The sequence below is a fragment of the Taudactylus pleione genome, unplaced genomic scaffold (genome assembly GCF_031769625.1).
Source record: "Taudactylus pleione unplaced genomic scaffold, aTauple2 ptg000421l, whole genome shotgun sequence".
In the NCBI taxonomy this organism is placed as follows: domain Eukaryota; kingdom Metazoa; phylum Chordata; class Amphibia; order Anura; family Myobatrachidae; genus Taudactylus; species Taudactylus pleione.
Genome location: NW_028284823.1, coordinates 4,953,405 through 5,077,985, shown reverse-complemented (window position 1 = coordinate 5,077,985; position 124,581 = coordinate 4,953,405). Strand labels below are relative to the sequence as shown.

Genomic DNA, 124,581 nt, shown 5'->3' with positions numbered 1-124,581 from the left:
ATCCATGCTGCATCCGCCTCTTTTTTATCAGTTTGACACAATTTTTTTTTTATATCCACTTAGAGGAATAATCACATCCAAAATGTAAATTTCAGACTTCTGCTAAATATTGCATTCCCTTAAAACTCAAAAATGAGAGAGGTTCTAAAATTTATATAGAGAAGCAGATGTAGCTTTGATAGATCAATTATTACCTCCTAAAATATATATATTTTTAATCCAACTTGAAAAAGCATTCTAAGCATAAATATCCAAAATACAGCACATTGGCAAAACTTTTTATATCTGTTGCCTGCTCTATTGGTTATAAGACTAAATTCAGTTACAGATACAGTTGTTTCAGAAATTTGAGAATTTCCCAGATAAAACTTCCTAAAATGTTTAGGAATTATATGAGGGTATACAAAATGTATTTGCATTGTATGATGAGAAAATGGTGTGACTTAGACAAACGCCATGGAGAGCTACTTTTGCATTTTAGCATAAAATATTTTTCCCTCAATATTTTCTCTCAATCGTGGAAGTGTAAATTTGCATGATGATGCATAGCAAAATTCATGGTGCAGCTCAATCATATTAGTCTCAGTCTCTTGCCTTTTTTCTCAGATTAGCATATTCGTTTGCACTGATATAGAAAGTAAGTACACCAGGGGTTTATAGGGTGCTTTTATCATGTTAGCAGTGCAAAAAGAGAGACATTTTCTAAAATATTGAGTGAAAAGGGCTCAGTGATATTTTTATGATGTGCCAAACAGGGTTATTTGGTGCAATTTGACAATAGGTGTATGTGAACACATCTGTATATATTACATTACAAATATTAATTATTAAATATGAATGTTATATTTCATTGACAAATTGACATTACTTAAAGCAACATTTTATTAGCACTTTTTGTGTTTTCAAAAAATATTATGCCTATATTACATTACAAATATTTACTAATATAACTCTTTAAGATTTCTTTGACAAAATTACAATAGTTAAAGCAAGACATTATAATAATTTTTTTGAGTTTTGTAAAATGCAAATGCCTATATTGCTCTGTGCAGAAAACCTTTAGTCTCTACTGTCACATTAAACTGTGATATTGTTTGCTCAAGCACCAGACACAACATACAGTTTTCCACAAGTGACCTTCACCAGGGCTGGATTAAGGCTATGAGGATCACAGGCCCAGGAGTTTCCCATGTGCCCTGTATAAGGCCCAACATGCCCTGCCATCTGTATGTCCTGTTTTGTGGCCCTCTCATCTGTAAGTCCAATATTATGTCCCCCAACAGTATTGTGCCTCCATCTGTATATCTTGTATTGTGCTCCCCCCTCACCTGTTTGATCTCTATTATGTTTTTTTTTCCAATACTGGAATCCAGACTCTCCAATGGTTCTGGATATTAAAGTCTTTTTTATATATGTTTATTTACATTATATAATAATATCTATCTATCTATCTATCTATCTATCTATCTACACATTATATGAATATACTAAAAATGTATTTCTATTTTTTACATTTTTGTTGGTTGGACTGACAGAAGTTGTACACTAAAAGCACATGTTGTCTGTGCCTCTATTATAAAGATACATGTCACACCAATTTAAACATGCATAGGATAGACATAAGGATATCCTTCAGAAGAAGTAAGAATCAATAAGGGTTGAGGTAACAATATGTTTAAAAATGGGGCAGAGTAGATGAGCTAAGTGCTTCTTATCTGCCATCAAATTCTATGGGCAGAATTCAATTGTTTTCGCGGCCCGCATCTCCCGTCTAAACTGACAGGAGATCGCTGGCCGCTATACAATTGTCCAAGATTTTCGTGCTGATCGCGCCCATAGAGGTCAGGTTTAGCCGCGTAAAGCAGCTAAACCCGACCAAAGGGCTGGGCGCGATCACGAAAAGTGATGTTTGGGCGCCCAAACATGTCACTTTTTGCACATTTCAGCTCTCATCCCCCAGGGGCTGCGAGCTGAAATGTAGCGCTGGCAGCTCATCGTACCCGACAGGAGCAAGAATTGAATAGCTCCGTCGGGCACGATAGGGGCTACAAAGAATTGAATTGTCTATTCAGTTATATTTATACTTTTTGTGATTTAAGTAATTTACTATATAAATGTTTAACTATATTTAGAATGCACTGAGATGTTAGCATTCTGTATATATTTTAACAACACATGAAAAGTTTTTTGTAAAATGGCATAACTATTTACTGAATCTTTGTTAGTTACTAGAGAAAGTGCTATTGTGTTGGCTCCAATGAGTCTGTTAGTATGTATTTAATGACAATGGGAGAGAGAGCATAGAAAACAATGGAGTGGCTCCTTTGAATTGACTGAAAATACCCAACTATATTTGTTACATGATTTTTAATGTCAAAGCTGCAAAATCTGTTTAGAAGTAAATGCTTTGGACACATGTTCTGGAAAATAGAAACATCATGTGAATTTTTTTGATAATAAAAAATTACATTGAAATACTTTTATATACTATTGTAAAAAAATAATTATTTAATAAGTATTTGTATCACGAGTGACCGATGAAATAGCTTAAACTTGATACCATTATATGTTATAAATAAAAACAGAAGATATTGAACATTAAATATTTTTTATCACAGATTGTAATTATTAATATTTATGTAAGTTATATAACTATATACATTTGGCATAGACACAATTAACATGTATAACACATTACATTTAAATTTAAATTATAGACAGATTTTTCATTAAATGAATACTGTATATGTGCAATAAAAAAACATCTATAATTTTGATATCCCATGTGTTAGCATTTTTTTTTTATAATAACATAATGGTGGAGGCTTCCACTGAAATACTATATTTATTTGAAAATGTATTTACTTTTAAGTAAATAAAGTTTACTTGTAAGTGCAGATCATTTGAGTGTCCTCATTTTTAAAAATAATATGTATATATCCGATTAGAAAGGGTGAGGTGTCCCTTGCTCCAAATTATTAACAAAAATCATGCCTAAATCAATGTGTCACTTTGTGGGTGATAATAGCAATATATTGCCTGTCCATTTTGATTACACTATGTTCCTAGCCATATATTAGGTAACCAAAATATACCATTATTTACTTGTAATTTGATCTAGATTGAATATAATTATTAATGCATTCTATACTGTGTGATTTTGCTATATGTCCTTAGTTATTAGTCTATTTTAATATTTTACTATATCTTAACTATCCTTTAACTCATCACAATTATATATATACCACATATACTCCCAAGTCATAGTTGTGTACATTATTAGCAATGAAACTTGCTTCATTCATTTGACAAATTCAAATAACAAAATGTTTGATATTTAACCTTATTTAAATATGCAGATTACAAATCTAGCATTAGGTCATCATAGAAATTATATTATATTAAATAGGTATAAAATAGTGTCATATCCTTATTCGGTATGATCAATAATACTTTTAAGTAATTACTATATATTGCTACCTAACCTCTGTAGTTATATAACATTATATGTCATATTTATGGAATGGTCAAGATGTTAATATAATGCATTATTAATAATTTGAATATTGCTCACTTCAGAAATCAATACATGAACTAGTTTTTTTGTCAATTTAAGGTATTTGAGGGCAGGTAATCTGAAAAACTTTTCTTAAATTTTGTTATCCTGTGCACTTACTAAGCTATAGGAGATGATCAAGGTATAACACAGTTTATTGAATGTAGATCCGGAGATTGTCTGGTAAATGTGGCTAAATATATTTGAAGTAAATATATTAGTTAATGAAAGGTTGTAATATATGAATGATGCCAAACTAACTATTGGGCATGAACATGTTAATTATCTCACTATTGTTTTTGAAATCCTTTTCCAAACAGTTAGGAGACATGGGCTGATTACAATGACCCTGGATAATAATTATCTGTGCAAATAAAGCAGAATATATAGGTAAACCTTTATTTCCCTAACTCATGTCTGCATATAGATTAATTTAACTATGTACTGAGCTACTGCACTTAGAAGTATATTTTGTGAATACAAATACCACAGGGAATGCAATTTGGAGTATGGACCTTAAAGTGTTTTTTATAAAAAATGATGGTTTTATTATTGTCAAACAGAGATGGCAAGTTTAGGAAAACTAAGATAAATTAATATAGTATACCAAAATATGTAGACATTTTACTGTATATAGAATTATTTTTTAATCTAAATATATTAATATATAAATATACAAAAAATCAATAAAAGTTATGAGTTTGGATCAAAAAGAAATCAAGTGGAATAATATATATATATATATATATATATATATATTTATATTTATATATATATATATATATACGTGCAAATGGTCAGGCACTTCAAGCAATATAGATAACCCTGACCGGTGCCCTCACAGCAGGGAAGCAGCATATAGAGAGATCAGATATATATATACAAAGTTAGAAATCCTCTGCACTCGCCACTCCCAGATTTGGGGTGCAGACCTGCACTCGCCATTCCCAGGCATGGGGTGCAAGTGGCTTGTAACCATATTGCTTAAATAAATAAAAACAGAAAACCCAGCACCCACCAGTGAGTGCTGAGCTTTCTGCATATGTACATACATTTTACTAACCATTTATTAAATATATATATATATATATATACATATATATATATTATATATATATATATTCAAACTAGGGGTGAGCGGGTTCGGATTTCTGAAATCCGAACCCCCCCAAGCCCCCCGATCCGAGGCCGATCTGACTCAGGCTCGACTTTTCCCGCCTGACTCGGATCTGAAATCGAGGCAAAACGTCATCATCCCGCCTTTCGGGTCTCACGGCTTTTGGATTCTATATAAGGTACCCACGTCAGCGCCATTTTTTCACTCGGCTGTGGACAGTGAAGAGGGAGGGTGGGAGTTAGGGCTGGCAGGGCTGTGTAGTGTAGTGTAGTGCAGTCTAGTGTTGTGCTGTGCTGCGCTGTGCTGCTGTTGTCCGTAGGGGCTGTGTCCACTCCTCCAAAGTCCATAGGGGCTGGCTGTGTTGTGCTGTGCTGCTGTTGTCCATAGGGGCTGTGTCCACTCCTCCAAAGTCCATAGGGGCTGGCTGTTTTGTGCTGTGCTGCTGTTGTCCATAGGGGCTGTGGGCCTGATTCAGACCCGCTCGTGAGAGCTGAGCACTCGCAAGTGGGTAGATGGTGCCCTAGTGCGCATGCGCACGATGGAGGGAGCTCCGTCTTGCGCATGTGCGAGACCCAGCTAGCGACGGGCTCTCCGTCGCTCCGGGTCTCGCACCAAAGGGGGTGTGCTGTCGATGGTGAGTGACAGCACGCCCCCTTTGGAGGGCGTGCCAGGGGCATGGCTACCAGACGGAGGCGTTCCTTTGGGAACGCCAACCGTCTGGGTCCGGCCCCACTGACATCACTAGTGATGTCAGTGGGAGTGATTTTGGCTCTGATAGAGCCAAAATCACTCCAGGGCTTGCGGTCACCGAGACCCTACCGCAGGGTCTCATCTCAAGCCCGATGGTCACGATGGTCTTGACCATTGTGACCATAATCATGGACGCTCGCATAAGCTGTGGGTGGTAACCCACAGCTATGCAAGCGTCCAGGAGGATGCTCCAAAAAAAAAATGCCCTGATTCAGAGCGGGCGCTCGTTTAGAGCGTTCGGCTCTGAATCAGGCGCTGTGTCCACTCCTCCAAAGTCCATAGGGGCTGGCTGGGCTGTGTTGTGCAGTCAGTTGTCCATAGGGGCTGTGTCCACTCCAAAGTCCTGTGCAGTGTCCCAGTCCTAAAGGGGTGCTGTAGTGTTGTCCAGGGGGTGCTCCCCCCAAGTGCAAAAAAAATAAAAAAATTTCTGTGTTTGTGAATTGTGTGCACAGTAGCCGCACGTGCATCAACAAAGTAGCATCAAGCATGCACCTGTGTCATAAGTGAAGGGCCGGCTGGCTCATCTGTTAAAGGGTGCTGTAACTCCCACAGTGCACTCCAAATAATATTTTTTTTTTCTGTGTTTGTGAATTGTGTGCACAGTATCCGCACGTGCATCAACAAAGTAGCGCCAAGTGTGCGCCTGTGTCATAAGTAAAGGGCCGGCTGGCTGGTCCATTAAAGGGTGCTGTAACCCCCAAAGTGCACTCCAAATAAAATAAAAAATATTTTCTGTGTTTGTGAATTGTGTGCACTGTGGCTGCATGTGCATCAACAAGGGAGCAGCGCCAAGCATGCGCATGTGTCCCATAAGTAAAGGGTTGGCTGGCGTGCTGTATCCCCCAAAGTGCACTCCAAAAAAAATAAAAAAATATATTTTTTTGTGTTTGTGAATTGAGTGCGCAGTAGCCGCACATGCATCAACAAAGTAGCGCCAAGCGTGCGCTTGTGTCATAAGTGAAGAGCCAGCTGGCTTTACTGTTAAAGGGTGCTGTAACCCCCAAAGTCCACTCCAAACAAAATAAAAAAATATTTTCTGTGTTTGTGAATTGTGTGCACTGTGGCTGCACGTGCATCAACAAAGGAGCAGCACCAAGCATGCGCCTGTGTCCCATAAGTAAAGGGCGAGCTGGCTTGTCCGTTAAAGTGTGCTGTAACCCCAAAAGTGCACTCCAAAAAAAATAAAAAGTTATTCTTTTTTTTCTGTCTTTGTGATTTGTATGGGCTGTAGCTGCACCTGCATCCTCAAAGCAGCAGCGACAAGCGTGCGTCTATCTGTTGAAGGGTGGTGTAACCCCCAAAGTGCACTCCACAAAATGTAAAAAATCTTTTTTTTCTGTCTTTGTGAAATGTATGCGCAGTAGCCACACCTGCATCCTCAAAGCAGCAGCGACAAGCGTGCATCTGTCTGTTAAAGGGTGGTGTAACCCCCAAAGGGCGCTCCAACCAAAATAAAATAATCTTTTTTTCTGTGTTTGTTTGTGAAATGTATGCACAGTAGCCGCACCTGCATCCTCAAAGCAGCAGTGACAAGCATGTGTCTGTCTATTAAAGGGTGGTGTAACCCCCAAAGTACGCTCCAACCAAAATAAAATAATCTTCTTTTTTTCTGTTTGTGTGTGAAATGTATGTGCAGTAGCTGCACCTGCATCCTCAAAGCAGCAGTGACAAGCGTGCATCTGTCTGTTAAAGGGTGGTGTAAAACTCAAAGTGCACTCCACAAAAAATAAAAAATTCTTCTCTTTCTTTCTGTCTTTGTGAATTGTGTGGGCTGTAGCTGCACCTGCATCCTCAAAGCAGCAGGGCAAGTGTGCGTCTGTCTGTTAAAGGATTACATCGGTGACAGCATGCAAGTAGGCATTTCAGACAGTCCATACCTATACTAGCAGGAAAAAGAGGCAATTTGGAGGCTCCTGTACAAACTGGCTCTATTTTACCTGAGTTGACCCCCCTCCAGTGTGTACTCTGAAAGAGTGTTTAGTGCAGCCGGGAAACTTGTCAGCAAAAGGCGTAGGAGGTTGCTCCACAAAATGTGGAGAAGATGATGTTCATAAAAATGAATTATCAACTCTTCCAGGGAGACCAGAACCCAGAATGTATAGAGGGACCTGTGGTGGTGGATTCCAGCGGGGACAAATTAATACTCTGTGAGGAAGAGGATGTATACAACACTGAAGAGGGTGAGGAATCAGTGAATGAGGAGGAGGAGGATGACATCTTGCCTCTGTAGAGCCAGTTTGTGCAGGGACAGATTAATTGCCAGCTTGTTTTGTGGGGGCCCAAACGAACCAATCATTTCAGCCACAGTCATGTGGCAGACCCTGGCGCTGAAATGATTAGTTTGTTAAAGTGTGCATGTCCTGTTTATACAACATAAGGGTGGGTGGGAGGGCCCAAGGACAATTCCATCTTGCACCTCTTTTTTTTCTTTAGATTATGTGCTGTTTGGGGCCTAGTTTTTCAAACTGCCATCCTGTCTGCCACTGCAGTGTCACTCCCTAGATTGTCCACGTGTTTGTGCCGCCCACTAGTGTCGCTTAGCATAGTCATACAGCTACCTCGGTACAACCTTTTGGACATAAAAACACTATTGTGTGAGGTGTTCAGAATAGACTGGAAATGAGTGGAAATTAAGGTTATTGAGGTTAATAATAGCATAGGAGCAGAAAAACCAACACATTCTGTGATTTTAGCTGTTTTTATGCTTTTTTAAAAATAAATATAGATCCCAAACCCAAAACACAGAACCAAAACACGGAAGGGTGGTTTTGGCAAAACCAATCCAGATCCAAAACATGAAGAAAGATCCAGATCCAAAACCAAAACACAAAACATGAAAAGTGGCCGGTGCACACCCCTAATTAAAATATGTGTGTGTGTGTGTATATATATATATATATATATATATATACCATACAAAAATAAAAGGCAGATACAATCTGTATCTATATGTGGAGTCCTGATGACGTATATGTATATATTTCTGCATGGTCATTTTTTCATATTTTTTAGTGTTGGAGTTCCCACTGTTCAACCAGTATTGTGCTCACACTATTTTTCGGTATTATTTAACATGTGTCCTGGTGCCATTGTTTTTGTGTTTTCTTTTATTATTTATTATTTTTTTATTTGTATTGTGCCTTAACCTGTAAGACCTTGTTATGTTTGGTGATGGGAACACATGTTTACTTATGTCCCTTGTGTACCAGTCAGTTATTACCCTGGTGGATCCTAACCCGGCTAGTCATTGCATTTTCATGTAATCTTAGGTATGCCTCAGGGGTTAATATTTCACTGTTAGTGTGTTTGTCTTATTGCTTTGTTGTTGCCTTTGGTTTCCAAGGAGACCACGCAGGGCTCCGTGATGAGCACATCCTGGCCTGGGTTACCATGGGGAATCGGTACGAAATACCGCCGGTTTGATTCCCGACAGCGCCTGGCTGACAAAAGCAGAGTTCCCGGCAGTGGAAGCCCGACAGCACTGGAAATCCTGATCGTCGCTAAGGTAAGTATAAACTAACCTAACCTAACCCCTAACCCTAACCCTCCTTATGGGTGCCTATCTCTAACCTCCCTCCCAAGTGCCTAACCCTAATCCCCCCTCTAAGTGCCTAACCCTAAACCCCCCCTTCCCCGCTGCTTAAACCTAAGTTTCCCGGGGTGGTGCCTAACAGTAAGTCCCCTCGGGGGTGCCTAACCCTAACCCTCCCTCCCCCTAGCCTAACCATATCCCTCCTGAGGGGGTGCCTAACCCTATGTCCCCCCCGGGTGCCCTATACCTAACCCTCCACTCCGCGGCTGTCCGCTCATGGCTCCTGTCTCCCAGCATCAGGGAAATGAAAGGCACCTAGATATAGATGCCAGTCATTTATCCCATGCTGGGATAAAGCAGTCGGGAAGCCGGCTGTCGTGATTCCAGCTGCCGGCTTCCTGATTGTATACCTAGCATGGTAACGGCCGAGGTTATGCTGATCGTGCTGATATGTAAACTGGAAGTACCACGGCATGCACTTCCGCTTTTTTTGTTTTGATTACTCACCACTTCGATGGCTCCTGCTGGAGGAATATGAACAGCGTAGATTAGGTACTATGATACCTATAGTATTGGTAGGGTACAGGCTGTTTATTGAATCTTTAGGGTGAGCCTTTGTTCTGATGTCACTTCCGGTGGTATCACATGAGGTTCACTAATTGGGGTGACTGGATGGTATTTAAAGGGGGCAAAGTCATAGAGGTGATTGTTTATTTCTTGGTGGCTTTCTGTCTGGATCTGAGGAAGGTCTCATAGTAGACTGCAACATTATATGGATATGGATTGATGTGAATAAAACATTTCTTCTTCTTTTGTAAGCTCTGGTGAGTGCACTCTTTTTATTTACAACTATTGCTGTGGAGCCCCTATTGGGGTGAATACTGAGGATCAACCTCTTGTTGTACCTATTGTGTGTGAGTGCTAACTTTGAAGCAGAGGATATATATATATATATATATATTTCTAGCCTATGGTTACTGTGATATTTTATGGAGTAATTGTTGCCTGATTTGTTTTTACTAAATATAACTGATGTTATATTTTAACAGGCTTGGGACACCAGAGGTTGCTATCACCCTATTTTTTGTCTTGCAATTTGTTTATTTAGGCCACTTACCATTGCCTATATTTTACTTAGGGTTGAGCTGACACCCAATATATCCATTGGGAGTGTCAAATACAACTGAGTTCTGCTAAATTGTGTGATAAAGACTGGTTTACTATGGCGCTGTCTACATCCTTCGTATAATATACTACACTGCTGTGTCCAGAATCATTTATTGATAGTCCTGTGAGTGCTGCTGTTCTTTCTTTCCTTTACCTAAGGTCACCATACCTCGGATGGCAACAGGGCAAGTATAATCGTGTACTCTGTGGAGTGCCGGCTGACATTGACTTTTTTTATATACAGTATATATATATATATATATATTTATATATACCTCCAAAGACATAAATGGCACTAGGACACAAATATATAGTATAATGCTTTGATTTTACAATACAAAGCATTATACTATATATTTGTGTCCTAATGCCGTTCATGTCTTTGAAGGTGTATGATCTCTGTTTCTGGCACAGGATCACGTTGACACAACATTGTTCAGAGTGCCGGCAGAACTGTGGATATATATATATATATATATATATATATATATTTATATATACCTCCAGAGGAGGAGTGGACAGTCACCATATTGAAAAAATAGACACAATTTATTAACTCAAGTCCATCAGTACAAGGAGTCAGTCAACATTTTGGTCAAAAAGAGACCTTTATCAAGACCACAAAGTCACCAGATAAGCCCACACTCACCCCGAGCTGACCTAAATAGCACCATACATTAATGTATAGCTCCTTCCCCTGGAAATCCCAGGTAAACATTTAAGCTAAACAACAAGAAAACCTAACTGACCAACATCCAGTATGTAGGCCAAACAAAATGGAAAATTAGACATAGAGTTTCAGAACATCTCTACAATATAAGAAAAGCACTAAAAACTCACAGCTTATCAGCCCACTTCACAGAAAACATAATAAGGGTGCAAAAGGATTAAAATTAATCGGTATTCAAGAAACAACCCCCTCCAATGGAGAGGAGAAGACCTGATGACCTCTAGAAAGAAAAACTAGACAAGATGGATTAATTAACTGAAAACCCTAGAACCATGTGGGCTCATTATAGATATTGAGCTAAAAGCATTTATATAAATTTAAACATCAGTACTAGATATACATCTTATGCATTCATACATATCACTTTCAATTTGAAGAGAGCCCAACAATTTTTACAAAATATTTAAATGTTTTTATTATTGGGCTTAGAGGAACATGAGGTTTCTGCTTTTTATTGGACTTCTGGTTCTGGCCATATCTATTTTTTTCCAATAAAATTATCTTAATAAGGAGCATACTAAATCCAACCAACTATTCTTGATAAAGCATCCTTAGTGATGTGAAATGCTTTGGTTGAAGTAGGAGCATACAAGCAGGCACTAGCTGGAGTGATCGCGACCAGAGACACAAAGAATTACCAATGTCTGTTGGCATCAGAAAGTGATGTGGCTATCACCGAGTCCCTACTAGAAGCTGCTGGAATCTGAGAGAAGAATAGGAATGCAGCATGACTATCTGCCTTCAGAAAGGGATAGATAGACTATAGCAGGAACCACAGCCCAATCAGGGTATAAGTGGCCTCTCGCCAAGCAGCCACTGGACCTCCTATTGTCTTACCCTTCTCCAAAGTCTAAAATGACTGTAAACATTCTGTTTATGAATTTTATTATTATACTGTTCATGCTTACTTTTTCCTTTTTTAGCTAACACACTAGTGCTCGGTTTTCAGTGCTAGGGGGCTGTATATATCATTAATGACATTTTGTACCTGACGACCTTCTGTACTGTTTTGTCATGTTGACCTTCTTTCATGTCAACCTTTTGGGGTCAACTAAATCATTGTCAACCTTTTCATTGTCGATATCCTCCATGAAACTCCAGTGTTTGTACAATATCCATCATTGCGTTGTAAAATCAGAAGCAGTAGAAATAAATGATGAACACACCAGAACAGCATCAGCCATCCAGCAGGAATAATTGCTGCTGTTGTGATGAGTTCCAATGAATGGAGAATCCATGGGGGTGTCTACGTCCGGCACTGTTTCTGGATGTATCATCTATGTTAGCCATAAATAAGCTGCTTTAGTCAGGTGGCAGCTAGGAATTCCAGTGAAGTACATTTCTCTATCTGTTATACTGTAGTAGACAATTATATTGTTATAGTATATTGTTATATGGTAAAAAGTCTAGTATCAACATATGATAAACCAAAATTGCTCACTACAATGATCCTAATTACACATTTTTTGAAAATGTCTGTTACCTACTTACCTGCTCCATAGTAACTCTTCTCTGTGCCTCCCCTATTCAATATCTCATTTAAGAAGACTACTGTACATATTGATTACTATATTTTGCATATAATGGAAATGTATATTATTTACTTATTACTTAGTAAGTGGTATATTGTGTTCTACAGGAGACTATATAATCAGGATGATCTAATATTTCCCGTACAGGGGCACCAAGAGAGGGGGTATTAATTATTGGGGCCTGGGCTTTTTGGAGGGGCCCAGCAGGAGCCTGGCTTGAGCAGCTAAAAGGAACATTGTCCCCAGTGCGGCTACCAAAGCCCCCTGTACAGCAGTAGAAAGGAGGGGACATGAGGTCTAGGGTCATGTGCACTAAGGAGGAAGTCTATCCTCATAGGTGCTAGCTGCTATGGGTAGGACTATGATCTGCAGGAGGTAGGGTGCCTTCTACAGATAACATAGTCCCACTAACAGCAGTTGGCACCTATGGGGAGAGACTTCCTCCTGAGTATACATGCTCCCTGCCATCAAGTTATTATTATTATTATTATTATTATTATTATTATGTATTTATATGGCACCACAAGTGTTCCACAGCACCTTACAAAGTACATAAACAAATAGGTTGACTTACAGTGACTTACAGTACAATACAATACAGGACATGGATAATATACATTGCTACATTCGTGACCATAACACCCAGATAAGCAACAAAGCAAAGTAACCAAGTGTTAGGTGCCCTAGTGGGGAGTAAGAAGTAGATGAAAGTATAGTAAGGAAGAGAACAAGAGGGTAGAGGGCCCTGCTCATAAGAGCTTACATTCTAAATGGGAGGCATAGACAAAAAGGTGTGACAAAGATGGGGTAGGCAGGGAGGAAGGAGTTTATAGCAGCAAGTTAAGATGAAAGCTTGAAGAGCCCCTTTGAAGGATTTTTGAGAGATGGAGAGTCTGATGGGAAGAGGGAGAGAGTTCCAAAGGTGGGGAGCAGTGCAGGTAATATTTTGGAAGTGGGAGTGGGAGGAAGTAATCAATTGGCATGAGAGGTGGTGTGCATTTTTTGAACAAAGAAGGCAGACATGAGAGTGAAGTGAGATGAGATCTGAGATGTAAATGGGAGAGGAATGGGTGAGGGCTTCTTAAGTGAGTGTTAGAACCTTAAATGGGGTACTAAAAGGGAAGGGGAGCAACTGGAGAGCTTGTAGGTGAGGTGAGGCAGATGTAGAGCATTTTGAGAGGAAGATGAGCTGTGCATCAGCATTGAAGACAGACTGGAGAGGTGAGAGAAGGGAGTTGGGGATGCCAGAAAGGAGAATGTTACAGTAGTCCAATCTGGAGATGACCAATGAGTGTATGAGGGTTTTAGTGATATCCTGGGTTAGAAAGGGTCTAATCTTGGAAATATTTTTAAGATGAAAATGACAGGACTGCAAGAAATTCTGGATATGTGGTTTGAAGGAGAGGGTGGAGTCCAGTATAACTCCAAGACAGCACTCTTTGGGGCTAAAGGAGATAGTTGTGCCATCAATTGATAAATAAATGGTGGGAAGTTTGGTTATGTTAGGGGGTGGGGAAATAATCAGCTCAGTATTAGACATATTAAGGTCCATATTCAATTTGAGGCAAAAAGTCCAGACTTTTTGCCTGCTGGATTTCTTGCCTCCTTCGCCAGTTTTCTAGTGGGAAAGTATCGTGCGCATGCCCGATATTTCCCGTATTAAATTTCAAAGGACGCGAAAACGGAACCTGGAGAAACTGGGAGCTGCAAAACAATAGAACATTTTTGGGAAAGCATCCTATCACACCCCTAAGGATGTCCAGACATGGGGGATCACTATGTGTACCCCCATTTTTGCCTGCTGAAGGGAAGTCGGGTTTTTAAATAGCCGTGTCAGGTGCATTATTGCGGCTTTGAAGAAGGTGATGCAGAAGAGCATTTAGCAATTATTTTGGGGAAAAATAACTATGGCCATCAAATTTGGGGTACATGAAAATGGGTGCAAGCATATTTTTAAGTCCCTAAAATGATTTTGAAAACTTCTTCAAATATGCACCTGCCGCTACTACCCACAATGAAAAAAACACCTGCCGCATATATGGGAATTCCTATGGATTGAATTTAGCTATTAGCTATTTTACAAGTGTCTTCACTTTTTTTTTAACCCCAAAATTTTTAATATTTTTTTGTGGTGTCACGATTTTTTTTTAAAACTTTTTTTGATACACATTGATTTTAGGGTCCATTCCGAGGGGTGCAGGCTTTTTTTTTAAGCCTGCACCCCTAACCCTAATTCTGCACTTTTTTTACCAGCTAAAGGATGGAGAAAACTTATCTCCATTTTTTTACATTGACTTTTCGCACAGGCGAAAAGTCAATGTAATTGAATATGGGGATAATGACAAAAGGCGAAAATTATAAGATAGGTGAATATTTATCATCAATAACGGGTTTTCACCTGGAATTGAATACAGGCCTACATTTAAGAAATCGCTGGGACATCCAGGAAGAGATGGCAGAGAGACAGTTGAAGATACATGTGAGTAGAGATGGGGAGAGGTTAGGGGAGGAAAGGTAGATCTGAGTATCATCAGCATAGAGATGATATTGGAGGTTAAATGAGCTGATGAGTACACCTAGTGAGGACATATAGAGTGAGAAAAGAAGAGGTCCAAGAACAGAACCTTGGGGAACACCTACTGTAAGAGGCTGTGGGGGAGGAGTCAAAAGAGGAGACAGAGAAGTATTGGTCAGAGAGGTAGGAGGATAGCCAGGAGAGGGCAGTGTCACGTTGACCAAGGGAGTGAAAGATTTGAAGAAGGAGAGGCTCTTCCACAGTGTCAATAGTAGCAGAGAGGTCAAGGAGAATGAATAGATAGTAGTGGCCATTGGATTTAGCAGCAAGGAGGTCAATGCTGACTTTTGTGTGGGCAGTTTCAGTGGAGTGGAGAGAATGGAAGCCAGACTGAAAAGGGTCAAGGAGGGAGTGGGAGGAAAGAAAGGTGGTAAGGTGCTTGTAAACAACATGCTCAAGGAGCATGGAGGCAAAAGGGAGGAGAGAGATGGGACGGTAGTTTGAGAGAGTGTTAGGATCAAGGGTAGGTTTTTAAGAATGGGGGAGACAAGGGCATGTTTGAATGCAGACAGGACAGTGCCTGATGATAGGGAGAGATTAAGGAGGTGGGCAAGATGGGAGCAGGCAGAAGGAGAGAGGTAGCAGAGGAGACGAGAAGGGATAGGGTCAAGGGGGAGGTGGAAGGGGGTGAAGACCGGATGAAGGACATGACTTCCTCTCCAGATACAGGGAAGAAGTATGTTAGAGTTGGTAAAATGGATGGGGAGGGGTGATCCAGGAAAGGAGAAGGTGGATAGCAGGGGGACTGGTGGGATATGATATCCTGATGTATGGAGTCAATTTTAGTTGTAAAGTAGGTAGCAAAGTCAAGGGCAGAGAGCGAGAAGGGGGTGGGCCATTCTGTGGGTACAGCAGCTGCTGTACCCCATGTGCAGCTGCAGGCACTCCCTTTACAGCTTTGCAACACTGCACATAATATTTTTTGCATTTTTCATGCCCCCCATTCAGGAGTTCATGGCCACTCTCTACAACTGCTCTCTACATCCATGCTCCATGAAGAAGACTGCCTAACCCCACATATGATTGCTTAAAAGGGCAATCTATTCTGAATTGTGTGGCAAATTGGGAAAAACTGGACATAATATTAATACTAAAGTCAATGTGTGGCACAATGGAGGGGCTCTGTGGGGCATAATATTAATACTAAAGGCATTGTGTGGCATAATGAGGGGGCTCTTTGGGGCATAATATTAATACTGGCAGCATTGTGTGGCATAATGGTGGCAGTGTGTTGCATAATAATAATACTAAGAGTTTGTGTGGGATAATGTGGACACTCTGATAAACTGGTAGGTATTGTGTGATATACTGGGCATACTGTATGGCATAATGTTTAAACTAGGGGCACACTGACATAATGTGAATAAGAGGGGTACTGTGTGGTATTATATAATTTTATTGCTAGAGGCCCCCACAAACGTATTACCTTGGGGCCCCCACAAATCTTAATCCAGATCTGTTTAGGATGTAATCAATTTTTCTAGTAGAACTCCTGATGATATGGGTTAATTTTCCAGCCCATTTTGCCATTGAAAGAAACTGCCAATGTTTCTATTTAACCTTCTTCCTTTGACATTCATCTTGCACTAACATCACATTATCCATTCTGTTTGTGGACATATTACAATGTATCATTATTATAGCAATTTGTTTCACAAACTTTTTATTTACACATTTGAGTGAATGTAAGAACTTGTTTTTTGTTTCCTTATTTGAATTCTGCTATTTTGTGGACTATGGCCCTGATTCAGCGCCGCTCGCAAAATGCGAGCACTCACTCTGAATCAGTGCGGCCGCTTTTTTTTTTAATAAACTGGCCTCCTGGCCACTTGCTAAGCTGTGGGTGACCACCTACAGCTTTTGCGAGTGGCCAGGTGATGGTCGCAATGGTCACGACCATCGTGACCATCGGGCTTGTGACGAGACCCTTGTGGTAGGGTCTGGTCTGCTGCAAGCCCCAGTAAGCTTCTGGCTCTAATAGGGCCACCCTCAAATGTCATGCATTCCTTTGGGAACACCTCCGTTTGGCCAGCCACCCCCCCTCCCTGCCTACAAAATGGGGTGAGCTGTTGATCAACATCGACAGCCAGCCCGTTTGTAGAAAGCCCCAGAGCGAGTGAATTTCTTACTTGCTCGGGGCTTGCACATGCACATTGTGCACACCACGTGTGCATAATGCCCCACCATCAACCCGCTTGCAAGCGGGACTGAATCAGGCCCTATGCTCATAGGATAACAAATAACTAACAATTATTCTCTCTCATTTGCAATCAGTGAAATATAACTACGGTACTATACAGATGTGTCCTTATACACCTAGTCTCAATATGCCATGCAGAGTGACTTGCCTTGTGTGAGTGAGCCACCAGGTCCCATGCTACTCTGCTAGCATCAGGCAATGTGACTAGGACACACCAGGAGACTGTGCTGATTAATTGGATATGCAACACTTGTATATCTAAGTGCACCTGAGTCTGTATATGAAGCACAACAGAACTTGACATAAAAAAGCTCCAGAAGACTCACATTGAAGGATAATTGAGAGCAGAGCTAAGGAACAGGGCAGAGGCTGCATCCTACTGCACAAGCACAGGGTATGGGGAGTAGTGCTAGACAAAAGCTGGAATGGGGCTCATCAAGAGGGGAAGTGGGGGAGCCCACCACTTACAGTCAATTCCTATAGGCCGGCACCGTTAGGTGCAGTGCTGACAGGAGCGTCCTGAGGACACTCTGAATGGCTGTATGTGCTCTAGGGTACCTGTCTGGAGCATCTTAAGGATGGAACAGCAGCATTGCAGCAGCTCCCTGCTAGCCAAAGACAAGAGTCATGGAGCAGTGGTGGTTCCCCAGAGAACCTGTGTTCTGTGTGGCATCACCAGACACACACCCCTAATTATGGCACAGAGATATGTACACACCCTATATGAATATACTATACATTTATATCTATTTTTTTATACACTGATAGCATAGGTTTTTGTGCTTCTATTATAAAGATAAATAACACATCACCAATGTTTATGCTGTTATATTTATAGTTTTAGTAAGCAATGTACAATTAAAATGTTTAAATATATTTAGAATTGTCTGAGATGTTATTATTCTGTATATATTCTTTCTAACAATACACGGAAAGATATTATCTTTAAACAAGCATAATAACTACTGAATCTTTGTTGTTTACCAGAGAAGGTGCTATTGTGTTGGCTCCAATGAGTATGTTGGCTTGTCTTTAATGACAATGGGAGAGAGCTTAGAATACAATGGAGTGTTTTCCTTTGGATAGACTGAAGATACATAGTTATATTTGTTACATGATTTGTTGATGTCAAAGCTGCAAAATGTGTTTAGAAGTATATGCTTTGAAACTATGCTCAGGTGAATTTACTGATAACAAAAAATTACTTTGAAATACTTTTATATACTATTCTAAAAAATAATTATTTAAAAGCCTTTATATCATAAGTGACCAATGAAAATAGACTAAAGGTGGGTACACACCTGAAATATATATCTGCAGATTGAGTGATCTGCAGATATATCTGCAGATTATGGTCATTCATAAACACTGATCGACCATCATCTGTGCTGCAGCGAGTCCCAGTGGCTGGGGGTGTGGCCTAATCGCGGAATGTGTGACCACGTCCCCTTCGGAAAAAAATAAATAAATACATTTGCGGTGCTGGGGAGGGGGGTGCTGTGTGCCCCTCAGCCCGGTGCACAGCCAATGGGGGGCACGATCAGCATGATCACTCCCCCCTTTGGCATAGGAGACTGTTTGGGCTGCTGCTTTAGCAGCCTCGGAAAGTCTCTGAGTGCAGCCCAGCACATAGGCAGCGTGTGCTGGGCTGCTGGGGATGGGGAGCTGTGCCGGAGTGGGGTAAGTAGTACCCGCTCACAGCTCCCCCCACTCTCTCTGCACCCCTGTGTACAGGCGATTGGCTGATCGCCTGTACACACTTGCCAATGGACAGATAAGTCTGCAGACATATCTGTTCATTGGCTGTGCAGCACAGCCAATGCGATATGTCTGTGAACAAAGTTGTTCACAGACATATTGTCTGTACACACTGGCCAACAGGGGCACGATATATTGGCCGATCAATTGATCGCCCAATATATTGGCCAGTGAGTACCCAGCTTAACCTTGATACAATTTTGTTATAAATAAAAAAAATATTTATTTAACTATAAGTATGCATTTCCAATATCAGAGAATAAGTGAATATTTTCTTTTTATATTGAAATCCTTGGATATAAATTACATTCTGTTCTTTATTGTGCTTGAATATAAACAATATAGATTTATAATTTAAGCATTTTATGTAGTGTTAATGCCACATTGTTTTCATATTTTATAATTAGAGTCTGCTGCAATCAACTGCCTAAATGTATTAAATCATAATTATCTCTTTTTATGATTGGAAAGTATCTAAAATGTGTAGGGTTGAAACTTCATTATGTGAAGTAATGTGTGAAGTTTATATTAGAAGTGAATTGGTCTCTAATTTGAGGATACATGGTAACTGGGATGTGTGCACAGATACAGACTCTATTGTTTGGATGCTATCCTTATTCATCAAAGCTAAGTAAAACAATGTATTTTTTGATAAATGCTTTGTATTCTATTTGTGAGCTTCTGATGGCCTATTAGAGGGGAAGGGTGAATGATTTTTCCATTTGCCCAGTACCTAACAGTAATCTAAATAATGCCAAACTAAAAGTTGATATTGGCAATTGCAAAAACATCTTTCATAGCAATGAGGACTATACTATCAGTCTCTGAATTGTAGGACAATGGGTGGTCGTCTATGGCTCTCCAGCTGATGTTGATCTGCAAGTACCAATGTACCCTGCAGGCAGCTTTTTGGGATGGTGTCATGGTCATTCATGTTGATTTGAGTATGTCAACATTATTTATTTTGGAGACCTGTATATTATCCCAGTTGAGTGTCATATGAGGCTGTATAGCCCCTTGTGCCTTAAAGTTTTAAGTATTACCATGTGCCTCATTTTCCATACTATGTAAATAAATAATATATTTTACAGTATATTATTTTTACCATAAAGCACATGCTAAATATACACTTTTTAAACTTCAATAAGTATAACTGTTTGCAGATAATCATGCAGTAAGGTATATTTTTAATATATATTCAGATACTTTCAGATACTTACTAGAGAACCAATGCAGTGGTAATGTACATAAAAAACTAAATTTGAGTCATAATATAAAGTATTTGTGTAGTAACAGCAAGTGGTCACAAACATTACTAATTAATACCAAGGTACAATACAGCAATGTTTTCATTTCTCAAAATTACATCAGTGCTATATACTGTGAGCAGAATGCTGCAAATCCCATAGTATGTCTCTCACTATTACTTGGTAGAGGAATACCATGCTGTAGAATTATAAAAGACCCAGACCAAGTTCCATAGTTACTGGTTGTTATTCCATTCCTTGTGGATCCACTATAACTAGTCTGGCCCTGAGTCTTCCTCACTGTCACTTGTCTCCCATCATTGGTAAGTAGTCCAGCATGGATAGCTGCTCGGCAAATGGAAGAATCCTAAAGATAACAATAGACACGATATCAAATACAAATGAATCTGCATTTACCTTTTGGTTGCAGCTGCTAAAAACTGTTGTTCTATAAAAAGTTAAGTTCTGACCTCTTACATCTGTATATGTATACAATTTACACAGGATTACAAATTGAGTAAAAAATTATTTAATGTTAAATAAATAAATATATTTCAAATGCATTGAGATGTTAGCAGTCTGTATATATTCTAACAATAAATGAAAAGTGTTTTGTAAAATGGCATAACTATCCGCTGAATCTTTGTTAATTGCTAGTTAAAGTGCAATTGTGTTGGCTCCAATGAGTCAGTTGGTTGTATTAATGACAATTGGAGAGAGCATAGAATACAATGGAGTGGCTTCTTTGGATTGACTGAAAATACCTAATTATATTTGTTACATGATTGTTAATGTCACAGCTGCAAAATGTGTTTAGGAGTATATGGTTTGCAGACATGTTCTGCTGAATAGAAACATTATCATGTGAATTTACTGATAATTAAAAATTACATTGAAAATATATTGAATAAGTATTTAAATCATGAGTGACCAATGAAATAGCTTAAACTTGATACCATTATATGTTATAAATAAAAACAGAAGATATTTAAAATTAAATATTTTTTTTAATCAAAAATTTTAATTATTATTTTTTATGTAAGTTACTTACTATATACATTTCATATAGACACAACCAACATGCATAATACATTAACTTTAAATTATGCTATAGATAGATTTTTCATTAAATGAATATGTGTGCAAAAAAAATCTATAATTTTGATATCCCATGTGTTAGAATTGTTATAATAATAAAAACATAATGGTGGAGGCTTCCGCTGAAAAGCTATGTTTAAATGAAAATTGATTAGTTTACTTGTAAGAGCAGATCAATGGAGTGCCCTCTTTTTAAAAAAATGATACATAGATATCCAAACAGGAAGAGTGGGGTGTCCCTTGCTCCAAATTATTAACAAAAATCTGGCCCAAAATAATGTGTCACTTTGTGTGTGATAATAGTAACATATTGCCTTTCCTTTTTGATTACAGTATGGGCTTTATTCAGAGGCGGCCATACGGTCTACGACCACACGGCTGCCTCGATGTTTGTCCAGTGCGCATGCGCACGAGGTAGCCGGCTCCTTCGTACGCATGCGTGAGACCCGCTATGACCTACAGCGCCGGTCGTAGCGGGTCTCTTTCCAAAGGGGGCGAGCTGTCGATGTTGATTGACAGCTCGCCCCGTTTGGAAGGCGGGCCGGGGGGGTGGCAGCCCAAACGGAGGCGTTCCCATGGGAATGCCTGCCGTTTGGGGGAGGCCCCACTGACATCACTAGTGATGTCAGTGGAGAGCTTCCGGCTCTGACAGAGCCAGAAGCTCTCTGGGGCTTACGACAAGTGAGACCCTACCCTAGGGTCTCGTCGTAAGCCCCGGTTGTCACGATGGTCCTTGACCATCGCCACCATCAACCTAGCGGTCATTAGAGCTTTGGGTTTAAACCCACAGCCTAACGACCGAAACAGAGGCGGCCGGTCAGGATGCAAGCGGCCGCCCAGTTTCTGAGCGACCGCTTGCATCCTCTGACTGCCTCTGAATGAGGGCCTATGTTCCTAGCCATATATTAGGTAACCAAAATATACCATTATTTACTTGTAATTTGATCTAGATTGAATATAATTATTAATGCATTCTTTACTGTGCAATTTTGTTATATTTCCTTTGTTATTAATCTATTTTAATATTTTATTGTATCTTAACTATCCTATAACTCATAGCAATTACTTATATACCACCTATGCTCCCAAACAAGATTTGTGCACCTTATTAGCCATACAATGTGCTTAATTTATTTGACAAATTCAAATAACAATATGTTTTATATTTAACCTTAATTAAATATGCAGATTACAAATCTAGCATCAGGTCATCATAGCAATTATAATATATTAAATAGGTATAGAATGGTGTCATATTCTCTATCCTTATTCATCATGATCAATAATATTTTGAAGTATTAACTATATATTGCTACCTAAACCTCTTATATAACATTATATGTCACATTTATGGAATGGTCAAGATGTTAATATAATGCAATAATAATAATTTGAATATTGCTCACTTCAGAAATCAATACAAGAACTATTTATTTGTCAATCTAAGGTATTAGAGGGCAGGTCATCTGAAAAACTTTTCTTCAATCTTGTTATCCTGTGCACTTACTAAACTATAGGAGATTGTCAAGGTATAACACAGTTTATTGAATGTAGTTCCGGAGATTGTCTGGTAAATGTAGCTAAGTATATGTGAAGTAAATATATTATTTAATTAAAGGTTGTAAAATATGAATGATGCCAATCTAACTATTGGACATGAACATGCTAATTATCTCACTATTGTTTTTGAAATGCCTTTCCAAACAGTTAGGAGACATGGGCTGATTACAATGACCCTGGATAATAATCTGTACAAATCAAGCAGAGTAAATAGGTAAACCTTTGTTTCCCTGGTTCATGTCTGCATATAGATTAACTTAACTATCTACTGAACCACTGTATTTTGAAGTATATTTTATGGCTGCAAAAACCACAGGAAATGCAATTAGGAGTATGGACCTTAAAGGTTTTTTTTTTTTACAAAAAATTATGGTCTTATTTTTGTCAAATACAGATGATGAGTTTAGGAAAACTGACATAAATTAATATAGTATACCAAAATATGTAGACATTTTACTTTAAATATAATTGTGTTTTAATCTAAATTGTATTATATTTAAAGATACAAAAAAAATCTATAAAAGTTAGGAGTTTGGTTTAAAAAGAAATCAAGTGAAATATATAATAAATACATTTATATAAAAGCCTTTTTACTAGCCCTTGTTAAAGATTATTTTTGGAAACTCTAATTGTAAACTATGGCTATACGGACTACACTAGCCTTTGTTAAATACTTATCTTTTATAAACTCTGTTATATACTATTGTAAATATGGATATATAAACTATGCAGTATTATGTATGGATCCTCCTGTATAAGTAACTAAGATACTGGGTCTATGCTTGGAAATGTGAAGTACACATTATAATTATGTGTATAACATTTATGTGTACAAATGTATTAACATGCATTATAATTATATGGTTTCTAAATATCTGTTATGGGCTATACATACCCCTACAGTATAGTCACAATATATTATATATATGTTGATAATAGATACATACTTTTGAATTACTATCGCTGCCCCTTAGAGAAAACCAAATAACCCACTAAGGGAGGAATTTCATTCATATAATACTATTATCCTTCACATTAGGTTTTAACGCTTGCTTGGAACTCATCGTTTTTACACATTGGGAGTATATGATATGTCTTCATATTTAAATTGCTATTAAGGAATCTGTATGTATCCTTCTCATTAAATAAATATGGATGTTTATGATGTCATTAAATTAAATATACTTAGAATAACAAAGGTACAATACTGTGCATTATACACTAGGTTACATTTATTGGTTGAGAAACATCCATCTAATTGTTCCAGTAAACTCGTTATAAGAGACTACTTGGTATGTACTAATCCTATTTTTCTAATGAATATATTGAAAATTAACATTAGTTTCTATAAAGTAGTATGAATATTCTACTTTTTATATACATTTTGGAGAGACATTTTTTGGTCCCTTTGCAACTAAGGGACAGAAAATAAACTTATGTTATTGAGGGGTATTTAGACCCAATCACTACAATATACGGGTTATAAGAACCACCTTGTATATACTTAATTTTCATGAAATTCTTTTAAAAAAATTTCTCTCAACATGTGACTATATTGAAAATAAATACCAAATCTTATAATGTAATATTAATTGTCTACATCTCCAATTAGGATTCTAAGAGCCTTTCTAGGAATTTCTCCCTATCAAGCGATGAAAAAAAAGCTTATACTACTGACTGTTCTAACCAGTTCCAAATTATTGAGTGTTAATTCAGACCAGTTCCATTTTTGGTATGTACTTTTACTATGTGTCTGTTGTCGGTAGCCATTGTTAAACCTTTGATTGGATAAACTTCCGTTACATGAACCTTCTCTTCTGTCTTCATGTTGTATAAATATTAATTCGATTACTGTACATGACTATGTATATATCTATTATATACTGTAAATATGCAATTGTATTTATCACCATATGTTCTGTTTTTTAAAGTATTTACCCCTGAAGAAGTCCTGTATGTAGATGAAATGCGTAGGGTCATCACTTTGAAACACCTGCACCTATCACATGATAGGTCCACCTAAGAGCTCATACCCATAAGGGTGTAAGTGACAGATACCATCTATACTTCATTACTGCGGAAGGTTACTAAAAGTTATTTTATGCTATGTAGATATTGATTTGTATTGTAAATTGTTTTATATATTTTTACCTCTGTTAATATATCAAGAATAAAATATTCAGGTATAAGAATTATGGGCTGCCACAGGGCTTTTATTTTATGTATAATACCCAAAACATAAACAAATGGTGATTTGAAGAGTAACTAGAAGGTTGTGTTTGACCAACAGTTAATATTGCAATAAATCCCCCTAAGTGGTGGTGGAAATTTCTCCTATTCAATTATTATTCAAAGTTGTAGCACACCAAAGGTACCCCATATAATTTAAATATATGTTAAAATACGACATTGTACAAACCATTTACTGAATACATATATATATATATATATATATATATATATGTATATATATACATACTCATATATGGGTGTGATGTGTGTGTTCATATCCATTTCTGTTAATGTCTGCTGGATTTCTGCTCCATATCCTTGTTGCCAGGGGTACCATACAATGCCCAGAAATAAGGGGTGCTCTCTCCAGGCTTGAAGTAGGCAAAAAATCTTTATTCCAACATCATAGGGTACAATTAGTTAATCTTGACAAAGATCCATAGGGGGATTGTAATGCCAATAAGCTAATTGTGCGCTATGATGCTGGAATAAAGATAAAGAAAAATTGCCTACTTCAAGTGCGCCCCTTATTTCTGAGAATTGTATATATATATATAAAACTGCACGAAAATGTTGTCACACTGTAAGTGGAAACGCAGTGTATTCGTAAAATATATTGTCATACTGTAAGTGGAAACGCAGTATATTAGTAAAAATATTGTGACTGTAAGTGGAAAACGCAGTATATTCAGAAAAAATATTGTTCCACTGTAAGAGGAAATGCAGTGTATTTGTAAAAATATTGTAACACTGTAAGTGGAAAACACAGTGTATTTGTAAAAAATATTGTGACACTGTCAGTGGTAGAGCAGTGTGTTATTCTTTTCTAATTCATAAAAAATCTTGTGACACTGTAAGTTGTAGCGCAGTGTGTTATTCTGTATTTATTTGTAAAAAAAATTAGAGTTATGGTATAACATACCTCAGTTAACTCTTTTTCTTCGAGGTCCATAGACTCCATAGGATCTACCTTGGGGTATGTAGTGGAAATGACCCATTGCACCAAACAGCTTCCAGCTTTGAAGCTCCCAACATGCACTGGTCCTCCTCCCTATATACCCCACCCTCTGCCACAGGCATTCAGTTTGTAAACAAATGGCAAGAGGCGAAAAGTGGAGAAGGAAGTACATCGCACACAAGAAACACTCAACATACAAAGAGGGAATCAGTGATACAAAAAAAGCAAAAGAACAGATCCCAACTGAGACCAGGTGCATCAGGGTGGTTGCCCTGTGGACCCTATTGAACTTGATGAAAAAAGAGTTAACTGAGGTATGTTATACCATAACTCAAATGTTCTTCTTCAGGGTCCATAGGGTCCACAAGATCTACCTTGGGGATGTCCTAAAGCAGTTCCCTTAAGGGTGGGGACGCTCCTGCACAGAGAGGAGAATCTGCCAGCCAAAGGAAGCATTCTGGGAGGCAAAAGTATAAAATGCATATAATTTGATAAAAGTATTGACAGAAGACCAAGTGGCTGCATTGCACAGCTGTTCAGTCGAGGTGCCATGTCTAACCAAGCATGACAGGCTCACAGAGTAGAATGTACTGTCACATTGTTTGGGACAGGGAGATCAGCCTGTGTATAGACCTGAGAAATAGTCATATGCAGCCAGCAAGCCAAAATCTGTTTGTTTGCTGGCCAGCCTCATTTGTGAAACCCATAGAACACAGAGCAAATCTGATTTCCTGATGGAGCTTGTACGATCCATGTAAATATGAAGGGCTCGAACAACATCCAGGGAAGCTTCACCTGTAGACAGGTCTGAATACTGAAAGGCCTGAACTACAACCTTCTCATCTATATGGAAATGGGAAACCACCTTAAGAAGATAACCCACCTTAATATGGAGGACAGCTCTATGTTGATGAAAAATCAAATATGGAGAGCGATATGACAGAGCTGCTAAGTCAGAAACTCTACAAGGCAATAGCGAGGAGAAAAAGTGTCTTCGCTGTCAACCATCTTACGTCCATCATATCCAAAGGTTTAAAGGGAGCCATCTGCAATGCCCTGAGAACCAAAGTCAAATCTCATGGTGCCACCGAGGGGAAAAATGAAGGTTGCAGCCAGAAAATCCCCTGCAGGAATGTTCTAACATAAGGCAGATGGGCAATTCTGAATTGGAACTGACAATGCAGAAACCTGAACTCTCGAGGTAGCCAGGTGAAGATCTAAGTTTAATCCCACCTGAAGAAAAGCAAGTATTCACGCGACCTTGAAGATCTTAGGGCCACATTATCTGTGAGAACACCAAAGAAAAAAATGAATTACAAATTATGTAATAGATTGCGGGTGGAAGCAGGCTTCCTTGCCCTCAGCATCGTCTGAATTAAAGAGGCCAAAAAACCTTTGGCCTTGAAGACAGCAGACTCAACAGCCATCCTGTTAAAGCCAGCCGTGGTAAATCCTGATATAGGCAGGGAGCCTGCACTAGCAGATCTGTCCATAGAGTCACCGAAAGTGGACTGTCTATGGTAGTGGTTCCCAAACTGTGTGCCGTGGCACCATGGAGTGCCTCGGGACACTTGCAGGGGTGCCTCAAGTTTGTGGTCCAGCATCAAATCAAATTATTTATTGTCAATGTTTTGTAAATATGTGAACAAACAGAAGTGCAAATCAGTCCTCCACTACATAACTGAACCTAAGCATGACAGGCAAGCACAATTTACTTCACTTTACAATTTTACATTTTTTTCTGACTTTCTCAAGAACAAAGTTAAACTTAGGGGTGCTGTGAAAACAATGCTGATACTTTAGGGCGCCATGATTCAAAAAAGTTTGGGAACCACTGGTCTATGGATAGACATGTCAGGTCGAAGAACCAATGCCTCCTGGGCCAGGTATTGGCTATTAGTATTATCCAGCCACCTTCCTGCTTGAACTTTCTGATGACCCTTGGGAGGAGGGAGATTGAAGGAAATAGGTATGCTAACCTGAATTCCCATCTCACTGCCAGAGCATCCACGAAGGTGGCTGAGGGGTCCCTTGTTCTGGATCTGTACAATGTAGTTGTGATGTTATGCCATTAGGTCTATGTCCAGTACTCCCCACTTGTCCACCAGGAGTTGAAAGACATCTGGATGAAGAGCCCATTCTCCAGCTTGTATGACCTGGTGACTTAGAAAATCTGCTTTCCAGTAGAGATTACCTGGGATGATTATTGCAGAGATTGCCTGAAGATGGCATTCTGCCCACAGCAGAATTTCTGCCACTTCCCTCATGGCTGCCAGACTTTGTGTGCCTCCTTGATGGTTTATGTAGTCCACTGCTGTCATGTTGTCAGACTGGACCTGGACAGGCCTGCCCTGTAGGAGGTCCTGCACCAGTATGAGCGCTCTATGCACTGCACGAACCTCCAAGATATTTATTGGTAGGAGACTTTCCTACTTTCCTGAACCATCCATCTTGAACCTTGTCCACCAATGCTTAGTAGGTGGGGGGATGATATAACAATTACTGGGGCTGGAATATGATAGATAATGCTGTCACCCTGATTTGGATCTTAATCAATCAGATTGGTATAATAAGCGTTGTATGCTCACCATATGTTGAGAGTCCAATGATATGGGAGCAGCTCTAATATGCGATAGCAAGCTAGATGGATTCCCATGTTGGGGAACCTATGTGCGAGAGATGGAAATGTTCTCTGTGCGGCTGTGATCCTCCAGTATAACAAACCGGTTTGAGGCTGCGGTCTAGTGGATCTTCTGAAGTAATTGGTCCGCTTGTGGCTAGTAGTCAGTCAAATAGTCCAGCATGACAGAAGGGCACAAGAGGTGTAATCACAATACCTCATGCTGTGCAGCTGTCTGTGATGATATTGCTGTGTAGCCCAGTCTATGTTGTAGGTAGCTCCGATAGACTGGAAATAGAGTGACAATGCCTGACACAAGGAGCTATAGATGGTGACATACTCTGACTAGAGTGAGCAGTAGAATAAACCCAACAGGATTCATGGGGGGCATAAATATAAAAGGATGCAACTGCTGTGAATACATCATAGAATGAGGAAATACTGCAGCCGGAGCCCATGCTTCTGCGATTTTGTCCACTAAGTGTGATAAAACCTGATACCACCTGGGTGGCTCTAGCGCTGGAGCCCTAGATGTACTGGATTGAACAGATAACTGTTTAAAACAGTGGCTACACAATCAATCCTGGTTAACATCCTTCTCAGACAGGCCTGCCAGACAAGACACACATGAGCTTAGTACTAACATATCATCCTTCTCACCTACACCTTTAGACATGACAAATGTATAAATGGTATAAGGTGTACAGTATAAATGCAATGTGACCCCTTATCAATGAAACCCCCCACACCCTCAGGGATGAGGAGAAACACAGTGATAGGTATAACTGACAGTTTGGAAATAAAAGGGGTGTACAAATACAGCAGCTAGCTTTAAAGTCACATACAATGCATAAATATGCACAATTGCTTTTGGACTTTTTATCAACTGACCAGCCCTGCAGGGGTAATGGAAGTGTACAGAGTGCTATTTACTAGACCCAAAGGAGAGGTATACAGGGAGACAGACCAACCTCTGAGACCAACAGCTATCACAGTACACATGCAAATGCAATCTGTGAGCATCTCACCATGAGGTGGGCAAATATAGCAAACCAGGGCCCTCATTCAGAGCCGCTCGTTAGCGGCAGTACGCTCGTTCCGAGCGATGTTTGCACATCTGCGCATGCGTACGGTTTTTAGTACGCATGCGCGAACCAGTCAGTGCGGCCGAAAATCGTTTGTACGCTAAATTGCGAGTGCCTGCTATTTTGAGTGACAGAATGAGGCGTATGTGGGTGGTAACAGGGGAAGGTGCTTGAAAATGGGGAGTGGAGATCCGAACGCAGGCGTGCTTAAAGGTCAAAACGGGCGTTTTATGGGTGTGTATATTTAAAACAGCAGCGTCATTGTCCACGTCACTGGGTTATTTTATAGCCAGAACTGCTCGCAAATTTGTGGTAGCAAACACCAACCACAAGAATAGCGAGCAGTTCATACGCTGGTCGATGTACTCGATTAATCTAATAAATAGCGGACATGACGTATGGTGCGAGCGGCCAGGGGGCGTTTTTAACAAATAAACGAGCGTATGTTTTGCTCGTTCGTTCAGACTTAGAGGTGTGAACAGACTGCAATGTGCGTATGGATCATTTGAATAGCCACCCCTTGTTTTTAAACGAACGACCGCAAATAGCGAACGGCTCTGAATGAGGGCCCAGATGCTGAAATCCATACCAGAAGTTGCGACTGGGTTGGGGAGGTGCAATTTTGGCGGCATGGGAATGCTGGCATAGTCATAGTAGTAGACACTTACTAGTGCGCTCTAGTGCCTCTACTACCCATCCCTGGCAACAGACAATAAGGACCTGGCCGCCTTAGTGAGGAAACATCACACAAGGCTTTCACCCGCAGCTGCACCCGATATGTCTCCTACATCGGATGCCAGGACTGCTGCGCACTTACCTGTCATCTCCATGCCTGACTGCAGTCCAACACAGAGGCACGAGTTAAGCCACACTGAGACACGCTGAAAAACTCAGGGCATATAGCGGTATTGGTGTTTTGCTGCCGGCAGAGGTAGTAGGAGTTGCAGTGCCTGCGTCATTAATGGTGCCTGGTACGGCTAAACTCAGTAGTTAAAAAAACTTAAATAAATCATAAAAGAAAAAACCCAGGGGCTGCCTAAGCAGTCCTGCTGTACAACAGGTGCACCTTGCCACACCAAACAAAAAAACGAAATGCCTGTGGCTGAAGGCGGGGTATCGTTTCCACTACACACCCAAACTTAGATCCTTTGGACTTTATGGACCCTGAAGAAGAAATCTTGTGACACTGTAAGTGGAAACTCCACAATTTTACAATTTAATAACAAAAAGTTAGCAATAAAAAAATGCATGCCGACTACAAGACCACAACAAAGTGCTAAATTATGTACATAATATATTAAACATAATGACATCACAAACTCCTCAGCTAAGATTCACATAAACATATTTTCAAAATGTGAAATTAGAGGATATGGTTTAAAAAATTAAATAAGCAGCTAAAACTGCATTCTCTGATATAGTGTCCCTATTCCCTACCCAGGGCTCCTCTACCTGAATTTCAGTGAGTCAGAGGGACAACTCCATGCAACCGTATTCCACAGTGCAGCTGCTCCTCCTGTAGCCCAGGTCAGAAGATGTGTAGGTGATGTGTTGATATGGACTAAAATGGAGCTCACATCCATTAAAGTGGGCAATGAATTCCCAATCTAACAGGGAGCGCAGCTATAATTTATACACAACACAGGATGGGATGAAGATATAGGCTTGGGTGCTTGTAAAATAATCTGGGGTGATATTATAGGCTGGGGTGATGGTATAGGCTGGGGTAATTATATAAACTTGGCTTATAGGCTGGGGTTATGCCTGGGCATAAGACCAGAAACACAATTGTGAAGGCATCTGAACCAGTTGTAAAGCCAAAATTATGGACCTTAACCATCTAGGAACCTCCACCCTGTTACATCATCTGCAGTGATGTACATTATGATCAATGATCTACATCATAACATCCTCTGTAATTTTTGCACATAATTGACAGTAAAGGTCTTTCTCGTAGAATTTGTAGCTCTGCTGCTGCTGCTACTACTACTACTAGTACTACTACTACTACTACTACTACTATTATTACTACTGTTACTACTACTGCTATTACTATTATTACTACTGTAACTACTACTACTGCCTCCACTATTACTACTACTACTACTACTACTACTGCTGCTACTACTACTACTGCTGTTACTACTACTATTATTATTACTATTACTACTATTGTTACTACTGTTTCTACTACTGCTACCACTATTACTACTACTACTACTACTACTGCTGCTACTACTACTATTATTGTTACTACTACTATTATTATTACTACTACTATTGTTAATACTGTTACTACTAATACTGCTACCACTACTACTACTAATGCTGCTGCTGCTACTACTATTATTATTAATACTACTATTGATACTACTGTTACTACTGCAACCACTGTTACTACTACTACTTCTACTGCTGCTAATTATACTACTATTATTATTACTACTACTATTATTACAACTGTTACTACTACTACTACTACTACTACCACTATTACTACTACTACTGCTGCTACTACTACTGCTGCTACTACTACTTTTTCATCTTTTCCACATTTTGGGGAAGTAGCCTCATAGGTCGATCACTGATAAAGTTCCTGGCTGTACTGAAAACTCTTTCTGAGTATACACTGTAGGGTGGGCAGCTCAAGTAAAGCAAAGCCAGTTTGTGCAAGGGCCTCCAAATTACCTTTTCTTCCTGCCAGTAGTCAAATGGACTGTCTGACATGACTATTTGGATGCTATCATTAAAATGTTTTAAATAGTCCTCAACCATTCTTTGAATGTGACCATACCAGATGGAGTCATGGCAGAGGTCTCATTAATTGTAGGAAATTCTGACCTGACCAGATGTCAAAAGTTAACACTTGGTTGTGTTGGAAAATCTGAATCACCAGTGGGTGTTTTGAAAGTTTAGTTTTTTTCTTGGCAGATGCACTTGCTGGAGAAACTGAAGGAGAAGCTATCGCTGCATCACGTGTCAATTGAGCTGACAATTTGCTTATCAACAGCTCTTCAGATCTGTGTACATTGCGAAAAAAGAAACAATGTCTTCATCCCTTCTGGGATGAAAATCCACTCACAGCAGCATGCATGGCGCTCAAGGATTCTCAAGACATACCATAAGACTTAAACGTTAAATCTTAATTCTTGCATTTGCTCTGTTCTGCTTATCCACATATCTGTGCTGGTTAAGTGGACAGTGGGTACAACGGCAGTTTGGAGGCCACTAACTATGTTTTTTAATGTCCATGTACAGGTTGGGAAATGCTTTTCAAGAATCTTTGCAAAGGATTATTTAACAGTCAATTGTTTCCGAAAGCACTCTTCCTAGTCCCCTTCTTGGATGAAAATCCACTCCCAGCAGCAGAAGCAGGCATGGTGCTCAAGGATTCTTCTGGGCAAGGACTGATGTGAATGAATAAAATAATTTTTGTAAATGCTTCCCCTCTTCCCCTCCCCTTCTCCCTCATAAACTTACTTTGGAATTTACAAAAATAAGTTAACTTTATAACCAATCAATACTTCCTGTCCCTGCCTTCAACTACATACACACTCCAACTCCCTCAGGCCTCTTGAATAATAAAAACATTTGTTTCCTGATGTGCCATGTTGAAAGTTGAACTACCACATGTTTGTGACACCCACTGTTGCTGCTTAGCTTAGTCAGCCAGCTAGCTTAGTGCAAATTGTGGGCCTAAACTGAATGAAAACAATATTGTGAGCTGTAAGGTGGTCAAAATTGACTGGGAATGAGTGGAAATGAATGTTATTGTGGTTAATAATACTGTAGGAACAAACAAAAGCCCATATTATGTGATTTTAGCTGTTTTTATAATTTTTTACAAAAAAATACAGATCCAAAACCCAAAAACAAAACACGCAAAAGTTGGTTTTGGCAAAACCAATCCAGATGTAAAACACAAGGAGAAACAGATCCAAAACCTAAACCAAAATATGGGGGTCGGCACACATCTCTAATATGTATATATATATAATTACACTAGAGAAGAGCAATTCAGTTTTACTTAGTTATGTTCGGATTTTAAAAAATGGCAACATATTGGCTATTCAGCTGTCATGTGTTTCAGATAGCCAATTAGATAAATCCAAACTTGTGCTAATTTTGTGAATAGAACCAAGTCAAAACTGAACTGCTCATCTCTAATATATACATGCATATACTGTACATATATACATACAACAAACCCTCAAATGCGCTAGTGTTTACATATAATAAATAATAATAATTGATTAACTGTATACAATCTGCTTCACTTGTAAGATTTTTGCCAGCAAATAGAATTAAAAAATAAACATAGAACAACAAGAAACATAGTGTAGCATATAATGCAACTATTTATGGTCATAGGCTAAGCATTGTGCATACTTTTAACCTAATATTTATATGTTGGTCTCAATAAAGATCCACTCAGGGGTGACAAAAGTCAGGATATAATCCTCTCATAAAACGGGAAGTAGTCAGGAAGCCGACGGATGAAATCCCAACAGCCGGCTTCCCGACTATCTTATCCTGTCAAGGAACAAGTGACAGGTGTCAAAATCCCGACATCTGTCATTAGACCTATGCCAGGAGCCTGACACCCAGATTACCGAGCAAAGGTAAGCCATGGGGGGTTAGGTTAGGGGCTCCCGGGGGGAGTTAGGGTTAGGCAACCCCCTCGGTGGTTGGCATTAGGCTAAGGGAAGGTGGGGTTAGGGTTAGGCACCCCTGGGGGGAGGTTAGGGTTAGGCACCCTCCTGGGAGACTTAGGTCTAGGCTGCAGGGAAGGTGGGTTAGATTTAGGAATTTAAAGGGGGGTTAGGATTAGGAACTTGGAGGGAAGGTTAGGGTTAGGCACCCCTAAAGGAGGGTTGGGGGGGGTTAAAAATTTTTTAGTTATACTTACCTTTTGTAGCTTTGGGATTTTCACTCAATGCAGCCGGCGGTAAATCATACTGATTCCACTAAAACACCTTTTCATCCACTTTTAATGGTTTCCAAATTTAGAATACATACCAGTTTTTTTCCACAGTAATGTTTATTGAAGTTTAAAGAAACATATATATGGGGATACACATAGGGGAGTAAATCCTGATAACATTTTGAAGAACTGAATCATAGCAGTTCTACCATAAATCAAATTACACAGCAGTAAAACTTTGGAAGAAATTAAGACCTTTCTCCTCCTGGCAGTCACTCCATTTGAACCATTTCATAAGGAGAGATGAGGCAGATGTAGAATATTTACAGTCAGCAGTTATAAAACCACAATGCTTTTGGATCTTATTTTCTAAAACCAATATTTTGGGCACAGATGTGGTCTTCCACAGTTGTGCTATGGAGGCCTTAATGGCAATTTTAATGTGACCCATAAGATATCTATCTCTCATCGACAGGTCACCTGGATAAAAGTGTGGCAGGGTGGTGAAAGGGTCCATAGGTAGTGGGGTGCCTGACAGTTTATGAATCATGACAAACAATTCCTCCCACAGAGACCTCAGAAGTGGGCAAGTTGAGAAAATATTGAGGATATTGTCCATAGAGCCACAGTTTGAAAGAGATAAATGTTATGTTGCCTGTTATGGGTAAAGTATGCTCTATGTATGAAATCATGAATGATTGATACAATGGGACACCTTAAAACAAGAATGAAAGTCTCTTGTAGCTTATATTATCTTCTATCAATAAGAGTTATCTCAATGTTTTTCACAGCCAGCTATGCACAAATACCCAACTTAGATATTCAATCAGTAGGCATTTTGTTTATAACAAGCTTATAAGTCTGTATCATATTCCCAGTGCTTTTCTTCCATGTCCGCTTGCTGACTAGCATTCACTTTCCCGTACAGCATAACAAATCAGAGGAGATTGCTTATTTAGCAACTGGTGTTCACTTTGATACACAGCCTTGCAAACTCCAGAAAGTCTCTTATATCTTATGTCCACTTTAGCTTCACCTATGTTCTAAGCCTTTCAACAAGAATATTGCTTATGACAAGCTTACAGTATTTATATAGCAGTCACAATAATTTTCTTCTCTGTCTACGTAGCAAATACTCTTTTCTACCCTGCTCGCAGTGCCATCCCAAAGCTGCCCTACTCCAGTTCCAGCTACCATTGCAGTACCTTTCAGCTGTTTCCCCTATCTTAATAAAAAAATAAATAAACCTATACTTTCATCCTTCTTGACTAAGCCCCTAACCTCAGTCTATTTCTTCATAGCTATTACATACTTAGGACCTGATTCAGACCTGCTCGCTAGGATGTGATTGCTCATAACTGGCCGATAATTGCATTCTGCACATGCGTATGCATCACAATGTACGTGTGCCAACCACTGCATTAGATTGGGAAGCGGTCGCTCGCCCAGCAAAGACAGCCCAGTTGACAGAAGAGGCCATTTGTGGGTGCCAAAGGCGCAGGGCACTAGAAATGGGGGAGTGGCGGAGCTATGAATGCAGGCTTGCCTGTGTGTTTCAATGCCGTTTCAGAGGTGTGCATGATTAACAGGCAGCATCATTGTACTAGTCACCTACTTGTATTTCACACTGAAGTGATTGCAGTGCTTGCGGCCAGGTATAGTCAACCTCAAGTGCTGCAAGCACATCCGAAGGTGCTCGATGTACCAATGTTTTCATGCACTTCCAGGAGATGACGTGCGCAAGTGGGCGTCTTATGAATGGCTGGTGGGCGTCTGCATACACAAAGTGATCGATAACCAAGACATAGTGGGCGTGTTAATGCCTTGCCGTGCGATCGCCTACCTAGCTGGCATGCACTGGACGCATACGCTGGAGCGAGCAATCGCATCTAGCGTGCAGCTATGAATCAGGTCCTTAGTCTTACCTTATCAGGATCATTCGCATGTTGTAACATCAAGTGCTGTTATATAATTGCTGAGTATTATAGTTTAAGTTGTTAGGATAAGGGTTTGCATTTTGAACATAAATCGTTGAATGTATGTCTTATAATTGCTGTGCATTATTGTTTGAATTGTTAAATAAGGTTTGCATTGTGCAAAAGCAATCGCTGCATTATGTATGATTGAGAATCGCTGTATATCGTAGTAAATGTAGTAAAGTATGGGTCAGATTCAGTTCCCTAACACAGCCCCTCTCATAAATGCCCCATCCCTTGACTGCTTTGTGCTCCCTAGTTTCACTGTCCCAGTTTGTCAGGCCATTTGGCCAAGCAACTTTAAGCTCCCTCTGCTGCATTTAATAGGAAGTAAGTACAATTCCCCACCAGTCTGTTTCTCTAAACTTTTTCATAAAAACAACCAGCCTAATTTGAACTCAGGTAATGTTAGTTACATTACATTGGTCCGGCAAGTCTCATCCATTATACACTTTATAACAAAACTGAGCCTCCTGATCAGGGAAATTGCTTCAGGCCAGCACTCAGTTTGTTCATTCACCAAACATGTGCCACATATCTTTAGCTCTTTGTCCCCATCACCCCCTCCCCCCCTTGTCTCAAAATTTAGTAATTTGATGGTACTGTATATCTATTTGACTTATCGCTCCCTCTGTCCTCACCTATATGTGGCTTGCTTTTCAAATATCTTTTAACAATATATGTGGTCTTCTGTTTTCTTGTAAGCTGCAAGGTTTCTTTTAAGCCAATTTGTTCTCCCCCCTCCCCTCCTGTGTCCTTCCTTTGTTCATAACAATACACAGACTCTAATTTAAAGTCCCGAGTCTGGCATCTTCCTGGCACAGTCTTCTACTCTATTGATTCCTGTGCATGCTTTCTTTGCTATTCCCTATTTTTTGCTCTCTTTTGAGCGATGTGGATTTTTCTTTGTTTTTCTCAAAAATCCAAATTGTGTCTTCTTAGTCTCATATACATAGTTAACCAGGGCTTAGTCCTCTGCCATCGATGGTTTGACAGTCCGCAATGGACAGATGTCGATGTTGAATGTGTTTGACCAGCAAGGGAATATTGGGAGGCAGAAACTGATAATGGAACAACATCAATGCTCACCATTGATTATTTCTACTAATGGTTTAAAACCATTGACTATTGATGGCAGGCCATTTTATGTTCACCACTACATTTAACCTCCCATGTCTCAACTTAACTGCCCCCCCTTCCTTTCTTGGTATAATGTTCTAGGGCAGAAAAACCTCTCAATGACAAACACAACACATCCCCTTTCTAAACAGCCCTCACCTAACCGTAGACAATCCCCCCTACTGAGGGACATGCAGAGGTCAGTGCATGTATGTAGGAATAAGAAAATACTGTAGGCATGTTTCTATGTTGATGTGTAAATATAGGTAGGCTTACATATGCATATGTGTACAGACATATACGTATATAGCTGTATTTGTGTGTGTGCACATATGCATATAATTATGTATACATTTGGGGGGTTAGGTATCTTACGTGTATGAAAAGGTACATGTAAGTATTGCTGTGAGCAGGTATTTAAGTGTGTGTATGTATGTATATACTGTATTAATACTGTGTATATATATATAAATATATATATATAGTGATATAATCGGGGTAGGGGTCCCTCTCCTGGGGTAGATGGACATCTCCTTACCCACAGCAGCCAGGAAACAGCACTAGTTGAGGGTCTTCGTGCAATCTGGTCAGCACCAGTTTTTATTTAGTGACACCAATAATCAAACAAACAAAACATAAAAATAAACCCTAGCTCATCTGGCACTAACTAGATAGGTAACTCCCTCTCTACATGTGGCAGGGCCTACTGCCTTACCACAAACATAGTACATACCAATGTCACAGTGTCTCAGAAGAAAACCTCAGTGTCTGTTCTCCCCAGGGTGTGTGAGACACTGCACCAAAACTGTTACACAGCTATATTGGGCCACTTCCAGGTGTAAACCCTAATTAGCATGCTCTAAGGCTTAAAGGCCTAACACCTGAAATGGCCCTGTGGATGGAGTCCTCCCTTCTCTCTCACATCCACACCCCCAGGACCCAGTCTCCGGCTTTTACCAAAAGCCGACACTCAGATCTACTTGTAAAATAGACTTTTCCTGGGGGTTAAAATACATATTGCAGAAATCTGGGACACATATACATGCCATCCCTAACCTCTATACTGCTCCTATCACAATATATATATATATATATATATATATATATATATATATGTATATATATAGTATTTTTTTTATTGGGTAGGTGTGGCATGTATGTTGTAGGTGTGGCATATGTATGGATATACTGTATATATAGATATATATATACATTAGATATGTTAATTTATACATAGAATTATGGGTCAATGTATTATGGAGTAGGCACATTTTAATGTATGGGTATTCATTTACATGTGGATGGACATGTATGTGTAGGTAGGTACATCATAATTGGATATATGTGTGTATACATTTATATATTAGGTAGATGGGGATATATATGTGTATGTGCATGGGCACATATCTATGGATCTAGTGGTATGTAAGGGTAAGCTTACAGGTATATATGTGCATGTAGGAAGCTATATGTACATAGATATAGAAATGTACACACACGGATAGATAGAAGTTAGGCATTTAGGTATGTGTATACATGGGTATACACATATAGATACAGTGGCAAATGCACGATTTTGAAAAGGGGATTTCCAAATAGTTGGTTACAGAGCCAATGACAAAAAAGTCTAACCAGAATAAGCCTGCAATGTACACTTTATTGTGTAATTCAAGTGTTTTTATATAAATAATATAAATAACAAGGCATCTTGGCATAAAACTTGCTCAATGTGATTTGTAGCAACTGCACATGTGCTAGAACTTCAGAAAGCCAGTACAGAAAATGTGATACCCTGAGTGTACACACAATGATGCTGGTGCGATTGGATCAGATGGCATTGCAAATGGAGCAGTGGAGTGATGGGCGTTCCTGGGCGGCAACCTGAAGTGAACTCAAAAAGAGTGTTTCATGGGCATGTTATGGGAGTGTTGTGGGGTCATCAGTGAAAGCTGCTGTGTTCCTCGATTCAGAGCCGCATCTACAGAGGTCACGTTTAGATGGAGAAACTGTGCACTTAATATTTTGCTTGCCGCCTGCCAGTTTTGGTGCCCTCCCCCCATGGCATTTTCTTAATACTAATGCAGGCATGTTTATAGGCAATTTGGCTCCCAGTGTGGAAAGTTAAAAAATGCACCTCCACCCCCCATTGACAGTTTACATTATAATTTTTCCTCCTTATAGTAATGCCCAGTACACATTGTGCTACACACTTTAATGTCCATTACACATTATGCCACAAACAGTTATGCCTCTAACACCATTTTATGCCCCATAGTAAGGCTTCAAATTACATTTCAATTACCTGCTCGTTGCCAGGGGTCTCATGCTCATTGCCAGGAGTTTCATGCTCGTTCTCAGGGGTTTCATGCTCGTTGCCAAGGGTTTTATGCTATGGGTTTACATGCTTGCTGCCAGGGGTCTCATGCTCATTGCCATGGGATTCATGCTCATTGTTAGGGGTCTCCTGCTCATTGCCAGGGGTCTCCTGCTCATTGCCAGGGGTCTCCTGCTTGTTGTCAGGGGTTATACAAGAAAAGATGCAGCTTTCTGCTTCTTCTCCCAACTTTATGGAAGGAAAAAGTTACAAGAGTTACATTAGACCAGGGAAGAAGGCAGATGTTGGCTCATACTCATCATGATTTCGGGTGAAGTGAGGGGATGCACCTCTGAGGGGGGTTTTATTTTTACTCATGTCGTTATAAATTCAATCTTCTCCAATTGGCCCTAGATATGAGGTTTTTGTTTTTACCCCCTTCAAGGGTCTTGAACCTCAAGTGGGCACACATTTGTAGTAGTTAGAACAAAGGAAGAGGGGTTGAAAGTTTTGTGCATTACATTGTTACTGACATGTTTTTTCCAAACTTCAGAACTGCACAGTGGGGTCGGAGACACCTGGATCATGGTGCATTCTTTTATCTTCTGGGTGGAGAGATATGTAAGGGAGAATGGTTTAGTGCAGACTGCAGAGAGACAGCAGGGTCAAATCAGGTGGTTGTGGAGAGGAATAAGGTGGGAACAGCTGGACGCAGAAACTGCTAGGGCCGCTAGGCAATACAGATATCCAAGGAGGACAGTATTACATTTGGGGGGAAATGATTTAGGCAGAACAAGTTTCTGGAGCCTGGTCAGGGGAATTAAAATAGACCTAAGCAAGGCACATTCATGTTGGCCCGGACGCACTCCTGGTTTGGTCAAACATAGTTCCATAAAAGGCAGTGGCAGCCAGCAGCAGGGCCAGTTATGCACAGGACAGGGTGGCAGGTCAATAGGATAATAGGCAAATTCATAACCAACTTAGGAGATAAGGTGATTAGGCACACATGAATAGTGGCTTCAATGGAATCACTATACATGGCAAATGAAGTACATCTGTCAGATTACAGAATAGCATGGTTTATAGAGGATCTACTAGCAGGGGGCAGGGAGTAGGCGGGTAGTTGGTAGCGGGCTAGTTCCTAAACAGGCCCTAGCTTTGGGTGGGGAATGCAATTGCAAACTAAATCATAATAATGGTACAAAGATAATCATGTGGTGTGAAGATGATATATCCTTGGGGGGCCATGTAGTGATTTTGCAAGTAATTGGCTTGTCTGCCTAACAACAGGCAGCGGGCACCTATGTTGATGTGCGACACCTATGCTGGTGTATGCAGCAGTGCTGCGGTGATTGTCATGGCCCCCATTGATATTGGAGATCATGGAGGCACCTCCCAAAATGAAGGATGGCAGTGCATAAGTCTAGGTATGGACTTTGCACTGCGCAGTGAGGGAGGAGTTTACTGACTTCACTTGATCTAGAATACAGATTATTTTTTATTTGTGACTGATGTTGTCTGTGGAACCAGCTAATTGTTAAGAGTGGAAAACAAAGATTTGACTATTGTATAGATAAATATTGCTATTAGTATTTGTCTAGATTGATGGGTTGAGACCTATATGAGGGTTAACTCTTTATGGGTGTCTGTTTAAAGTATATACGATAAGATAGTAATTAATAAAGTTGAACAAACTGATTTAAAGGGCCGGGTAGTGCTAATAGTTGAATTTACAGAAACAAAACTCTTGATAGCAAATTGAGCATGAAAAGGTACTTGGATAAACAGGTGGTACTAAAATGGGGAACAGTAAACCCCAGGCAGAGCGATCTGCACTCACCCAAAAATATACCTGTGTACCTAGAATAATTAAATGCAACGGGGCCTGAAAACTCTATTAATATGTCAAATGCAGCAGAAGTGGCAAGGGAGGTATTATCTATTTTACTGCCCATGATAGAAAAACAGTTTGTGCTAATGACTGACCAAAAATTTGATCTATTACAAGAATCTCTAAATTCGGTAATTAAGACACTTGAGGTAAATATCAAGAGAGTTGACTCAGTTGAACAAAGAGTTAGCGATATGGAAGATAGAACAATAAAAATCCAAAAACAACTTCAATTATAGACATCAATGATAGAAACTCTTGAAGAGAAAATAGAGGATCTTGAAAATAGACATTGTTGAAATAATCTCAGATTTATAGGAAGCCTAGAGCAGGTTAGAGGTCAAGAACTAATAGAGGTATTACAAAAGGAGATAATAGAAGCCCTCATGCTGGGAGAAACCCTAGGAGAAGTAATAATCGAAAGAACCCATAGGTTAGGCCCAGAACGCCGAGAGAATACAGAGACCTAGAGTTGTGTTCACAAGATTTCTGAAGTTTAGAGACAAGAAAGCAATCTTGAGGGCATATAGAAAACTTCCATCATTTACACTGTATGGTGTTAAAATCTTAATATTTCATGATTTCTCAGCCCAAGTTTCCAGGAAAAGAAAAGAATTTACACCACTATGCTCACTACTCCACAATGACTTCATGATAGCATACCCAGCTAAATTGAAGATAATAAAAAATGATCAACAGTATACATTTGGGGAAGTTAAAGATGCAAAAATGTATGTTGAGCATCTAATAGGTATAGATAAGCACTAGGTTAGCACCTTAATCTGGTTCTCCAAATGGGTATGAAAAAAGAAAAGTCTTGAATAAAAATTTGTATATAGTTGGATATCAGGAGGATAAAGTGGGAAAAAGAGGTACTGATAGGAAAGAAGAACAAAGTCAACTACAAATAGAGGAACATTTTATATACAGTGTTAAAGGGGGTTATGAGAGGTGAGCATGAGCGACCTTTTAAAGGGAGAGGGAAAATAAGAATGGGAAGTAAAAGTAAAAGGGGAAAGAAATCAAGGAGGCTACAATATGTCAGACAGAAGAGAGACAAATAGATCGAACCCTGTGCCCAAGATCCGTATTCTGTCATGGAATGTAGAACCACCTATCAAAAGGAAAAAGGTGGTTAATCATTTAAAAAATATCAATCAGATATTGTGTTTTTACAGGATACCCATTGGGAATTAAGTACACAAAGGGCATTAATGCCAACTGGATAGGTGAGTGCGTAACTGCCTCAACTAACAAAAAAAGTAAGGGGAGTTGCAATAATATTTAATAAAAACCTTGATTATACCATAGACCATAAAGTGGCAGACCCAGGTTGGAGATATTAGTTATCAGACCGTAGGATTGCAAAAACAAATTTATGTTACTGAACATCAATGCACCAAATGAACAGAATCATGATTTTTTCCTGTTAATCTCACAATTGTTAATAAAAAGATATACACCAAATCAAATAATAGATGGAGATTTTAATTGTGTAGGTAAGTTAAGGCTAGATAAATCCAACCTAACAAAAGTAAGGAGTCATCAAAAGAAGGAGAATATTTTAATGATCAAAAACCATCACTCAGTGGTAGACCCATGGAGGCTGTTCAATCCCAATAATATAAAGTATACCTTCTACTCCCACCCTAATAAATCTTTCACTAGAACAGATTATCTATTGGTGTCAGATCTACTGATTGGCTCATGCATTCGATTATAGCATGAGCAGTTCTATTTGACACAGAAGCATGCATACATCAGTGAGGTGCATGCATGCATCTTAGTGTAAAAATCTTGTTAAGTGTTACTTTAAAAAAAAAGTTGATGTGGGGTCCCCCCCCTAAAAGCACAACCAGCCCCAGACTTTTGACAGCCAGTCCTGATTGTGTAAATACAGGGGAAAAATGTGTAGGATTCCACTGTACTTAGCACAGCCAGCATCAGGCTCTGAGCTGATCCTGGTTCTGGAAAAACAGGGAAAAAATGCATAGGGTTTCACCGTAATTTCCATAAACAGCACCTGGCTCTTTCTAGTGGGTGGGTAATGCCACAGCCAGGGAAACTCTATCTCTTGGTTCTCTGGCCAAAGCAATACCCCTGACCACTAGTCAAATCAGTCCAGGGATCCCTGGTGAGTTGGGGACCCCCCCAATACAGGGTCCCCCTCCAGGGCACCCCATGCCTAGGCTAATAACCAGGGGCTATTTCTGGCTAGGCCTAATAGCCTAGTCGGTCTTATGAAGAGAGCTCCTTCTGAGTGCAGACACCCCCGGCCTTCAAGTCCCTTCCTCCTTGCAATCCTGTGGGTGCAGCAACTGCTGTACCCCCTGTGCAGCCACTGGCACCCCCTGTACAGCTTTGTGTCACCACACATATGTTTTGCATTTTTTATGAATGGCTATGACCATGCCTCCCCAGATGAGCCATGCTCCCTTTTCAGTAGGTCGTAGGTCTTGGACACTCTCTACAACTGCCTACTTTGTCCCTGATCCTTAAAGTAGACTGTATACTGCCTACCACATATGATTTCTTAAAAGGGCAGTCTATTCTGAAGCTACCGCAAGGAGACTGTATTCTCCAGATCAGGGTTGGATTCATGGGAGAACAACAGGGGCAGTTGCCCCTGGTACCTCACACACAAAGAGCGCTCACATAGGTTCAGTCTGCCGAGAGCAGGTGCCTAGTGGTACCTGTTCCTGGATTGTAATGGGGCTGCTGTGCTGCTGCTTCTGAATGCAGTGGTACCTGTTCCTGGATTGTAATGGGGCTGCTGTGCTGCTGCTTCTGAATGCATAGGGCATACAGAGTGCCAGTAGCTGGCCCAGCACCTATTTGTCCCTGACTGACTGTTTATTCCTCCACTGGTAATGATGACACCATGATACTGACACTTGGGGATTACATGTTTTTATGTCTCATCCCCCAAGAATATGACAAGGAACAGGTCAGCAGTGTGCTGGAGCATAGCTTCCTGACAAGGAATGTGAGGAGGACTGTGCCAAAACCAGCCCACCCAATAAGCAGGTCAGTGAGTACAACTATAAAGATTAGGAGAGATAAATCATTAAATGTATCATATAAGGGGTGGGGGTGAGGGAAGGGCAAAATAATTGAATATATTAATATTGGGGGCATTGTTTGCATAGTGCTGTAGGGGGCAATTTGAGGCATAATATTATTACTGGGGGAATTGTGTGGAATATTGGGGAAAACTGTGGGAATAATATTGATACTAAAGGCTTTGAGTGGCTTAATCGGGGGCTCTGTGGGGCCTAATATTGATATTGGCAGAATTGTGTGGCATACTGCGGGCATTGGGTGGCATAATATTAATGCTTATGAGAATTGTGTGGCATAATGTGGACACTCTGATATATTGGGAGGCACTGTGTAACATACTAGGCACACTATATGGCATAATGTTTATACTGGAGACACACTGACATAATGTGATAATGGTGGTACTGTGTAGCATTATTTACCTTATTAATAGGGGCCCCAACAAATCACAGCTCTTTTTAGGATGTTATCAATTTACTAGTACAACTCCTGATGATATGGGTTATCCAGCCCATTTTGCCAATGAAAGATACTGCCAATGTTTCTATTTATCCTTCATCTTTTGACATTTGTCTCTAACTAACATCACATTATCCATTCTGTGTGTGGATACATTACAATATGTCATTATTATAACAATACTGCAGAATAAAAGAAAATAAACTATTTCAACTTTACTTTCATGTGGGTTTCCAGGTTATTATAAATATCCATAATAAATGCAAAAATGTTGTTACAAATTTGCTGATTTTCTTACATTCCCAAAAAAACATAAAATAAATTATGAAAAAGGGAAGCCTGGGCTCTACTACATTTCTGACCTAATCCTTGCCTGATCCCTCCTGGATGAAGCATTTTATATAAGGTATACAAACTATTTACAGTTTTCAGATGAGATTAATCTCACTGAGTGCAAGGATTTTATTGTCTTCACAAAGTCCTGCCATATTACATCTGTACCAACAACAGAATGCCTATTTTTCTCCATAATTCACATGTTTTTTTGCCAAATGGTACCACCACTTTCTTGAAGAAGAACCAGATATAAACAGCTCAATATCTGGGGGCAAACATAAATTTGGCCAGCACCATCCAACAAGTGTCTTTGAGTTAGAAAAAATGCTGCACCTTCAGCCTTGGTCTATTGCATTATATTACAATATTCTAATTGGAAGAGTAAGAACTATAAAAAAGAGCAAATGTATTTTGTCACAATTGCATGAGTTTAATATTTTGATCAAGTTCATCATACTGGAGACTGCATCCTTTCCTTCCCTCTGGTAACCACATCTCACTCCAGAAGTTAAGATTTCTCCTGATCAGCCCTTCACCTTTGGAACAATCTCTCTTATTCCAACAGACTACCCCCCAGCCTGCATTGCTCCAAGCGGGCATTGAAACCCACCTGCTAATAAAAGCATATCTGTCCTCCACTTAACCATGTCACCTTGCAGCTTAAATCCCATTACACTGGCTCACTCCTTATGTATTCTGTATGTTTCTCCCATCCCTTTAGACTTACTTCTCTTGCAGACCTGCTACACATCCTCCTTGGGCTCTCCTGTCATCTGTTTTTATTTTTTCAGGTGAACTAGACCTAACATTTGTGCCTACACTGACAGCTACAGGTTTTAGCTGATGCTTTTCTTTTCATTTGCACACATTCCATCAGTGACTGTATCGAGATTTGTATGCTATTTGAATTGTTCTGTTTTACCCGGTATTGTCTTATAGTTTTGCTTTCTGTATGGCACTATAGAACACTTGTGGTGTTCTATAAATAAAATGTAATAATAATAATAGGTCATGAAGCTACCAGAATCTAATAGGACTTTCCTTCCAATGTAATAGTACACACTTGATGCATTTCTCTTGTTTAGAAAAAGCACCAAAGTTTGACTTACTCAAAAGGGGCATATACTTTCCCCAGTCACAATCCTTTGATATATGGGTTAATTTAAAACCATAAGAGAGCACCAAGAGGCAATATTTTCTTATATGAAAGTTATGCTTTGGACTTGATAGCATTATGGGCCTAAAAAGAATCAGTGGGTCTCCAAACCCCATTAGAAATAGAAACACTTATAAAAAGAGCTAAAATGTTCTGTTGTCTTGCTTAAGACAGATTATGCTTTATTGTGCTCATCAGTCAGAGACAGAACAACAAAATCCAACTTCTGGTCTGCTGTGATGTTCTCATGTTCATTAGCCTTCTCAAGTACAGCAAAGAATAGCTCATACATCTTTTACAGTTTTGTCTGCACAATTTTGCATACTCATGTAGTATCCCCAAAGTTGCTAGATTATCAACAGCACAGTCTTTATAAAACTTGAAATATTTGGGGTTCAATGAACCATCTACTAATAACAACTTACTTAGTTATAACCTACTCATTTCAAAACCAAGTGAAGAACATATTTTACTCATTTCAGTTTGATGAGCCATAAACGTACAATGTCCATCTGGTTATTGCGAGTTCAACAAAATAAATCTTTATTCAAAATGTCAAAAGAGTATTTGCCGTTTTATCATCCATATATCAAAAACAATACATAATATTTGCTTTCCAATGAACAATAATAACCAATATTTATAGAATCGATTTAAGAAACAGTATCAAGAATAGAAATCTCTAAAAATATTTTTCTGAACAGTAAATCTAAAACAAAAAATACGGCATAAAATCAAATAAGTATAAGTATTTTACTTCAAAAGATGAGATACTTAGACTTATTTTATATTTGTATGGTTTATTTTTTAAGTTTTAAATTGTTTATTAGGATAAATATTTTTTGAAATAATAAAAGTACACAGACAATAAATTCAGCTTGTAAACTATGCATAATAGATTAATAGGTAATACATAAGTTACATTCATTTTTCAAACTTACATATATCTATTTAAAGTTGGTTCTACTTTGGCCTATGTAAGTGAAATATCTTTCAAGTAATAACTGTGTACTTTATAGCCTTATGCCTTCTCTATCTAACCCCACTTCTCCCATAAGGTAGTTGCTACAGTAAAGGAAAAAAATAACTATATGTAAAACAATATATAGAGCCTCTTGAACAGTATTTTCAGATATAGAAGTGGCTTGTTATAAATATTATTTTTCTATTAACATTTATTTTTATATCAGCAATAATATGGGAACAAAACACTGATAAATTGAGACTGGGTAAAAATAGATATACAAAGTGGTATAAGGAAGCTGCTCACAAATTTACAATCTATAGCTTGCTATGCTTTTAAGAAAAAACAAAAGAATCTTCAAAGTTTCCAGAATAAAAAAATATCCAGGTCAATAGCTAAATTTCTTGTGGATCCTTTGCAACTGTCTTAAACTGGTGTCTTCTCCACTGTCACTATCCCTCTATCACAGGTCAGTATTCATGCATACACTGGATAGATGCTCAACAAATGGAGGTGTCCTAATCTGCCAGGACTGCAAGAAAATAGGAAACATTATATGAAACCTGATATACAGTTGTCAGCAGCAGCTACAGAGGTACATTTATGTCTTCAGTTCTATACATCATGTTTCACTACATTTATAATCTATGTAGACCAAAAACCCCAAAAACCCCAATCCATATAAAGAAAACTACGATATATTTATTTTTATGTACTACAGTATTTATTTATTGGAAAATTACACTTATCAGTATACCTACTTCATAGAGGTAGGAAGGCCCTGCTTGCAAACTTACAATCTATAGGGAGATAGGCATTGATACACAAGGATAGGTGCTATATATTGCATTTTGGTCCAGCCAGAATGCAGAGTTTCTTGGTGGGCTGTATAATCTGGTCACACAGGAATGTTGGCCAAAGATAAGAAGGATGTGAAAGAAAGACAATTTGTGAGCTTATATGTGTACTCTGAAAGGAAATGTAATTATATATGGTAGCTATGAAGGTTATGTGGGCAGTTCTGGGATCTTACATGGTGTGAATTTATTTATTAATTTATTAGCATAACACACACATTTCACAGGGCTTTACAGAGAATATATTGTTCTTCACATCAGGCCCTACCCCAGTGGAGCCTACAATCTATGTTCCCTACCACATACACATACATACATTTGGGATAATTTTTTGTTGGAAGCCAATTGACCTACCAGTATGTTTTTAGAGTTTGGTACGAAACCCATGCAAACATGGGGAGAACATACAAGCTTCACACACTGAACCTTGGCAGGAATTGAACCCAGGACTTCAGTGCTATGAGGCTGTGAAGCAAATTATTGTGCATTAGGTATAACCTTCAGAAAATTAAATGTTCTGAAGATCTTACTACCAAGTAGCAAATGTCAAAAACAAGCATTCGGTCTAACCAATTAAAATAATTGTGAATAGCCTCTTCTCCTAACCCCTTTTGCTACCTCAAATCCCTATCTGTCCTCTTCTGTGAACATTTGGACAAAATAATATACTTGAATGCACTCCCTAAGCTTAGAACAAACTTCATGTACAATGATGATGTTCATACAATGCTACTCACTGTGACAACCACTTGCTTTTGCTGACTACTATGCTGGTCCTTAAAATAGTGCATGAAGTCCCGATATACCTGTAACTTACAGTGGTGATCCTGTGCTTTAGAATTCTGCCATTGCTACAGTGCAAATGATAATCAAAATTACAATTAGACGCATGCTCACCTGCACTAGAATGACCAGGCAACTATTTAGCTGAAGGATGAACAGAGTCAATTACTTGAGGGTCTGGTAAACCTGAACCACCATCCAGACCACCTTCAGTTGAATCAGGACCACCTGCAACAGACAAATCGTCATTCATCACAACCTGAACACATGGCACCAAGAAATATGCAGTGAGAAGAAATAAGAAAAAAATGATGCCCTACGATGGTGTTGATGTGCAGCAGAAGCAGCCCTGGACTATGCCTGGCTAGAGACATAGTAGTTAAAACTGGATGGCATAGGACGATAGAATGTTGAAGGCATCAAAAGCCAAGCATGTAGGGCAAAATAGGGGTAGAAGCCACACTGATGGGGAATAATGGGAAGGAGGCACAAGGCACTGTAAAAGAAGGTAAATGACTGAAGAGTAGGGGGCTTGACTATGCAAACAAAAGGAAATACAGGAGGTAGACCAGGTGTGTAGGACAATAACATCCAGTGGACTAGCACATGTGAATTCCCCAGAAGACCCACATTGAAGGAGAATTGAGAGCAGAGCTAACGAACAGGGCAGAGGCTGCATCCTACTGCACTAGCACAGGGTATGGGGAGTAGTGCTAGACAAAAGCTGGGATGAGGCTCATCAAGAGGGGACGTGGGGGAGCACACCACTTACAGTCAATTCCTAATGGATAAATTGACCCTCTGGCATTGAACTGGTGTATAACTCAATTGGTTTAAATCAAAGCTGCTGTGTATTCACCTTCATTTGCAAAAAACAAAAAGATCTAAAATACAGAACTGTGCTGCTAAAGCAATCCTCATCAAAAATTTCAACTAATGCAATATATTGCTCCTGATTATAATAATCAAAAAAGATCTGCCAATAATAATGAAGAAATATTTATAGCCATGTTACAATTAATGGTAACTGATGCTGATTGGGTTGATGTTTTATAGAATAATTTCACATAATTACTGTACATCAGTGCAATTTACTGTGTGCAGTATGTTGCAGAGCCCATAGTGTGTGTCTCACTGTCATTTGGTAGAGTAATACCTGCTGAATTTGGTGTTATGATAAATATAAATGACCCAGGCCAAGTTCCATAGTTATTAGCTGTAATTCCATTTCTTTTGGATCCACTATAACTGGTCTGGCCCTGAATCTTCCTCACTGTCACTTGTCCCACATCATTGGTTAGTAGTCCAGCATGTATCGCTGCTCGGCAAATGGAAGAATCCTAAAGACACCAATAAACTCAATATCATTTTCATTTTACTCTGCATTTTGTTTGCCGCTGCTAAAAAAAGTTGCTCTATAAAAAGCAAAGTACAGATTTCTCTTACATCGGTGTAGACATCAGTTCCCCAAATAGATTTTCCATTCTCAAGGCACCCAGAGGGACATTGGACACTAAGGAATGCAAATATCAATGTAGTTTATGAATTTCCAGAAGGTAACATTCATAACATAAATACTTTCCAAATTGTTTATCTAATTTATTTCAATTTGATAAAACATGATTGCAGCAAAGACTTACTCGGCAAAAGATTCTTCTATGTCTCTTGCAGTTGTTGAACAAGAAGCTTGTACTATAAGAGGAAAACATAACATCAGTCCCTTTGTAGAGATGTCAGCAGCAGTTACAAAGGTAGATATTCAGCATCATTTCTAGATATGGTGAAACATTCACTATAGTCATGGGCCATACACTGGAATTGTTGAGGCTGCTCCAGCCATTGTTCTTCTTAGAGCTCCACTGTTTGTCCCACAGTCAATAACAGAGGCTAAGGATGATTTTTGAGCAAGAAGACAAAAGAGAAGCAGCAATCTCTGTGATATCATGTAGTTTGTGGCTTCTGGTTGGTCAATCTTTTACACCATTTAAATATGGTGGACAGAACACCTCCAACAGCTGTCTATGAGTGCTAGTCACATTACTCAATTGTACACTATATTGTAATATAATGTAGTGTCATATATGCTATAGAATATAAAGTCTTAAAAGCATTACTAATTAATTGGAATAGTCACATTTTCTATGTGACAAAAAAATCAATAAAATGAAATATAAACATTTTGCTTTCCCCTTAAAAACACCAATTTGCAAATTTTTACCTACAGTCGTCGAATTGAAAATTTAATTGAAGTAGAAAAAATTATTTCATATAGCCACAGAGCTAATGTATTAGCTGTTAGATACAATTATCAAAATATAACCAGCACGTTAGAAGCAGATAAATAGTACTGCTATCAGTCATCATGGTTACTACATACAGTATCTTTGAATTATAAAGAAAAGATACCCCACCTATAGGAGCATCTTTATATGGATCTATGTCTAATCTTGTTGCCACTATCTCATGATGTCCTTCTTATGCTTCCTTGCTTCAAGCCCTTCCCTGTCTCCCATTTCTTGTTGTGAGGAATCTAAAATAAACTTTACTCTATACACATTTTTGGTGAAATGGTGCTGTACATTATGTAAATGTGTATGTCTTTAAATGAGCCCCAGTACATTTTAAGTGTAACTTTAGATTTGGTTCCTTTATTGTTAAAATTATTCACCTCCATAATTATACATTTAGTGTTTTTTTCTAATTTGTAAATAACATTGTAGATGTAGATAAAATAAAGGTTAGATATAGGAATCCTTGGAAATATATTACATTCTGTTCTTTATTTTTGATGAATATAAACAACATAGATTTATAATGTAAGCATTTTATGTAGTGTTAATGCCAGCTCCTGTTTAGATATTTAATTATAGTACTGCTGCCATCAACTGTCTAAAGTTATTGAATTATCATGATCTCTTTGAATGATTTAGAAAGTATCTAAAAAGCGCACAGTTAAGATTTCATCATGTTGCGATTCTAGTTAATTTGTGAAAATTTAATCTTGGAATTGAATGACTTTTCTAAATTGACAGTAGATTGTAACTGTGATTTGTGTACATATACATACTCTATTTTTCCAATGCTACCCTTTTTCATCAAAGCAAAATAAAATATAATTTAATTTTGATACATTCTTTGTATTCTCTTTGTGAGCTTCTGCCAGTTAGAGGGGAAGGGTGAATGATTTTTCTATTTATCCAGGACCTAACAGTAATCTAAAATATAACAAACTAAAAGTTGATATTGGCAATTGCAAGAACATATTTCAAAGTAATGATGACTATACTGTCAGTCTCTGAATTGTAGAACAACGGTTGGTAGTCTATGGCTCTCCAGGTGATATTGATCTGCAAGTACCAATGTACCCTGCAGGCATCTTTTTTGGATGTGTCATGCTCATTCATGTTGATTTGAAAATGTCAACACTATTTGTATTGGAGACCTGTATATTATCCCAGCTGAGTGTCCTATGATGCTGTTCAGCGTTTAAAACCTTAAAGTTTAATTTTTAAATAAGCAAAGTAGAGAATGGTGGCTACAGTTAGGGGTGGACATGGGGAGTGGAAACTGCTTCAGGTGCTGCACAAGATAATTTTATCTGGCTTAGTGATTGTGGACATTTTCTAAAATATAGTGAATGTGACACAGGAGTCTACATTAAATATTACCATGTGCCTCCAAACATTGCAAAAATATAAAAACTGAATGTGCATTTTCCATACTATGCACACTAAATAATATTTTCTTTACTATATACGATTCTTACCACAGAGCACATGCTAAATATTCACTTTATAAACCTCAATCAGTATAAATGTTTGCAGATAATCAGACAACTAGGTATATTTTCAATATATATTCAACTATTTTCTAGAGAACCAATGCAGTGGTAATTTATGTAAAAAAAAAAAGTTTGAAGAATAACATAAAGCAATCAGTGTAGTAACAGCAAGAGGCCACAAAAATTACTAATTAACACCTAGGTTCAACACTGCAATGCATTAATTTCTCAAATTTACATCAGTGTAACATACTGTAACCCTAGTTTGTCTCTCACAATCACTTGGTAGAGAAATACCTGGTGGTACTTGGGTAGCTTTTCCAGTAGGTTTATTCGATGTTATGAGAAATATGTATGATCCAGGCCAATCTCCATAGTTTTTGCTTGTGATTCCATTTCTTGTGGATCCACTATAACTGGTCTGGCCTTGAATCTTCTTCACTGTCACTTGTCCCCCATGATTGGTTAGTAGTCCAGCATGGATAGCTGCTCGGCAAATGGAAGAATCCTAAAGACACCAATAGACACAATATCAGTTACATTTGACTCTGCATTTTGTTTGCTGCGGCGAAACTTTTTTATTCTATAAAAACTAAAAGCAAAGTACAGATTTATCTTACATCTGTGTAGACATCAGTTCCCCAAATAGACTTTATGTTCTCAAGGCACCCAGAGGGACATAGGACACTAAGGGATGCAAAAGTCAATATAGATTTTTAATTTCTTTGAAGTGACATTCATAACATAAATACATTCCAAAATTCTTTATTTATCTAATTTATTTTCATTTGATAAAACATGTGATTTTAACCAGGACTTACTCTGTAATGGATTCTTCTATGTCTCTTGCAGTTGTTGAACAAGACGCTTGTACTGAAAGAGAAAGATTACATGAGACCTGGTAAAAAGATGTCAGCAGCAGTGACAGAGGTAGATATAAAGCAACAATTCTAGACAAGGTGAAACATTCACTTTAGCCAAGGGCCATTCACAGGAACCCTTGGGGCTGCGTAAAGCCTTTGTTCTTCTCATGGCTCCATGATTTGTACCACAACCAATAACAGAATCTGAGGATAATATGTGACCAATAAGACCATTGAGAAGCTATAAAACCTGTGAGATCATTGAGTTTGTGGATTCTGGTTGGTCCTTCAATTCACGCTATTTAAAAATAGTGACCAGAAACAACTCCAACAGCATCTGGGAGTGCTAAAGTCACATTACTAAATTGTACAACATACAGTAATTTATTAAAGTGTGATATAGGCTACAAAGAATAGTGACTGGACAATGCTATTAATAAGTTTGAAAATCACCATTTCCATGTAATAAAAAATATATATAATTAAATAAAAACATATTTTAATATTATGCATTTTCAAAATTAGAGAATAAGAGACTATTTTCTCATTCATAAAAATGATTTTAAATGTAGATTAAATTAAGGTTATATATTGAAACCCTTGGATAAAATGACATTCTGTTCTTTATTGTGCTTGAATATAAACAATATAGATTTATAATTTAAGTATTTTATGTAGTGTTAATGCCACATTGTGTTCATATTTTCTAATTAGAGTCTGCTGCAATCAACTGCCTAAAGGTATTCAATCATAATGATCTATTTTTATGATTGGAAAGTACCTAAAAATTGTATGGTTGAGACTTCATTATGTGAAGTAATATGTGAAGTTTATCTTAGAAGTGAATTGCTTTCTAATTTGAGGATACATGGTAACTGAGATGTGTGCACAGATACAGACTCTATTGGTTGGATGCTATCCTTATTCATCAAAGCTAAGTAAAATATAATGTATTTTTAGATACATGCTTTGTATTCTATTTGTGAGCTTCTGATAGCCAGTTAGAGGGGAAGGGTGAATGATTTTTCCTTTTGTCTAAGACCTAAAAGTAATCTAAATAATGCCAAACTAAAAGATGATATTGCCAATTGCAAAAACATCTTTCATAGTTATGAGCACTATACTATCAGTCTCTGAATTGTAGGACAATGGGTGGTAGTCTATGGTTCTCCAGCTGATGTTGATCTGCAAGTACCAATGTACCCTGTAGGCAGCTTTTTGGGATGTGTCATGGTCATTTATGTTGATTTGAGAATGTCAACACTATTTATCTTGGAGACCTGTGTATTATCCAAGTTGAGTGTCATTTGAGGCTGTATAGCTCCTTATACATTCAAGTTTTATTTTTAAATAAGAAAAATAGAGAATGGTGAGTACAGTTTGAGTTGGACATAGGGAGTGGTAACTGCTTCAGTTGCTGCACCAGATAATTTTTTCTGGCATAGTGTTTGCTGCTACTTTCTGATATATAAAGAATGTGACACAGGAGTCTACATTAAATAGTACCATGAGACTCATTTTCCATACTATGTATATAAATAATATATTTTACTGTATATTATTCTTACCATAGTGCACATGCTAAATATACACTTTTTAAACTTCAATAAGTATAATTGTTTGCAGATAATCATCCAGTAAGGTATATTTTCAATATATATTCAGATACTTTCTAGAGACCCAATGCAGTGGTAATTTACATCATAAAACAAAATTTGAATCATAACATAAAGTAGTGTAGTAACAGCAAATGGCTATAAAAACTTCTAATTAACACCTCGGTACAATACAGCAATGCTTTCATTTCCCAACATTACATCAGTGCTATATACTGTGGGCAGAATGTTGCAGAGCCCATAGTATGTCTCTCACTATTACTTGGTAGAGGAATACCTGCTGTGAGAAATATAAATGACCCAGACCAAGTTCCGAAGTTACTGGTTGTTATTCCATTCCTTGTGGATCCACTATAACTAGTCTGGCCCTCAGTCTTCTTCACTGTCACCTGTCCCCCATCATTGGTTAGTAGTCCAGCATGGATAGCTGCTCGGCAAATGGAAGAATCCTAAAGATAACAATAGACACAATATCAAATACAAATTAATCTGCATTTACCTTTTGGTTGCAGCTGCTAAAAATTGTTGTTCTATAAAAAGTTAAGTTCTGATTTCTCTTACATCTGTGTAGATATCCGTTCCCCAAATATAGTTTCCAGTGTCAAGGCACCCAGAGGGACATAGGACACTAAGAGATGCAAAAAGGAATATAATTGTTGAATTTCCAGAAATTATCATTCAAAACATATACACATTCCCAAATTCTTTATTTAGATTATTTATTGCCATTTGATAAAACTTGTGATTGTAGCTAGAACTTACTGTGCAACAGATTCTTCTATGTCTTTTGCGGTCATTGAACAAGATGCTTGTACTAGAAAAGGGAAAACATTACATGAGACCTGATATAGAGATTTCAGCAGCAGTTACAGAAATGTAGATTGAAAAAGCACTATTTCTACAAATAGTGAAACATTCATTATACCCAAGGGCCATTCACAGGAGCCCTTGGGGTTGCACCATACCATTGTTTTTCTCATGGCTCCGTGGTTTGTCCCACAGCCAATAACAGAGGCTGAGGATGATGTGTGAGCATGAAGTACAATGAGAAGCCACATTTCCTCTGATATCATGGAGTTTGTGGATTTGGTTGGTCCTCAAATTCACACCATGTAAATATGGTGAGCAGAAATACCTCCAATAGCTACCTGGGAGTGCATCACTTTACTACATTTTTACAACATCTAGTAATATAATGAAGTGACATATATGCTTTAGAGAATAGTGTCTTGACAGTCTTATTGTTAATGTAAAAGTCACATTTTCCATGTAACAAATAAATAAATAAAATTATATATAAACATTTGTTGTTTTCCCCTTAAAAATCCAATGGGTATCTTTTTTCCTGCAGCAGTTAAATGGTAATTTTATTTAAGTAGCAAAGTTATTTAATATAGCCACAATGCTAATGTACAAGCCACTGTCATCTAGAAAGAGGGGAGCTAAATTAATCTATACACAAAAACCATACCCATTTTTTATGCACTGATGCAGTATGTAAATATATATCTTATTCAAAAAAATACACCTATCCTTCTTTAAATGATCCCCTGTACACAAAAATTAAGGTATTATAACTTTAGATCTGATTCCATGTATTGTATAAATGACAGTATGTAACTCCAAAATTAGATAATAAGTGAATATTTTTTCTATTCCTAAATAAGGCTATAGATTAAATACAAGTTAAATATAGGGAGCTTTGGAAATTAATAAATCACATTATGTTCTTTATTTTGCTAGAATATAAACAATATAGTTCTTACATGTAATAATTATATGTAGTGGTGATGCCACATCCTGTTCATATTTTATAATTAGAGTACTGCTTCCATCTACTGTCTTTAAGGTATTAAATTATAATGATCTATTTTTGCTATTGAAAAAAATATCTAAAGCATGCATGGTTAAGACTTAATTGGATGAAAAGTATGTGGTATAAAAGATTGTCAAAGTAATGGTTGACAGTCAACTTGTCGACACCAGATGGTGTTGACAGCTGTTGGTACAGTAGGATGATTTTAGGGTTAGGGTTAGGCTGTCATGAGTGTTAAAGTTAGTATAAAGGTTAAGGTCAATACTTTCTGCCACTGTGGACATCCACATGCTTGACATGCCACATGGACATATACAAACATCTCACAATTAATCATTTGCTGTCCTCCAAAACCCTAATACCTCTAACCAAGCAATGTAAATAGTATTGAGGAATACACAATGAGTTAAACGGTTATCTAACAGAGCAGCATTCATTTATATTTTAACTGCATGTTATATACAGTATGAATATCTTATACCCATGTTGAAGCTTATTACATCATTTGACAAATGTAACAAACAAAGACAGTACATTATTTACCTTCAATGCACAGACTGAAGATACTCAACATCAGCAGAATGACAGTGGTCATTGTGTACAGTGCTGCCATCTGTGACACTGGAAACAGGGAACTGTGAGATCACAAAACATTCCCAACTCCTTCCTATAAATACCCAAAAGCAAGTCCAACCTCTTCCACACCTCCAAAATAAATGAAGCATGCCCAACCCATTGTTTGAAGGAGGAGGTAATGGTGCAATACTCTGTCATTTTAGGCTGTTTTCCCTACCAATTCATAACCACAGATACTTCACTGGAATGTGCAATCTTAGATCTATGATGCATACTTTCTGCTCCTGTGCAAATACTCAGAGCACTGATAACATTCACTGTGGCAACTGGAGACTGTGATGTCTTGTGTTGGATTTAGCTCAGATCAAAAACTCTACAACATCTAATCATATAATGATAGTAAACTAAACCAAACAACACAACACAAAGTATCCTTTTCAGTACTTGTGCAGACACTCACAGCCCTGATAACATTGATAGCTGTTTACATTTGCTGAAGTTAAATACTTACATGACAGCCAAAGCTTTTGTCCTCACCACTATTATACAGGGCTACCAAGGTTTTGCAGCACAACAAATACTGAAATAATAGTATTGGATCTTTAACCACCATGAAGTTCATACTGCTTGATGGAAAAATTACTTTTGCTAGTAACAGGGTAAATGTTATTATTTTATACAGGGCCTGATTCAGAATCACACGCTATACCGATATTCGCACAAACAGCAAATGTATTTTCTTGTGCACATTTGTCTGAGTCACAGCAAACGTGTCCTGATTTTATTTATACAGAGTTGCAGATCAAATTAAGGGGCATGGTAGCAGAATGTAAGGGGGGTTCCAGGACAGTGACGTAACAGGCATGTGGCTAAATAGACATAGAGAGATGTTGCACCTTATGGGAGTGTCGCAGGCATTTGTGCAGAAAGTGGTTGTTTACAAAGACGCTGAACCACTCACATAGGAAGCCATAGTCAGGTAGAGAAAATGCACCTGTCATAGGACTGGTGCAAGTTCTAATGGTGCGACCGATGGTGGCATCTAAGGACACACCAGATGGTAATGCAGCATCTTTAGATGCTGTGATTGGCGTCTCAGTCTCTACTCATTCAGACACACGGATGTACACCATGGAAAGGCTTTGTAGTGGTACTAGCATAAAGTCGCAGACACACAGATGTACACCAGGGAATGGCTTTGTAGTGGTATTAGCATAAAGTCACAGACACACAGATGTACACCAGGGAAAGGCTTTGTAGTGGTATTAACATAAAGTCACAGACACACAGATGTACACCATGGAAAGGCTCTGTAGTGGTACTAGCATAAAGTCGCAGACACACAGATGTACACCATGGAAAGGCTTTGTAGTGGTACTAGCATAAAGTCGCAGACACACAGATGTACTGCAGGGAATGACTTTGTAGTGGTATTAGCATAAAGTCACAGACACCCGCATGTACACCAGTGAAAGGCTTTGTAGTGGTATTAGCATAAAGTCACAGACACAACTGCAGCAATAAATGAAAGGACAGCCACAACTTCTAGATTTTTAGCACTTTCCACACTCTGGATAAGTATGCAGATGCTTATATTATTAACTTCTGGAATAATTTTCTTGAATTCATCTTATTTAAGAACCTAGTTATAAAAAATAAAAATTAGACACAAAAATGCTGGTACTGCATACCCCTGAGTACCACCATGATCTTGTATTTATAAAGTGCTGGCAGTGCTGTATAATTGAAAACTTTCACCATTACTGCCATTAAAGGAACAATTTATTTAATTTATTTATTTATTTATTTAAACCTTCCTCATACATTCAGAACAGTGTTGCTAAAGGGAGTAGTTCTCCTTTTTGCTAGTTTCAATTATTTGGGTCTGATTCAGCATGGATCACAATTGCAACTGCATACATAGATCAGCTGATGGTACGATAGTGTCTGTCCATTTGACTGCTGTTGCATGGGCATGTATGCAGGGGCTCCGAGAGGGTGGGGGAGCGGGTACTATTTAGCCGGGCCCGGGCTTCCTGAGGGGCCTGGCGCCGCCCCCACAGCAGCCCAGCACACAGCGTGTGCTGAGCTCTAGTGGGAGACTGCTCCTGGCTGCTGAGTAGCAGCCACAGCAGTCTCCTGTGAATGTGGGGGGGAGCGATCACGCCACCTCTGGCTTTGCACCCAGAAAAAGTGTGTTTGTTTATTTTTTTCTCAAGGGGGCATAGCCACTCCTCCTGTGATTAGGCCACACCCCCTTCTGTACCTGGGCCCGACAGGGCTCTCTACTGCCCTGGGCATATGCAGCTTGTGTACTCACTGCGTGCAATGAGACTTGCAATTTCTGAGACAGGTCAGAGCTGCTGTAATTATGCATGAGGGTCTGATGTTACTCAATGTTACTGATATGTACACAAGACTGCGAGGTATTATGGATGTTAGAAAGCGGTAGTGGATGTCTCTATGCTGGCTGAGCGGTTGCAAACATTAGCATTTTTTGTAGTAGAACTGCGTGCAGTTATGCTGCAATTATCACAGTAGCGATCCATGCTGCATCCGCCTCTTTTTTATCAGTTTGACACAATTTTTTTTTTATATCCACTTAGAGGAATAATCACATCCAAAATGTAAATTTCAGACTTCTGCTAAATATTGCATTCCCTTAAAACTCAAAAATGAGAGAGGTTCTAAAATTTATATAGAGAAGCAGATGTAGCTTTGATAGATCAATTATTACCTCCTAAAATATATATATTTTTAATCCAACTTGAAAAAGCATTCTAAGCATAAATATCCAAAATACAGCACATTGGCAAAACTTTTTATATCTGTTGCCTGCTCTATTGGTTATAAGACTAAATTCAGTTACAGATACAGTTGTTTCAGAAATTTGAGAATTTCCCAGATAAAACTTCCTAAAATGTTTAGGAATTATATGAGGGTATACAAAATGTATTTGCATTGTATGATGAGAAAATGGTGTGACTTAGACAAACGCCATGGAGAGCTACTTTTGCATTTTAGCATAAAATATTTTTCCCTCAATATTTTCTCTCAATCGTGGAAGTGTAAATTTGCATGATGATGCATAGCAAAATTCATGGTGCAGCTCAATCATATTAGTCTCAGTCTCTTGCCTTTTTTCTCAGATTAGCATATTCGTTTGCACTGATATAGAAAGTAAGTACACCAGGGGTTTATAGGGTGCTTTTATCATGTTAGCAGTGCAAAAAGAGAGACATTTTCTAAAATATTGAGTGAAAAGGGCTCAGTGATATTTTTATGATGTGCCAAACAGGGTTATTTGGTGCAATTTGACAATAGGTGTATGTGAACACATCTGTATATATTACATTACAAATATTAATTATTAAATATGAATGTTATATTTCATTGACAAATTGACATTACTTAAAGCAACATTTTATTAGCACTTTTTGTGTTTTCAAAAAATATTATGCCTATATTACATTACAAATATTTACTAATATAACTCTTTAAGATTTCTTTGACAAAATTACAATAGTTAAAGCAAGACATTATAATAATTTTTTTGAGTTTTGTAAAATGCAAATGCCTATATTGCTCTGTGCAGAAAACCTTTAGTCTCTACTGTCACATTAAACTGTGATATTGTTTGCTCAAGCACCAGACACAACATACAGTTTTCCACAAGTGACCTTCACCAGGGCTGGATTAAGGCTATGAGGATCACAGGCCCAGGAGTTTCCCATGTGCCCTGTATAAGGCCCAACATGCCCTGCCATCTGTATGTCCTGTTTTGTGGCCCTCTCATCTGTAAGTCCAATATTATGTCCCCCAACAGTATTGTGCCTCCATCTGTATATCTTGTATTGTGCTCCCCCCTCACCTGTTTGATCTCTATTATGTTTTTTTTTCCAATACTGGAATCCAGACTCTCCAATGGTTCTGGATATTAAAGTCTTTTTTATATATGTTTATTTACATTATATAATAATATCTATCTATCTATCTATCTATCTATCTATCTACACATTATATGAATATACTAAAAATGTATTTCTATTTTTTACATTTTTGTTGGTTGGACTGACAGAAGTTGTACACTAAAAGCACATGTTGTCTGTGCCTCTATTATAAAGATACATGTCACACCAATTTAAACATGCATAGGATAGACATAAGGATATCCTTCAGAAGAAGTAAGAATCAATAAGGGTTGAGGTAACAATATGTTTAAAAATGGGGCAGAGTAGATGAGCTAAGTGCTTCTTATCTGCCATCAAATTCTATGGGCAGAATTCAATTGTTTTCGCGGCCCGCATCTCCCGTCTAAACTGACAGGAGATCGCTGGCCGCTATACAATTGTCCAAGATTTTCGTGCTGATCGCGCCCATAGAGGTCAGGTTTAGCCGCGTAAAGCAGCTAAACCCGACCAAAGGGCTGGGCGCGATCACGAAAAGTGATGTTTGGGCGCCCAAACATGTCACTTTTTGCACATTTCAGCTCTCATCCCCCAGGGGCTGCGAGCTGAAATGTAGCGCTGGCAGCTCATCGTACCCGACAGGAGCAAGAATTGAATAGCTCCGTCGGGCACGATAGGGGCTACAAAGAATTGAATTGTCTATTCAGTTATATTTATACTTTTTGTGATTTAAGTAATTTACTATATAAATGTTTAACTATATTTAGAATGCACTGAGATGTTAGCATTCTGTATATATTTTAACAACACATGAAAAGTTTTTTGTAAAATGGCATAACTATTTACTGAATCTTTGTTAGTTACTAGAGAAAGTGCTATTGTGTTGGCTCCAATGAGTCTGTTAGTATGTATTTAATGACAATGGGAGAGAGAGCATAGAAAACAATGGAGTGGCTCCTTTGAATTGACTGAAAATACCCAACTATATTTGTTACATGATTTTTAATGTCAAAGCTGCAAAATCTGTTTAGAAGTAAATGCTTTGGACACATGTTCTGGAAAATAGAAACATCATGTGAATTTTTTTGATAATAAAAAATTACATTGAAATACTTTTATATACTATTGTAAAAAAATAATTATTTAATAAGTATTTGTATCACGAGTGACCGATGAAATAGCTTAAACTTGATACCATTATATGTTATAAATAAAAACAGAAGATATTGAACATTAAATATTTTTTATCACAGATTGTAATTATTAATATTTATGTAAGTTATATAACTATATACATTTGGCATAGACACAATTAACATGTATAACACATTACATTTAAATTTAAATTATAGACAGATTTTTCATTAAATGAATACTGTATATGTGCAATAAAAAAACATCTATAATTTTGATATCCCATGTGTTAGCATTTTTTTTTTATAATAACATAATGGTGGAGGCTTCCACTGAAATACTATATTTATTTGAAAATGTATTTACTTTTAAGTAAATAAAGTTTACTTGTAAGTGCAGATCATTTGAGTGTCCTCATTTTTAAAAATAATATGTATATATCCGATTAGAAAGGGTGAGGTGTCCCTTGCTCCAAATTATTAACAAAAATCATGCCTAAATCAATGTGTCACTTTGTGGGTGATAATAGCAATATATTGCCTGTCCATTTTGATTACACTATGTTCCTAGCCATATATTAGGTAACCAAAATATACCATTATTTACTTGTAATTTGATCTAGATTGAATATAATTATTAATGCATTCTATACTGTGTGATTTTGCTATATGTCCTTAGTTATTAGTCTATTTTAATATTTTACTATATCTTAACTATCCTTTAACTCATCACAATTATATATATACCACATATACTCCCAAGTCATAGTTGTGTACATTATTAGCAATGAAACTTGCTTCATTCATTTGACAAATTCAAATAACAAAATGTTTGATATTTAACCTTATTTAAATATGCAGATTACAAATCTAGCATTAGGTCATCATAGAAATTATATTATATTAAATAGGTATAAAATAGTGTCATATCCTTATTCGGTATGATCAATAATACTTTTAAGTAATTACTATATATTGCTACCTAACCTCTGTAGTTATATAACATTATATGTCATATTTATGGAATGGTCAAGATGTTAATATAATGCATTATTAATAATTTGAATATTGCTCACTTCAGAAATCAATACATGAACTAGTTTTTTTGTCAATTTAAGGTATTTGAGGGCAGGTAATCTGAAAAACTTTTCTTAAATTTTGTTATCCTGTGCACTTACTAAGCTATAGGAGATGATCAAGGTATAACACAGTTTATTGAATGTAGATCCGGAGATTGTCTGGTAAATGTGGCTAAATATATTTGAAGTAAATATATTAGTTAATGAAAGGTTGTAATATATGAATGATGCCAAACTAACTATTGGGCATGAACATGTTAATTATCTCACTATTGTTTTTGAAATCCTTTTCCAAACAGTTAGGAGACATGGGCTGATTACAATGACCCTGGATAATAATTATCTGTGCAAATAAAGCAGAATATATAGGTAAACCTTTATTTCCCTAACACATGTCTGCATATAGATTAATTTAACTATGTACTGAGCTACTGCACTTAGAAGTATATTTTGTGAATACAAATACCACAGGGAATGCAATTTGGAGTATGGACCTTAAAGTGTTTTTTATAAAAAATGATGGTTTTATTATTGTCAAACAGAGATGGCAAGTTTAGGAAAACTAAGATAAATTAATATAGTATACCAAAATATGTAGACATTTTACTGTATATAGAATTATTTTTTAATCTAAATATATTAATATATAAATATACAAAAAATCAATAAAAGTTATGAGTTTGGATCAAAAAGAAATCAAGTGGAATAATATATATATATATATATATATATATATATATTTATATTTATATATATATATATATATACGTGCAAATGGTCAGGCACTTCAAGCAATATAGATAACCCTGACCGGTGCCCTCACAGCAGGGAAGCAGCATATAGAGAGATCAGATATATATATACAAAGTTAGAAATCCTCTGCACTCGCCACTCCCAGATTTGGGGTGCAGACCTGCACTCGCCATTCCCAGGCATGGGGTGCAAGTGGCTTGTAACCATATTGCTTAAATAAATAAAAACAGAAAACCCAGCACCCACCAGTGAGTGCTGAGCTTTCTGCATATGTACATACATTTTACTAACCATTTATTAAATATATATATATATATACATATATATATATTATATATATATATATTCAAACTAGGGGTGAGCGGGTTCGGATTTCTGAAATCCGAACCCCCCCAAGCCCCCCGATCCGAGGCCGATCTGACTCAGGCTCGACTTTTCCCGCCTGACTCGGATCTGAAATCGAGGCAAAACGTCATCATCCCGCCTTTCGGGTCTCACGGCTTTTGGATTCTATATAAGGTACCCACGTCAGCGCCATTTTTTCACTCGGCTGTGGACAGTGAAGAGGGAGGGTGGGAGTTAGGGCTGGCAGGGCTGTGTAGTGTAGTGTAGTGCAGTCTAGTGTTGTGCTGTGCTGCGCTGTGCTGCTGTTGTCCGTAGGGGCTGTGTCCACTCCTCCAAAGTCCATAGGGGCTGGCTGTGTTGTGCTGTGCTGCTGTTGTCCATAGGGGCTGTGTCCACTCCTCCAAAGTCCATAGGGGCTGGCTGTTTTGTGCTGTGCTGCTGTTGTCCATAGGGGCTGTGGGCCTGATTCAGACCCGCTCGTGAGAGCTGAGCACTCGCAAGTGGGTAGATGGTGCCCTAGTGCGCATGCGCACGATGGAGGGAGCTCCGTCTTGCGCATGTGCGAGACCCAGCTAGCGACGGGCTCTCCGTCGCTCCGGGTCTCGCACCAAAGGGGGTGTGCTGTCGATGGTGAGTGACAGCACGCCCCCTTTGGAGGGCGTGCCAGGGGCATGGCTACCAGACGGAGGCGTTCCTTTGGGAACGCCAACCGTCTGGGTCCGGCCCCACTGACATCACTAGTGATGTCAGTGGGAGTGATTTTGGCTCTGATAGAGCCAAAATCACTCCAGGGCTTGCGGTCACCGAGACCCTACCGCAGGGTCTCATCTCAAGCCCGATGGTCACGATGGTCTTGACCATTGTGACCATAATCATGGACGCTCGCATAAGCTGTGGGTGGTAACCCACAGCTATGCAAGCGTCCAGGAGGATGCTCCAAAAAAAAAATGCCCTGATTCAGAGCGGGCGCTCGTTTAGAGCGTTCGGCTCTGAATCAGGCGCTGTGTCCACTCCTCCAAAGTCCATAGGGGCTGGCTGGGCTGTGTTGTGCAGTCAGTTGTCCATAGGGGCTGTGTCCACTCCAAAGTCCTGTGCAGTGTCCCAGTCCTAAAGGGGTGCTGTAGTGTTGTCCAGGGGGTGCTCCCCCCAAGTGCAAAAAAAATAAAAAAATTTCTGTGTTTGTGAATTGTGTGCACAGTAGCCGCACGTGCATCAACAAAGTAGCATCAAGCATGCACCTGTGTCATAAGTGAAGGGCCGGCTGGCTCATCTGTTAAAGGGTGCTGTAACTCCCACAGTGCACTCCAAATAATATTTTTTTTTTCTGTGTTTGTGAATTGTGTGCACAGTATCCGCACGTGCATCAACAAAGTAGCGCCAAGTGTGCGCCTGTGTCATAAGTAAAGGGCCGGCTGGCTGGTCCATTAAAGGGTGCTGTAACCCCCAAAGTGCACTCCAAATAAAATAAAAAATATTTTCTGTGTTTGTGAATTGTGTGCACTGTGGCTGCATGTGCATCAACAAGGGAGCAGCGCCAAGCATGCGCATGTGTCCCATAAGTAAAGGGTTGGCTGGCGTGCTGTATCCCCCAAAGTGCACTCCAAAAAAAATAAAAAAATATATTTTTTTGTGTTTGTGAATTGAGTGCGCAGTAGCCGCACATGCATCAACAAAGTAGCGCCAAGCGTGCGCTTGTGTCATAAGTGAAGAGCCAGCTGGCTTTACTGTTAAAGGGTGCTGTAACCCCCAAAGTCCACTCCAAACAAAATAAAAAAATATTTTCTGTGTTTGTGAATTGTGTGCACTGTGGCTGCACGTGCATCAACAAAGGAGCAGCACCAAGCATGCGCCTGTGTCCCATAAGTAAAGGGCGAGCTGGCTTGTCCGTTAAAGTGTGCTGTAACCCCAAAAGTGCACTCCAAAAAAAATAAAAAGTTATTCTTTTTTTTCTGTCTTTGTGATTTGTATGGGCTGTAGCTGCACCTGCATCCTCAAAGCAGCAGCGACAAGCGTGCGTCTATCTGTTGAAGGGTGGTGTAACCCCCAAAGTGCACTCCACAAAATGTAAAAAATCTTTTTTTTCTGTCTTTGTGAAATGTATGCGCAGTAGCCACACCTGCATCCTCAAAGCAGCAGCGACAAGCGTGCATCTGTCTGTTAAAGGGTGGTGTAACCCCCAAAGGGCGCTCCAACCAAAATAAAATAATCTTTTTTTCTGTGTTTGTTTGTGAAATGTATGCACAGTAGCCGCACCTGCATCCTCAAAGCAGCAGTGACAAGCATGTGTCTGTCTATTAAAGGGTGGTGTAACCCCCAAAGTACGCTCCAACCAAAATAAAATAATCTTCTTTTTTTCTGTTTGTGTGTGAAATGTATGTGCAGTAGCTGCACCTGCATCCTCAAAGCAGCAGTGACAAGCGTGCATCTGTCTGTTAAAGGGTGGTGTAAAACTCAAAGTGCACTCCACAAAAAATAAAAAATTCTTCTCTTTCTTTCTGTCTTTGTGAATTGTGTGGGCTGTAGCTGCACCTGCATCCTCAAAGCAGCAGGGCAAGTGTGCGTCTGTCTGTTAAAGGATTACATCGGTGACAGCATGCAAGTAGGCATTTCAGACAGTCCATACCTATACTAGCAGGAAAAAGAGGCAATTTGGAGGCTCCTGTACAAACTGGCTCTATTTTACCTGAGTTGACCCCCCTCCAGTGTGTACTCTGAAAGAGTGTTTAGTGCAGCCGGGAAACTTGTCAGCAAAAGGCGTAGGAGGTTGCTCCACAAAATGTGGAGAAGATGATGTTCATAAAAATGAATTATCAACTCTTCCAGGGAGACCAGAACCCAGAATGTATAGAGGGACCTGTGGTGGTGGATTCCAGCGGGGACAAATTAATACTCTGTGAGGAAGAGGATGTATACAACACTGAAGAGGGTGAGGAATCAGTGAATGAGGAGGAGGAGGATGACATCTTGCCTCTGTAGAGCCAGTTTGTGCAGGGACAGATTAATTGCCAGCTTGTTTTGTGGGGGCCCAAACGAACCAATCATTTCAGCCACAGTCATGTGGCAGACCCTGGCGCTGAAATGATTAGTTTGTTAAAGTGTGCATGTCCTGTTTATACAACATAAGGGTGGGTGGGAGGGCCCAAGGACAATTCCATCTTGCACCTCTTTTTTTTCTTTAGATTATGTGCTGTTTGGGGCCTAGTTTTTCAAACTGCCATCCTGTCTGCCACTGCAGTGTCACTCCCTAGATTGTCCACGTGTTTGTGCCGCCCACTAGTGTCGCTTAGCATAGTCATACAGCTACCTCGGTACAACCTTTTGGACATAAAAACACTATTGTGTGAGGTGTTCAGAATAGACTGGAAATGAGTGGAAATTAAGGTTATTGAGGTTAATAATAGCATAGGAGCAGAAAAACCAACACATTCTGTGATTTTAGCTGTTTTTATGCTTTTTTAAAAATAAATATAGATCCCAAACCCAAAACACAGAACCAAAACACGGAAGGGTGGTTTTGGCAAAACCAATCCAGATCCAAAACATGAAGAAAGATCCAGATCCAAAACCAAAACACAAAACATGAAAAGTGGCCGGTGCACACCCCTAATTCAAATATGTGTGTGTGTGTGTGTATATATATATATATATATATATATATATATACCATACAAAAATAAAAGGCAGATACAATCTGTATCTATATGTGGAGTCCTGATGACGTATATGTATATATTTCTGCATGGTCATTTTTTCATATTTTTTAGTGTTGGAGTTCCCACTGTTCAACCAGTATTGTGCTCACACTATTTTTCGGTATTATTTAACATGTGTCCTGGTGCCATTGTTTTTGTGTTTTCTTTTATTATTTATTATTTTTTTATTTGTATTGTGCCTTAACCTGTAAGACCTTGTTATGTTTGGTGATGGGAACACATGTTTACTTATGTCCCTTGTGTACCAGTCAGTTATTACCCTGGTGGATCCTAACCCGGCTAGTCATTGCATTTTCATGTAATCTTAGGTATGCCTCAGGGGTTAATATTTCACTGTTAGTGTGTTTGTCTTATTGCTTTGTTGTTGCCTTTGGTTTCCAAGGAGACCACGCAGGGCTCCGTGATGAGCACATCCTGGCCTGGGTTACCATGGGGAATCGGTACGAAATACCGCCGGTTTGATTCCCGACAGCGCCTGGCTGACAAAAGCAGAGTTCCCGGCAGTGGAAGCCCGACAGCACTGGAAATCCTGATCGTCGCTAAGGTAAGTATAAACTAACCTAACCTAACCCCTAACCCTAACCCTCCTTATGGGTGCCTATCTCTAACCTCCCTCCCAAGTGCCTAACCCTAATCCCCCCTCTAAGTGCCTAACCCTAAACCCCCCCTTCCCCGCTGCTTAAACCTAAGTTTCCCGGGGTGGTGCCTAACAGTAAGTCCCCTCGGGGGTGCCTAACCCTAACCCTCCCTCCCCCTAGCCTAACCATATCCCTCCTGAGGGGGTGCCTAACCCTATGTCCCCCCCGGGTGCCCTATACCTAACCCTCCACTCCGCGGCTGTCCGCTCATGGCTCCTGTCTCCCAGCATCAGGGAAATGAAAGGCACCTAGATATAGATGCCAGTCATTTATCCCATGCTGGGATAAAGCAGTCGGGAAGCCGGCTGTCGTGATTCCAGCTGCCGGCTTCCTGATTGTATACCTAGCATGGTAACGGCCGAGGTTATGCTGATCGTGCTGATATGTAAACTGGAAGTACCACGGCATGCACTTCCGCTTTTTTTGTTTTGATTACTCACCACTTCGATGGCTCCTGCTGGAGGAATATGAACAGCGTAGATTAGGTACTATGATACCTATAGTATTGGTAGGGTACAGGCTGTTTATTGAATCTTTAGGGTGAGCCTTTGTTCTGATGTCACTTCCGGTGGTATCACATGAGGTTCACTAATTGGGGTGACTGGATGGTATTTAAAGGGGGCAAAGTCATAGAGGTGATTGTTTATTTCTTGGTGGCTTTCTGTCTGGATCTGAGGAAGGTCTCATAGTAGACTGCAACATTATATGGATATGGATTGATGTGAATAAAACATTTCTTCTTCTTTTGTAAGCTCTGGTGAGTGCACTCTTTTTATTTACAACTATTGCTGTGGAGCCCCTATTGGGGTGAATACTGAGGATCAACCTCTTGTTGTACCTATTGTGTGTGAGTGCTAACTTTGAAGCAGAGGATATATATATATATATATATATTTCTAGCCTATGGTTACTGTGATATTTTATGGAGTAATTGTTGCCTGATTTGTTTTTACTAAATATAACTGATGTTATATTTTAACAGGCTTGGGACACCAGAGGTTGCTATCACCCTATTTTTTGTCTTGCAATTTGTTTATTTAGGCCACTTACCATTGCCTATATTTTACTTAGGGTTGAGCTGACACCCAATATATCCATTGGGAGTGTCAAATACAACTGAGTTCTGCTAAATTGTGTGATAAAGACTGGTTTACTATGGCGCTGTCTACATCCTTCGTATAATATACTACACTGCTGTGTCCAGAATCATTTATTGATAGTCCTGTGAGTGCTGCTGTTCTTTCTTTCCTTTACCTAAGGTCACCATACCTCGGATGGCAACAGGGCAAGTATAATCGTGTACTCTGTGGAGTGCCGGCTGACATTGACTTTTTTTATATACAGTATATATATATATATATATATTTATATATACCTCCAAAGACATAAATGGCACTAGGACACAAATATATAGTATAATGCTTTGATTTTACAATACAAAGCATTATACTATATATTTGTGTCCTAGTGCCGTTCATGTCTTTGAAGGTGTATGATCTCTGTTTCTGGCACAGGATCACGTTGACACAACATTGTTCAGAGTGCCGGCAGAACTGTGGATATATATATATATATATATATATATATATATATTTATATATACCTCCAGAGGAGGAGTGGACAGTCACCATATTGAAAAAATAGACACAATTTATTAACTCAAGTCCATCAGTACAAGGAGTCAGTCAACATTTTGGTCAAAAAGAGACCTTTATCAAGACCACAAAGTCACCAGATAAGCCCACACTCACCCCGAGCTGACCTAAATAGCACCATACATTAATGTATAGCTCCTTCCCCTGGAAATCCCAGGTAAACATTTAAGCTAAACAACAAGAAAACCTAACTGACCAACATCCAGTATGTAGGCCAAACAAAATGGAAAATTAGACATAGAGTTTCAGAACATCTCTACAATATAAGAAAAGCACTAAAAACTCACAGCTTATCAGCCCACTTCACAGAAAACATAATAAGGGTGCAAAAGGATTAAAATTAATCGGTATTCAAGAAACAACCCCCTCCAATGGAGAGGAGAAGACCTGATGACCTCTAGAAAGAAAAACTAGACAAGATGGATTAATTAACTGAAAACCCTAGAACCATGTGGGCTCATTATAGATATTGAGCTAAAAGCATTTATATAAATTTAAACATCAGTACTAGATATACATCTTATGCATTCATACATATCACTTTCAATTTGAAGAGAGCCCAACAATTTTTACAAAATATTTAAATGTTTTTATTATTGGGCTTAGAGGAACATGAGGTTTCTGCTTTTTATTGGACTTCTGGTTCTGGCCATATCTATTTTTTTCCAATAAAATTATCTTAATAAGGAGCATACTAAATCCAACCAACTATTCTTGATAAAGCATCCTTAGTGATGTGAAATGCTTTGGTTGAAGTAGGAGCATACAAGCAGGCACTAGCTGGAGTGATCGCGACCAGAGACACAAAGAATTACCAATGTCTGTTGGCATCAGAAAGTGATGTGGCTATCACCGAGTCCCTACTAGAAGCTGCTGGAATCTGAGAGAAGAATAGGAATGCAGCATGACTATCTGCCTTCAGAAAGGGATAGATAGACTATAGCAGGAACCACAGCCCAATCAGGGTATAAGTGGCCTCTCGCCAAGCAGCCACTGGACCTCCTATTGTCTTACCCTTCTCCAAAGTCTAAAATGACTGTAAACATTCTGTTTATGAATTTTATTATTATACTGTTCATGCTTACTTTTTCCTTTTTTAGCTAACACACTAGTGCTCGGTTTTCAGTGCTAGGGGGCTGTATATATCATTAATGACATTTTGTACCTGACGACCTTCTGTACTGTTTTGTCATGTTGACCTTCTTTCATGTCAACCTTTTGGGGTCAACTAAATCATTGTCAACCTTTTCATTGTCGATATCCTCCATGAAACTCCAGTGTTTGTACAATATCCATCATTGCGTTGTAAAATCAGAAGCAGTAGAAATAAATGATGAACACACCAGAACAGCATCAGCCATCCAGCAGGAATAATTGCTGCTGTTGTGATGAGTTCCAATGAATGGAGAATCCATGGGGGTGTCTACGTCCGGCACTGTTTCTGGATGTATCATCTATGTTAGCCATAAATAAGCTGCTTTAGTCAGGTGGCAGCTAGGAATTCCAGTGAAGTACATTTCTCTATCTGTTATACTGTAGTAGACAATTATATTGTTATAGTATATTGTTATATGGTAAAAAGTCTAGTATCAACATATGATAAACCAAAATTGCTCACTACAATGATCCTAATTACACATTTTTTGAAAATGTCTGTTACCTACTTACCTGCTCCATAGTAACTCTTCTCTGTGCCTCCCCTATTCAATATCTCATTTAAGAAGACTACTGTACATATTGATTACTATATTTTGCATATAATGGAAATGTATATTATTTACTTATTACTTAGTAAGTGGTATATTGTGTTCTACAGGAGACTATATAATCAGGATGATCTAATATTTCCCGTACAGGGGCACCAAGAGAGGGGGTATTAATTATTGGGGCCTGGGCTTTTTGGAGGGGCCCAGCAGGAGCCTGGCTTGAGCAGCTAAAAGGAACATTGTCCCCAGTGCGGCTACCAAAGCCCCCTGTACAGCAGTAGAAAGGAGGGGACATGAGGTCTAGGGTCATGTGCACTAAGGAGGAAGTCTATCCTCATAGGTGCTAGCTGCTATGGGTAGGACTATGATCTGCAGGAGGTAGGGTGCCTTCTACAGATAACATAGTCCCACTAACAGCAGTTGGCACCTATGGGGAGAGACTTCCTCCTGAGTATACATGCTCCCTGCCATCAAGTTATTATTATTATTATTATTATTATTATTATTATTATGTATTTATATGGCACCACAAGTGTTCCACAGCACCTTACAAAGTACATAAACAAATAGGTTGACTTACAGTGACTTACAGTACAATACAATACAGGACATGGATAATATACATTGCTACATTCGTGACCATAACACCCAGATAAGCAACAAAGCAAAGTAACCAAGTGTTAGGTGCCCTAGTGGGGAGTAAGAAGTAGATGAAAGTATAGTAAGGAAGAGAACAAGAGGGTAGAGGGCCCTGCTCATAAGAGCTTACATTCTAAATGGGAGGCATAGACAAAAAGGTGTGACAAAGATGGGGTAGGCAGGGAGGAAGGAGTTTATAGCAGCAAGTTAAGATGAAAGCTTGAAGAGCCCCTTTGAAGGATTTTTGAGAGATGGAGAGTCTGATGGGAAGAGGGAGAGAGTTCCAAAGGTGGGGAGCAGTGCAGGTAATATTTTGGAAGTGGGAGTGGGAGGAAGTAATCAATTGGCATGAGAGGTGGTGTGCATTTTTTGAACAAAGAAGGCAGACATGAGAGTGAAGTGAGATGAGATCTGAGATGTAAATGGGAGAGGAATGGGTGAGGGCTTCTTAAGTGAGTGTTAGAACCTTAAATGGGGTACTAAAAGGGAAGGGGAGCAACTGGAGAGCTTGTAGGTGAGGTGAGGCAGATGTAGAGCATTTTGAGAGGAAGATGAGCTGTGCATCAGCATTGAAGACAGACTGGAGAGGTGAGAGAAGGGAGTTGGGGATGCCAGAAAGGAGAATGTTACAGTAGTCCAATCTGGAGATGACCAATGAGTGTATGAGGGTTTTAGTGATATCCTGGGTTAGAAAGGGTCTAATCTTGGAAATATTTTTAAGATGAAAATGACAGGACTGCAAGAAATTCTGGATATGTGGTTTGAAGGAGAGGGTGGAGTCCAGTATAACTCCAAGACAGCACTCTTTGGGGCTAAAGGAGATAGTTGTGCCATCAATTGATAAATAAATGGTGGGAAGTTTGGTTATGTTAGGGGGTGGGGAAATAATCAGCTCAGTATTAGACATATTAAGGTCCATATTCAATTTGAGGCAAAAAGTCCAGACTTTTTGCCTGCTGGATTTCTTGCCTCCTTCGCCAGTTTTCTAGTGGGAAAGTATCGTGCGCATGCCCGATATTTCCCGTATTAAATTTCAAAGGACGCGAAAACGGAACCTGGAGAAACTGGGAGCTGCAAAACAATAGAACATTTTTGGGAAAGCATCCTATCACACCCCTAAGGATGTCCAGACATGGGGGATCACTATGTGTACCCCCATTTTTGCCTGCTGAAGGGAAGTCGGGTTTTTAAATAGCCGTGTCAGGTGCATTATTGCGGCTTTGAAGAAGGTGATGCAGAAGAGCATTTAGCAATTATTTTGGGGAAAAATAACTATGGCCATCAAATTTGGGGTACATGAAAATGGGTGCAAGCATATTTTTAAGTCCCTAAAATGATTTTGAAAACTTCTTCAAATATGCACCTGCCGCTACTACCCACAATGAAAAAAACACCTGCCGCATATATGGGAATTCCTATGGATTGAATTTAGCTATTAGCTATTTTACAAGTGTCTTCACTTTTTTTTTAACCCCAAAATTTTTAATATTTTTTTGTGGTGTCACGATTTTTTTTTAAAACTTTTTTTGATACACATTGATTTTAGGGTCCATTCCGAGGGGTGCAGGCTTTTTTTTTAAGCCTGCACCCCTAACCCTAATTCTGCACTTTTTTTACCAGCTAAAGGATGGAGAAAACTTATCTCCATTTTTTTACATTGACTTTTCGCACAGGCGAAAAGTCAATGTAATTGAATATGGGGATAATGACAAAAGGCGAAAATTATAAGATAGGTGAATATTTATCATCAATAACGGGTTTTCACCTGGAATTGAATACAGGCCTACATTTAAGAAATCGCTGGGACATCCAGGAAGAGATGGCAGAGAGACAGTTGAAGATACATGTGAGTAGAGATGGGGAGAGGTTAGGGGAGGAAAGGTAGATCTGAGTATCATCAGCATAGAGATGATATTGGAGGTTAAATGAGCTGATGAGTACACCTAGTGAGGACATATAGAGTGAGAAAAGAAGAGGTCCAAGAACAGAACCTTGGGGAACACCTACTGTAAGAGGCTGTGGGGGAGGAGTCAAAAGAGGAGACAGAGAAGTATTGGTCAGAGAGGTAGGAGGATAGCCAGGAGAGGGCAGTGTCACGTTGACCAAGGGAGTGAAAGATTTGAAGAAGGAGAGGCTCTTCCACAGTGTCAATAGTAGCAGAGAGGTCAAGGAGAATGAATAGATAGTAGTGGCCATTGGATTTAGCAGCAAGGAGGTCAATGCTGACTTTTGTGTGGGCAGTTTCAGTGGAGTGGAGAGAATGGAAGCCAGACTGAAAAGGGTCAAGGAGGGAGTGGGAGGAAAGAAAGGTGGTAAGGTGCTTGTAAACAACATGCTCAAGGAGCATGGAGGCAAAAGGGAGGAGAGAGATGGGACGGTAGTTTGAGAGAGTGTTAGGATCAAGGGTAGGTTTTTAAGAATGGGGGAGACAAGGGCATGTTTGAATGCAGACAGGACAGTGCCTGATGATAGGGAGAGATTAAGGAGGTGGGCAAGATGGGAGCAGGCAGAAGGAGAGAGGTAGCAGAGGAGACGAGAAGGGATAGGGTCAAGGGGGAGGTGGAAGGGGGTGAAGACCGGATGAAGGACATGACTTCCTCTCCAGATACAGGGAAGAAGTATGTTAGAGTTGGTAAAATGGATGGGGAGGGGTGATCCAGGAAAGGAGAAGGTGGATAGCAGGGGGACTGGTGGGATATGATATCCTGATGTATGGAGTCAATTTTAGTTGTAAAGTAGGTAGCAAAGTCAAGGGCAGAGAGCGAGAAGGGGGTGGGCCATTCTGTGGGTACAGCAGCTGCTGTACCCCATGTGCAGCTGCAGGCACTCCCTTTACAGCTTTGCAACACTGCACATAATATTTTTTGCATTTTTCATGCCCCCCATTCAGGAGTTCATGGCCACTCTCTACAACTGCTCTCTACATCCATGCTCCATGAAGAAGACTGCCTAACCCCACATATGATTGCTTAAAAGGGCAATCTATTCTGAATTGTGTGGCAAATTGGGAAAAACTGGACATAATATTAATACTAAAGTCAATGTGTGGCACAATGGAGGGGCTCTGTGGGGCATAATATTAATACTAAAGGCATTGTGTGGCATAATGAGGGGGCTCTTTGGGGCATAATATTAATACTGGCAGCATTGTGTGGCATAATGGTGGCAGTGTGTTGCATAATAATAATACTAAGAGTTTGTGTGGGATAATGTGGACACTCTGATAAACTGGTAGGTATTGTGTGATATACTGGGCATACTGTATGGCATAATGTTTAAACTAGGGGCACACTGACATAATGTGAATAAGAGGGGTACTGTGTGGTATTATATAATTTTATTGCTAGAGGCCCCCACAAACGTATTACCTTGGGGCCCCCACAAATCTTAATCCAGATCTGTTTAGGATGTAATCAATTTTTCTAGTAGAACTCCTGATGATATGGGTTAATTTTCCAGCCCATTTTGCCATTGAAAGAAACTGCCAATGTTTCTATTTAACCTTCTTCCTTTGACATTCATCTTGCACTAACATCACATTATCCATTCTGTTTGTGGACATATTACAATGTATCATTATTATAGCAATTTGTTTCACAAACTTTTTATTTACACATTTGAGTGAATGTAAGAACTTGTTTTTTGTTTCCTTATTTGAATTCTGCTATTTTGTGGACTATGGCCCTGATTCAGCGCCGCTCGCAAAATGCGAGCACTCACTCTGAATCAGTGCGGCCGCTTTTTTTTTTAATAAACTGGCCTCCTGGCCACTTGCTAAGCTGTGGGTGACCACCTACAGCTTTTGCGAGTGGCCAGGTGATGGTCGCAATGGTCACGACCATCGTGACCATCGGGCTTGTGACGAGACCCTTGTGGTAGGGTCTGGTCTGCTGCAAGCCCCAGTAAGCTTCTGGCTCTAATAGGGCCACCCTCAAATGTCATGCATTCCTTTGGGAACACCTCCGTTTGGCCAGCCACCCCCCCTCCCTGCCTACAAAATGGGGTGAGCTGTTGATCAACATCGACAGCCAGCCCGTTTGTAGAAAGCCCCAGAGCGAGTGAATTTCTTACTTGCTCGGGGCTTGCACATGCACATTGTGCACACCACGTGTGCATAATGCCCCACCATCAACCCGCTTGCAAGCGGGACTGAATCAGGCCCTATGCTCATAGGATAACAAATAACTAACAATTATTCTCTCTCATTTGCAATCAGTGAAATATAACTACGGTACTATACAGATGTGTCCTTATACACCTAGTCTCAATATGCCATGCAGAGTGACTTGCCTTGTGTGAGTGAGCCACCAGGTCCCATGCTACTCTGCTAGCATCAGGCAATGTGACTAGGACACACCAGGAGACTGTGCTGATTAATTGGATATGCAACACTTGTATATCTAAGTGCACCTGAGTCTGTATATGAAGCACAACAGAACTTGACATAAAAAAGCTCCAGAAGACTCACATTGAAGGATAATTGAGAGCAGAGCTAAGGAACAGGGCAGAGGCTGCATCCTACTGCACAAGCACAGGGTATGGGGAGTAGTGCTAGACAAAAGCTGGAATGGGGCTCATCAAGAGGGGAAGTGGGGGAGCCCACCACTTACAGTCAATTCCTATAGGCCGGCACCGTTAGGTGCAGTGCTGACAGGAGCGTCCTGAGGACACTCTGAATGGCTGTATGTGCTCTAGGGTACCTGTCTGGAGCATCTTAAGGATGGAACAGCAGCATTGCAGCAGCTCCCTGCTAGCCAAAGACAAGAGTCATGGAGCAGTGGTGGTTCCCCAGAGAACCTGTGTTCTGTGTGGCATCACCAGACACACACCCCTAATTATGGCACAGAGATATGTACACACCCTATATGAATATACTATACATTTATATCTATTTTTTTATACACTGATAGCATAGGTTTTTGTGCTTCTATTATAAAGATAAATAACACATCACCAATGTTTATGCTGTTATATTTATAGTTTTAGTAAGCAATGTACAATTAAAATGTTTAAATATATTTAGAATTGTCTGAGATGTTATTATTCTGTATATATTCTTTCTAACAATACACGGAAAGATATTATCTTTAAACAAGCATAATAACTACTGAATCTTTGTTGTTTACCAGAGAAGGTGCTATTGTGTTGGCTCCAATGAGTATGTTGGCTTGTCTTTAATGACAATGGGAGAGAGCTTAGAATACAATGGAGTGTTTTCCTTTGGATAGACTGAAGATACATAGTTATATTTGTTACATGATTTGTTGATGTCAAAGCTGCAAAATGTGTTTAGAAGTATATGCTTTGAAACTATGCTCAGGTGAATTTACTGATAACAAAAAATTACTTTGAAATACTTTTATATACTATTCTAAAAAATAATTATTTAAAAGCCTTTATATCATAAGTGACCAATGAAAATAGACTAAAGGTGGGTACACACCTGAAATATATATCTGCAGATTGAGTGATCTGCAGATATATCTGCAGATTATGGTCATTCATAAACACTGATCGACCATCATCTGTGCTGCAGCGAGTCCCAGTGGCTGGGGGTGTGGCCTAATCGCGGAATGTGTGACCACGTCCCCTTCGGAAAAAAATAAATAAATACATTTGCGGTGCTGGGGAGGGGGGTGCTGTGTGCCCCTCAGCCCGGTGCACAGCCAATGGGGGGCACGATCAGCATGATCACTCCCCCCTTTGGCATAGGAGACTGTTTGGGCTGCTGCTTTAGCAGCCTCGGAAAGTCTCTGAGTGCAGCCCAGCACATAGGCAGCGTGTGCTGGGCTGCTGGGGATGGGGAGCTGTGCCGGAGTGGGGTAAGTAGTACCCGCTCACAGCTCCCCCCACTCTCTCTGCACCCCTGTGTACAGGCGATTGGCTGATCGCCTGTACACACTTGCCAATGGACAGATAAGTCTGCAGACATATCTGTTCATTGGCTGTGCAGCACAGCCAATGCGATATGTCTGTGAACAAAGTTGTTCACAGACATATTGTCTGTACACACTGGCCAACAGGGGCACGATATATTGGCCGATCAATTGATCGCCCAATATATTGGCCAGTGAGTACCCAGCTTAACCTTGATACAATTTTGTTATAAATAAAAAAAATATTTATTTAACTATAAGTATGCATTTCCAATATCAGAGAATAAGTGAATATTTTCTTTTTATATTGAAATCCTTGGATATAAATTACATTCTGTTCTTTATTGTGCTTGAATATAAACAATATAGATTTATAATTTAAGCATTTTATGTAGTGTTAATGCCACATTGTTTTCATATTTTATAATTAGAGTCTGCTGCAATCAACTGCCTAAATGTATTAAATCATAATTATCTCTTTTTATGATTGGAAAGTATCTAAAATGTGTAGGGTTGAAACTTCATTATGTGAAGTAATGTGTGAAGTTTATATTAGAAGTGAATTGGTCTCTAATTTGAGGATACATGGTAACTGGGATGTGTGCACAGATACAGACTCTATTGTTTGGATGCTATCCTTATTCATCAAAGCTAAGTAAAACAATGTATTTTTTGATAAATGCTTTGTATTCTATTTGTGAGCTTCTGATGGCCTATTAGAGGGGAAGGGTGAATGATTTTTCCATTTGCCCAGTACCTAACAGTAATCTAAATAATGCCAAACTAAAAGTTGATATTGGCAATTGCAAAAACATCTTTCATAGCAATGAGGACTATACTATCAGTCTCTGAATTGTAGGACAATGGGTGGTCGTCTATGGCTCTCCAGCTGATGTTGATCTGCAAGTACCAATGTACCCTGCAGGCAGCTTTTTGGGATGGTGTCATGGTCATTCATGTTGATTTGAGTATGTCAACATTATTTATTTTGGAGACCTGTATATTATCCCAGTTGAGTGTCATATGAGGCTGTATAGCCCCTTGTGCCTTAAAGTTTTAAGTATTACCATGTGCCTCATTTTCCATACTATGTAAATAAATAATATATTTTACAGTATATTATTTTTACCATAAAGCACATGCTAAATATACACTTTTTAAACTTCAATAAGTATAACTGTTTGCAGATAATCATGCAGTAAGGTATATTTTTAATATATATTCAGATACTTTCAGATACTTACTAGAGAACCAATGCAGTGGTAATGTACATAAAAAACTAAATTTGAGTCATAATATAAAGTATTTGTGTAGTAACAGCAAGTGGTCACAAACATTACTAATTAATACCAAGGTACAATACAGCAATGTTTTCATTTCTCAAAATTACATCAGTGCTATATACTGTGAGCAGAATGCTGCAAATCCCATAGTATGTCTCTCACTATTACTTGGTAGAGGAATACCATGCTGTAGAATTATAAAAGACCCAGACCAAGTTCCATAGTTACTGGTTGTTATTCCATTCCTTGTGGATCCACTATAACTAGTCTGGCCCTGAGTCTTCCTCACTGTCACTTGTCTCCCATCATTGGTAAGTAGTCCAGCATGGATAACTGCTCGGCAAATGGAAGAATCCTAAAGATAACAATAGACACAATATCAAATACAAATGAATCTGCATTTTCCTTTTGGTTGCAGCTGCTAAAAACTGTTGTTCTATAAAAAGTTAAGTTCTGATTTCTCTTACATCTGTATATGTATACAATTTACACAGGATTACAAATTGAGTAAAAAATTATTTAATGTTAAATAAATAAATATATTTCAAATGCATTGAGATGTTAGCAGTCTGTATATATTCTAACAATAAATGAAAAGTGTTTTGTAAAATGGCATAACTATCCGCTGAATCTTTGTTAATTGCTAGTTAAAGTGCAATTGTGTTGGCTCCAATGAGTCAGTTGGTTGTATTAATGACAATTGGAGAGAGCATAGAATACAATGGAGTGGCTTCTTTGGATTGACTGAAAATACCTAATTATATTTGTTACATGATTGTTAATGTCACAGCTGCAAAATGTGTTTAGGAGTATATGGTTTGCAGACATGTTCTGCTGAATAGAAACATTATCATGTGAATTTACTGATAATTAAAAATTACATTGAAAATATATTGAATAAGTATTTAAATCATGAGTGACCAATGAAATAGCTTAAACTTGATACCATTATATGTTATAAATAAAAACAGAAGATATTTAAAATTAAATATTTTTTTTAATCAAAAATTTTAATTATTATTTTTTATGTAAGTTACTTACTATATACATTTCATATAGACACAACCAACATGCATAATACATTAACTTTAAATTATGCTATAGATAGATTTTTCATTAAATGAATATGTGTGCAAAAAAAATCTATAATTTTGATATCCCATGTGTTAGAATTGTTATAATAATAAAAACATAATGGTGGAGGCTTCCGCTGAAAAGCTATGTTTAAATGAAAATTGATTAGTTTACTTGTAAGAGCAGATCAATGGAGTGCCCTCTTTTTAAAAAAATTATACATAGATATCCAAACAGGAAGAGTGGGGTGTCCCTTGCTCCAAATTATTAACAAAAATCTGGCCCAAAATAATGTGTCACTTTGTGTGTGATAATAGTAACATATTGCCTTTCCTTTTTGATTACAGTATGGGCTTTATTCAGAGGCGGCCATACGGTCTACGACCACACGGCTGCCTCGATGTTTGTCCCGTGCGCATGCGCACGAGGTAGCCGGCTCCTTCGTACGCATGCGTGAGACCCGCTATGACCTACAGCGCCGGTCGTAGCGGGTCTCTTTCCAAAGGGGGCGAGCTGTCGATGTTGATTGACAGTTTGGAAGGCGGGCCGGGGGGGTGGCAGCCCAAACGGAGGCGTCCCCATGGGAATGCCTGCCATTTGGGGGAGGCCCCACTGACATCACTAGTGATGTCAGTGGAGAGCTTCCGGCTCTGACAGAGCCAGAAGCTCTCTGGGGCTTACGACAAGTGAGACCCTACCCTAGGGTCTCGTCGTAAGCCCCGGTTGTCACGATGGTCCTTGACCATCGCCACCATCAACCTAGCGGTCATTAGAGCTTTGGGTTTAAACCCACAGCCTAACGACCGAAACAGAGGCGGCCGGTCAGGATGCAAGCGGCCGCCCAGTTTCTGAGCGACCGCTTGCATCCTCTGACTGCCTCTGAATGAGGGCCTATGTTCCTAGCCATATATTAGGTAACCAAAATATACCATTATTTACTTGTAATTTGATCTAGATTGAATATAATTATTAATGCATTCTTTACTGTGCAATTTTGTTATATTTCCTTTGTTATTAATCTATTTTAATATTTTATTGTATCTTAACTATCCTATAACTCATAGCAATTACTTATATACCACCTATGCTCCCAAACAAGATTTGTGCACCTTATTAGCCATACAATGTGCTTAATTTATTTGACAAATTCAAATAACAATATGTTTTATATTTAACCTTAATTAAATATGCAGATTACAAATCTAGCATCAGGTCATCATAGCAATTATAATATATTAAATAGGTATAGAATGGTGTCATATTCTCTATCCTTATTCATCATGATCAATAATATTTTGAAGTATTAACTATATATTGCTACCTAAACCTCTTATATAACATTATATGTCACATTTATGGAATGGTCAAGATGTTAATATAATGCAATAATAATAATTTGAATATTGCTCACTTCAGAAATCAATACAAGAACTATTTATTTGTCAATCTAAGGTATTAGAGGGCAGGTCATCTGAAAAACTTTTCTTCAATCTTGTTATCCTGTGCACTTACTAAACTATAGGAGATTGTCAAGGTATAACACAGTTTATTGAATGTAGTTCCGGAGATTGTCTGGTAAATGTAGCTAAGTATATGTGAAGTAAATATATTATTTAATTAAAGGTTGTAAAATATGAATGATGCCAATCTAACTATTGGACATGAACATGCTAATTATCTCACTATTGTTTTTGAAATGCCTTTCCAAACAGTTAGGAGACATGGGCTGATTACAATGACCCTGGATAATAATCTGTACAAATCAAGCAGAGTAAATAGGTAAACCTTTGTTTCCCTGGTTCATGTCTGCATATAGATTAACTTAACTATCTACTGAACCACTGTATTTTGAAGTATATTTTATGGCTGCAAAAACCACAGGAAATGCAATTAGGAGTATGGACCTTAAAGGTTTTTTTTTTTTACAAAAAATTATGGTCTTATTTTTGTCAAATACAGATGATGAGTTTAGGAAAACTGACATAAATTAATATAGTATACCAAAATATGTAGACATTTTACTTTAAATATAATTGTGTTTTAATCTAAATTGTATTATATTTAAAGATACAAAAAAAATCTATAAAAGTTAGGAGTTTGGTTTAAAAAGAAATCAAGTGAAATATATAATAAATACATTTATATAAAAGCCTTTTTACTAGCCCTTGTTAAAGATTATTTTTGGAAACTCTAATTGTAAACTATGGCTATACGGACTACACTAGCCTTTGTTAAATACTTATCTTTTATAAACTCTGTTATATACTATTGTAAATATGGATATATAAACTATGCAGTATTATGTATGGATCCTCCTGTATAAGTAACTAAGATACTGGGTCTATGCTTGGAAATGTGAAGTACACATTATAATTATGTGTATAACATTTATGTGTACAAATGTATTAACATGCATTATAATTATATGGTTTCTAAATATCTGTTATGGGCTATACATACCCCTACAGTATAGTCACAATATATTATATATATGTTGATAATAGATACATACTTTTGAATTACTATCGCTGCCCCTTAGAGAAAACCAAATAACCCACTAAGGGAGGAATTTCATTCATATAATACTATTATCCTTCACATTAGGTTTTAACGCTTGCTTGGAACTCATCGTTTTTACACATTGGGAGTATATGATATGTCTTCATATTTAAATTGCTATTAAGGAATCTGTATGTATCCTTCTCATTAAATAAATATGGATGTTTATGATGTCATTAAATTAAATATACTTAGAATAACAAAGGTACAATACTGTGCATTATACACTAGGTTACATTTATTGGTTGAGAAACATCCATCTAATTGTTCCAGTAAACTCGTTATAAGAGACTACTTGGTATGTACTAATCCTATTTTTCTAATGAATATATTGAAAATTAACATTAGTTTCTATAAAGTAGTATGAATATTCTACTTTTTATATACATTTTGGAGAGACATTTTTTGGTCCCTTTGCAACTAAGGGACAGAAAATAAACTTATGTTATTGAGGGGTATTTAGACCCAATCACTACAATATACGGGTTATAAGAACCACCTTGTATATACTTAATTTTCATGAAATTCTTTTAAAAAAATTTCTCTCAACATGTGACTATATTGAAAATAAATACCAAATCTTATAATGTAATATTAATTGTCTACATCTCCAATTAGGATTCTAAGAGCCTTTCTAGGAATTTCTCCCTATCAAGCGATGAAAAAAAAGCTTATACTACTGACTGTTCTAACCAGTTCCAAATTATTGAGTGTTAATTCAGACCAGTTCCATTTTTGGTATGTACTTTTACTATGTGTCTGTTGTCGGTAGCCATTGTTAAACCTTTGATTGGATAAACTTCCGTTACATGAACCTTCTCTTCTGTCTTCATGTTGTATAAATATTAATTCGATTACTGTACATGACTATGTATATATCTATTATATACTGTAAATATGCAATTGTATTTATCACCATATGTTCTGTTTTTTAAAGTATTTACCCCTGAAGAAGTCCTGTATGTAGATGAAATGCGTAGGGTCATCACTTTGAAACACCTGCACCTATCACATGATAGGTCCACCTAAGAGCTCATACCCATAAGGGTGTAAGTGACAGATACCATCTATACTTCATTACTGCGGAAGGTTACTAAAAGTTATTTTATGCTATGTAGATATTGATTTGTATTGTAAATTGTTTTATATATTTTTACCTCTGTTAATATATCAAGAATAAAATATTCAGGTATAAGAATTATGGGCTGCCACAGGGCTTTTATTTTATGTATAATACCCAAAACATAAACAAATGGTGATTTGAAGAGTAACTAGAAGGTTGTGTTTGACCAACAGTTAATATTGCAATAAATCCCCCTAAGTGGTGGTGGAAATTTCTCCTATTCAATTATTATTCAAAGTTGTAGCACACCAAAGGTACCCCATATAATTTAAATATATGTTAAAATAGGACATTGTACAAACCATTTACTGAATACATATATATATATATATATATATATGTATATATATACATACTCATATATGGGTGTGATGTGTGTGTTCATATCCATTTCTGTTAATGTCTGCTGGATTTCTGCTCCATATCCTTGTTGCCAGGGGTACCATACAATGCCCAGAAATAAGGGGTGCTCTCTCCAGGCTTGAAGTAGGCAAAAAATCTTTATTCCAACATCATAGGGTACAATTAGTTAATCTTGACAAAGATCCATAGGGGGATTGTAATGCCAATAAGCTAATTGTGCGCTATGATGCTGGAATAAAGATAAAGAAAAATTACCTACTTCAAGTGCGCCCCTTATTTCTGAGAATTGTATATATATATATAAAACTGCACGAAAATGTTGTCACACTGTAAGTGGAAACGCAGTGTATTCGTAAAATATATTGTCATACTGTAAGTGGAAACGCAGTATATTAGTAAAAATATTGTGACTGTAAGTGGAAAACGCAGTATATTCAGAAAAAATATTGTTCCACTGTAAGAGGAAATGCAGTGTATTTGTAAAAATATTGTAACACTGTAAGTGGAAAACACAGTGTATTTGTAAAAAATATTGTGACACTGTCAGTGGTAGAGCAGTGTGTTATTCTTTTCTAATTCATAAAAAATCTTGTGACACTGTAAGTTGTAGCGCAGTGTGTTATTCTGTATTTATTTGTAAAAAAAATTAGAGTTATGGTATAACATACCTCAGTTAACTCTTTTTCTTCGAGGTCCATAGACTCCATAGGATCTACCTTGGGGTATGTAGTGGAAATGACCCATTGCACCAAACAGCTTCCAGCTTTGAAGCTCCCAACATGCACTGGTCCTCCTCCCTATATACCCCACCCTCTGCCACAGGCATTCAGTTTGTAAACAAATGGCAAGAGGCGAAAAGTGGAGAAGGAAGTACATCGCACACAAGAAACACTCAACATACAAAGAGGGAATCAGTGATACAAAAAAAGCAAAAGAACAGATCCCAACTGAGACCAGGTGCATCAGGGTGGTTGCCCTGTGGACCCTATTGAACTTGATGAAAAAAGAGTTAACTGAGGTATGTTATACCATAACTCAAATGTTCTTCTTCAGGGTCCATAGGGTCCACAAGATCTACCTTGGGGATGTCCTAAAGCAGTTCCCTTAAGGGTGGGGACGCTCCTGCACAGAGAGGAGAATCTGCCAGCCAAAGGAAGCATTCTGGGAGGCAAAAGTATAAAATGCATATAATTTGATAAAAGTATTGACAGAAGACCAAGTGGCTGCATTGCACAGCTGTTCAGTCGAGGTGCCATGTCTAACCAAGCATGACAGGCTCACAGAGTAGAATGTACTGTCACATTGTTTGGGACAGGGAGATCAGCCTGTGTATAGACCTGAGAAATAGTCATATGCAGCCAGCAAGCCAAAATCTGTTTGTTTGCTGGCCAGCCTCATTTGTGAAACCCATAGAACACAGAGCAAATCTGATTTCCTGATGGAGCTTGTACGATCCATGTAAATATGAAGGGCTCGAACAACATCCAGGGAAGCTTCACCTGTAGACAGGTCTGAATACTGAAAGGCCTGAACTACAACCTTCTCATCTATATGGAAATGGGAAACCACCTTAAGAAGATAACCCACCTTAATATGGAGGACAGCTCTATGTTGATGAAAAATCAAATATGGAGAGCGATATGACAGAGCTGCTAAGTCAGAAACTCTACAAGGCAATAGCGAGGAGAAAAAGTGTCTTCGCTGTCAACCATCTTACGTCCATCATATCCAAAGGTTTAAAGGGAGCCATCTGCAATGCCCTGAGAACCAAAGTCAAATCTCATGGTGCCACCGAGGGGAAAAATGAAGGTTGCAGCCAGAAAATCCCCTGCAGGAATGTTCTAACATAAGGCAGATGGGCAATTCTGAATTGGAACTGACAATGCAGAAACCTGAACTCTCGAGGTAGCCAGGTGAAGATCTAAGTTTAATCCCACCTGAAGAAAAGCAAGTATTCACGCGACCTTGAAGATCTTAGGGCCACATTATCTGTGAGAACACCAAAGAAAAAAATGAATTACAAATTATGTAATAGATTGCGGGTGGAAGCAGGCTTCCTTGCCCTCAGCATCGTCTGAATTAAAGAGGCCAAAAAACCTTTGGCCTTGAAGACAGCAGACTCAACAGCCATCCTGTTAAAGCCAGCCGTGGTAAATCCTGATATAGGCAGGGAGCCTGCACTAGCAGATCTGTCCATAGAGTCACCGAAAGTGGACTGTCTATGGTAGTGGTTCCCAAACTGTGTGCCGTGGCACCATGGAGTGCCTCGGGACACTTGCAGGGGTGCCTCAAGTTTGTGGTCCAGCATCAAATCAAATTATTTATTGTCAATGTTTTGTAAATATGTGAACAAACAGAAGTGCAAATCAGTCCTCCACTACATAACTGAACCTAAGCATGACAGGCAAGCACAATTTACTTCACTTTACAATTTTACATTTTTTTCTGACTTTCTCAAGAACAAAGTTAAACTTAGGGGTGCTGTGAAAACAATGCTGATACTTTAGGGCGCCATGATTCAAAAAAGTTTGGGAACCACTGGTCTATGGATAGACATGTCAGGTCGAAGAACCAATGCCTCCTGGGCCAGGTATTGGCTATTAGTATTATCCAGCCACCTTCCTGCTTGAACTTTCTGATGACCCTTGGGAGGAGGGAGATTGAAGGAAATAGGTATGCTAACCTGAATTCCCATCTCACTGCCAGAGCATCCACGAAGGTGGCTGAGGGGTCCCTTGTTCTGGATCTGTACAATGTAGTTGTGATGTTATGCCATTAGGTCTATGTCCAGTACTCCCCACTTGTCCACCAGGAGTTGAAAGACATCTGGATGAAGAGCCCATTCTCCAGCTTGTATGACCTGGTGATTTAGAAAATCTGCTTTCCAGTAGAGATTACCTGGGATGATTATTGCAGAGATTGCCTGAAGATGGCATTCTGCCCACAGCAGAATTTCTGCCACTTCCCTCATGGCTGCCAGACTTTGTGTGCCTCCTTGATGGTTTATGTAGTCCATTGCTGTCATGTTGTCAGACTGGACCTGGACAGGCCTGCCCTGTAGGAGGTCCTGCACCAGTATGAGCGCTCTATGCACTGCACGAACCTCCAAGATATTTATTGGTAGGAGACTTTCCTACTTTCCTGAACCATCCATCTTGAACCTTGTCCACCAATGCTTAGTAGGTGGGGGGATGATATAACAATTACTGGGGCTGGAATATGATAGATAATGCTGTCACCCTGATTTGGATCTTAATCAATCAGATTGGTATAATAAGCGTTGTATGCTCACCATATGTTGAGAGTCCAATGATATGGGAGCAGCTCTAATATGCGATAGCAAGCTAGATGGATTCCCATGTTGGGGAACCTATGTGCGAGAGATGGAAATGTTCTCTGTGCGGCTGTGATCCTCCAGTATAACAAACCGGTTTGAGGCTGCGGTCTAGTGGATCTTCTGAAGTAATTGGTCCGCTTGTGGCTAGTAGTCAGTCAAATAGTCCAGCATGACAGAAGGGCACAAGAGGTGTAATCACAATACCTCATGCTGTGCAGCTGTCTGTGATGATATTGCTGTGTAGCCCAGTCTATGTTGTAGGTAGCTCCGATAGACTGGAAATAGAGTGACAATGCCTGACACAAGGAGCTATAGATGGTGACATACTCTGACTAGAGTGAGCAGTAGAATAAACCCAACAGGATTCATGGGGGGCATAAATATAAAAGGATGCAACTGCTGTGAATACATCATAGAATGAGGAAATACTGCAGCCGGAGCCCATGCTTCTGCGATTTTGTCCACTAAGTGTGATAAAACCTGATACCACCTGGGTGGCTCTAGCGCTGGAGCCCTAGATGTACTGGATTGAACAGATAACTGTTTAAAACAGTGGCTACACAATCAATCCTGGTTAACATCCTTCTCAGACAGGCCTGCCAGACAAGACACACATGAGCTTAGTACTAACATATCATCCTTCTCACCTACACCTTTAGACATGACAAATGTATAAATGGTATAAGGTGTACAGTATAAATGCAATGTGACCCCTTATCAATGAAACCCCCCACACCCTCAGGGATGAGGAGAAACACAGTGATAGGTATAACTGACAGTTTGGAAATAAAAGGGGTGTACAAATACAGCAGCTAGCTTTAAAGTCACATACAATGCATAAATATGCACAATTGCTTTTGGACTTTTTATCAACTGACCAGCCCTGCAGGGGTAATGGAAGTGTACAGAGTGCTATTTACTAGACCCAAAGGAGAGGTATACAGGGAGACAGACCAACCTCTGAGACCAACAGCTATCACAGTACACATGCAAATGCAATCTGTGAGCATCTCACCATGAGGTGGGCAAATATAGCAAACCAGGGCCCTCATTCAGAGCCGCTCGTTAGCGGCAGTACGCTCGTTCCGAGCGATGTTTGCACATCTGCGCATGCGTACGGTTTTTAGTACGCATGCGCGAACCAGTCAGTGCGGCCGAAAATCGTTTGTACGCTAAATTGCGAGTGCCTGCTATTTTGAGTGACAGAATGAGGCGTATGTGGGTGGTAACAGGGGAAGGTGCTTGAAAATGGGGAGTGGAGATCCGAACGCAGGCGTGCTTAAAGGTCAAAACGGGCGTTTTATGGGTGTGTATATTTAAAACAGCAGCGTCATTGTCCACGTCACTGGGTTATTTTATAGCCAGAACTGCTCGCAAATTTGTGGTAGCAAACACCAACCACAAGAATAGCGAGCAGTTCATACGCTGGTCGATGTACTCGATTAATCTAATAAATAGCGGACATGACGTATGGTGCGAGCGGCCAGGGGGCGTTTTTAACAAATAAACGAGCGTATGTTTTGCTCGTTCGTTCAGACTTAGAGGTGTGAACAGACTGCAATGTGCGTATGGATCATTTGAATAGCCACCCCTTGTTTTTAAACGAACGACCGCAAATAGCGAACGGCTCTGAATGAGGGCCCAGATGCTGAAATCCATACCAGAAGTTGCGACTGGGTTGGGGAGGTGCAATTTTGGCGGCATGGGAATGCTGGCATAGTCATAGTAGTAGACACTTACTAGTGCGCTCTAGTGCCTCTACTACCCATCCCTGGCAACAGACAATAAGGACCTGGCCGCCTTAGTGAGGAAACATCACACAAGGCTTTCACCCGCAGCTGCACCCGATATGTCTCCTACATCGGATGCCAGGACTGCTGCGCACTTACCTGTCATCTCCATGCCTGACTGCAGTCCAACACAGAGGCACGAGTTAAGCCACACTGAGACACGCTGAAAAACTCAGGGCATATAGCGGTATTGGTGTTTTGCTGCCGGCAGAGGTAGTAGGAGTTGCAGTGCCTGCGTCATTAATGGTGCCTGGTACGGCTAAACTCAGTAGTTAAAAAAACTTAAATAAATCATAAAAGAAAAAACCCAGGGGCTGCCTAAGCAGTCCTGCTGTACAACAGGTGCACCTTGCCACACCAAACAAAAAAACGAAATGCCTGTGGCTGAAGGCGGGGTATCGTTTCCACTACACACCCAAACTTAGATCCTTTGGACTTTATGGACCCTGAAGAAGAAATCTTGTGACACTGTAAGTGGAAACTCCACAATTTTACAATTTAATAACAAAAAGTTAGCAATAAAAAAATGCATGCCGACTACAAGACCACAACAAAGTGCTAAATTATGTACATAATATATTAAACATAATGACATCACAAACTCCTCAGCTAAGATTCACATAAACATATTTTCAAAATGTGAAATTAGAGGATATGGTTTAAAAAATTAAATAAGCAGCTAAAACTGCATTCTCTGATATAGTGTCCCTATTCCCTACCCAGGGCTCCTCTACCTGAATTTCAGTGAGTCAGAGGGACAACTCCATGCAACCGTATTCCACAGTGCAGCTGCTCCTCCTGTAGCCCAGGTCAGAAGATGTGTAGGTGATGTGTTGATATGGACTAAAATGGAGCTCACATCCATTAAAGTGGGCAATGAATTCCCAATCTAACAGGGAGCGCAGCTATAATTTATACACAACACAGGATGGGATGAAGATATAGGCTTGGGTGCTTGTAAAATAATCTGGGGTGATATTATAGGCTGGGGTGATGGTATAGGCTGGGGTAATTATATAAACTTGGCTTATAGGCTGGGGTTATGCCTGGGCATAAGACCAGAAACACAATTGTGAAGGCATCTGAACCAGTTGTAAAGCCAAAATTATGGACCTTAACCATCTAGGAACCTCCACCCTGTTACATCATCTGCAGTGATGTACATTATGATCAATGATCTACATCATAACATCCTCTGTAATTTTTGCACATAATTGACAGTAAAGGTCTTTCTCGTAGAATTTGTAGCTCTGCTGCTGCTGCTACTACTACTACTAGTACTACTACTACTACTACTACTACTATTATTACTACTGTTACTACTACTGCTATTACTATTATTACTACTGTAACTACTACTACTGCCTCCACTATTACTACTACTACTACTACTGCTGCTACTACTACTACTGCTGTTACTACTACTATTATTATTACTATTACTACTATTGTTACTACTGTTTCTACTACTGCTACCACTATTACTACTACTACTACTACTACTGCTGCTACTACTACTATTATTGTTACTACTACTATTATTATTACTACTACTATTGTTAATACTGTTACTACTAATACTGCTACCACTACTACTACTAATGCTGCTGCTGCTACTACTATTATTATTAATACTACTATTGATACTACTGTTACTACTGCAACCACTGTTACTACTACTACTTCTACTGCTGCTAATTATACTACTATTATTATTACTACTACTATTATTACAACTGTTACTACTACTACTACTACTACTACTACTACCACTATTACTACTACTACTGCTGCTACTACTACTGCTGCTACTACTACTATTTCATCTTTTCCACATTTTGGGGAAGTAGCCTCATAGGTCGATCACTGATAAAGTTCCTGGCTGTACTGAAAACTCTTTCTGAGTATACACTGTAGGGTGGGCAGCTCAAGTAAAGCAAAGCCAGTTTGTGCAAGGGCCTCCAAATTACCTTTTCTTCCTGCCAGTAGTCAAATGGACTGTCTGACATGACTATTTGGATGCTATCATTAAAATGTTTTAAATATTCCTCAACCATTCTTTGAATGTGACCATACCAGATGGAGTCATGGCAGAGGTCTCATTAATTGTAGGAAATTCTGACCTGACCAGATGTCAAAAGTTAACACTTGGTTGTGTTGGAAAATCTGAATCACCAGTGGGTGTTTTGAAAGTTTAGTTTTTTTCTTGGCAGATGCACTTGCTGGAGAAACTGAAGGAGAAGCTATCGCTGCATCACGTGTCAATTGAGCTGACAATTTGCTTATCAACAGCTCTTCAGATCTGTGTACATTGCGAAAAAAGAAACAATGTCTTCATCCCTTCTGGGATGAAAATCCACTCACAGCAGCATGCATGGCGCTCAAGGATTCTCAAGACATACCATAAGACTTAAACGTTAAATCTTAATTCTTGCATTTGCTCTGTTCTGCTTATCCACATATCTGTGCTGGTTAAGTGGACAGTGGGTACAACGGCAGTTTGGAGGCCACTAACTATGTTTTTTAATGTCCATGTACAGGTTGGGAAATGCTTTTCAAGAATCTTTGCAAAGGATTATTTAACAGTCAATTGTTTCCGAAAGCACTCTTCCTAGTCCCCTTCTTGGATGAAAATCCACTCCCAGCAGCAGAAGCAGGCATGGTGCTCAAGGATTCTTCTGGGCAAGGACTGATGTGAATGAATAAAATAATTTTTGTAAATGCTTCCCCTCTTCCCCTCCCCTTCTCCCTCATAAACTTACTTTGGAATTTACAAAAATAAGTTAACTTTATAACCAATCAATACTTCCTGTCCCTGCCTTCAACTACATACACACTCCAACTCCCTCAGGCCTCTTGAATAATAAAAACATTTGTTTCCTGATGTGCCATGTTGAAAGTTGAACTACCACATGTTTGTGACACCCACTGTTGCTGCTTAGCTTAGTCAGCCAGCTAGCTTAGTGCAAATTGTGGGCCTAAACTGAATGAAAACAATATTGTGAGCTGTAAGGTGGTCAAAATTGACTGGGAATGAGTGGAAATGAATGTTATTGTGGTTAATAATACTGTAGGAACAAACAAAAGCCCATATTATGTGATTTTAGCTGTTTTTATAATTTTTTACAAAAAAATACAGATCCAAAACCCAAAAACAAAACACGCAAAAGTTGGTTTTGGCAAAACCAATCCAGATGTAAAACACAAGGAGAAACAGATCCAAAACCTAAACCAAAATATGGGGGTCGGCACACATCTCTAATATGTATATATATATAATTACACTAGAGAAGAGCAATTCAGTTTTACTTAGTTATGTTCGGATTTTAAAAAATGGCAACATATTGGCTATTCAGCTGTCATGTGTTTCAGATAGCCAATTAGATAAATCCAAACTTGTGCTAATTTTGTGAATAGAACCAAGTCAAAACTGAACTGCTCATCTCTAATATATACATGCATATACTGTACATATATACATACAACAAACCCTCAAATGCGCTAGTGTTTACATATAATAAATAATAATAATTGATTAACTGTATACAATCTGCTTCACTTGTAAGATTTTTGCCAGCAAATAGAATTAAAAAATAAACATAGAACAACAAGAAACATAGTGTAGCATATAATGCAACTATTTATGGTCATAGGCTAAGCATTGTGCATACTTTTAACCTAATATTTATATGTTGGTCTCAATAAAGATCCACTCAGGGGTGACAAAAGTCAGGATATAATCCTCTCATAAAACGGGAAGTAGTCAGGAAGCCGACGGATGAAATCCCAACAGCCGGCTTCCCGACTATCTTATCCTGTCAAGGAACAAGTGACAGGTGTCAAAATCCCGACATCTGTCATTAGACCTATGCCAGGAGCCTGACACCCAGATTACCGAGCAAAGGTAAGCCATGGGGGGTTAGGTTAGGGGCTCCCGGGGGGAGTTAGGGTTAGGCAACCCCCTCGGTGGTTGGCATTAGGCTAAGGGAAGGTGGGGTTAGGGTTAGGCACCCCTGGGGGGAGGTTAGGGTTAGGCACCCTCCTGGGAGACTTAGGTCTAGGCTGCAGGGAAGGTGGGTTAGATTTAGGAATTTAAAGGGGGGTTAGGATTAGGAACTTGGAGGGAAGGTTAGGGTTAGGCACCCCTAAAGGAGGGTTGGGGGGGGTTAAAAATTTTTTAGTTATACTTACCTTTTGTAGCTTTGGGATTTTCACTCAATGCAGCCGGCGGTAAATCATACTGATTCCACTAAAACACCTTTTCATCCACTTTTAATGGTTTCCAAATTTAGAATACATACCAGTTTTTTTCCACAGTAATGTTTATTGAAGTTTAAAGAAACATATATATGGGGATACACATAGGGGAGTAAATCCTGATAACATTTTGAAGAACTGAATCATAGCAGTTCTACCATAAATCAAATTACACAGCAGTAAAACTTTGGAAGAAATTAAGACCTTTCTCCTCCTGGCAGTCACTCCATTTGAACCATTTCATAAGGAGAGATGAGGCAGATGTAGAATATTTACAGTCAGCAGTTATAAAACCACAATGCTTTTGGATCTTATTTTCTAAAACCAATATTTTGGGCACAGATGTGGTCTTCCACAGTTGTGCTATGGAGGCCTTAATGGCAATTTTAATGTGACCCATAAGATATCTATCTCTCATCGACAGGTCACCTGGATAAAAGTGTGGCAGGGTGGTGAAAGGGTCCATAGGTAGTGGGGTGCCTGACAGTTTATGAATCATGACAAACAATTCCTCCCACAGAGACCTCAGAAGTGGGCAAGTTGAGAAAATATTGAGGATATTGTCCATAGAGCCACAGTTTGAAAGAGATAAATGTTATGTTGCCTGTTATGGGTAAAGTATGCTCTATGTATGAAATCATGAATGATTGATACAATGGGACACCTTAAAACAAGAATGAAAGTCTCTTGTAGCTTATATTATCTTCTATCAATAAGAGTTATCTCAATGTTTTTCACAGCCAGCTATGCACAAATACCCAACTTAGATATTCAATCAGTAGGCATTTTGTTTATAACAAGCTTATAAGTCTGTATCATATTCCCAGTGCTTTTCTTCCATGTCCGCTTGCTGACTAGCATTCACTTTCCCGTACAGCATAACAAATCAGAGGAGATTGCTTATTTAGCAACTGGTGTTCACTTTGATACACAGCCTTGCAAACTCCAGAAAGTCTCTTATATCTTATGTCCACTTTAGCTTCACCTATGTTCTAAGCCTTTCAACAAGAATATTGCTTATGACAAGCTTACAGTATTTATATAGCAGTCACAATAATTTTCTTCTCTGTCTACGTAGCAAATACTCTTTTCTACCCTGCTCGCAGTGCCATCCCAAAGCTGCCCTACTCCAGTTCCAGCTACCATTGCAGTACCTTTCAGCTGTTTCCCCTATCTTAATAAAAAAATAAATAAACCTATACTTTCATCCTTCTTGACTAAGCCCCTAACCTCAGTCTATTTCTTCATAGCTATTACATACTTAGGACCTGATTCAGACCTGCTCGCTAGGATGTGATTGCTCATAACTGGCCGATAATTGCATTCTGCACATGCGTATGCATCACAATGTACGTGTGCCAACCACTGCATTAGATTGGGAAGCGGTCGCTCGCCCAGCAAAGACAGCCCAGTTGACAGAAGAGGCCATTTGTGGGTGCCAAAGGCGCAGGGCACTAGAAATGGGGGAGTGGCGGAGCTATGAATGCAGGCTTGCCTGTGTGTTTCAATGCCGTTTCAGAGGTGTGCATGATTAACAGGCAGCATCATTGTACTAGTCACCTACTTGTATTTCACACTGAAGTGATTGCAGTGCTTGCGGCCAGGTATAGTCAACCTCAAGTGCTGCAAGCACATCCGAAGGTGCTCGATGTACCAATGTTTTCATGCACTTCCAGGAGATGACGTGCGCAAGTGGGCGTCTTATGAATGGCTGGTGGGCGTCTGCATACACAAAGTGATCGATAACCAAGACATAGTGGGCGTGTTAATGCCTTGCCGTGCGATCGCCTACCTAGCTGGCATGCACTGGACGCATACGCTGGAGCGAGCAATCGCATCTAGCGTGCAGCTATGAATCAGGTCCTTAGTCTTACCTTATCAGGATCATTCGCATGTTGTAACATCAAGTGCTGTTATATAATTGCTGAGTATTATAGTTTAAGTTGTTAGGATAAGGGTTTGCATTTTGAACATAAATCGTTGAATGTATGTCTTATAATTGCTGTGCATTATTGTTTGAATTGTTAAATAAGGTTTGCATTGTGCAAAAGCAATCGCTGCATTATGTATGATTGAGAATCGCTGTATATCGTAGTAAATGTAGTAAAGTATGGGTCAGATTCAGTTCCCTAACACAGCCCCTCTCATAAATGCCCCATCCCTTGACTGCTTTGTGCTCCCTAGTTTCACTGTCCCAGTTTGTCAGGCCATTTGGCCAAGCAACTTTAAGCTCCCTCTGCTGCATTTAATAGGAAGTAAGTACAATTCCCCACCAGTCTGTTTCTCTAAACTTTTTCATAAAAACAACCAGCCTAATTTGAACTCAGGTAATGTTAGTTACATTACATTGGTCCGGCAAGTCTCATCCATTATACACTTTATAACAAAACTGAGCCTCCTGATCAGGGAAATTGCTTCAGGCCAGCACTCAGTTTGTTCATTCACCAAACATGTGCCACATATCTTTAGCTCTTTGTCCCCATCACCCCCTCCCCCCCTTGTCTCAAAATTTAGTAATTTGATGGTACTGTATATCTATTTGACTTATCGCTCCCTCTGTCCTCACCTATATGTGGCTTGCTTTTCAAATATCTTTTAACAATATATGTGGTCTTCTGTTTTCTTGTAAGCTGCAAGGTTTCTTTTAAGCCAATTTGTTCTCCCCCCTCCCCTCCTGTGTCCTTCCTTTGTTCATAACAATACACAGACTCTAATTTAAAGTCCCGAGTCTGGCATCTTCCTGGCACAGTCTTCTACTCTATTGATTCCTGTGCATGCTTTCTTTGCTATTCCCTATTTTTTGCTCTCTTTTGAGCGATGTGGATTTTTCTTTGTTTTTCTCAAAAATCCAAATTGTGTCTTCTTAGTCTCATATACATAGTTAACCAGGGCTTAGTCCTCTGCCATCGATGGTTTGACAGTCCGCAATGGACAGATGTCGATGTTGAATGTGTTTGACCAGCAAGGGAACATTGGGAGGCAGAAACTGATAATGGAACAACATCAATGCTCACCATTGATTATTTCTACTAATGGTTTAAAACCATTGACTATTGATGGCAGGCCATTTTATGTTCACCACTACATTTAACCTCCCACGTCTCAACTTAACTGCCCCCCCTTCCTTTCTTGGTATAATGTTCTAGGGCAGAAAAACCTCTCAATGACAAACACAACACATCCCCTTTCTAAACAGCCCTCACCTAACCGTAGACAATCCCCCCTACTGAGGGACATGCAGAGGTCAGTGCATGTATGTAGGAATAAGAAAATACTGTAGGCATGTTTCTATGTTGATGTGTAAATATAGGTAGGCTTACATATGCATATGTGTACAGACATATACGTATATAGCTGTATTTGTGTGTGTGCACATATGCATATAATTATGTATACATTTGGGGGGTTAGGTATCTTACGTGTATGAAAAGGTACATGTAAGTATTGCTGTGAGCAGGTATTTAAGTGTGTGTATGTATGTATATACTGTATTAATACTGTGTATATATATATAAATATATATATATAGTGATATAATCGGGGTAGGGGTCCCTCTCCTGGGGTAGATGGACATCTCCTTACCCACAGCAGCCAGGAAACAGCACTAGTTGAGGGTCTTCGTGCAATCTGGTCAGCACCAGTTTTTATTTAGTGACACCAATAATCAAACAAACAAAACATAAAAATAAACCCTAGCTCATCTGGCACTAACTAGATAGGTAACTCCCTCTCTACATGTGGCAGGGCCTACTGCCTTACCACAAACATAGTACATACCAATGTCACAGTGTCTCAGAAGAAAACCTCAGTGTCTGTTCTCCCCAGGGTGTGTGAGACACTGCACCAAAACTGTTACACAGCTATATTGGGCCACTTCCAGGTGTAAACCCTAATTAGCATGCTCTAAGGCTTAAAGGCCTAACACCTGAAATGGCCCTGTGGATGGAGTCCTCCCTTCTCTCTCACATCCACACCCCCAGGACCCAGTCTCCGGCTTTTACCAAAAGCCGACACTCAGATCTACTTGTAAAATAGACTTTTCCTGGGGGTTAAAATACATATTGCAGAAATCTGGGACACATATACATGCCATCCCTAACCTCTATACTGCTCCTATCACAATATATATATATATATATATATATATATATATATATATGTATATATATAGTATTTTTTTTATTGGGTAGGTGTGGCATGTATGTTGTAGGTGTGGCATATGTATGGATATACTGTATATATAGATATATATATACATTAGATATGTTAATTTATACATAGAATTATGGGTCAATGTATTATGGAGTAGGCACATTTTAATGTATGGGTATTCATTTACATGTGGATGGACATGTATGTGTAGGTAGGTACATCATAATTGGATATATGTGTGTATACATTTATATATTAGGTAGATGGGGATATATATGTGTATGTGCATGGGCACATATCTATGGATCTAGTGGTATGTAAGGGTAAGCTTACAGGTATATATGTGCATGTAGGAAGCTATATGTACATAGATATAGAAATGTACACACACGGATAGATAGAAGTTAGGCATTTAGGTATGTGTATACATGGGTATACACATATAGATACAGTGGCAAATGCACGATTTTGAAAAGGGGATTTCCAAATAGTTGGTTACAGAGCCAATGACAAAAAAGTCTAACCAGAATAAGCCTGCAATGTACACTTTATTGTGTAATTCAAGTGTTTTTATATAAATAATATAAATAACAAGGCATCTTGGCATAAAACTTGCTCAATGTGATTTGTAGCAACTGCACATGTGCTAGAACTTCAGAAAGCCAGTACAGAAAATGTGATACCCTGAGTGTACACACAATGATGCTGGTGCGATTGGATCAGATGGCATTGCAAATGGAGCAGTGGAGTGATGGGCGTTCCTGGGCGGCAACCTGAAGTGAACTCAAAAAGAGTGTTTCATGGGCATGTTATGGGAGTGTTGTGGGGTCATCAGTGAAAGCTGCTGTGTTCCTCGATTCAGAGCCGCATCTACAGAGGTCACGTTTAGATGGAGAAACTGTGCACTTAATATTTTGCTTGCCGCCTGCCAGTTTTGGTGCCCTCCCCCCATGGCATTTTCTTAATACTAATGCAGGCATGTTTATAGGCAATTTGGCTCCCAGTGTGGAAAGTTAAAAAATGCACCTCCACCCCCCATTGACAGTTTACATTATAATTTTTCCTCCTTATAGTAATGCCCAGTACACATTGTGCTACACACTTTAATGTCCATTACACATTATGCCACAAACAGTTATGCCTCTAACACCATTTTATGCCCCATAGTAAGGCTTCAAATTACATTTCAATTACCTGCTCGTTGCCAGGGGTCTCATGCTCATTGCCAGGAGTTTCATGCTCGTTCTCAGGGGTTTCATGCTCGTTGCCAAGGGTTTTATGCTATGGGTTTACATGCTTGCTGCCAGGGGTCTCATGCTCATTGCCATGGGATTCATGCTCATTGTTAGGGGTCTCCTGCTCATTGCCAGGGGTCTCCTGCTCATTGCCAGGGGTCTCCTGCTTGTTGTCAGGGGTTATACAAGAAAAGATGCAGCTTTCTGCTTCTTCTCCCAACTTTATGGAAGGAAAAAGTTACAAGAGTTACATTAGACCAGGGAAGAAGGCAGATGTTGGCTCATACTCATCATGATTTCGGGTGAAGTGAGGGGATGCACCTCTGAGGGGGGTTTTATTTTTACTCATGTCGTTATAAATTCAATCTTCTCCAATTGGCCCTAGATATGAGGTTTTTGTTTTTACCCCCTTCAAGGGTCTTGAACCTCAAGTGGGCACACATTTGTAGTAGTTAGAACAAAGGAAGAGGGGTTGAAAGTTTTGTGCATTACATTGTTACTGACATGTTTTTTCCAAACTTCAGAACTGCACAGTGGGGTCGGAGACACCTGGATCATGGTGCATTCTTTTATCTTCTGGGTGGAGAGATATGTAAGGGAGAATGGTTTAGTGCAGACTGCAGAGAGACAGCAGGGTCAAATCAGGTGGTTGTGGAGAGGAATAAGGTGGGAACAGCTGGACGCAGAAACTGCTAGGGCCGCTAGGCAATACAGATATCCAAGGAGGACAGTATTACATTTGGGGGGAAATGATTTAGGCAGAACAAGTTTCTGGAGCCTGGTCAGGGGAATTAAAATAGACCTAAGCAAGGCACATTCATGTTGGCCCGGACGCACTCCTGGTTTGGTCAAACATAGTTCCATAAAAGGCAGTGGCAGCCAGCAGCAGGGCCAGTTATGCACAGGACAGGGTGGCAGGTCAATAGGATAATAGGCAAATTCATAACCAACTTAGGAGATAAGGTGATTAGGCACACATGAATAGTGGCTTCAATGGAATCACTATACATGGCAAATGAAGTACATCTGTCAGATTACAGAATAGCATGGTTTATAGAGGATCTACTAGCAGGGGGCAGGGAGTAGGCGGGTAGTTGGTAGCGGGCTAGTTCCTAAACAGGCCCTAGCTTTGGGTGGGGAATGCAATTGCAAACTAAATCATAATAATGGTACAAAGATAATCATGTGGTGTGAAGATGATATATCCTTGGGGGGCCATGTAGTGATTTTGCAAGTAATTGGCTTGTCTGCCTAACAACAGGCAGCGGGCACCTATGTTGATGTGCGACACCTATGCTGGTGTATGCAGCAGTGCTGCGGTGATTGTCATGGCCCCCATTGATATTGGAGATCATGGAGGCACCTCCCAAAATGAAGGATGGCAGTGCATAAGTCTAGGTATGGACTTTGCACTGCGCAGTGAGGGAGGAGTTTACTGACTTCACTTGATCTAGAATACAGATTATTTTTTATTTGTGACTGATGTTGTCTGTGGAACCAGCTAATTGTTAAGAGTGGAAAACAAAGATTTGACTATTGTATAGATAAATATTGCTATTAGTATTTGTCTAGATTGATGGGTTGAGACCTATATGAGGGTTAACTCTTTATGGGTGTCTGTTTAAAGTATATACGATAAGATAGTAATTAATAAAGTTGAACAAACTGATTTAAAGGGCCGGGTAGTGCTAATAGTTGAATTTACAGAAACAAAACTCTTGATAGCAAATTGAGCATGAAAAGGTACTTGGATAAACAGGTGGTACTAAAATGGGGAACAGTAAACCCCAGGCAGAGCGATCTGCACTCACCCAAAAATATACCTGTGTACCTAGAATAATTAAATGCAACGGGGCCTGAAAACTCTATTAATATGTCAAATGCAGCAGAAGTGGCAAGGGAGGTATTATCTATTTTACTGCCCATGATAGAAAAACAGTTTGTGCTAATGACTGACCAAAAATTTGATCTATTACAAGAATCTCTAAATTCGGTAATTAAGACACTTGAGGTAAATATCAAGAGAGTTGACTCAGTTGAACAAAGAGTTAGCGATATGGAAGATAGAACAATAAAAATCCAAAAACAACTTCAATTATAGACATCAATGATAGAAACTCTTGAAGAGAAAATAGAGGATCTTGAAAATAGACATTGTTGAAATAATCTCAGATTTATAGGAAGCCTAGAGCAGGTTAGAGGTCAAGAACTAATAGAGGTATTACAAAAGGAGATAATAGAAGCCCTCATGCTGGGAGAAACCCTAGGAGAAGTAATAATCGAAAGAACCCATAGGTTAGGCCCAGAACGCCGAGAGAATACAGAGACCTAGAGTTGTGTTCACAAGATTTCTGAAGTTTAGAGACAAGAAAGCAATCTTGAGGGCATATAGAAAACTTCCATCATTTACACTGTATGGTGTTAAAATCTTAATATTTCATGATTTCTCAGCCCAAGTTTCCAGGAAAAGAAAAGAATTTACACCACTATGCTCACTACTCCACAATGACTTCATGATAGCATACCCAGCTAAATTGAAGATAATAAAAAATGATCAACAGTATACATTTGGGGAAGTTAAAGATGCAAAAATGTATGTTGAGCATCTAATAGGTATAGATAAGCACTAGGTTAGCACCTTAATCTGGTTCTCCAAATGGGTATGAAAAAAGAAAAGTCTTGAATAAAAATTTGTATATAGTTGGATATCAGGAGGATAAAGTGGGAAAAAGAGGTACTGATAGGAAAGAAGAACAAAGTCAACTACAAATAGAGGAACATTTTATATACAGTGTTAAAGGGGGTTATGAGAGGTGAGCATGAGCGACCTTTTAAAGGGAGAGGGAAAATAAGAATGGGAAGTAAAAGTAAAAGGGGAAAGAAATCAAGGAGGCTACAATATGTCAGACAGAAGAGAGACAAATAGATCGAACCCTGTGCCCAAGATCCGTATTCTGTCATGGAATGTAGAACCACCTATCAAAAGGAAAAAGGTGGTTAATCATTTAAAAAATATCAATCAGATATTGTGTTTTTACAGGATACCCATTGGGAATTAAGTACACAAAGGGCATTAATGCCAACTGGATAGGTGAGTGCGTAACTGCCTCAACTAACAAAAAAAGTAAGGGGAGTTGCAATAATATTTAATAAAAACCTTGATTATACCATAGACCATAAAGTGGCAGACCCAGGTTGGAGATATTAGTTATCAGACCGTAGGATTGCAAAAACAAATTTATGTTACTGAACATCAATGCACCAAATGAACAGAATCATGATTTTTTCCTGTTAATCTCACAATTGTTAATAAAAAGATATACACCAAATCAAATAATAGATGGAGATTTTAATTGTGTAGGTAAGTTAAGGCTAGATAAATCCAACCTAACAAAAGTAAGGAGTCATCAAAAGAAGGAGAATATTTTAATGATCAAAAACCATCACTCAGTGGTAGACCCATGGAGGCTGTTCAATCCCAATAATATAAAGTATACCTTCTACTCCCACCCTAATAAATCTTTCACTAGAACAGATTATCTATTGGTGTCAGATCTACTGATTGGCTCATGCATTCGATTATAGCATGAGCAGTTCTATTTGACACAGAAGCATGCATACATCAGTGAGGTGCATGCATGCATCTTAGTGTAAAAATCTTGTTAAGTGTTACTTTAAAAAAAAAGTTGATGTGGGGTCCCCCCCCTAAAAGCACAACCAGCCCCAGACTTTTGACAGCCAGTCCTGATTGTGTAAATACAGGGGAAAAATGTGTAGGATTCCACTGTACTTAGCACAGCCAGCATCAGGCTCTGAGCTGATCCTGGTTCTGGAAAAACAGGGAAAAAATGCATAGGGTTTCACCGTAATTTCCATAAACAGCACCTGGCTCTTTCTAGTGGGTGGGTAATGCCACAGCCAGGGAAACTCTATCTCTTGGTTCTCTGGCCAAAGCAATACCCCTGACCACTAGTCAAATCAGTCCAGGGATCCCTGGTGAGTTGGGGACCCCCCCAATACAGGGTCCCCCTCCAGGGCACCCCATGCCTAGGCTAATAACCAGGGGCTATTTCTGGCTAGGCCTAATAGCCTAGTCGGTCTTATGAAGAGAGCTCCTTCTGAGTGCAGACACCCCCGGCCTTCAAGTCCCTTCCTCCTTGCAATCCTGTGGGTGCAGCAACTGCTGTACCCCCTGTGCAGCCACTGGCACCCCCTGTACAGCTTTGTGTCACCACACATATGTTTTGCATTTTTTATGAATGGCTATGACCATGCCTCCCCAGATGAGCCATGCTCCCTTTTCAGTAGGTCGTAGGTCTTGGACACTCTCTACAACTGCCTACTTTGTCCCTGATCCTTAAAGTAGACTGTATACTGCCTACCACATATGATTTCTTAAAAGGGCAGTCTATTCTGAAGCTACCGCAAGGAGACTGTATTCTCCAGATCAGGGTTGGATTCATGGGAGAACAACAGGGGCAGTTGCCCCTGGTACCTCACACACAAAGAGCGCTCACATAGGTTCAGTCTGCCGAGAGCAGGTGCCTAGTGGTACCTGTTCCTGGATTGTAATGGGGCTGCTGTGCTGCTGCTTCTGAATGCAGTGGTACCTGTTCCTGGATTGTAATGGGGCTGCTGTGCTGCTGCTTCTGAATGCATAGGGCATACAGAGTGCCAGTAGCTGGCCCAGCACCTATTTGTCCCTGACTGACTGTTTATTCCTCCACTGGTAATGATGACACCATGATACTGACACTTGGGGATTACATGTTTTTATGTCTCATCCCCCAAGAATATGACAAGGAACAGGTCAGCAGTGTGCTGGAGCATAGCTTCCTGACAAGGAATGTGAGGAGGACTGTGCCAAAACCAGCCCACCCAATAAGCAGGTCAGTGAGTACAACTATAAAGATTAGGAGAGATAAATCATTAAATGTATCATATAAGGGGTGGGGGTGAGGGAAGGGCAAAATAATTGAATATATTAATATTGGGGGCATTGTTTGCATAGTGCTGTAGGGGGCAATTTGAGGCATAATATTATTACTGGGGGAATTGTGTGGAATATTGGGGAAAACTGTGGGAATAATATTGATACTAAAGGCTTTGAGTGGCTTAATCGGGGGCTCTGTGGGGCCTAATATTGATATTGGCAGAATTGTGTGGCATACTGCGGGCATTGGGTGGCATAATATTAATGCTTATGAGAATTGTGTGGCATAATGTGGACACTCTGATATATTGGGAGGCACTGTGTAACATACTAGGCACACTATATGGCATAATGTTTATACTGGAGACACACTGACATAATGTGATAATGGTGGTACTGTGTAGCATTATTTACCTTATTAATAGGGGCCCCAACAAATCACAGCTCTTTTTAGGATGTTATCAATTTACTAGTACAACTCCTGATGATATGGGTTATCCAGCCCATTTTGCCAATGAAAGATACTGCCAATGTTTCTATTTATCCTTCATCTTTTGACATTTGTCTCTAACTAACATCACATTATCCATTCTGTGTGTGGATACATTACAATATGTCATTATTATAACAATACTGCAGAATAAAAGAAAATAAACTATTTCAACTTTACTTTCATGTGGGTTTCCAGGTTATTATAAATATCCATAATAAATGCAAAAATGTTGTTACAAATTTGCTGATTTTCTTACATTCCCAAAAAAACATAAAATAAATTATGAAAAAGGGAAGCCTGGGCTCTACTACATTTCTGACCTAATCCTTGCCTGATCCCTCCTGGATGAAGCATTTTATATAAGGTATACAAACTATTTACAGTTTTCAGATGAGATTAATCTCACTGAGTGCAAGGATTTTATTGTCTTCACAAAGTCCTGCCATATTACATCTGTACCAACAACAGAATGCCTATTTTTCTCCATAATTCACATGTTTTTTTGCCAAATGGTACCACCACTTTCTTGAAGAAGAACCAGATATAAACAGCTCAATATCTGGGGGCAAACATAAATTTGGCCAGCACCATCCAACAAGTGTCTTTGAGTTAGAAAAAATGCTGCACCTTCAGCCTTGGTCTATTGCATTATATTACAATATTCTAATTGGAAGAGTAAGAACTATAAAAAAGAGCAAATGTATTTTGTCACAATTGCATGAGTTTAATATTTTGATCAAGTTCATCATACTGGAGACTGCATCCTTTCCTTCCCTCTGGTAACCACATCTCACTCCAGAAGTTAAGATTTCTCCTGATCAGCCCTTCACCTTTGGAACAATCTCTCTTATTCCAACAGACTACCCCCCAGCCTGCATTGCTCCAAGCGGGCATTGAAACCCACCTGCTAATAAAAGCATATCTGTCCTCCACTTAACCATGTCACCTTGCAGCTTAAATCCCATTACACTGGCTCACTCCTTATGTATTCTGTATGTTTCTCCCATCCCTTTAGACTTACTTCTCTTGCAGACCTGCTACACATCCTCCTTGGGCTCTCCTGTCATCTGTTTTTATTTTTTCAGGTGAACTAGACCTAACATTTGTGCCTACACTGACAGCTACAGGTTTTAGCTGATGCTTTTCTTTTCATTTGCACACATTCCATCAGTGACTGTATCGAGATTTGTATGCTATTTGAATTGTTCTGTTTTACCCGGTATTGTCTTATAGTTTTGCTTTCTGTATGGCACTATAGAACACTTGTGGTGTTCTATAAATAAAATGTAATAATAATAATAGGTCATGAAGCTACCAGAATCTAATAGGACTTTCCTTCCAATGTAATAGTACACACTTGATGCATTTCTCTTGTTTAGAAAAAGCACCAAAGTTTGACTTACTCAAAAGGGGCATATACTTTCCCCAGTCACAATCCTTTGATATATGGGTTAATTTAAAACCATAAGAGAGCACCAAGAGGCAATATTTTCTTATATGAAAGTTATGCTTTGGACTTGATAGCATTATGGGCCTAAAAAGAATCAGTGGGTCTCCAAACCCCATTAGAAATAGAAACACTTATAAAAAGAGCTAAAATGTTCTGTTGTCTTGCTTAAGACAGATTATGCTTTATTGTGCTCATCAGTCAGAGACAGAACAACAAAATCCAACTTCTGGTCTGCTGTGATGTTCTCATGTTCATTAGCCTTCTCAAGTACAGCAAAGAATAGCTCATACATCTTTTACAGTTTTGTCTGCACAATTTTGCATACTCATGTAGTATCCCCAAAGTTGCTAGATTATCAACAGCACAGTCTTTATAAAACTTGAAATATTTGGGGTTCAATGAACCATCTACTAATAACAACTTACTTAGTTATAACCTACTCATTTCAAAACCAAGTGAAGAACATATTTTACTCATTTCAGTTTGATGAGCCATAAACGTACAATGTCCATCTGGTTATTGCGAGTTCAACAAAATAAATCTTTATTCAAAATGTCAAAAGAGTATTTGCCGTTTTATCATCCATATATCAAAAACAATACATAATATTTGCTTTCCAATGAACAATAATAACCAATATTTATAGAATCGATTTAAGAAACAGTATCAAGAATAGAAATCTCTAAAAATATTTTTCTGAACAGTAAATCTAAAACAAAAAATACGGCATAAAATCAAATAAGTATAAGTATTTTACTTCAAAAGATGAGATACTTAGACTTATTTTATATTTGTATGGTTTATTTTTTAAGTTTTAAATTGTTTATTAGGATAAATATTTTTTGAAATAATAAAAGTACACAGACAATAAATTCAGCTTGTAAACTATGCATAATAGATTAATAGGTAATACATAAGTTACATTCATTTTTCAAACTTACATATATCTATTTAAAGTTGGTTCTACTTTGGCCTATGTAAGTGAAATATCTTTCAAGTAATAACTGTGTACTTTATAGCCTTATGCCTTCTCTATCTAACCCCACTTCTCCCATAAGGTAGTTGCTACAGTAAAGGAAAAAAATAACTATATGTAAAACAATATATAGAGCCTCTTGAACAGTATTTTCAGATATAGAAGTGGCTTGTTATAAATATTATTTTTCTATTAACATTTATTTTTATATCAGCAATAATATGGGAACAAAACACTGATAAATTGAGACTGGGTAAAAATAGATATACAAAGTGGTATAAGGAAGCTGCTCACAAATTTACAATCTATAGCTTGCTATGCTTTTAAGAAAAAACAAAAGAATCTTCAAAGTTTCCAGAATAAAAAAATATCCAGGTCAATAGCTAAATTTCTTGTGGATCCTTTGCAACTGTCTTAAACTGGTGTCTTCTCCACTGTCACTATCCCTCTATCACAGGTCAGTATTCATGCATACACTGGATAGATGCTCAACAAATGGAGGTGTCCTAATCTGCCAGGACTGCAAGAAAATAGGAAACATTATATGAAACCTGATATACAGTTGTCAGCAGCAGCTACAGAGGTACATTTATGTCTTCAGTTCTATACATCATGTTTCACTACATTTATAATCTATGTAGACCAAAAACCCCAAAAACCCCAATCCATATAAAGAAAACTACGATATATTTATTTTTATGTACTACAGTATTTATTTATTGGAAAATTACACTTATCAGTATACCTACTTCATAGAGGTAGGAAGGCCCTGCTTGCAAACTTACAATCTATAGGGAGATAGGCATTGATACACAAGGATAGGTGCTATATATTGCATTTTGGTCCAGCCAGAATGCAGAGTTTCTTGGTGGGCTGTATAATCTGGTCACACAGGAATGTTGGCCAAAGATAAGAAGGATGTGAAAGAAAGACAATTTGTGAGCTTATATGTGTACTCTGAAAGGAAATGTAATTATATATGGTAGCTATGAAGGTTATGTGGGCAGTTCTGGGATCTTACATGGTGTGAATTTATTTATTAATTTATTAGCATAACACACACATTTCACAGGGCTTTACAGAGAATATATTGTTCTTCACATCAGGCCCTACCCCAGTGGAGCCTACAATCTATGTTCCCTACCACATACACATACATACATTTGGGATAATTTTTTGTTGGAAGCCAATTGACCTACCAGTATGTTTTTAGAGTTTGGTACGAAACCCATGCAAACATGGGGAGAACATACAAGCTTCACACACTGAACCTTGGCAGGAATTGAACCCAGGACTTCAGTGCTATGAGGCTGTGAAGCAAATTATTGTGCATTAGGTATAACCTTCAGAAAATTAAATGTTCTGAAGATCTTACTACCAAGTAGCAAATGTCAAAAACAAGCATTCGGTCTAACCAATTAAAATAATTGTGAATAGCCTCTTCTCCTAACCCCTTTTGCTACCTCAAATCCCTATCTGTCCTCTTCTGTGAACATTTGGACAAAATAATATACTTGAATGCACTCCCTAAGCTTAGAACAAACTTCATGTACAATGATGATGTTCATACAATGCTACTCACTGTGACAACCACTTGCTTTTGCTGACTACTATGCTGGTCCTTAAAATAGTGCATGAAGTCCCGATATACCTGTAACTTACAGTGGTGATCCTGTGCTTTAGAATTCTGCCATTGCTACAGTGCAAATGATAATCAAAATTACAATTAGACGCATGCTCACCTGCACTAGAATGACCAGGCAACTATTTAGCTGAAGGATGAACAGAGTCAATTACTTGAGGGTCTGGTAAACCTGAACCACCATCCAGACCACCTTCAGTTGAATCAGGACCACCTGCAACAGACAAATCGTCATTCATCACAACCTGAACACATGGCACCAAGAAATATGCAGTGAGAAGAAATAAGAAAAAAATGATGCCCTACGATGGTGTTGATGTGCAGCAGAAGCAGCCCTGGACTATGCCTGGCTAGAGACATAGTAGTTAAAACTGGATGGCATAGGACGATAGAATGTTGAAGGCATCAAAAGCCAAGCATGTAGGGCAAAATAGGGGTAGAAGCCACACTGATGGGGAATAATGGGAAGGAGGCACAAGGCACTGTAAAAGAAGGTAAATGACTGAAGAGTAGGGGGCTTGACTATGCAAACAAAAGGAAATACAGGAGGTAGACCAGGTGTGTAGGACAATAACATCCAGTGGACTAGCACATGTGAATTCCCCAGAAGACCCACATTGAAGGAGAATTGAGAGCAGAGCTAACGAACAGGGCAGAGGCTGCATCCTACTGCACTAGCACAGGGTATGGGGAGTAGTGCTAGACAAAAGCTGGGATGAGGCTCATCAAGAGGGGACGTGGGGGAGCACACCACTTACAGTCAATTCCTAATGGATAAATTGACCCTCTGGCATTGAACTGGTGTATAACTCAATTGGTTTAAATCAAAGCTGCTGTGTATTCACCTTCATTTGCAAAAAACAAAAAGATCTAAAATACAGAACTGTGCTGCTAAAGCAATCCTCATCAAAAATTTCAACTAATGCAATATATTGCTCCTGATTATAATAATCAAAAAAGATCTGCCAATAATAATGAAGAAATATTTATAGCCATGTTACAATTAATGGTAACTGATGCTGATTGGGTTGATGTTTTATAGAATAATTTCACATAATTACTGTACATCAGTGCAATTTACTGTGTGCAGTATGTTGCAGAGCCCATAGTGTGTGTCTCACTGTCATTTGGTAGAGTAATACCTGCTGAATTTGGTGTTATGATAAATATAAATGACCCAGGCCAAGTTCCATAGTTATTAGCTGTAATTCCATTTCTTTTGGATCCACTATAACTGGTCTGGCCCTGAATCTTCCTCACTGTCACTTGTCCCACATCATTGGTTAGTAGTCCAGCATGTATCGCTGCTCGGCAAATGGAAGAATCCTAAAGACACCAATAAACTCAATATCATTTTCATTTTACTCTGCATTTTGTTTGCCGCTGCTAAAAAAAGTTGCTCTATAAAAAGCAAAGTACAGATTTCTCTTACATCGGTGTAGACATCAGTTCCCCAAATAGATTTTCCATTCTCAAGGCACCCAGAGGGACATTGGACACTAAGGAATGCAAATATCAATGTAGTTTATGAATTTCCAGAAGGTAACATTCATAACATAAATACTTTCCAAATTGTTTATCTAATTTATTTCAATTTGATAAAACATGATTGCAGCAAAGACTTACTCGGCAAAAGATTCTTCTATGTCTCTTGCAGTTGTTGAACAAGAAGCTTGTACTATAAGAGGAAAACATAACATCAGTCCCTTTGTAGAGATGTCAGCAGCAGTTACATAGGTAGATATTCAGCATCATTTCTAGATATGGTGAAACATTCACTATAGTCATGGGCCATACACTGGAATTGTTGAGGCTGCTCCAGCCATTGTTCTTCTTAGAGCTCCACTGTTTGTCCCACAGTCAATAACAGAGGCTAAGGATGATTTTTGAGCAAGAAGACAAAAGAGAAGCAGCAATCTCTGTGATATCATGTAGTTTGTGGCTTCTGGTTGGTCAATCTTTTACACCATTTAAATATGGTGGACAGAACACCTCCAACAGCTGTCTATGAGTGCTAGTCACATTACTCAATTGTACACTATATTGTAATATAATGTAGTGTCATATATGCTATAGAATATAAAGTCTTAAAAGCATTACTAATTAATTGGAATAGTCACATTTTCTATGTGACAAAAAAATCAATAAAATGAAATATAAACATTTTGCTTTCCCCTTAAAAACACCAATTTGCAAATTTTTACCTACAGTCGTCGAATTGAAAATTTAATTGAAGTAGAAAAAATTATTTCATATAGCCACAGAGCTAATGTATTAGCTGTTAGATACAATTATCAAAATATAACCAGCACGTTAGAAGCAGATAAATAGTACTGCTATCAGTCATCATGGTTACTACATACAGTATCTTTGAATTATAAAGAAAAGATACCCCACCTATAGGAGCATCTTTATATGGATCTATGTCTAATCTTGTTGCCACTATCTCATGATGTCCTTCTTATGCTTCCTTGCTTCAAGCCCTTCCCTGTCTCCCATTTCTTGTTGTGAGGAATCTAAAATAAACTTTACTCTATACACATTTTTGGTGAAATGGTGCTGTACATTATGTAAATGTGTATGTCTTTAAATGAGCCCCAGTACATTTTAAGTGTAACTTTAGATTTGGTTCCTTTATTGTTAAAATTATTCACCTCCATAATTATACATTTAGTGTTTTTTTCTAATTTGTAAATAACATTGTAGATGTAGATAAAATAAAGGTTAGATATAGGAATCCTTGGAAATATATTACATTCTGTTCTTTATTTTTGATGAATATAAACAACATAGATTTATAATGTAAGCATTTTATGTAGTGTTAATGCCAGCTCCTGTTTAGATATTTAATTATAGTACTGCTGCCATCAACTGTCTAAAGTTATTGAATTATCATGATCTCTTTGAATGATTTAGAAAGTATCTAAAAAGCGCACAGTTAAGATTTCATCATGTTGCGATTCTAGTTAATTTGTGAAAATTTAATCTTGGAATTGAATGACTTTTCTAAATTGACAGTAGATTGTAACTGTGATTTGTGTACATATACATACTCTATTTTTCCAATGCTACCCTTTTTCATCAAAGCAAAATAAAATATAATTTAATTTTGATACATTCTTTGTATTCTCTTTGTGAGCTTCTGCCAGTTAGAGGGGAAGGGTGAATGATTTTTCTATTTATCCAGGACCTAACAGTAATCTAAAATATAACAAACTAAAAGTTGATATTGGCAATTGCAAGAACATATTTCAAAGTAATGATGACTATACTGTCAGTCTCTGAATTGTAGAACAACGGTTGGTAGTCTATGGCTCTCCAGGTGATATTGATCTGCAAGTACCAATGTACCCTGCAGGCATCTTTTTTGGATGTGTCATGCTCATTCATGTTGATTTGAAAATGTCAACACTATTTGTATTGGAGACCTGTATATTATCCCAGCTGAGTGTCCTATGATGCTGTTCAGCGTTTAAAACCTTAAAGTTTAATTTTTAAATAAGCAAAGTAGAGAATGGTGGCTACAGTTAGGGGTGGACATGGGGAGTGGAAACTGCTTCAGGTGCTGCACAAGATAATTTTATCTGGCTTAGTGATTGTGGACATTTTCTAAAATATAGTGAATGTGACACAGGAGTCTACATTAAATATTACCATGTGCCTCCAAACATTGCAAAAATATAAAAACTGAATGTGCATTTTCCATACTATGCACACTAAATAATATTTTCTTTACTATATACGATTCTTACCACAGAGCACATGCTAAATATTCACTTTATAAACCTCAATCAGTATAAATGTTTGCAGATAATCAGACAACTAGGTATATTTTCAATATATATTCAACTATTTTCTAGAGAACCAATGCAGTGGTAATTTATGTAAAAAAAAAAAGTTTGAAGAATAACATAAAGCAATCAGTGTAGTAACAGCAAGAGGCCACAAAAATTACTAATTAACACCTAGGTTCAACACTGCAATGCATTAATTTCTCAAATTTACATCAGTGTAACATACTGTAACCCTAGTTTGTCTCTCACAATCACTTGGTAGAGAAATACCTGGTGGTACTTGGGTAGCTTTTCCAGTAGGTTTATTCGATGTTATGAGAAATATGTATGATCCAGGCCAATCTCCATAGTTTTTGCTTGTGATTCCATTTCTTGTGGATCCACTATAACTGGTCTGGCCTTGAATCTTCTTCACTGTCACTTGTCCCCCATGATTGGTTAGTAGTCCAGCATGGATAGCTGCTCGGCAAATGGAAGAATCCTAAAGACACCAATAGACACAATATCAGTTACATTTGACTCTGCATTTTGTTTGCTGCGGCGAAACTTTTTTATTCTATAAAAACTAAAAGCAAAGTACAGATTTATCTTACATCTGTGTAGACATCAGTTCCCCAAATAGACTTTATGTTCTCAAGGCACCCAGAGGGACATAGGACACTAAGGGATGCAAAAGTCAATATAGATTTTTAATTTCTTTGAAGTGACATTCATAACATAAATACATTCCAAAATTCTTTATTTATCTAATTTATTTTCATTTGATAAAACATGTGATTTTAACCAGGACTTACTCTGTAATGGATTCTTCTATGTCTCTTGCAGTTGTTGAACAAGACGCTTGTACTGAAAGAGAAAGATTACATGAGACCTGGTAAAAAGATGTCAGCAGCAGTGACAGAGGTAGATATAAAGCAACAATTCTAGACAAGGTGAAACATTCACTTTAGCCAAGGGCCATTCACAGGAACCCTTGGGGCTGCGTAAAGCCTTTGTTCTTCTCATGGCTCCATGATTTGTACCACAACCAATAACAGAATCTGAGGATAATATGTGACCAATAAGACCATTGAGAAGCTATAAAACCTGTGAGATCATTGAGTTTGTGGATTCTGGTTGGTCCTTCAATTCACGCTATTTAAAAATAGTGACCAGAAACAACTCCAACAGCATCTGGGAGTGCTAAAGTCACATTACTAAATTGTACAACATACAGTAATTTATTAAAGTGTGATATAGGCTACAAAGAATAGTGACTGGACAATGCTATTAATAAGTTTGAAAATCACCATTTCCATGTAATAAAAAATATATATAATTAAATAAAAACATATTTTAATATTATGCATTTTCAAAATTAGAGAATAAGAGACTATTTTCTCATTCATAAAAATGATTTTAAATGTAGATTAAATTAAGGTTATATATTGAAACCCTTGGATAAAATGACATTCTGTTCTTTATTGTGCTTGAATATAAACAATATAGATTTATAATTTAAGTATTTTATGTAGTGTTAATGCCACATTGTGTTCATATTTTCTAATTAGAGTCTGCTGCAATCAACTGCCTAAAGGTATTCAATCATAATGATCTATTTTTATGATTGGAAAGTACCTAAAAATTGTATGGTTGAGACTTCATTATGTGAAGTAATATGTGAAGTTTATCTTAGAAGTGAATTGCTTTCTAATTTGAGGATACATGGTAACTGAGATGTGTGCACAGATACAGACTCTATTGGTTGGATGCTATCCTTATTCATCAAAGCTAAGTAAAATATAATGTATTTTTAGATACATGCTTTGTATTCTATTTGTGAGCTTCTGATAGCCAGTTAGAGGGGAAGGGTGAATGATTTTTCCTTTTGTCTAAGACCTAAAAGTAATCTAAATAATGCCAAACTAAAAGATGATATTGCCAATTGCAAAAACATCTTTCATAGTTATGAGCACTATACTATCAGTCTCTGAATTGTAGGACAATGGGTGGTAGTCTATGGTTCTCCAGCTGATGTTGATCTGCAAGTACCAATGTACCCTGTAGGCAGCTTTTTGGGATGTGTCATGGTCATTTATGTTGATTTGAGAATGTCAACACTATTTATCTTGGAGACCTGTGTATTATCCAAGTTGAGTGTCATTTGAGGCTGTATAGCTCCTTATACATTCAAGTTTTATTTTTAAATAAGAAAAATAGAGAATGGTGAGTACAGTTTGAGTTGGACATAGGGAGTGGTAACTGCTTCAGTTGCTGCACCAGATAATTTTTTCTGGCATAGTGTTTGCTGCTACTTTCTGATATATAAAGAATGTGACACAGGAGTCTACATTAAATAGTACCATGAGACTCATTTTCCATACTATGTATATAAATAATATATTTTACTGTATATTATTCTTACCATAGTGCACATGCTAAATATACACTTTTTAAACTTCAATAAGTATAATTGTTTGCAGATAATCATCCAGTAAGGTATATTTTCAATATATATTCAGATACTTTCTAGAGACCCAATGCAGTGGTAATTTACATCATAAAACAAAATTTGAATCATAACATAAAGTAGTGTAGTAACAGCAAATGGCTATAAAAACTTCTAATTAACACCTCGGTACAATACAGCAATGCTTTCATTTCCCAACATTACATCAGTGCTATATACTGTGGGCAGAATGTTGCAGAGCCCATAGTATGTCTCTCACTATTACTTGGTAGAGGAATACCTGCTGTGAGAAATATAAATGACCCAGACCAAGTTCCGAAGTTACTGGTTGTTATTCCATTCCTTGTGGATCCACTATAACTAGTCTGGCCCTCAGTCTTCTTCACTGTCACCTGTCCCCCATCATTGGTTAGTAGTCCAGCATGGATAGCTGCTCGGCAAATGGAAGAATCCTAAAGATAACAATAGACACAATATCAAATACAAATTAATCTGCATTTACCTTTTGGTTGCAGCTGCTAAAAATTGTTGTTCTATAAAAAGTTAAGTTCTGATTTCTCTTACATCTGTGTAGATATCCGTTCCCCAAATATAGTTTCCAGTGTCAAGGCACCCAGAGGGACATAGGACACTAAGAGATGCAAAAAGGAATATAATTGTTGAATTTCCAGAAATTATCATTCAAAACATAAACACATTCCCAAATTCTTTATTTAGATTATTTATTGCCATTTGATAAAACTTGTGATTGTAGCTAGAACTTACTGTGCAACAGATTCTTCTATGTCTTTTGCGGTCATTGAACAAGATGCTTGTACTAGAAAAGGGAAAACATTACATGAGACCTGATATAGAGATTTCAGCAGCAGTTACAGAAATGTAGATAGAAAAAGCACTATTTCTACAAATAGTGAAACATTCATTATACCAAAGGGCCATTCACAGGAGCCCTTGGGGTTGCACCATACCATTGTTTTTCTCATGGCTCCGTGGTTTGTCCCACAGCCAATAACAGAGGCTGAGGATGATGTGTGAGCATGAAGTACAATGAGAAGCCACATTTCCTCTGATATCATGGAGTTTGTGGATTTGGTTGGTCCTCAAATTCACACCATGTAAATATGGTGAGCAGAAATACCTCCAATAGCTACCTGGGAGTGCATCACTTTACTACATTTTTACAACATCTAGTAATATAATGAAGTGACATATATGCTTTAGAGAATAGTGTCTTGACAGTCTTATTGTTAATGTAAAAGTCACATTTTCCATGTAACAAATAAATAAATAAAATTATATATAAACATTTGTTGTTTTCCCCTTAAAAATCCAATGGGTATCTTTTTTCCTGCAGCAGTTAAATGGTAATTTTATTTAAGTAGCAAAGTTATTTAATATAGCCACAATGCTAATGTACAAGCCACTGTCATCTAGAAAGAGGGGAGCTAAATTAATCTATACACAAAAACCATACCCATTTTTTATGCACTGATGCAGTATGTAAATATATATCTTATTCAAAAAAATACACCTATCCTTCTTTAAATGATCCCCTGTACACAAAAATTAAGGTATTATAACTTTAGATCTGATTCCATGTATTGTATAAATGACAGTATGTAACTCCAAAATTAGATAATAAGTGAATATTTTTTCTATTCCTAAATAAGGCTATAGATTAAATACAAGTTAAATATAGGGAGCTTTGGAAATTAATAAATCACATTATGTTCTTTATTTTGCTAGAATATAAACAATATAGTTCTTACATGTAATAATTATATGTAGTGGTGATGCCACATCCTGTTCATATTTTATAATTAGAGTACTGCTTCCATCTACTGTCTTTAAGGTATTAAATTATAATGATCTATTTTTGCTATTGAAAAAAATATCTAAAGCATGCATGGTTAAGACTTAATTGGATGAAAAGTATGTGGTATAAAAGATTGTCAAAGTAATGGTTGACAGTCAACTTGTCGACACCAGATGGTGTTGACAGCTGTTGGTACAGTAGGATGATTTTAGGGTTAGGGTTAGGCTGTCATGAGTGTTAAAGTTAGTATAAAGGTTAAGGTCAATACTTTCTGCCACTGTGGACATCCACATGCTTGACATGCCACATGGACATATACAAACATCTCACAATTAATCATTTGCTGTCCTCCAAAACCCTAATACCTCTAACCAAGCAATGTAAATAGTATTGAGGAATACACAATGAGTTAAACGGTTATCTAACAGAGCAGCATTCATTTATATTTTAACTGCATGTTATATACAGTATGAATATCTTATACCCATGTTGAAGCTTATTACATCATTTGACAAATGTAACAAACAAAGACAGTACATTATTTACCTTCAATGCACAGACTGAAGATACTCAACATCAGCAGAATGACAGTGGTCATTGTGTACAGTGCTGCCATCTGTGACACTGGAAACAGGGAACTGTGAGATCACAAAACATTCCCAACTCCTTCCTATAAATACCCAAAAGCAAGTCCAACCTCTTCCACACCTCCAAAATAAATGAAGCATGCCCAACCCATTGTTTGAAGGAGGAGGTAATGGTGCAATACTCTGTCATTTTAGGCTGTTTTCCCTACCAATTCATAACCACAGATACTTCACTGGAATGTGCAATCTTAGATCTATGATGCATACTTTCTGCTCCTGTGCAAATACTCAGAGCACTGATAACATTCACTGTGGCAACTGGAGACTGTGATGTCTTGTGTTGGATTTAGCTCAGATCAAAAACTCTACAACATCTAATCATATAATGATAGTAAACTAAACCAAACAACACAACACAAAGTATCCTTTTCAGTACTTGTGCAGACACTCACAGCCCTGATAACATTGATAGCTGTTTACATTTGCTGAAGTTAAATACTTACATGACAGCCAAAGCTTTTGTCCTCACCACTATTATACAGGGCTACCAAGGTTTTGCAGCACAACAAATACTGAAATAATAGTATTGGATCTTTAACCACCATGAAGTTCATACTGCTTGATGGAAAAATTATTTTTGCTAGTAACAGGGTAAATGTTATTATTTTATACAGGGCCTGATTCAGAATCACACGCTATACCGATATTCGCACAAACAGCAAATGTATTTTCTTGTGCACATTTGTCTGAGTCACAGCAAACGTGTCCTGATTTTATTTATACAGAGTTGCAGATCAAATTAAGGGGCATGGTAGCAGAATGTAAGGGGGGTTCCAGGACAGTGACGTAACAGGCATGTGGCTAAATAGACATAGAGAGATGTTGCACCTTATGGGAGTGTCGCAGGCATTTGTGCAGAAAGTGGTTGTTTACAAAGACGCTGAACCACTCACATAGGAAGCCATAGTCAGGTAGAGAAAATGCACCTGTCATAGGACTGGTGCAAGTTCTAATGGTGCGACCGATGGTGGCATCTAAGGACACACCAGATGGTAATGCAGCATCTTTAGATGCTGTGATTGGCGTCTCAGTCTCTACTCATTCAGACACACGGATGTACACCATGGAAAGGCTTTGTAGTGGTACTAGCATAAAGTCGCAGACACACAGATGTACACCAGGGAATGGCTTTGTAGTGGTATTAGCATAAAGTCACAGACACACAGATGTACACCAGGGAAAGGCTTTGTAGTGGTATTAACATAAAGTCACAGACACACAGATGTACACCATGGAAAGGCTCTGTAGTGGTACTAGCATAAAGTCGCAGACACACAGATGTACACCATGGAAAGGCTTTGTAGTGGTACTAGCATAAAGTCGCAGACACACAGATGTACTGCAGGGAATGACTTTGTAGTGGTATTAGCATAAAGTCGCAGACACCCGCATGTACACCAGTGAAAGGCTTTGTAGTGGTATTAGCATAAAGTCACAGACACAACTGCAGCAATAAATGAAAGGACAGCCACAACTTCTAGATTTTTAGCACTTTCCACACTCTGGATAAGTATGCAGATGCTTATATTATTAACTTCTGGAATAATTTTCTTGAATTCATCTTATTTAAGAACCTAGTTATAAAAAATAAAAATTAGACACAAAAATGCTGGTACTGCATACCCCTGAGTACCACCATGATCTTGTATTTATAAAGTGCTGGCAGTGCTGTATAATTGAAAACTTTCACCATTACTGCCATTAAAGGAACAATTTATTTAATTTATTTATTTATTTATTTAAACCTTCCTCATACATTCAGAACAGTGTTGCTAAAGGGAGTTGTTCTCCTTTTTGTTAGTTTCAATTATTTGGGCCTGATTCAGCATGGATCACAATTGCAACTGCATACATAGATCAGCTGATGGTACGATAGTGTCTGTCCATTTGACTGCTGTTGCATGGGCATGAATGCAGGGGCTCCGAGAGGGTGGGAGAGCGGGTACTATTTAGCCGGGCCCGGGCTTCCTGAGGGGCCTGGCGCCGCCCCCACAGCAGCCCAGCACACAGCGTGTGCTGAGCTCTAGTGGGAGACTGCTCCTGGCTGCTGAGTAGCAGCCACAGCAGTCTCCTGTGAATGTGGGGGGGAGCGATTGCGCCGCCTCTGGCTTTGCACCCAGAAAAAGTGTGTTTGTTTATTTTTTTCTCAAGGGGGCATAGCCACTCCTCCTGCGATTAGGCCACACCCCCTTCTGTACCTGGGCCCGACAGGGATCTCTACTGCCCTGGGCATATGCAGCTTGTGTACTCACTGCGTGCAATGAGACTTGCAATTTCTGAGACAGGTCAGAGCTGCTGTAATTATGCATGAGGGTCTGATGTTACTCAATGTTACTGATATGTACACAGAACTTCGAGGTATTATGGATGTTAGAAAGTGTTAGTGGATGTCTCTATGCTGGCTGAGCGGTTGCAAACATTAGCATTTTTTGTAGTAGAACTGCGTGCAGTTATGCAGCAATTATCACAGTAGCGATCCATGCTGCATCTGCCTCTTTTTTATCAGTTTGACACTATTTTTTTTTTATATACACTTAGAGGAATAATCACATCCAAAATGTAAATTTCAGACTTCTGCTAAATATTGCATTCCCTTAAAACTCAAAAATGAGAGAGGTTCTAAAATTTATATAGAGAAGCAGATGTAGCTTTGATAGATCAATTATTACCTCCTAAAATATATATATTTTTAATCCAACTTGAAAAAGCATTCTAAGCCTAAATATCCAAAATACTGCACATTGGCAAAACTTTTTATATCTGTTGCCTGCTCTATTGGTTATAAGACTAAATTCAGTTACAGATACAGTTGTTTCAGAAATATGAGAATTTCCCAGATAAAACTTCCTAAAATGTTTAGGAATTATATGAGGGTATACAAAATGTATTTGCATTGTATGATGAGAAAATGGTGTGACTTAGACTAACACCATGGAGAGCTACTTTTGCATTTTAGCATAAAATATTTTCCCCTCAATATTTTCTCTCAATTGTGGAAGTGTAAATGATGATGCATGGCAAAATTCATGGTGCAGCTCAATCATATTAGTCTCAGTCTCTTGCTTTTTTTCTCAGATTAGCATATTCGTTTGCACTGATATAGAAAGTAAGTACACCAGGGGTTTATAGGGTGCTTTTATTATGTTAGCAGTGCAAAAAGAGAGACATTTTCTAAAATATTGAGTGAAAAGGGCTCAGTGATATTTTTATGATGTGCCAAACAGGGTTATTTGGTGCAATTTGACAATAGGTGTATGTGAACACATGTGTATATATTACATTATAAATATTAATTATTAAATATGAATGTTAAATATTTCATTGACGAATTGACATTATTTAAAGCAACATTTTATTAGCACTTTTTGTGTTTTCAAAAAATATTATGCCTATATTACATTACAAATATTTACTAAAATAACTCTTTAAGATTTCTTTGACAACATTACAATATTTAAAGCAAGACATTATAATAATTTTTTTGAGTTTCGTAAAATGCAAATGCCTATATTGCTCTGTGCAGAAAACCTTTAGTCTCTACTGTCACATTAAACTGTGATATTGTTTGCTCAAGCACCAGACACAACATACAGTTTTCCACAAGTGACCTTCACCAGGGCTGGATTAAGGCTATGGGGATCACAGGCCCTGCCATCTGTATGTCCTGTTTTGTGGCCCTCTCATCTGTAAGTCCAGTATTATGTCCCCCAACAGTATTGTGCCTCCATCTGTATATCTTGTATTGTGCTCCCCCCTCACCTGTTTGATCTCTATTATGTTTTTTTTCCAATACTGGAATCCAGACTCTCCAATGGTTCTGGATATTAAAGTCTTTTTTATATATGTTTATTTACATTATATATTAATATCTATCTATCTATCTATCTATCTATCTATCTATCTATCTATCTATCTATCTATCTATCTATCTATCTACACATTATATGAATATACTATAAATGTATTTCTATTTTTTACATTTTTGTTGGTTGGACTGACAGAAGTTGTACACTAAAAGCACATGTTGTCTGTGCCTCTATTATAAAGATACATGTCACACCAATTTAAACATGCATAGGATAGACATAAGGATATCCTTCAGAAGAAGTAAGAATCAATAAGGGTTGAGGTAACAATATGTTTAAAAATGGGGCAGAGTAGATGAGCTAAGTGCTTCTTATCTGCCATCAAATTCTATGGGCAGAATTCAATTGTATTCGTGGCCCGCATCTCCCGTCTAAACTGACAGGAGATCGCTGGCCGCTATACAATTGTCCAAGATTTTCGTGCTGATCGCGCCCATAGAGGTCAGGTTTAGCCGCGTAAAGCAGCTAAACCCGACCAAAGGGCTGGCCGCGATCATGAAAAGTGATGTTTGGGCGCCCAAACATGTCACTTTTTGCACATTTCAGCTCTCATCCCCCAGGGGCTGCGAGCTGAAATGTAGCGCTGGCAGCTCATCGTACCCGACAGGAGCAAGAATTGAATAGCTCCGTCGGGCACGATAGGGGCTAGAAAGAATTGAATTGTCTATTCAGTTATATTTATACTTTTTGTGATTTAAGTAATTTACTATATAAATGTTTAACTATATTTAGAATGCACTGAGATGTTAGCATTCTGTATATATTTTAACAACACATGAAAAGTTTTTTGTAAAATGGCATAACTATTTACTGAATCTTTGTTAGTTACTAGAGAAAGTGCTATTGTGTTGGCTCCAATGAGTCTGTTAGTATGTATTTAATGACAATGGAAGAGAGAGCATAGAAAACAATGGAGTGGCTCCTTTGAATTGACTGAAAATGCCCAACTATATTTGTTACATGATTTTTAATGTCAAAGCTGCAAAATCTGTTTAGAAGTAAATGCTTTGGACACATGTTCTGGAAAATAGAAACATCATGTGAATTTTTTTGATAATAAAAAATTACATTGAAATACTTTTATATACTATTGTAAAAAAATAATTATTTAATAAGTATTTGTATCACGAGTGACCGATGAAATAGCTTAAACTTGATACCATTATATGTTATAAATAAAAACAGAAGATATTGAACATTAAATATTTTTTATCACAGATTGTAATTATTAATATTTATGTAAGTTATATAACTATATACATTTGGCATAGACACAATTAACATGCATAACACATTACATTTAAATTTAAATTATAGATAGATTTTTCATTAAATGAATACTGTATATGTGCAATAAAAAACCATCTATAATTTTGATATCCCATGTGTTAGCATTTTTTTTTATAATAACATAATGGTGGAGGCTTCCACTGAAATACTATGTTTATTTGAAAATGTATTTACTTTTAAGTAAATAAAGTTTACTTGTAAGTGCAGATCATTTGAGTGTCCTCATTTTTAAAAATAATATGTATATATCCGATTAGAAAGGGTGAGGTGTCCCTTGCTCCAAATTATTAACAAAAATCATGCCTAAATCAATGTGTCACTTTGTGGGTGATAATAGCAATATATTGCCTGTCCATTTTGATTACACTATGATCCTAGCCATATATTAGGTAACCA

At 38.6% G+C, this 124,581-nt stretch overlaps 1 protein-coding gene across 1 annotated transcript; it reads right to left on the bottom strand.

Moving 5' to 3' along the window:
- Window positions 1-20,344: 20,344 nt before the first annotated feature.
- LOC148506210 (uncharacterized) lies at window positions 20,345-117,642 on the bottom strand (the record flags this gene model as incomplete). The annotated part of the gene is made up of 25 exons (XM_088447129.1): window positions 117,495-117,642; window positions 117,332-117,383; window positions 117,131-117,197; window positions 116,847-117,018; window positions 114,912-114,963; window positions 114,711-114,777; window positions 114,373-114,598; window positions 111,950-112,001; window positions 111,756-111,822; window positions 111,466-111,649; window positions 110,479-110,537; window positions 110,264-110,377; window positions 81,108-81,294; window positions 56,582-56,633; window positions 56,381-56,447; window positions 56,043-56,268; window positions 54,162-54,207; window positions 53,961-54,027; window positions 53,638-53,848; window positions 51,200-51,251; window positions 51,006-51,072; window positions 50,716-50,899; window positions 49,729-49,787; window positions 49,514-49,627; window positions 20,345-20,531 (listed from the first exon to the last, which is right to left on the bottom strand). Coding segments are annotated over exons 1-25 (2,779 nt in total), but the record flags the coding sequence as incomplete, so codon positions are not given.
- Window positions 117,643-124,581: the final 6,939 nt, after the last annotated feature.